Here is a 144,179-nt window from a genome sequence, read left to right as displayed (position 1 = left end):
CGATAGTGTTTATTTTTCACAGGATATATTCGGACATAGAAACTGTAATGAATCGCATGGAGTAATTAATGGTGGTGTGTAACGTGCATGCAGATAAACACATCTCATATCAGGGTGATGTCACTGACAATCTAATTAAAATTAGCTCCACTATTACATGTGGATCTAACAGCAGCCAGTTGGAGCTCATGTCCACCAATCAAACCCTTAGGCTACTTGCAGAATCATGCCAGTGATTTGAAAATAATTTGAAAATATTCTGAATTATTCTGAAGGTATACGATATGTTTCATATGAATTACGAATGCCTTATTTAGACCAGTAGAACTAATTTTAATCAGATTGCTAACAACACTGCGTAGTCTCCAATGTCCAGGTAACATTTCGTCTGTAAAAAATAATTTAAATATTGACCAATCACACTTCGCCTTTTATAACGTTATTTGGGACCATACAAATTCTAAAAATATCGGGCGAGTCTATTTTAGTGGCCGCAGTACAGCGAACCATACCAATACGTACGGGATGGGTTATCAGTCTTCAATTTTACATTAAAAATTATTTATTTATTTATAAAAAAACTAAAAACTAAATCAATCTTCAGTTTTACATTACATATTATTTATTTTATAAAATAAAACATGTTTTAAGGCATTCGTAATTCACACGAAACATGTCAGGATAATTTGGAATGTTTTCAAATTATTTTTAAATCACTGGCAGGATTCTGCAAGTAAGGTTTTGATTGGTGGACATGAGCTCCAACTGGCTGCTGTTAGATCCACATGTAATAGTGGAGCTAATTTTAATTAGATTGATGTCACTGACATCAGCTTGTCTGCAGTGAAAGCTCGACCAGAATTGATCAATCCCACTATTGTTCACCAGTAAATAAACAATAGATAATTATTGGAGGCGATAGATAAACATAGATTTTTATAACGCTGATAATAGTTCGGCCGACAAACATTCCAAAGTTAGATCACCAAGCTCGAAATCACAACAAAACCACTACTAGCACTACATACGATGTAGTTATCTAAACATAAGCACGGTTCTGTGTACCTCATCAGTGTACGAGACAGGTGCGGGGGGGGGGGGGGGGGGGGGGTCAAATACCCCACTAGTGCCGGAGAAAAACCTCAAATCCGGGCAAAAATGATACAGATATTCGAGAAAAATGTGCTAACCATCTATTTTCATCATTCTACCCGCAATATTAGTTGTAATCATTGTAAAAATGCGAAGTGACTCGATTGCAACCCTATATACCAGTAGCTATTTGACAGTGATGCTAATATGAATAAATGTTGTTATACAGATTCGGTCATTTTCGTTTAATTCGGGTAAAAGCCAGCCTATTTGTTTTTCATGTTTTTTTCCTTCCATTTAGCTGCTGTGATGGATTATTTGTAAGTTCGCTGAAGTAGACTTCTGATATACTGAACAAATACATCAGCTGATGTATTCATACGCTGGTAAAATTAAATCATGACGTCGTAAATGTTTATATTTTCACTAGATCCAAGAAATGACACGGTAATTATAGGTTGCTGTTAAATAGAATACTGTTAAATAGAATACTGTATTTATGACTGTTTGATGCCATTTACGTTTTTTAATCAACTCATTGAGATACTAGTCTCAGACTGTCAACTGTCACGACGAAGTTGGCAAACTCGACGTTTGCGTTGTAATTTCCACAACTGCCAACTTACGACGGGTGCGTTCAGATTGACAACTAATCGGTTGTAGAAGTTGTTTACGATGAAAATCGAGTTGTAAGAGCGCTCAGACTACCAACAGGACAGTCGTTGAAGATATGAAAGCAGAAAGATAGCCAATTTCGTCGTGGCAGTTGGTAGTTTAACCCTAGCATTATATAAATGGTATCAAACGTCTTCTCGTTTAGTATCCTCTATATGACGACAATATTAAAAGTCTAAAAACATGAACGAGACAGTCATGTATATTTAAGTTGTTGATTTGGGGGGTGTGTTTTTTTGTTTTTTGTTGGGGTTTTTTGCTGTTGTTTTCTTTCTTTCTTTGTGGTACTATTTTCTAAACCACCAGAAATTAACCAGGGGCTACTGGATGTCATACATGTGACATACATCTGGCGCATAGTCTTTAGTGAAAACACTCTACACGTTGTTTGTTTTCTTTAATAGCAAGGGGTCTTTTGTATTCACTTTCTCACATACAGTACATCACATACCACAGACTTTGGCATAGCTTTCGTAGGACTTGTTGGATATATTTTAGTGCTATATCGGCTAAAACATGTAACCTTGAAGTACATATGTACTGCAAAAACACAAGTTCGTCATTTCTGTTAAAAACAGTTTTCTGTTTTAGTATCCGAGACGGCCTGCACGTTTTCATTCCCACCGATATCTCCCGACAGTAGGCATTAAAGGGGCATTATCATAGCTGCATAACGGCAACTTCCAGTCAAAATCATTTAACATTTTTTGCTTTGAACTCTAACCTTCAATTATATACTCATAAAAAATATAACCAAATAATTTAATTTCATTGTAACGAGGGGGTGGTGGGGTGCGGGTGGGGTGCGGGTGGGGAGTTGTACAAACAAACCTTTTAGATAAATTTGCTAGGTTTTTTTTGTGCCACACATCTGTCTAGCTGTCGACAGTCAACTTGCCAAATTTTATGGATTCGCCGACTTCATAAGATTTGTTAAATGATAAGATTCGCCCGAGGTGCTTGCGTCGCAGGATCGAACCGCCTCGATGGATTCCTTCAACGGATTGGGGTTTTTCTGATTCCAACCAGTGCACCACAACTGGACAAAGGTTGTGGTATGTGCTTTCCTGTCTCTTGGAACGTGCATTATATAAGATCCCTTCCTACATTAGGAAAAATGTAGCGGGTTTCCTCTGCTGACTACGTGTCAGAATTACCAATGTTTGACACCCAATGATTAATTAATCAATGTGCTCCAGTGGTGTCGTTAAACACAACAAACTTTAACATTACAAGACAGGACATCTAGTCGTTGTGAATTCGCGTGCAGCCGCACTGCATTTTCGATATTCAAGAGTAAAGCCCAGTTCTCACTTGAACGATTTTTTGTACAACTGCGGTGCGACAAAAAAATCGTACAGCCGTGCGATTTCCGTATGAATTACCTTTTTCCCAACAGCGCAGTATCACTTGTGCAACTGCATAAGCTCGGACGAGATCATCTTCATAAATCAAGGCTAATATTCGTTCCTTGTATTCAGCCTTGATACATGTCGTCAAGAAATCGTGCCACAAAATGCTTAAATTTCATTGGATGCGATGAGATTTGATTGCAACGAATCGCAACGCTCCTTATAGATTCCCTTTGTCACGGGGATTCTATAATACCCGTAACTGAATGAAACACGGTTATCAAAATATCTCTCCTAACTGTATATCTATTAGATCTCTCTGTATCGAGCAGTATTACCCGCTGTGGCTCGTCTCTAGGTATGATCAGAGATAAGATCATATATAAAGTATATATAATATATAGCACGTTTAGTTCACTAGAAAACACAACAAAAACACAATACTCTTTGGAATCTGTATTAACCTACGCTGACAAATGTACTGCCGCAGTAGTTAATTAATAACAACAATAATAACAACCCAGAACTGATTACTTAATTAGTTAATCTCTAGGTGTCTAGTTTACACAATATGCTAATCACTTCACCGTGACACAACACCCACACGTGTGATAAATTGCGAAACGCTTCCAGGGGAACTTAATTAATAAAGGAATTACAACACTATTCCTAACTGGTTAATTTTTAATTAACCCTAACTACTCATTCAATAACCTTGTAATACAGAATTAATACTGGTACCTATCACAATAAAGACAATAACCTACAGTTTACCTAGGTCTTCTAGGATGACTGGCTAAGCTTTATATTACCAAATACTCGTATAATGTTAGAACAAAAAGTCTACGATTTACTTCGTCAGATGACCGAAGACACTGTCTAAAGAATATTGGTATAATACAGTATTAAAATATTTAAAGTCACATCAATCACATCAAGGTTATGCACAGAGCAGAAAATATATATTTACCAAAGTCCCGTCTGAACTAATATAGATCGTTCAGTGGACGACGACCGTGATCCCCTGGAGCCTTCCTAGTTCTCCTCGATATCTCTAAACCCTAGCTATTTATTCAAAACTCTCAGAGACAGCGAATATCGCCTGGGGGTACAACGCGGTACCTCACCTATCATCTGATATTCCACCTCTCCCAGAGTCGGTATATTTTTCTCTGATCGTCAGACTGGCTATCGCCATACCGCGAGCAATCCCCTGGCCATAAACAGCACTACCGGAGATATTACGTAACTACTAGCCACATGGCCTCCGCACCTGGCTGGATGTTTGTATTAGACGACCGTCGCGCAAAGGTATTACGTAACAAGTTGCCCATCTGGGCTTAAGTGCAATTTGGAACTGCACACGGCCTTCTAAAACAATTAATATCGCCACAGGGGAAAAGAATTAAGAGCATGTACCGTCACACCCTTGTTATGTAAACTCCATGTTGGCGGGCGAACACTGATATTGCTTTCAAGATTGTCATATGTTACCGATGCTGTGATTGGTCAGCGATGTCATCGTGTAAGGGACATAATCGGTGTTACAAATTTTCGTCCAATAGAGGGCGCTAGTAGTGGATATCAGTAATCTTGACTACATGTATCAAGGCTGAATACGAGGAACGAATATTAGCCTTGATTTATGAACATGGGACGAGGTTAGCATAGGTTGCACGGTAGTTGGACGGCAATCTGATGTATGTCGCACGGGGTCCGCTGAGAGTAGCACTAGTAGAGTCAGTATATGGTTTGACCCTCAACAAATTGCTACACAAATTTTTTTGGGTGTTTTTAGGTTTGTTGAGTTGTACATAATAACATACAAAAAATCTATTAAAATCAACCAATCAGAAAGTAGGAAAATTAGGTCAAATCCAATATGGCGGATATATCAACCTTTTGGGTTGTTTTTTTTTTATCTCGGACAGGGTGCACCAAAAGCCCATTACATGTATTATTCCTGACTAGGAAAGTGACTGTGAGGATTCTAAAAAACATGTTTATGATCTTGCAGTGACGTCATATGATATCTTGACATCACGTTCCAATTTGGTTGATAAAACATCCAATATTCAAAAACTATTGTCCTTAAAGCCGCACGCCCTAGTTCCATCCAGCGAAAATAAATTATAATTTGATTAATCTACAAACCTGTAACACACTTAGATCACGTTTTTATCAAATGAAGTGAAAAAGCAGGTTTTACCATGGAATCCCCATGTCCCAATTGCTTGAAATAATTTTGAAAGTTAGTATTCTGATGTCACCGGTAGATGTCGCTCGAAGCACAACAGTGCCTACGTCACGACAAATTTCACAGAGTGCGCACAGACTTGGGGTGCGTTCCTTTCACCTCTCCTGGACATGTTCCAACTGTTCTGTCCTGGTTGTATCCCCTCTCCAGATATCGTAAGACTTAGTACAATTATTGGTTTTAAGGGTTTGTAACGTTTTGTATTGAGATACTTACTTGTCTGAACTTTATTGTTACTGAAAATGTTCACGAACTGTGAAGAAAAATTTCACAAATGAACAACAAGCAAACGACAACAAATCGGATGTTGATTGCGCGAACCGTGCACGAGAAAACAAACCGAACCAAAATGATAACGGTCACGTGGTATACCAACGTCTGTGACATTGAAATGGGAATATCCCCTCTAAAAATAGATTAGACCTTGTCTGCTCAACGGTTTTTTCTCAGAGGCCCGTGGCATTTTATGAAATACGAAAAATGCATTTTGTGGTATTACAAACACCAGGATCACCAGGATTACCAAAAAAAAACTTCAGGTGAATGGAAATGTATATTCTAAATAATAAACGGTAAGTAAAGTGCAATTTTATTTGTGAAAAAAATGGGTTTAATAGCGAAAAACAACGGCGTAATGGTTAACAACTAGGGCGTTTCCCTTTAAAGGTGACTGAATTTTATCTGAAAGATATCATTATTTGCAATGGCAAAATATCAATTTCTAATGCCATTTTGAATAATGCTTCTTTGCAAAAATAATGAACGTGAGGTCATGATAACCTGTGACATGTAATCCACATACTAGCATTCTTGTTCATCCATAAAATGGTTATGCGGGTTGTCACATGACTCAAGTTGGCATGACCCGCAAGCAGCTATGCATGGTAGTCCATAGCCCCTGCAGCTATAACGGGGTGTTCTACAGGCAGTTGAGCAGTTGCATGGACCACCTTCAGTAGATTGTCAGGGGCAGCATTCTGCACTAAATGATTGTCTTCAGCTTTCCATCCCCAGTTTACAGGATTCATGTTACCTTCCTTTCCAATCCATACCATGATCTGGCAGTAAACTGAGGCAGTGGAATTTGGTTGAAGATGTAGTTGGGGGAAGATGTTCAGGTGTAACAAACAATTCTGCTGCATCCACTTTTTATTGAAAATGTTATAGTGCAAGGTGGTAAGGGAATCTGTAGCCCCCCCCCCCCCCCCACCCCCCCCCCCCCCCACCCCCCCCACCCCCCCACCCCCCCCCCCCCCCACCCCCCCCCCCCGCCCCCCCCCCCCCCCCCCCCCCCCCACCCCCCACCCCCCCCCCCCCCCCCCCCCCCCCCCCCCCCCCCCCCCCCCCCCCCCCCCCCCCCCCCCCCCCCCCCCCACCCCCCCCACCCCCCCCCCCCCCCCCCCCCCCCCCCCCCCCCCCCCCCCCCCCCCCCCCCCACCCCCCCCCCCCCCCCCCCCCCCCCCCCCCCCCCCCCCCCCCCCCCCCCCCCCCCCCCCCCCCCCCCCCCAACAGGATATATGTACAGGATTTCAGGACAGAATCACCTTTAACAAGTTTTTGGAAAGCAGACATGAGAGGGTTTTGGCTTTGTCGTCCTTTTGAATGATTATATGTATGCAGGCTTTCCTATCATCGTGGTGTTGATTTTCTTTCCAAGACCTCACTTTTACAAGTATAGCCTATCTTCAGGTAAAGACTCTGTATCCATGTCTCTAGATAAAGTTAGTCATGGCTCTTAAAATTCTTTCAATGAATTGTCAGGAACTTGGTGACCTGGATACACGCAGAGATGTTTTTAATTATCTTAGAAAATTAGACTGTTCCACTTTATGTTTATAAGATACACATTTCGAAAACAGTCAAAAAGCATATATCAGAGCACAATGGGGTTATGAATGCTTTACTAATTCGTTTAATAGCAGCTCTAGGGGAGTAGCAATTCTTTTTAAGCCTAACTTTGAATATAAATTGGGTAGAACAAAATGTGACGATAAGGGCAATTTACTAGTTATTGAAATAGAAACGAGCTTCTACAGAATAACTATTGTAAATATATATGGCCCAAACAAACACTCTCCTGATTTCTATAAAACGGTTTCTGAATCTATTGAAGAATTTGATAATGAATTTAATATTGTCTGTGGGGATTTCAATCTTGTACTTGACCAAGAGTTGGATACTTATAATTATAAACACAGAAATAACCCTCAGGCCCGTAATGAGATACTAAAAATTATGAATAAATTTAATTTATGTGATCCATGGAGAATAAATAACCCAGAAAGTAGACGATATACATGGTCAAGGAAATCACCATTAAAAAAAGCAAGGCTGGATTTTTTCCTGATAACGGAAGAATTATTATCTTGTATCTTAAGTACTAGTATTGTTCCCGGGTATAAAACAGACCATAATGCCATAGAGATCTTTATAAAACTTTTTGAATTTACTAAAGGCAAAGGTTTTTGGAAATTTAACAACTCCCTATTAAATAATACTCAGTATGTCGAACGCGTGAAATCGGTTATTTATAAAGTAATAGAGGAGTATACTTTACTTCCCTATGATAGAAATGACCTGTTGTCTGCAGACCCACATCTTATATCCTTTATGATAAATGACCATCTATTTTTGGAAATCCTTCTTACAAAAATAAGGGGCATGTCAATCAGTTTTAGTGCAGCTCTTAAAAAGGAAAAGGAATTAAAAAGAAAACAACTGGAAAATCGAATTAATTTTTTAACTGAGTTAGTGGATAAAAATCCTGAAACAAAGATATTTGTTGAATGGTTGGAAGAAAAGAAAAAACAGGAGGAATTAGATAGAAAAGAATATATGAAGGGTTTAATTTTGAGAAGCCGAGCTAGGTGGATAGAAGACGGAAAAAAGCCATCGAAATATTTTTTAAATCTAGAAAAAAGAAACTATGTAAATAAAACAATAACCCAACTTGTTTGTGAGGATAGTAACATTATTATTGAACAAAATCAAATATTGGAAGAAGCCGGATCGTACTACTCGAAACTATATATGTCACAGGAAGAATATCTAATAGATATTGATTTAGATGAGGTTTTTAGAAATACAAATATTCCCAAAGTTGAAAATGTTAGCGAATATGTAGGTCAAATAACAGCAAGTGAGGCATTGTATGTATTAAAAAATATGAAAAATAATAAAACGCCGGGGCCAGATGGGTTCACAGTCGAATTTTTTTAATTCTTTTGGCAGGACGTTGGAAAATATTTACTTCGAAGCATTAACTATTCGTTTGAAATTGGCGAGCTGTCAATAACTCAAAAACAAGGCATTATTACTCTGTTGCCAAAAGGAAATAAACCCCGTGATGTTCTAAAAAACTGGAGACCAATATCTTTACTAAATACCACTTATAAAATCATTTCTGGCTGTATCATTTCAAGATTATCTATGACTCCTTGCGATCAGCCTTGACCAACGTTCTAGCAATCTGTATCATTCTTTGGTAACCAAGCCATAACTGACTGGTTGTCGACCAAGCAGAAAGTTCAGTCTTCCTTTTGTCCATTTCTGTTTAGCTTTTGGCTATATATCAGATGTGCTTATGGATTCCAAAGTCAATTACACCCGCCAACGAAGAAGTATACATTTCCGCGGACTGATTTACGAGTGATGCAAACACAGGATCATTATCCATCATGTCTGATATAATTATGTGATTAAAACATTTGTCCACAAAAACAAATTACCACGGAATGATCCTTGGAATGATTTTCCTGTCAGCATTATGCATTTTCACCATAAACAACTTCAAGAATGTTTTTGAGTCCTGTGCCTTCCATCAGTGTACCAATTGCTCCAAATACAGTCATGAATGTGTGAAAACTGCTGAGCATCAAAACAATCGTTTTCAAGTTACTATTCTTTAATGCATTGCTGATAATTTCGGATGCCTTCCAATATGAAGGTTGGTCAAATGCTGTTATTGGGGATACGTGGTGCTTCAAAGAAAGATTAAAAAGGTAATCCACTGTGGATGGAATACACGTCTTGTCTTCAGAGTATATGTCTATCATGGGCAAGAACACAACAGAAGACTGACCAGGATGAACATAACCCTGATGGACAATATGCATCATGCCCTGCCAATTTGGTGTCAACTTGTGGAAATTGAACAACAGTTTTCATAAAATATCTACTCGCCTATCATAATCACTGAGTTTGAGAAGTTCTTGAAATTTGACATTACAGCAGACAGAGTTAGCAAAACGGTAGTCTATTATCTTGATCTTTGTCTTTCCTGTTATGTTTAAATCTGAAAGACATTTTTCTTAGTACAATACGATTTCTTTTCTTTCCTGGTGTTAGTGTGGCAATCATACCCAACCCATGAAATGGCCTCTTTCCATCTATTGTGAGGATGTTGTGGTCAGTCTGGTCTGTAGCGAATAATAATGTTGTGTCTAACAGGTCATTATCCTTGCCTAGAACACCTGAGGCAATAGAATTAGCGGCATTCTTTTCAAACCGTTGCACTTTACTATAGAAGGAGATAACCCCCATTTCAGAAAGATTGTCTATAAGGAATCTAGATCGATATACATGGTGCATATGGGCAGCAAGTCTTATCTGTAATGGCACGACAACAGCACTTGGCCTAACAACTTGAATAATTGACTGACCAATCACTGCTACTTTTCTCCGAGTATCTTTTCCAACAAATAGCAAATCCAGCATCGTATGAAGGGTGTCTAGAATTAATTGCAAAGCAGAATCCAGTTGCAGCATACGACTATCTGGATACTGGTCAGTAACAGAAGCAACATTGGGTTTTATGTCACTTTTGACTGGCAGCAGTTTCAAGTATATTGAGATTCTGCAGGACCTTCCTTAGCACTTTGGAAGTAAGACCGAAGTATCTGTGCAATTTTGTCTGTCATAGTCACTAGGTCATGACGGTCTTCGCCACCTGCTGTGCTTTAGTGTGTCCTTAAGGTAGTAATGTCTATATGGAAGAGAATTTTTAGAGCATAAAAATGGCTTCATTTTACACCTCAGGTCAAATTTTTTTAATTGTTCCTCATCATTACCCTCTAAGTAGGAACATATCTTGAGAAAGGCTTGCATCTGGTCTTGCATTTATGATTAGACACATTTCTTTTTTGTTCAGTATATTCATATTTAAAAAAAGAAGATTAATATATAACAGCAACACATATATAGTAATATTATTGTCTGAAATGTATCACTGGAACTAATATTTTATAGCTTACACTTTTAAATGTGATATAAACAGAATAAGAAATAGTTAATTGGCGGCCATATTGAATTGTGACTTCACCTGGCCAGGTTGGCCCTATATCAAGTTTTACTCCCAACTGCATGCAAAGTGGCATGTTAGTATCACATTTTGCACTTTTATACTATGAATGTTACTTAGCCAATTACTAAGTATATATGCATTTTCCATATACTGTCAATGTTTACATGTAGGTTGGCAGCCATTTTGTTTCTCTATGGCCATTCAAGTGAAATTTAGGAATGTTTTTATTATTATTGGGTCTCCTTAATACCCTAATACATCTTAAATTAGTAGTTTGTTTTTATCACTAAATTCCCATGGGATTACATAAGTAACCAAAGTAAATGGTTCATATCGCATCCATGAACCATAGTAGCCATTTAGAATTTTTGAATGATTAAGTCACTGACATAATAGAAAGATTATGCATTTACGATATAGAATCATTACTTAAAAACTAAATGAGTTTTACTTATTTGTTAAACATTTGGCTGGTCTAAATAGTCATTCAATTAAATTTGATTTAATTTTACTGAGTGCGAAATCAGGAACGGCCATCTTGGATTTGACCCAGTTTTAACAGCTTTTTGGTAGTCAGATTTTGATAGATTTTTTATATGTTATTCCCCATGTCCAAGAGTACCAGAAACAATTAAAAAAAACTTTTGTAGCAATTTTTGGGGGGTTAAGGTATTTTTTCTCACATATTGACTCTACTACACGGCTCGGCTCCCTTCAGACTCCCGTGCGACCTATCATATTGCCATGCGACTGCTGTGCAACCTACATGCGACCAATGCGAACCGTGTGCCAGCCGTATGGAAAATTTTCACATTTGAAGACTCGCACCGGCATGCGACCTATCCGAATTACACACGACACACCTACGACCTGTGCGAATCACCAACATACTGCCGTGCGACTCCAGTACGCCCTGTACGATTTGGTAGTCGCACGGAGTTCGCGTAGAAAATCGTTCAAGTGAGAACGGGGTATTACTGACGCAACCATTTTGTATGAGACCAATTAATATGTAATTATTTATAGTACATTAATATATACTGTGCCAAAAAAGTTTAGCAAGTTTTTGTAAATGACTGTTGCTTCCAAATAAATTAAAATAAAGTGATAAAACTTGGTAATATGTTAGTTGCATATGCCCTGTCTCTTTGGGTAATGAAACGAACACCATTTGTCATATCGCACGCCGCTATGTGTACTGCACGTGCAAACGCGGTGCGCTCGTGCTGTCGAAGAAGCGCGTGCAATACGGATGTATTGAAATCACATTTTGATGCTCTGAACCAACATTATCCAAAAACAAAAGGATGAATTTATCCTGTTATAATGGGTCGCCGTCCAGGCTTAACGGAAAATCAACGTCATGAAGCAATGGGACGACTTAACGCCGGCCAACGCGTACACGACGTCGCTCAGTACTTTCGTGTTCATGACACAATCTAATTAAAATTAGCTCCACTATTACATGTGGATCTAATACCAGCCAGTTGGAGCTCATGTCCACCAATCAAAACCTTACTTGCAGAATCCTGCCAGTGATTTAAAAATAATTTGAAAACATTCCAAATTATCCTGAGGGTATACGACATGTTTCGTGTGAATTACGAATGCCTTAAAACATGTTTTATTTTATAAAATAAATAATTTGTAATGTAAAACTGAAGAATGATTTAGTTGTTTTTTTGTTTTTTTTATAAATAAATAAATAATTTTTAATGTAAAATTGAAGACTGATAACCCACCCCGTACGTATTGGTATGGTTCGCTGTACTGCGGCCACTAAAATAGACTCGCCCGATATTTTTAGAATTTGTATGCTCCCTAATAACGTTATAAAAGGCGTGATTGGTCAATATTTAAATTATTATTTACAGGCGAAATGTTACCTGGACATTGGGGACTACGCAGTGTTGTTAGCAATCCGATTAAAATTAGTTCTACTGGTCTAAATAAGGCATTCGTAATTCACATGAAACATATCGTATACCCTCAGGATAATTCGGAATGTTTTCAAATTATTTTTAAATCACTGGCAGGATTCTGCAAGTAAGGTTTTGATTGGTGGACATGAGCTCCAAATGGCTGGTGTTAGATCCACATGTAATAGTGGAGCTAATTTTAATTAGATTGGTTCATGACAGTACCAGATCACGACTCCGACAACGCGTATACCAAACTAGGCAAGTGCGAGATCGACCACGTTCTGGTAGACCACGATTAACTACTCCAAGGGAAGATAGGTATTTAGTGACGTCATCTCGACGTCACAGGTTCGAAAGTGCTCCTCGTTTAGCCTGTACTTTGCAGCAAACCACAAGCACTAGAATTCATGCTCAGACTGTCCGTAACTGTCTCCATGCTGCTGGATTACAAGCACGTCGCTCTGTTGTTGCTGTTCCCCTGACAGCGGCATGGTCTGGGCCATAATTCATGGTGGAGGTAAAACAGATCTCGTTTTCATTCACGGAAACATGACTGCTCAACGTTACTGCGACGAGATCATTACACCAGTGGTCATTCCATTCCTGCAGCAGCATCCTGGCTTTCTGTTTCAACATGACAACATTAGACTACATACCGCTAGGCTAACCACTAATCTTCTTGAGCGGAACCACATCCAAGTGTTGAACTGGCCACCAAAGTCCCCTGACCTGTCCCCAAATGAGCATGCATGGGACCTACTGGGCCGTAGGGTACGCGAAAACCATCCTCATATCCTTAATGTCCATGACCTACAAATTGCTCTGAACCGGGAATGGAACGCAATTACTGTTCCTGAGATTAATGGTCTCATTAGAAGCATGAGACGACGATGTACTGCTGTCATCAATGCCGCTGGTGCACACACACGTTATTGAGCCTGTCTCAACATTTTGGTAGATGTACCCGTCCGTTTCATCAGTTGACATTAAAGTGACGACGTTGACACCGTGGCAACGTGTTACTGCTGGCTACATTCAGAAATGCTGTATCAATGAAATAATGTGTACAAATAAATTTAACATCCAATCAGGTTGTCTGTATTTCATATCTTGTACGTAATTGCTAAACTTATTTGGCACAGTATATGTTAAAAAAGAGTGAAATATGGCACTTGTGACTACGATAGAGCGTATTTAACCGTTTAGGTCAAAATTAGTGTTTAACTCGGAAATAAATAGTATAGAGATGAATTTTTCAGGATAGTTGCAGAACATCAGCAATAACATATCATAAGTCTCCAAGTTTCTCAGGTGTGCTAACGTCACAACAGACGTAAACATTAAATAACCGTCATGTAATCAGTTTACGCATGTAACACATTTTCGTTGTCTACTATAGCGAGCTCATCCAGGAATCGTGCTGTACACGTTTTCTATCTGCGGTAGGATTTTTAACATATAGAATAAGACAAGCTGCAGACCGAAAAATGCATGATTCGTATAAATTAGAAAAAGAAGATTAAGAATAAAATTTGTATGGATGTCTTTTATTTAGAAACGACAAACAAATGTGTTTTGAGGGCAGTTTTCTTTTGCTAGGTTACATAAACATGAAAATTACTATGATCATTTAACGGGCTAATATATTTAACAAATTTATGTAAATAATTAATTAAGATAAAGTATTTAAAACATGTTTTATTTGATTTAAATTAAAGCAATTAAAGTCACGATGTGGGTTTCTTTTTATTTGCATATCTCACACCTAAGCTTAGTAGGACTACATCTGGATTATCATGATCACATATTATTGAACCTAACACCGACAATAAGTCTTAAAACGAGATAACGCTTGTTGTATCTGCAAAACATTTCATCCTTATTTATGAATTACGCGGACCATCCGTTGTAAACTACTTACACAATTAGTCAAGTATGCAAATCCAAATACATACTTCACAAAATAATAATAATAATCATAATCATAATTTTTAAAAGAACATAAACACCCATGGATACTGTAGCTAAAATAAATTGTATAAATACGTCCTGCAGCTGTGCGTTTGGGGTAATATTTCTAGCACTCACAATGTCCCCGACAGTTCTGTTATTTGGAAGCGTTTTCTAAAAGTGTACACCATTCCACTTAGTTGACATGTGACGTTTTAGCTGGTCAAAAGGTGATTATAAGAGCACAGCAAAATAATTTTGCAAAACCTGGTATACTTAAAACATGTAACTATGATTTGGAGCCCGAAGGTTGATTACAATCCAGGTCCATAGCAAACGAGATGAGGGACCTGTATTCCCCTACTTAAGGTGAAATTATTTGTCTTTTATTTACTACTATATAAATAAAGATACAAGATATTGAGACTGTCCCATTATTAGAGATTGTGCCCCTAACTCCGCATATTGTTCAAACGGGGTCGCACCCCATGTATATTTACTTAGCTTCATATTATAAACTGGATTATATATTAAAAAAGAATCTTATTTATTGCATTGGTTGATAATATATATTGTGTATTATGAGAGCACACAAAACATCGCAGTGTATTGTCATAGTGGAACATTTACAACTATATTAAAATGTACTTTATATATTTTTAGCGTGCATCGATAACATTTACAACCGGCCTCGGTGGCGTCGTGGCAGGCCATCGGTCTACAGGCTGGTAGGTACTGGGTTCGGATCCCAGTCGAGGCATGGAATTTTTAATCCAGATACCGACTCCAAACCCTGAGTGAGTGCTCCGCAAGGCTCAATGGGTAGGTGTAAACCACTTGCACCGACCAGTGATCCATAACTGGTTCAACAAAGGCCATGGTTTGTGCTATCCTGCCTGTGGGAAACGCAAATAAAAGATCCCTTGCTGCCTGTCGTAAAAGAGTAGCCTATGTGGCGACAGCGGGTTTCCTCTAAAAAAAATCTGTGTGGTCCTTGACCATATGTCTGACGCCATATAACCGTAAATAAAATGTGTTGAGTGCGTCGTTAAATAAAACACTTCTTTCTTTCTTTCGATAACATTTACAGGTATATTCAAATGTAGTTTATATATTTTTAGCATGCATATTATGTCTGTCGTTGGTGCAATACCTTAGACTTTAGTTACTTAGGGGCTAGCAATCAGACAGCAATAAAGACACTACGCATTTTTAATTGATGTCCTCAGCTGATACCCGGTCTGCCAACAAACATACCTATTAATTATTATGTCAGCAGTTAGCGATTACCATTTATCATGTGACAATGAGATGAAGTCCCAAGGAACGTTAAGACGTAATCATTTGAGCCGGATCCTATAATAATAGACACAAGAACAGACCGATATAGAGACCCATAGATAAACCGAGAAGGTGAGACACAAGAACAGACCGATATAGAGACCCATAGATAAACCGAGAAGGTGAGACCCAAGGACAGACCGATATAGAGACCCATAGATAAATCGAGAAGGTGAGACCCAAGGACAGACCGATATAAGAGACCCATAGATAAATCGAGAAGGCGAGACCCAAGGACAGACCGATATAGAGACCCATAGATAAATCGAGAAGGCGAGACCCAAGGACAGACCGATATAGAGACCCAGAGGTAGACCTAGAAGGTGAGACCCAAGGACAGACCGATTTAGAGACCCATAGATAAATCGAGAAGGCGAGACCCAAGGACAGACCGATATAGAGACCCAGAGGTAGACCTAGAAGGTGAGACCCAAGGACAGACCGATATAGAGACCCATAGATAAATCGAGAAGGTGAGACCCAAGGACAGACCGATTTAGAGACCCATAGATAAATCGAGAAGGTGAGACCCAAGGACAGACCGATATAGAGACCCAGAGGTAGACCTAGAAGGTGAGACCCAAGGACAGACCGATATAGAGACCCAGAGGTAGACCTAGAAGGTGAGACCCAAGGACAGACCTATATAGAGACCCATAGATAAATCGAGAAGGTGAGACCCAAGGACAGACCGATTTAGAGACCCATAGATAAATCGAGAAGGCGAGACCCAAGGACAGACCGATATAGAGACCCAGAGGTAGACCTAGAAGGTGAGACCCCAAGGACAGACCGATATAGAGACCCATAGATAAATCGAGAAGGCGAGACCCAAGGACAGACCGATATAGAGACCCATAGATAAATCGAGAAGGCGAGACCCAAGGACAGACCGATATAGAGACCCAGAGGTAGACCTAGAAGGTGAGACCCAAGGACAGACCGATTTAGAGACCAATAGATAAATCGAGAAGGTGAGACCCAAGGACAGACCGATATAGAGACCCAGAGGTAGACCTAGAAGGTGAGACCCAAGGACAGACCGATATAGAGACCCATAGATAAATCGAGAAGGTGAGACGGGAAGGTGAGACCCAAGGACAGACCGATATAGAGACCCAGAGGTAGACCGAGAAGTTGAGACCCAAGGACAGACCAATACAGAGACACAGAGATAGACCGAGGGTGAGACCCAAGAACAGACCGATATAGAGACCGAGAGGGTGAGACCCAAGAACAGACCGATATAGAGACCCAGAGGTAGACCGAGAGGGTGCGACCCAAGGACAGACCGATATAGAGACCCAGAGGTAGACCGAGAAGTTGAGACCCAAGGACAGACCAATACAGAGACACAGAGATAGACCGAGGGTGAGACCCAAGAACAGACCGATATAGAGACCGAGAGGGTGAGACCCAAGAACAGACCGATATAGAGACCCAGAGGTAGACCGAGAGGGTGCGACCCAAGGACAGACCGATATAGAGACCCAGAGGTAGACCGAGAAGTTGAGACCCAAGGACAGACCAATACAGAGACACAGAGATAGACCGAGGGTGAGACCCAAGAACAGACCGATATAGAGACCGAGAGGGTGAGACCCAAGAACAGACCGATATAGAGACCCAGAGGTAGACCGAGAGGGTGCGACCCAAGGACAGACCGATATAGAGACCCAGAGGTAGACCGAGAAGTTGAGACCCAAGGACAGACCAATACAGAGACACAGAGATAGACCGAGGGTGAGACCCAAGAACAGACCGATATAGAGACCGAGAGGGTGAGACCCAAGAACAGACCGATATAGAGACCCAGAGATAGACAGAAGGTGAGACCCAAGGGGAGAAACTGGAGGTTCTCAGTCGCAGTGTCCACTGTCTTAGTTTATATATACTCTTCAAAAGAAGAAACGCAAAACCACATTGTCGTAACATTTGGAGAATTGATTTAATTATTGAATGGGGAGTCCGATAATTACCAAATGTTGCAGGATTGTTCACAATTCACTCTAGTCCATTGTGAGTAAGTGATAGGACACACCACCAAGGTCAAGGTCATCTGGAGTCAATACCGGGTGTGGCCTCCGCGTGTGTTGACAACTGCCTGGCACCGCCTGCCCATTGAAGCAACCAGAGTACGGATGACGTCCCGGGGGATGGTGGCCCACTCGGCCTGCAAGGCTGCTGCCAGCTCGGGCAGGGTCTGGGGCTGTGGTTGTCGCTGTCGGAGGCGTCGGTCCAACTCGTCCCATAGATGCTCAATTGGGTTCAAATCCGGTGATATCGATGGCCAAGGAAGGACATTAATGTTGTTGTTCTGTAGGAAAGCCGTTGTGAGACGTGCTGTGTGAGGCCTGGCGTTGTCATGTTGGAACACTGCGTTGGCGTTGGCCATAACTGGAACGATGTGTGGCCGGAGGATCTGGTCAATGTAGCCCTGTGCATTCAGGTTGCCCTGCACGTGGACCAGGTCAGTTCTGCCAGTGTGTGAGATGGCTGCCCACACCATGACACTACCCCCGCCGAATCTGTCCACTTCCTGCACGCAGTTTGCCGCATAACGTTCACCACGACGCCTATACACGCGACATCTTCCATCATGACGTCGGAGCAGAAATCGGGACTCGTCACTGAACCACACCTGTCTCCATCGCAGTTGAGGCCATTGTCGATGAATCTGGCACCACTGCAGTCGGAGTCGACGGTGTTGTGGTGTTCAGATGACACCTCGAACTGGACGTCTGGTACGAATTCCTACCTCACGTAGGCGGTTCCGTACGGTCTGGTCGGATATCCTGCGCAAACCTGGTATTGCTGCGGCTGTGGAGGTGGCAGTAGTCAATCGTTCCCGAAGGTGGCGTACCCGGATGTAGCGGTCCTGCCCGGGGGTAGTGAACCGTGGTCGACCGGATCTAGGGAGGTCACGTGTTGATCCATGTTGCTGGTAACGGTCCCCCAGTCTGGAGATGGTGCTTGGGGACACATGGAATGCCCTGGCAACGGCTGTTCTGGATTCGCCTGCGTCTAGTCGGCCGATGGCATTGTTTCTCTGCGGTTCACTGAGACGTGGCATGTCCTGGATTGTCAACTGTCGGCCAGATACAGAGGCCAGGCAAGCGAACACCCTGCACTTTTATACTGTCGGTGTTCATGTTGCACGTGCAGACAACGCACGTGCAGTGGTGACATGGTTTGCACGTGGCTGCGTTTTTGCGAATATTCACATTTTGGAACTTTATTGTACAGTAGCTGCGTTTTATCGAATGTAACCGTGGGAATGTGTTTGGGACATGCAATGACCTTATATTCACAAAGCATGAACCGGTAGGAAACATAAAATCGGAGTTATAACCCATTTGTACCCTTTTGCGTTTCTTTTTTTGAAGAGTATATATTGTATATGTATCACCATATTGTTAACTTATTAATCATGTTTAATGTTGGAAAGTGAACTACAAGAAACTACATCACCAACTTGTGACTTCTGTTCATTAATTTAAATTCGTCGCAAAATAAAACCAAAATAAAGAGGGAGAAAATACACTTTTTGTTAGAATTTTAATGTTTGGTTACAAGAGGAGCGTTTCCAGATGAAAAATCTACATTTTTGAACATAGTTTTCTTAACAAAATAAAAAGTACGGTTTTTATTAACTAAGACACTTGACATTAGAGTAGATAGTAACCTATATATCTTTTATCTACAAACACTAATGATTTACTTGCATTTTACAATGCTTGAAACGGTTTTTTGTTGAGTTTCGTAGTGCCTTTTAATACCTTTGACCGGAAGTCATTGTAGTCTAGTTTCCAGGTTGTGAAATCATATATAACAATTAACTTCCTCGGCTGTGAGTTTTGCTTCGTTCAGTCTTAAGCACTCCCCCCCCCCCCCCCCCCCCCCCCCCCCCCCCCCCCCTAATTGCTTCCCTAGTCGCTTAGGTTACATTTCAGGATGTATCACGTCAGTGTACCTAGGAGCATCATTAATGTTTTGAAAATTACTTTAGAACCTGTGTTCTAAACTACCTGCCCACCATACAAACTATGTCTGTATCATGTTAAGGCAAGATAGAATGTCATTCTTCAAAATCTCCGATTAATTTTCATCTTAACAACTAAATTGTTAATAAAAAGTACTTCTGTATATGTGCAAAGAATATCGAGTCTACTAAAGTATAGTTTTATTAGTTTGACATGATAGATACCGCTCTGTAAATGTTAATGGCAATATTTTGTGAAAATTCGTGTGTGTGTTTCTGTGTGCTTATATATTACATGTAGTTTTTAACCTCGTGTTAACATTGTTGCCTTTGGGATTTTATTTGGGATAGTATAACCATCATGTGGTTAATGCTTAATATGAGCTCTATTATGATGATAAACTCATTTTTATTCTGCTAAGAAGAGTGGGAGAAAAAGGAACTATTTCCGTATTTTGTGTTCATATTATGAACAATCTAGAGATCAAACTTTTTGTAGCCCAACACCACTGAAATATATGACATCATGTTAATGCAAGTTAGTGATGTGAGGTCATCAGGCAACAGTTTCAGACTGATATTTCGTGATTAAAACCTGCATTATAAAACTCTCTTTGTTAATTTGAAATGATAAATTGTATTTAACACACAAAACAAACATTGTCCAGGTTGTTAATTCCATTACTGAGGGTGTATATTTTCCATCCCACATGGACACATGATGGATTATTAAATAAACCCATCTTCTAGCCAAGTGGACTGGCATCATTTTAATATCTCCACAGACTTCCACCTGCCTCCTGGGGTGAGTGGACTAGCATCATTTTAACTATATCTCCACAGACTTCTACCTACCGAGTGGTCTAGCATCATTTTATCATCTCCAATGACTTTACCTGCCTCCTGGGCCGAGTGGTCTAGCATTTTAACAACATCTCCACTGACTTCTATCTGCATCTTCACTAACTTTTACCTGCCTCCTAGGCCGAGTGGTCTAGCATCATTTTAACATCTCCACTGACTTCTATCTGCCTCCTGAGGCGAGTGGACTAGCATCATTTTAACAACACCTCCACCGACTTCTACCTGCCTCCTGGGATGAGTGGTCTAGCATCATTTTAACTACATCTCCACTGACATCTACCTGCCTCCTGGGGTCAGTGGTCTAGCATCATTTTAACATCTCCACCGACTTCTACCTGCCTCCTGAAGCGAATGGTCTAGCATCATTTTAACATCTCCAGACTTCTACCTGAGGTGAAAGGTCTAGCATCAGTTTAACATCTCCAGACTTCTACCTGCCTCCTGGGGTGAGTGGCCTACCATCATTTTAACAACATCTCAACTGACTTCTACCTGCCTCCTGGAGTGAGTGGTCTAGCATCATTTTAACAACATCTCAACTGACTTCCACCTGCCTCCTGGAGTGAGTGGTCTAGCATCATTTTAACAACATCTCCACTGACTTCTACCTGCCACCTGGGGCAAGTGGTCTAGCATCATTTTAACAACATCTCCACTGACGTCTACCTGCCTCCTGGGGTGAGTAGTCTAGCATCATTTTAACATCTCCACTGACGTCTACCTGCCTCTTGGGGTGAGTAGTCTAGCATCATTTTAACAACATCTCCACTGACGTCTACCTGCCTCCTGGGGTGAGTGGTCTAGCATCATTTTAACAACATCTCAACTGACTTCTACCTGCCTCCTGGGGTGAGTGGTCTACCATCATTTTAACAACATCTCAACTGACTTCTACCTGCCTCCTGGGGTGAGTGGTCTACCATCATTTTAACAACATCTCCACTGACTTCTACCTGCCTCCTGGAGTGAATGGTCTAGCATCATTTTAGTATCTCCACTGATTTCTACCTGCCTCCTGGGGCAAGTGGTCTAGCATCATTTTAACAACATCTCCACTGATGTCTACCTGCCTCCTGGGGTGAGTAGTCTAGCATCATTTTAACAACATCTCCACTGACGTATACCTGCCTCCTGGGGTGAGTGGTCTAGCATCATTTTAACAACACCCCACTAACTTCTAGTTGCCTCCTGAGGCGAGTGGTCTAGCATCATTTTAACAACATCTCCACTGACTTCTACCTGCCTCCTGGAGTGAGTGGTCTAGCATCATTTTTAATATCTCCACTGACTTCTACTTGCCTCCTGGGGCGAGTGGTCTAGCATCATTTTAACAACATCTCAAATGACTTCTACCTGCCCCCTGGAGTGAGTGGTCTAGCATCATTTTAGTATCTCCACTGATTTCTACCTGCCTCCTGGGGCGAGTGGTCTAGCATCATTTTAACAACATCTCAAATGACTTCTACCTGCCTCCTGGAGTGAGTGGTCTAGCATCATTTTAGTATCTCCACTGATTTCTACCTGCCTCCTGGAGTGAGTGGTCTAGCATCATTTTAGTATCTCCACTGATTTCTACCTGCCTCCTGGAGTGAGTGGTCTAGCATCATTTTAGTATCTCCACTGATTTCTACCTGCCTCCTGGGGCAAGTGGTCTAGCATCATTTTAACATCTCCACTGATGTCTACCTGCCTCCTGGGGTGAGTGGTCTAGCATCATTTTAACAACATCTCCACTAACTTCTACTTGCCTCCTGAGGCGAGTGGTCTAGCATCATTTTTAATATCTCCACTGACTTCTACCTGCCTCCTGGGGCGAGTGGCTTAGTTTCTACACCAGCTGCTACTGTGTGCCAAAACCTTTATGATGAAGGCTACTTTGTTTCCTTCTTCAATTCAATATGGTACAACCTTTGTTCAAAAACACAGGTAATCTTCTATCACAACCTTTTTCAACCCAATCTGTTCAGATACAAGCTAAAATTGAAAAATTCATTACATAAATTCAAAAAGAGCATCACCTACATTTAATGTTTTTTATACAAAAATAATGAATATTTACAAATATACCACAACTCGTAATCATAACATCTAAAGCAGTATAAAACATGATGTCCAAAACAAAATCCACATCATTCATGACAGTCAGTGGTTTTTGTTGACAGAACTATCATTTAAATTACTGTTACAATTTGTAAAATACTTTGTCAGATTCTTTAGCACAATGTACGTCAGGTTCTTTGTCATATGGATTCGACAGCACAATGCATGTGAGGTTCACTGTCATATGTATTAGCCAGTACAATGTATGTCAGGTTCATTGTCAGATGGATTTGACAGCACAATGTATGTGAGATTCACTGTCAGATGGATTTGACAGCACAATGTATGTGAGGTTCTTTGTCATATGGATTCGACAGCACAATGTATGTGAGATTGATTGTCAGATGGATTTGCCAGCACAATGCATGTGAGGTTCACTGTCAGATGGATTCGACAGCACAATGCATGTGAGGTTCACTGTCAGATGGATTCGACAGCACAATGTATGTGACGTTCACTATCAGATGGATTTGCCAGCACAATGCATGTGAGGTTTACTGTCAGATGGATTTGACAGCACAATGCATGTGAGGTTCACTATCAGATGGATTCGACAGCACAATGCATGTGAGGTTCACTATCAGATGGATTCGACAGCACAATGCATGTGAGGTTTACTGTCAGATGGATTCGACAGCACAATGCATGTGAGGTTCACTGTCATATGTATTTGCCAGAACAATGTATGTCAGGTTCATTGTCAGATGGATCTGCCAGCACAATGTATGTGCGATTTTTTGTTAGATGGATTGGCCAGCACAATGTGAGGTTTCTGGTTGGATGGATTGGACAGCACAATGCATGTGAGGTTTACTGTCAGATGGATTCGACAGCACAATGCATGTGAGGTTCACTATCAGATGGATTTGACAGCACAATGCACGTGACGTTCACTATCAGATGGATTTGCCAGCACAATGCATGTGAGGTTTACTGTCAGATGGATTTGACAGCACAATGCATGTGAGGTTCACTATCAGATGGATTCGACAGCACAATGCATGTGAGGTTCACTATCAGATGGATTCGACAGCACAATGCATGTGAGGTTTACTGTCAGATGGATTCGACAGCACAATGCATGTGAGGTTCACTGTCAGATGGATTCGCCAGCACAATGTATGTGAGGTTCACTGTCAGATGGATTTGCCAGCACAAGTGTATGTAAAGTTTGTATTTTGTAAGAGTAACAGCTTGAGTGAATGGTGCTAATAAAGTTACTTGGGCACCAAATGAAGCCATTTTCACAACATCTCAACTGACGTCTACCTGCCTCCTGGGCTGAGTGGTCTAGCATCATTTTTAATATCTCCACTGACTTCTACCTGCCTCCTGGGGCGAGTGGTCTAGCATCATTTTAACAACATCTCAACTGATGTCTACCTGCCTCCTGGGCTGAGTGGTCTAGCATCATTTCTAATATCTCCACTGACTTCTACCTGCCTCCTGGGGCGAGTGGTCTAGCATCATTTTAACAACATCTCAACTGATGTCTACCTGCCTCCTGGGCTGAGTGGTCTAGCATCATTTCTAATATCTCCACCGACTTCTACCTGCCTCCTGGGGCGAGTGGCTTAGTTTCTACACCAGCTGCTACTGTGTGCCAAAACCTTTATGATGAAGGCTACTTTGTTTCCTTCTTCAATTCAATATGGTACAACCTTTGTTCAAAAACACAGGTAATCTTCTATCACAACCTTTTTCAACCCAATCTGTTCAGACACAAGCTAAAATTGAAAAATTCATTACATAAATTCAAAAAGAGCATCACCTACATTTAATGTTTTTTATACAAAAATAATGAATATTCACAAATATACCACAACTCGTAATCATAACATCTAAAGCAGTATAAAAGATGATGTCCAAAACAAAATCCACATCACTTATGACAGTCAGTGGTTTTTGTTGACAGAACTATCATTTAAATTACTGTTACAATTTGTAAAATACTTTGTCAGATGGATTCTTTAGCACAATGTACGTCAGGTTCTTTGTCATATGGATTCGACAGCACAATGCATGTGAGGTTCACTGTCATATGTATTAGCCAGTACAATGTATGTCAGGTTCATTGTCAGATGGATTTGACAGCACAATGTATGTGAGATTCACTGTCAGATGGAATTGACAGCACAATGTATGTGAGGTTCTTTGTCATATGGATTCGACAGCACAATGTATGTGAGATTGATTGTCAGATGGATTTGCCAGCACAATGAATGTGAGATTCACTGTCAGATGGATTTGCCAGCACAATGTATGTGAGATTCACTGTCAGATGGATTTGCCAGCACAATGTATGTGAGATTCACTGTCAGATGGATTTGACAGCACAATGTATGTCAGCTTCTTTGTCATATGAATTCGACAGCACAATGCATGTGAGGTTCACTATCAGATGGATTTGCCAGCACAATGTATGTGAGATTCACTGTCAGATGGATTTGCCAGCGCAATGTATGTGAGATTCACTGTCAGATGGATTTGCCAGCACAATGTATGTGAGGTTCACTGTCAGATGGATTTGCCAGCACAAGTGTATGTAAAGTTTGTATTTTGTAAGAGTAACAGCTTGAGTGAATGGTGCTAATAAAGTTACTTGGGCACCAAATGAAGCCATTTTCACAACATCTCAACTGACGTCTACCTGCCTCCTGGGCTGAGTGGTCTAGCATCATTTTTAATATCTCCACTGACTTCTACCTGCCTCCTGGGGCGAGTGGTCTAGCATCATTTTAACAACATCTCAACTGATGTCTACCTGCCTCCTGGGCTGAGTGGTCTAGCATCATTTCTAATATCTCCACTGACTTCTACCTGCCTCCTGGGGCGAGTGGTCTAGCATCATTTTAACAACATCTCAACTGATGTCTACCTGCCTCCTGGGCTGAGTGGTCTAGCATCATTTCTAATATCTCCACCGACTTCTACCTGCCTCCTGGGGCGAGTGGCTTAGTTTCTACACCAGCTGCTACTGTGTGCCAAAACCTTTATGATGAAGGCTACTTTGTTTCCTTCTTCAATTCAATATGGTACAACCTTTGTTCAAAAACACAGGTAATCTTCTATCACAACCTTTTTCAACCCAATCTGTTCAGACACAAGCTAAAATTGAAAAATTCATTACATAAATTCAAAAAGAGCATCACCTACATTTAATGTTTTTTATACAAAAATAATGAATATTCACAAATATACCACAACTCGTAATCATAACATCTAAAGCAGTATAAAAGATGATGTCCAAAACAAAATCCACATCACTTATGACAGTCAGTGGTTTTTGTTGACAGAACTATCATTTAAATTACTGTTACAATTTGTAAAATACTTTGTCAGATGGATTCTTTAGCACAATGTACGTCAGGTTCTTTGTCATATGGATTCGACAGCACAATGCATGTGAGGTTCACTGTCATATGTATTAGCCAGTACAATGTATGTCAGGTTCATTGTCAGATGGATTTGACAGCACAATGTATGTGAGATTCACTGTCAGATGGATTTGACAGCACAATGTATGTGAGGTTCTTTGTCATATGGATTCGACAGCACAATGTATGTGAGATTGATTGTCAGATGGATTTGCCAGCACAATGAATGTGAGATTCACTGTCAGATGGATTTGCCAGCACAATGTATGTGAGATTCACTGTCAGATGGATTTGCCAGCACAATGTATGTGAGATTCACTGTCAGATGGATTTGACAGCACAATGTATGTCAGCTTCTTTGTCATATGAATTCGACAGCACAATGCATGTGAGGTTCACTATCAGATGGATTTGCCAGCACAATGTATGTGAGATTCACTGTCAGATGGATTTGCCAGCGCAATGTATGTGAGATTCACTGTCAGATGGATTTGCCAGCACAATGTATGTGAGGTTCACTGTCAGATGGATTTGCCAGCACAATGTATGTGAGATTCACTGTCAGATGGATTTGACAGCACAATGCATGTGAGGTTCACTGTCAGATGGATTCAACAGCACAATGCATGTGTGGTTCACCGTCAGATGGATTCGACAGAACAAGTGTATGTAAAGTTTGTATTTTGAAAGAGTAACAGCTTGAGTGAATGCTGCTAAGAAAGTTACTTGGGCACCAAATGAAGCCATTTTCACATAACATTGATTTTTCAAAGTCTCTCGGTTCTGATGTGTGATTTCAGTGCATCACTGGTCCACCTCCATGGTAGTTCCCAGACACTTGAGCATCACTAAAATCAAATCCAGGATTCTGAAAGTATGGAAATTGAATAGCACTAGTAACGATTTGTGAAGAATAACATCTTCAATAACGCTTAACACTCATTGTTCACTTAACAATATTTAATTTAAAACTGTAAAATTAACAAAATGGTCACAGGTCTCATACATGTATGTTATAAATATAATACACAGACTTGAAGGTGTCTTGAAACATAAAGTAACAAATCTAACTTCAGAGTAGAATTCTATAGTGCTTCTAAAAAGGCATCAAGAAAAAACTAATTATAAAAGACAAAATAAAAGAAGCTTATACTGAGCTTACAGCAGATTATTTACACTTTTTAGTCCCCTGCCGGTCCAACAATAACGGGACTATAGGTTTCATCTTCATCCTTCTGTCCATCCATCTGTCCCACATACAGTTTTTCAGAAGTGTTTTTTAGAATGCCTTGAGATATTCAGCTGACATTTTGTGTATAGATTTATTATCAACTGTTACAGATTAAGTGCGACTTTCGTGGCGATTTAACCATTTTTGACGGAGTGATGGCCCTTGAACTTAGGAGGTACAAAACTAAAATTTCTTAGGTTCGGTAGGGGACATGTATTGCTTTAGCAGTACTCTCAGAATGTTTGTTTTAATTAGTGGTCCTCAAGCCAAAATTAATGTTACTGTACAATTAAGACAATATTGTGCAAGTAATAGCTTGTGTGTAACTCTAATAATGTTTCTGTGAAGTTTTCGCTAAGAACCCTTTCATTAAATACCTATTAAAGGGATTTTTTATATGCACTTTCCGACAGGATAGCACGTACCAAGGCCTTTGATATATCAGTCATGCACTGGCTGGAAGGATGAAAAATGGAAGTCGCTAGAGAAGAGACACCATATTTTTGTATTTAATGAGTGACCTTGACCTTTAATGCAGAGAGGCAAAACGTGAATTTGTTCAAGATATCATGATCCTATTACTGATACTATTTTATGAAAATCGGATGAGAAATGAAGTTGCAAGAGCGGTGATGTGTCATGTACACGCTAGCTATGTTGTCCATATGAGCATCATTATACAAATGTGATAAGCAACAGGAAAATACTAATAGCTGTAGGCTGGTACCTCAGACTGAAAGCGCTCCAGTGTTAACTTTTTCTCCATTTCATCGTATGTCATTGGATCAGCTTCATATTGATCCACCAACAGTGATTTCCAGCAGTGATTTAGAGACGGCTTGGCTTTAGACAGTGCAATTCGAATAAGTTTCTTGTCCTCTGAAAAATTATAAAAAATTTATATTAAAGTTTGTTGTGTTTAACAACACCACTAGAGCACATTGATTAATTAATCATCGTCTATTGGATGTCAAACATTTGGTAATTCTGACACGTAGACATCAGAGAAAACCTGTTACATTTTTCCTAATGCACAAAGAATCTTTTGTATGCATTTTCCCAGACAGGAAAGCACATACCACAGTCTTTGACCACTTGTGGTGCACTGGTTGGAATGAGAGAAAAAACCAATCAGCTGAACGATTCAACATGAGGTGGTTCGATCCTGCGACACAAGCACCTCAAACGAGCACTCAACCGACTGAGCTAAATCCCACCCAAATTAATATTAAAGTAATACATGTCAAAATGCATCGTACATGCATCATTTCTGCAGTGAGGCAACAATCTGGATCATAGAATGCCTTTTCCCCTAATAAAAACAATGTTGAAAACAAGCTACATCGGGTCCCACCACCCAACCCCAACCAAGCACTTTACCACTGAGCTACATTGGGTGCCACCCCAAAGGAAGGAAGGAAATGTTTTATTTAACAATGCACTCAACACATTTTATTTACAATTATATGGCGTCAGACATATGGTTAAGGACCACACCGATATAGAGAGAGGAAACCTGCTGTCGCCACTTCATGGGCTACTCTTTTCGAGGGATCTTTTATATACACTATCCGACAGACAGGATAGTACATACCACGGCCTTATTACACCAGTCGTGGAGCACTGGCTGGAATGAGAAATAGCCAGTGATCGATCCTAAACTGACCGTGCATCAACTGAGCGCTTTACCACTGGGCTACGTCCCGCCCCTCACCCCGAAGTAAAACAACACATAAAAAACTATGCAGGGCCATAGCTAGGATTTTTTGTTGGGGGGGTAGGGGCAACTGAGTAGTTAAGTCTAAAACTCCTAAAACGGTTAAGAAGAGAATTTTTTTTAAGTTTCTATAATGCTTTCCGGATTTTTGTTTGGGGGGCAACTGCCTCTCTTGCCCCCCACCCCCTGCTAGCTACAGCCCTGCTATGGTGTTAATATATGATCTCATATGCTATAGTCCATTTGCATCAAAATGGAACTGATGAATTGGCATGTACATGTATCTCTATAATTAATAACATTGACACACACATGACAATATATTATTAACCGCTTTAAAAAAGTAACAAACAAATTTAATAAGCAGACTGCAGATTGCATATCGTAACTGACCATAAATTAATGTTTAATGTTCTCAAAATTGTTGTTACACATGTCTCATTTATTACATATACAGAAAAAATCTCCCTTTTTGACCAATTTTTATATTTGTGCCCCAATGTTAAATGCGAGAAACACTAACATCATTGATTGGCCTCCCCCTTCTCCAGTGTTGTAGCTGGGGGGGGGGGGGGGGGGGGGGGCAACATGGGCCATGCTCCCCCAATCAAATGGGTATTTTTTAAATCTATTAAATATTGTAAAATCATTCATACAGTGTGGGTTGCCCCACCTTCATAAATCAAGGCTAATATTCGTTCCTCGTATTCAGCCTTGATATATGTCGTCAAGAAATCGTGCCACAAAATGCTTAAATTTCATTGGATGCGATGAGATCTGATTGCAACGAATCGCAACGCTCCTTATAGATTCCCTTGTTATTGTAAACAAAGATGGCAGCATCAGCATCCGGCAGTTAATTTTTTATATTGCTTTCAAGATTGTCACATGTTACCGATGCTGCGATTGGTCAGCGATGTCATCGTGTAAGGGACATAATCAGTGTTACAAATGTTCTTCCAATAGAGGGCGCTAGTAGTGGATATCAGTAATCTTGACTACATGTATCAAGCTGAATACGAGGAACGAATATTAGCCTTGATTTATGAAGATGGGGTTGCCCCCAACCCCTCCAATATAAAACGTTGGTGCCTTTTTCCAGATCCTGACCCTGACTGAGTCCCGTAAAATGCTCTCATTGTATTATATACAATGTACCTAGTGTCCAAAGCGAATCACCTGCACGAACTTCTTCGAAAAGATCACCCTGAAAACATAAAAACATTTCTTATTAGCCCGAACTACATAACTAACTCAATGGTATCATTTCGGTAAGTGATGTCATCTTCCCAGATCTTAGGTCTGTGCATTAGTATGTCTCATGATGATGGTGATTGTCAGATTTTACATGACTTGATGATTGATAATAAATAAAATACCACATTCGTTTTGGCTAGATATAATTTTTTACTAAACAAGTGAACTTTCCGTGTCAGTATCTGACTGTAAAAAAATGTTTAAAAATGTTTTAAGTTTTTAAAAACAAACATCAAGAACATATATTTTTTACATATATATATTTTTTGTTTTTTTTAATAATGCTAAAATATATATCTCATTGACATATGCCAAAACACACAAAAGAGGAAGAGTGAAAAAACATATAAGGCAATTAAAAAGCATGAAAATGTAAGGCCCACATATTGGAAATGAAAGATTTTAGAGGATTCGGGAGATGTTCGAAACGGAATAAACCGTTACAAATAAATAATGTTGAGCATCTTTGGTTTCACCATACTGACGGCAACTGGGTGTTAGTGGAGCATTTCGTTTGAACTTCCTTGCAGAAAGCCTGAAGGAAACCCCCATCCTATAATCCATTCCATCATTCTATAAAAAAAATTTTTTTAATAATTTCAATTTGGTTTAATGTAAGAAGATTTTTGCAATTTACAAATCAATCAGCTCAGAAATAAATAATTTGTAGTAAATGCCATAGTATGAAAAAGGCATTCCTTGTGGGACGGACTATACCGTAAGTCTGGTGAGAATAGCTTTTTTAAAAACAATTATTTGGACAATAGAGTGTTAACCATGGGTTTAAGCAAGGAAGGAAATGTTTATTTACGGTTATATGGCATCAGACATATGGTTAAGGACCACACAGATATTGAGAGAAGAAACCTGCTGTCGCCACTTCATGGACTACTCAGTACTCTTTTCGATTAGCAGCAAGGGATCTTTTATATGCACCATCCCATAGACAGGATAACACATACTTCGGCCTTTGATATACCAGTCGTGGTGCACTGGCTGGAGCGAGAAATAGCCCAATGGGCCCACCGACGGATATCGATCCTACACCAACCGCACATCAAGCAAATGCTTTACCACTGGGCTACGTCCCGCCCCCCACGAAATATAAAATGGGTTTATGACATGGATATTATGGGTAAGTTATAGGATAAACCACATGTGATCATGCAATCTAATTAAAATTAGCTCCACTATTACATGTGGATCTAACACCAGCCAGTTGGAGCTCATGTCCACCAATCAAAACCCTACTTGCAGAATCCTGCCAGTGATATAAAAATAATTTGAAAACATTCCGAATTATCCCGAGGGTATACGATATGTTTCATGTGAATTACGAATGCCTTATTTAGACCAGTAGAACTAATTTTAATCGGATTGCTAACAACACAGTGTTGTGTAGTCCACAATGTCCAGGTAACATTTCGTCTGTAAATAATAATTTGAATATATTGACCAATCACACTTCGCGTTTTATAACTTTATTTGGGAGCATACAAATTCTAAAAATATCGGGCGAGTCTATTTTAGTGGCCGCAGTACAGCGAACCATACCAATACGTACGGGGTGGGTTATCAGTTTTCAATTTTACATTAAAAATTATTTATTTATTTATAAAAAAAAAAAAACTAAATCAGTCTTCAGTTTTACATTACAAATTATTTATTTTATAAAATAAAACATGTTTTAAGGCATTCGTAATTCACACGAAACATGTCGTATACCCTCAGGTTAATTCGGAATGTTTTCAAATTATTTTTAAATCACTGGCAGGATTCTGCAAGTAAGGTTTTGATTGGTGGACATGAGCTCCAACTAGCTGGTGTTAGATCCATATGTAATAGTGGAGCTAATTTTAATTAGATTGGTCATTGGTGATCATGCCACTTTAATTTAAAATTTAAATTACATTTATCAAGGGGTTCTTTTGTGATAAAGCCTGCGCAGTCGGTATAGGATCAATCCCATTGGGCTATTTCTTGTTCCAGCCAGTGCACCACGACTGGTATATCAAAGGTCTTGGTATGTGCTATCATGTCTGTTCGATGGTGCATATAAAAGATTCCTTGCTACTAATGGAAAAATTTAGCGGGTTTCCTCTCTATGACTGTGTCAAAATGACCATATGTTTGACATCCAATAGCTGATGATTAATAAATCAATGTGCTCTAGTAGTGTCGTTAAACAAAACAAACTTTTATCAAGCTTTTTTCTTTAACAGTTAGGAATAAATGCTTTGTCTTGATGATGCATTTGATTTCCCTTGACGAGCAACGTTCAGGTACATCAATTTCAACATAGACCTCTTCTATAGTCTGCCACCATCGACCCCATTCAGTTATGCAGGGCACAATGCCACTTTTCTCATCAAATGCCATTTGTTTATCATTTGACCAGTGGATAGTCTCGATAACGTCAATCGTAAGAACTGCTTTGACGCAAATAAAACCTCGATTATAATCAGTTTCACTTTTGGCAATTGCGTATTGCGTAACTATTAATTATATAATTGTACTTTTACCTATAATTACCTCTGATAAAATCGATTTCTTGTTTGTAAAGGTTAATGGATTAACTATAGTAGGTGTTTGCACTGACATATAATATTACGACATTGCTTCCCACTTTACGAGCCGGTATGTCGACAGCGTGTCGATTTGTTTCGTGTGTTTGGTGTGGGATTTCTTATCGTTTCATCATATGCGTTAGCCTATCTGCATCATATGGCATATGTGTCAATGTAGTGTAATAGTGTGTATATTGGTATGCTTGGTATATAACTGAAAAAGGTGGTAAATGATTTGTTAGGTGTCATTACAATTTAAAGGTGGCCGGTATTGGCAGGACCACTCCAGCCCTTAATTTGAGGCTCAAACTTGATCGTGCTCAAAAGTCCTAACTGGTAGGTAGGCATCAGTGATTCAATTTTAATCTTGGAACTAATGGGATTTAGTCAGTAGCCTATTGTAAAAATAATTGTAAATAACAAAACTTTAATTTTTTTAATTGTGACTGGGGATCCATATGGGTAGGTTTTCTCACTTAACTTGGCATCAAATTGTTTTGCTCATAATCGTATATACAAGCTGCACTCTCATAATTCAGAATTACAGCCCTCAAAATATCTGTACCAATGATCGATGATATAATCACAAATTTCAGATATCGCTACCCATTTTGAAATCGAAACTAAACAGTAATTGCTAATAAATTTTCAATTGACTAGCAATATCGCTAATAAAAATTTTAAAAACAAAATGTTTCCTATGTTATATATATTAATAAAAATCTGTTTACCATATAGGATTACACATGTATGAAAGGTAACATTTTCTAAATGAAAATTTGCAATCTTTGGAAAAAATATAATTTCATTTTTTTTTTTATTATCATGGTATTTTTGGAATTTAAGTTTGCTGGAATCTTCATCTGTTTTTAAATTAGATATTATAACAATAAAACATTTTATAATTGTTTTTAGAATAACTGGTTGGAAGTTAACATGGAGAGGAAAAGTACAGCTAAATTGTGTGAATTGTTGGAGATTGAGAGACAAGTTCAAGAGAAGTGGTACAAAGAAAGAATATTTGAAGAAGATGCACCTCCTAAAGGGTCCAAGTCAGCAGAGTGAGTGCCTGACAGTGACCGATGCTAATCTGGAATTAAAAAAAGAGATGCTTGAAAACCTTTATTAATAGAAGTGGAACTCATGTTAATATATCATTTGCTTATTAATTAGCTTAGCTTAGTATTAGTAACTGGTTTAACATGTTCACATACCACTAGGGTTTCGAACATGCCTATCCTGAGCCCGGCCTCCGATAGGACAGGAATAACCTAACAGATACGGTCAGTTTTGAATATTAATACCAAAACTATATATAAAAAAAAGAGGAAAATTGGAATTAATAAATTTTGCCTGCGCACTTTAAGAAAAATATTAAAATTCCTAACCTCTATAAATTATTAATATAATATAATTTTGGCACAAATTTAGATGGGCAGGTCTAAAATTAATAATAATTATTAGACAGTATTCATTAAGCCCATGGGAGGTTAAGAGGAAAGATTGTGAAGTTGGCACAAGCATACAGAAAAGTTTAAAATTAATTTTGGGAAAGGGGCTGCCAATAATATTTTAAACATTGGTGTGAACAGGTGAGGGTTGGAAGGGGAGTCTGGCCCTACACCAAATGTAAGGCCAAACCGCATACGCGTATGGTCCCAAAGAATACCCAACTCCCGGCAACTCATCCTCCCCACGCCTCCACCGTGTCCATCCACAGTTCAGTCCAATCCTGTCAGCCTACTAGTTGTATAAGAAGTATCTGTGTTTTGAGGACTTTTTTGGTTTGTTTTTGCAATCCTCTACAGATCGTGTGACTTTCATGATGATTTTTGACAGAGTTATGGCCCTTGAATTTAAGAGATATCTAAAAAATTATTTCTGGATATTTTTTTTTATGGCAGTGCCTCGACATATTGAACTGAAATTTTGTGTGTATCTTTAGCATGTTATGTTTCAGTTCAAGTAGAACTTTCATGGCACTATACCAATTTTTTCACAGAGTTATGGCCCTTGAATTTAGGAGCTACAGAAAATGTTTGTGCCTGTTAGGGGACATGTATTGCTTTAGCAGTACTCCGAATACTTGTGACTTGTTGTTTCACGATTATGAAGTAAAAAGGTGCAATAAAGGCATCTCTTTTCCCCAAGGTGGCGGCGATGGCATCAACGTTTATGTTTAGCTGAACAGTAAAGTTTTGCATTTATCTCCATTTCTCACAAACTAAGTCCTATATAAACTTCCTTCATCAATGAAACTTGGTTTATAGTTACATCCATGACTCGGTGCATGTTTAATTTTTTTTTATTAATCCTATACTGGTCCAACTAAAGGAAAGTTTAAAGTTTGTCTTGTTTAAGAACACCACTAGAGCAATTAATATCATCGGCTGTTGGATGTCAAACATTTGGTAATTCTAACATTGTCTTAGAGAGGAAACTTGCTACATTGTTACATTAGTAGCAAGGGATCTTTTATATGCACCATCCCATATATAGGATTGCACATACCACAGTGGTGCACTGGCTGGAACGAAAAATGGGCCATTGACAGCATCAGGTGAGTCCTTTACCACTGAGCTACGTCCCGTCCTCCCAAGCAACGGTGTCGATAGGTTTTGTGTCAGTCTGTAGTTTTTAGACTTTTTTTTCACAAATACTAATTTTTATGGGCCCTTGAAACTAGGATACAAGTAGGGTCTCCATGAGTACTCGGGCATGAGTCGAGTCTAGCAAGACTTGAGTCTGTTTATATGACTGAGTACCCGTGCAAGGAAGAACATTCTCATTTAATTATATTTTACGTCACTTTGCTATATGCTTGCTGCTGAGCAAATAAAGTTGCATTTGTGGAATGCATACAATGGCATTATGTGGTATCCGTGTTCAGCCCTGGAATTAAAATGCATAATGCTATTTTATTTTATTCCTTAGTCTAATATAAGTGTCTGGTACTTGGGTCCGAGTCGAATTTGGTCCTTGAGTACTCGAGTCCAATATTTTGGACTCGTGAATGTCTTAGATACAAGAAAATTTGTTTGAACCCAACTGGACATATATTGCTTTAGCAGTACTCTTAGAAATTGACAGAATGCTTGTTACATTAAGATCTTAATTGATTTTAAATAAAAATAAGTATACTTTTCTTTCAGGCGGGAAAAGTTCATGGTCACCTTTCCTTATCCATACATGAATGGCCGACTGCATCTAGGTCACACATTTTCTCTTTCGAAGTGCGAGGTGAGTTTTATACATATTGTTATGTAGGACTTATGAAGGGAACATTTTAAATACATAGCATTATGTTGAACTTGTGAATGGAACAGTTTTAAATACATATATCATTACCGTATTTGACCGGAAATAAGCCCATGTCTTTGAATAAGCCCACCTCCGTTTTGATAGCATTTAAGAAATTAGGCCCTCATTCGTAAATAAGCCCACCCCTAAGTTCGTCACCTTATAAATAACATGAAATTTCAAGTTTGCTCAAAGTTCATTTAAAAGGTCATACCTCCTGCTGATAATTAAACACAAATGTAACACAATATTTTACCACCAGTGAGATTTAGCAGTCTAACAATAACAGTGTGTAACATTGTTTTCAGTTTCATGCCTGCAGTATTTCTCTCAAGTATCCAAGCCAAGTATGAACTAAAAACCAGTGTCTATTTTTACCACCACACTGGGTCCGCAGTTAATGCTAATTAAGCAAATACCTTATTCTGATTGGCTAAGAACAATGACCTTAGATTGACAATTCTTTGTAATGAAAGCTAGCTGCCTGTGTCAGAAACGTGTGTATACGCTATTGAGTTTGTTGTTAATTGCTGTTGTTTTAAGTCTTCTCAGCATTAAATTTTGGATGTAAATAAACAGCACTGGTAAGTAATTGTAACATAGAAGGTGTGTTTCTGATAATTAGATACTAATAAAAAAACAAAAACAATTTAATTAATAAACAATTGTTATTTATTAATAACAAATGGAACACTAATTAATAGATGTGCTACTGAACGTTTTTTGTTTTCTTCCTAGTTCATTTAAATATTGTTATTTATTTTAATTATTATTATTAAAAATTTTTTCAACAAAACTGGCCTTGTCTGGGAATAAGCCCACCCCATGCCAAGCTCACAATGAGTTGTCTTGGCCCCCTGGGCTTATTTCCGGTCAAATACGGTATGTAGGACTCGTGAAGGGAATTTTTTTATATACGTATCATTATGTATGACTTATCAAGGGAACATTTTTAATTGTGATATGCATGTATCTGTGACCTATTGTTATACTGTTTATATACTAGTTAACAGTTACTGAATGAAAACTGGATGGCATAAAAACTATATTTAGTACTGTTGCAATTTTCTTTTTCAGTTTGCAGTTGGTTATTGGCGCATGCAGGGGAAGAGATGCTTGTTCCCATTTGGTCTTCACTGCACAGGAATGCCCATCAAGGTTGGTGCAGTAAAACATTCATCAGCATGTCATATTTAACACAAGCAATTATTACTCTTATTCGCTTGTGCTCATTGAAAACTATTTTTGTTCTGTGAAAAACTGCCAGCCTTGTCACACGCATATATCACTAAAATATTTTCACTGAAAATTACCAAATTTATACACTAGGCCAAAATAAAGTTTGTTTTGTTTAATGACACCACTAGAGCACATTGATTAATTAATTATCGGCTATTGGATGTCAAACATTTGGTAATTCTGACACGTAGTCATCAAAGGAAACCGGCTACATTTTTTTAATGCAGTAAGGGATCTTTTATATGCACTTTCCCACAAACAGTTGTGGTGCACTGGTTGGACAAAAAAACAACAACAACCCGATCATCTGAATGAATGCACCGAGGTGGTTCCTTCCTGTGACGCAAGCACCTTAAGCGAGTATTCAACCAACTGAGCTAAATCCTGCCCCTACACTAAACCAAGTGCTCTCCTACATGAGCTGAGGAAAGCAGTTTGGTACTCACCATTGACTTTCAAGTAATACACACTTTTTTTGTAAAATTAAAGCTTCAAAAAAAAAAATGTTATCTTCATATATAGCTCAGGGCTAGAATGTTTGCCATATGCACAATTTATAGTAGGATCAATCTGTTTGGACCTGTCAGGATTTTCCCAATCTAACCAGGTTTTGACAGCTGATACATTAAACAGGGCTAGCTCTGGGTGAACAGAAAAGTTTGCCAAATTATGAAAAAAATGCAAAACCTACAGCTATTTTCCAACAAAATATCAATTATTACACAAATTGTTTTCGTCAAATTAAAATAAAATTTACCAACTGTTCCTAAAATTTACAATTGGCGATTGGCCCTGAGACTGTCCTGTAAAGGTTTCCCCATCACAAGTAGGTTTTAACATCTGCTATACCAAAGGCTGTCCTATTCAGGTTTTCCCATCGCAAACAAGTCTTGACAACTGGTATATCAAAGCCTGTCATATTCAGGTTTTCCCATTCTGAATAGAACTTAACCTTCAGGATACTGCATGTGCGATATCTTGCCCATCGTCGTACAAGTCGGCACATTTCACATGTGGTTAGGGTACTGTAAGTTAAACTTGCATTTTGAGGCCAGATGTAACCCAGTGGTACAGCGCTCACCTGATGCACAATCAAACAAACATCGATTCTTGTAGTTACGCCTATTCAGTTATTTCTCGTTCCAGCCAGTGCTCCACAATTGGTATATCAAAGGCCATGATATGTACTATGCTGTCTGTGGGATGGTGCATATAAAACAGGAATAGCTCTGGGTGAGCAAAATATTTCTCAAAATTGTCTTTAAAAATTGCAAAAATCAACAAATATTTTCTTTAAAATGGCAATTATTACCTGAAATTATTTCGCCAAATAAAAATAAAATTCGCTAACTGCTTTCAAAATTCACAGTTGGTGAATTTGGCGAGTGCCAGAACTAGCCCTGTAAAAGAACCCTTGCTGCTAATCGAAAAGAGTAGCCCATGAAGTGGCGACTGCGGGTTTTCTCTCTCTATATATCTGTGTGGTCCTTAACCGTATGTCCGATGTCATATAACCATAAATAAAATGTTTATTGCATCGTTAAATAAAACACTAATTTTTTTAAACTAAATTAAACTTGCATTTTATCCTGTCTGTAATCACAACTTGTTCTGCAATAGGCGTGTTCCGACAAGCTGCAGAGAGAAATGGAAGACTTTGGATACCCACCACAGTTTCCTCCTGAAGAGGAGGATGTGATTGAGAAAAATGAGGACTTTGAGATGAAGGACAAAACAAAAGGAAAAAAGGTACTTCTGGCCTGATTGTCTTGACAAATTTAACTGTAAGATCATCATTGTCTTGTTAATGACAAATCTAACGGTAAGATCATCATTGTCTTGTTAATGACAAATCTAACGGTAAGATCATCATTGTCTTGTTAATGACTAACGGTAAGATCATCATTGTCTTGTTAATGACAAATCTAACGGTAAGATCATCATTGTCTTGTTAATGACAAATCTAACGGTAAGATCATCACTGTCTTGTTAATGACAAATCTAACGGTAAGATCATCACTGTCTTGTTAATGACAAATCTAACGGTAAGATCATCATTGTCTTGTTAATGACAAATCTAACGGTAAGATCATCATTGTCTTGTTAATGACAAATCTAACGGTAAGATCATCATTGTCTTGTTAATGACAAATCTAACGGTAAGATCATCACTGTCTTGTTAATGACAAATCTAACGGTAAGATCATCACAGTCTTGTTAATGACAAATCTAACGGTAAGATCATCACTGTCTTGTTAATGACAAATCTAACAGTAAGATCATCATTGTCTTGTTAATGACAAATCTAACGGTAAGATCATCATTGTCTTGTTAATGACTAACGGTAAGATCATCATTGTCTTGTTAATGACAAATCTAACAGTAAGATCATCATTGTCTTGTTAATGACAAATCTAACGGTAAGATCATCATTGTCTTGTTAATGACAAATCTAACGGTAAGATCATCATTGTCTTGTTAAAGGCAAATCTAACGGTAAGATCATCATTGTCTTGTTAATGACTAACGGTAAGATCATCATTGTCTTGTTAATGACAAATCTAACGGTAAGATCATCATTGTCTTGTTAATGACAAATCTAACGGTAAGATCATCATTGTCTTGTTAAAGGCATACTGTCACAGATTTAAGGACATTATTTCTCTAAAAATGGATAATAAATAAAAATTACATTAATTATTGGAAACCAAATCTAGCTATCGCACCACCGTAACTGAATCAAGATAGAGTGAAATCCATGTCAGCCCTCTCGGCAGTTTTAGTTTTTGAATTGTGGACCATTGCCATAATTCAATTATATTTACAAAATTTCATTAATAAATGGAGTATGGTGGTTATGAAGATGGTTGAATAAAGTACATTTAGGGACAAATCAAATTATATTTGTTCAGGTAATACTTTGTTAGATCATTAAATAGGTCAGTGGTCTGTGACAATATGCCTTTAATGACAAATCTAACAGTAATATCATCATTGTGTTGTTAATGATAAATCTAACAGTAAGATCATCATATTTTTAGACATTTTATTGCTGCTACATTAACTTTCCGTTTGGGTGCTATATGACAAAATGAACAAAACATCTGACACTTATTGAGGAGGCCTGGCACTTGTGGGCATTTGCAGAGGAAAGCTGCTACATAATTTGTCAATTTTGACTTGCTATTTGTTTTGTTTTTGTGTAGAGTAAAGTTCTGGCAAAGACAGGCGGTCTGAAGTACCAGTGGCAGATCATGTCGTCTCTTGGCCTGGTGGATGAGGACATCAAAGAGTTCGCTGATCCGGCTCACTGGCTCAAGTACTTCCCACCACATGCCATCAGTGACTTGAAGAGCATGGGTTTGAAGGTATTTCATTATAAATCAGTCATAATCTGTAATATTACTTCCCACCACGTGCCATCAGTGACTTGAAGAGCATGAGTTTAAAGGTATTTCATTATAAATCAGTCATAATCTGTAATATTACTACCCACCACACGTCATCGGTGACTTGAAGAGCATGAGTTTGAAGGTATTTCATTATAAATCAGTCATAATCTGTAATATTACTACCCACTACACGTCATCGGTGACTTGAAGAGCATGAGTTTGAAGGTATTTCATTATAAATCAGTCATAATCTGTAATATTACTACCCACCACAGGTCATCGGTGACTTGAAGAGCATTTGTTTGAAGGTATTTCATTATAAATCAGTCATAATCTGTAATATTACTACCCCCCACGCGTCATCGGTGACTTGAAGAGCAAGAGTTTGAAGGTATTTCATTATAAATCAGTCATAATCTGTAATATTACTACCCACCACACATCATCGGTGACTTGAAGAGCAAGAGTTTGAAGGTATTTCATTATAAATCAGTCATAATCTGCAATATTACTACCCACCACACGTCATCGGTGACTTGAAGAGCACGAGTTTGAAGGTATTTCATTATAAATCAGTCATAATCTGTAATATTACTACCTACCACACGTCATCGGTGACTTGAAGAGCATGAGTTTGAAGGTATTTCATTATAAATCGGTCATAATCTATAATATTACTACCCACCACAGGTCATCGGTGACTTGAAGAGCATTTGTTTGAAGGTATTTCATTATAAATCAGTCATAATCTGTAATATTACTACCCACCACACATCATCGGTGACTTGAAGAGCACGAGTTTGAAGGTATTTCATTATAAATCAGTCATAATCTGTAATATTACTTCCCACCACAGGTCATCGGTGACTTGAAGAGCACGAGTTTGAAGGTATTTCATTATAAATCAGTCATAATCTGTAATATTACTACCCACCACACGTCATCGGTGACTTGAAGAGCACGAGTTTGAAGGTATTTCATTATAAATCAGTCATAATCTGTAATATTACTACCCACCACACGTCATCGGTGACTTGAAGAGCACGAGTTTGAAGGTATTTCATTATAAATCAGTCATAATCTGTAATATTACTACCCACCACATGTCATCGGTGACTTGAAGAGCACGAGTTTGAAGGTATTTCATTATAAATCAGTCATAATCTGTAATATTACTTCCCACCACAGGTCATCGGTGACTTGAAGAGCACGAGTTTGAAGGTATTTCATTATAAATCAGTCATAATCTGTAATATTACTTCCCACCACAGGTCATCGGTGACTTGAAGAGCACGAGTTTGAAGGTATTTCATTATAAATCAGTCATAATCTGTAATATTACTACCTACCACACGTCATCGGTGACTTGAAGAGCACGAGTTTGAAGGTATTTCATTATAAATCAGTCATAATCTGTAATATTACTTCCCACCACAGGTCATCAGTGACTTGAAGAGCACGAGTTTGAAGGTATTTCATTATAAATCGGTCATAATCTGTAATATTACTACCTACCACACGTCATCGGTGACTTGAAGAGCATGAGTTTGAAGGTATTTCATTATAAATCGGTCATAATCTATAATATTACTACCCACCACAGGTCATCGGTGACTTGAAGAGCATTTGTTTGAAGGTATTTCATTATAAATCAGTCATAATCTGTAATATTACTACCCACCACACGTCATCGGTGACTTGAAGAGCATGAGTTTGAAGATATTTCATTATAAATCAGTCATAATCTGTAATATTACTTCCCACCACGTGCCATCAGTGACTTGAAGAGCATGAGTTTGAAGGTATTTCATTATAAATCAAAGAATCATATACTCTAATATTACTTTCCACTACATGTCATTAATGAGTGTTTACAGATCTATTTAATTATAAAACAAATAATTATAAGCTGTAGTATTTCTCACTGTATGCCATTATTACCTTAAAAAATTATGGGGTTGAATTTATCAATAATATAATATGCAAGACTGTTTTAACACTTTCCCATCATTCTGATCGTTACTCCTCTTTTCATCTACACTCCAGACTGCCTTCTTTGTACTTGCCCAACGTGAATTTAATTTAGTGATGCTATGTTTTTAAAGAAAGGTTGTACATTTATGTTTTTCTCTGCATCTAGTCAATGTATGTTTTCACTTTTCCTTTCCAGGTCGACTGGCGGCGAAGTTTCATCACCACTGACGTTAACCCATACTATGACTCGTTTGTCCGCTGGTCTTTTGTGCACTTGAAGGAAAGAGATAAAATAAAATTTGGAAAAAGGTACCGTACTCAATTCAGTTGACACATTTGCAATATGAGATGAACTGTAAATGGTTTGTTATATGTTTTACATTAGGGTGATGGAAGATGATCCACCAGCTACCAAGCTGTTAAAGTGACAGACTCTAGGTTTTAAACACTACGACATATATTTTTTACTGTTAAAGCTGTTTTTTGACAATTTAAATTAGAAGTACAGTGAAACCCCTCTAAACCGGACACCCTCAGGACCAAATAAAAAGTCGGGTTTCAAGAGGTGTCCAGTTTAGAGAAGTTCTCTTCTGTACAGATATTTAAAAAGGGACCATGAAACACATCTGGTTTTGAAGGAATTCCGGTTTACAGAGAGTCTGGTTTTGAGAGGTTTCACTGTACTTACATTTTATTATTTAGAATATTCATTTTCATATACCTGAAGTGGTTCCGTTGATCCAGGTTCTTGTAATGCCCCAAAATGCATTCTTTATCATTCTAAAAATGCACGTTTGTCTGAGAAGTAGTGGTTATTGTGACGAGCTCTAGTTATTTTTAGACAATGTTTCCCCATTTAAACATCACAGAGTTTAGCTTCTCTCGCTTATAACTTATCCAAATGTGTTGCACTTATAACTTATCCAAATGTGTTGCACTTATAACTTATTCAAATGTGTTGCACTTATAACTTATCCAAATGTGTTGCACTTATAACTTATTCAAATGTGTTGCAGGTTTATAGATTAACTAAACTTTGTGTCTATTTTCTAGGAATGAAACTAGGGTCTGCGCCTTTAATGGTTGATCTTGAGACAATATTTTGAAACAAAGGTTCATCGTATTCCCAATGCTTCCTTATTTCTTGATTAGTGACTCGCCTAGCCCGAAAGGCCAGGGTAGTTTATGTGGTGGTGCGGTGTCCGTCGTCCATCAACTTTTCACTTTTTCCACCAGGCAGGTTTCAACAAAACTTGATCCAAATGATCCTCTCATGGCCCTGACATTAGCACTTCTATTTGACCTCATTGTTCCTTTAATATTTACTAGAATTAATTGATGTCTGCACTTGAACTGTTATTATCAGACTTAATATTACTGGAATTAATTGATATTTGCTACAGGTACTCTTAAAATACATTTCTAATGTTTTTCAGGTACACCATCTTCAGCCCGAAGGATGGTCAGCCGTGTATGGACCATGACAGAAGCTCGGGAGAGGTTTGTTTAGTACTGGGCCCATGCTTATAAAACTTTTAGAGTCAATCTCTAATGGCATCACACGCATACAAATTGTATGGTGTTGCCATGATGTTACTGTCTTGGACTATTAGGGGCCAGACGTAGCCCAGTGGTAAAGCGCATGTCTAGGATCGATCCACATTGGTGGGCCATTGGATTATTTCTCGTTCCAGCCAGTGCACCATGACTGGTATATCAAAGGCTGTGGTATGTGCTATCCTGTCTGTTGGATGGTGCATATAAAAGATCCCTTGCTACTGTGTCAAAAATGACCATATGTTTGACATCCAATAGCCGATGATTAATAAATCAATATGCTTAAGTGGTGTCGTTGAACAAAACAAACTTTTAACTTTACTATTAGAGTCTCGAGTCTAGACTCTAAAAGTTTTATAAGCACCAGGCCTGGTCTTTAATGGAAAAAAGTAAAGTTTGTTTTATTTAACGACGCCACAAGAGCACCTTGATTTTTCATCTTATCATCGGCTATTGGACGTCAAACATATGGTCATTCTGACACTGTTTTTTAGAGGAAACCCGCTGTCACCACATAGGCTACTCTTTTATGACAGGCAGCAAGGGATCTTTTATTTGCACTTCCCACAGGCAGGATAGCACAAACCATGGCCTTCGTTGAACTAGTTATGGATCACTGGTCGGTGCAAGTGGTTTACACCTACCCATTGGGCCTTGCGGAGTACTCACTCAGGGTTTGGAGTCGGTATTTGGATTAAAAATCCCATGCCTCGACTGGGATCCGAACCCAGTACCTACCAGCCTGTAGACCAATGGCCTAACCACGACGCCACCAAGACCGGTTGGTCTTTAATGTTTACTGATGGAAATAAGGGAACTCATGATATTTGAGAACAAAGTTAATTCACTACTAGTTAATATGTAAAATATTCCCCTGCATTCTTGTTTCATTTGTATTTTATAACATACAGCATATTCCCAATCATACAGTATATACGTAAGATTTTCTTGTTGTATTTTATCACAGATCTGTCATTGTGTTTAATCACAGATTTGTTAAAAGTTTTACATCGTCACTTGTCATTTTTACGTACTTTCAATTCCATAAAAATATGTATGGACACACATTTTCAGTGACATCTTTATAAGAACTCAGTCTTTATGATTCATTTGCCCTGACCTTAAAAGCTAACTAGCACACACTATTAGAAATTATTTTAGATAAGACTTTCTAGAAAAAAAACATAGGGAATAACTGGTTACTGTCTTAAGATATCAGCTTTATCCTGCGAAGGTTAGAATGACGAATGCAGTGAGGCTCTGCCGAGCTGCATTCGCCATTCGACCTGAGCAGGATAAAGCCGATATTTTAAGACAGTAACCAGTTATTTCTTTTATCCTGCAATTCTACAGGAATATTTGGAAAATTATTATTTATTCCAGTTTTGTGTTCGCAAATCGAGTATTGTCAACCTAGTAAGGCTTTTGCCGTATGACGTCATACAAGATGCATGATGTCATTATTGTAAGACGCTCGCTACATTCTGTCACAGTAAAAAACCCATTTCTAAACTCTAATTCATAAATAAATATACAAGTTTAGTAAAGTTCTTTGTATTTACAGCACTTCAACAAATGATTTAAAGAGTATGTTTATTGAAAATCTACTCCGAAATACTCGAGTCGAGTTGGGCTTATGTCACGTGACCTATATTTTTCGTCAGTGACCAAAAATATAGAGATTTATCTAATCATCATATCTTGCCAATGTATACAGTGATTGCGGGATAAATAATTATATTAGTCATTATTTTAGAAAACACTTGAAGAATTTGTTTTACTAGTTATTATTTAAGATCAAAAACATTATTATATGTAGTTATTATAATTTAAGATGAGTCTTTCTGAAAAACATTATATTTAATATAAACTAGTTATGTCTAAGTACCATCAACATTGTTTGGTATGGCTGTGTCTTGCATTAATAATTGTTGTTAATTGTTGATTGTATTTTCAGGGAGTCGGACCTCAAGAATATACCCTAGTCAAACTGAGGCTTCAGCAACCCTACCCAGAAAAACTCAAGTAATACTTTGTGATATAGAGTAAAAAACAGTCAAATACTTTGTGATATACAGAGAAAACTCAAGGAATACTTTGTGATATAGAGAAAAAAACAGTCAAATACTTTGTGATATACAGAGAAAACTCAAGGAATACTTTGTGATATAGAGAAAAACAGTAATACATCATGATATTCAGAAAAACTTGAAGTAATACCTTGTGATACATATAAAACAGTATACTTTGTACTAAAAAACCCACCAAACACACTTACGTAATCATATGAGGTTAGTGTAATATCGTGTGATTATAGACAAAAACAGTAATACTTTGTGCTATACAGAGAAAACTAAGGAATACTTGTGATATACCTTATATCTTCGCCTGTAAGTCGATCTCGGCTATAAGTCTAGTCCCTAATTTCAAGCCCTGAAAACATATTTTTTTTATTGACCCGTTTATAAGTCGACCCATGAAAAACAACTTATAAATATTGAAATATTTATTTTCAGCACATGAGAACAATAATGTACAATATTTGAACAAAAGAAAGTTATTTTACAAACTTTGGTTTTCACGTTTTGAAGGTTTTGTACATCGCAATATAATCAGACTATTCCAATCAGACTACATTATTACATAACATCAAAACGAAATATTCCCTTAGTAGAGAGTGAAAGCTGTTTGACTGTTACTGTATGGCACTGTACAGATGGTTTTGTGCACAGACAACAACTTTTATTTATAAACACTGACAACAGATCACTATGATAAAACTGAAAGTATCACGTTTTGCCGCCATATTAATACATGTAAGGAGGATAACTCTGGAAAGTACACTGGTTTTTGTACCAAATGATGTGTGTCCCTATTGCTCTAGTGTACTGCAGAGATCAGTCTATTTTAAGGGAAAGCTCAGTAATATTCATGAAGTTAATCACCGACAAAACATTGTTTGAACAACCATTAATGCCAGTGACCAGATTTCAAAATAAACTCGGGCAACAGGTAGTTAGTATTGTTTACATTTTTGCTATTAGTGATGACTGTTAATTTAACTAAGTGGACTGTTGTCTTGGCATGTGAGTGAGATCGCATGCCTTTTTGCATAACCAAAACCGTTCTAATGCCCAAAAAAATAGGTTATAAAAAATAAATGTGTCAAATTAACATATTTGAGTATAAATACAGGGAATACTTCAACAATAAAACTTGTAAAATAATCCCCAAAACAGTAATATTTTTTGGTGAACTTTTTTTACCCTCTTATAAGTCGACCCTCCAAGTTATAAAATAATTTTTGGGTGAAGATATATGGTACATAGAAACTAAAATATTATTTTGTGATATACAAACAAATCTAATGTAATACTTTATGATATACTGACAAAACTAAAGCAATACTTTGTTATATATATAAATCTAGCATTAGTTGTGTGTATTACCCAACAACTGCAGGTCTGTTTTCATTCCTACTTGTAATAGATCTTTGACAAGCCGTCCAGTGATCCTAGTTTGTGCAACCCTACGACCTGAAACAATGTACGGGCTGACCAACTGCTGGATTAGACCTGACATGAACCTCGTTGCTATAGAGACGACCACCGATGAGGTGTTTGTGTGCACGAAGCGAGCTGCCCGGAACATGAGCTACCAGGGATTCACACGACACAACGGGGAATATAAAGTCCTCGTCCCTCTTGTGGGCCAGGTATAGTTAATTCAGTTGGTTGGCTCTTTGGAAACCGTTCATTAAAAGGGGAAATATGCATTAGGGTTAGAGGGTTAAGTATTTCTAAAAAGTACAAAATATTGTAACATCCTTTATTCTGTGGTTTTGCTGAGAAACTCATATTATTAGATACTTCAAGTTGTGAACCGAAACAGTAGTTATTATAAATTTGTATCATATGTATACAAATATGTACTATTTTCATTGTGTTCTTGAATTTGAAGACTGTACTAGTCAATGAATTACATGTAAAAGCTTCAAAATGACACCAGAATCACATCTCTATGTTGGCTGGAAGAGAAGAAGTTATAACACCTGAAAGGTCGCAGGGTGTCAATGTCAGGTTACATTTTGATGACCTATATCTCTAGAATGAAAGGTTGGATTGATTTAAGATGTATACACTATTCATAACTAGTGAATGTAAACATACATGTATACACCAACTTTCATCAAACTTGAAGGAGTCGTGAAAATTCTTAAATTGATTGCCCCTGTGATATTTGTTACACGTTTTTTTGGTTCACCAAAAATGCAGACAGACATTAACTTAATATGTCTATTAATATAGTCTGATTCAACTACATCATACCATCCTTTTTTGTACAACATATCCACAGAGTCGGCTAACAGGCCTTGATTTGGGCAAATTGGAGGGCAAGGCGATTTGGTCTAGACCAATGGATGTTTGTTTAGGGCATTACGGCCAGAAAGCAGGACAAAAAGGCAAACTTCAACAAGTGTTTTTATAATAGCACACATTCAAAGTAAAGAAGTGTGAACGGTTTTATGTTTTTATAATAAAACAACTTTCAGGAGTCATGTTTTAGTATGATGATGACCAATTTCTACCATGCAAAATAAGGAGCAGCCAGTTTGGCCGTGAGACTTTAATTTTGAGGGGGTTGAGGCATGTGACTAGGGCATTATGGCAATTTGCTGCATGCCTGTTGTTAAATTTGAGCCCTGAGCTAATACATGGTGGTATAATTCTAAAGGAGAGCTCTAACAATACAGAGCTAGCTCTGGCACTTGCCAGACTCACCAATTGCAAATTTTGAAAGCAGTTGGCGAATTTTATTTTAGTTTGGCAAATTAATTTCATGTAATAATTGACATTTTTTAGAAAATAACTGACAATTATTGCCATTTTTTAAGTTTAACAGACAATTTGGCGAATTGTTTTGCTCACCCTGAGTTAGCCCTGCAATATAAATATGGTTTTAAATTGATTAATAGATTTCAAAAAACAAAACTGCCATCATATCAAAATGGTAAATTATTATGAAAGCATCATTTAAAAATAAGTCTATATATATATATATATATATATATATATATATATACATACATATATATACATACATATATATACATAGAGAGAGAGAGAGATATAGATAGATAGATAGATAGATAGAGAGAGATATAGATAGATAGATAGATAGATATATAGAGATAGAGAGATATATATATATATAGATATATATATAGAGAGATAGAGAGATATATATGTAGATATATAGATAGATAGATAGAGAGAGAGATAGATAGAGAGATATATATATATAGATAGATAGAGAGATAGAGAGAGATAGATAGATATAATATATATTTATTATTATTATTAATTAATTAATTTATTTAAACTCTTATGATATATAGGGGTGGGACATAGCCCACTGGTAAAGCACTCGATGTGCGGTCGGTCTAGGTTCGATCCTTGTTGGTGGGCCCATTGGGCTATTTCTCGTTCCAGCCAGTGCATCACAACTGGTATATTAAAGGCTGTGGTATGTACTACCCTGTCTGTGGGATGGTACATATAAAAGATCCCTTGCACCAAACCAACTGTGCATCAAGCCAGCGCTTTACGAGTGGGCTACATCCCGCCCCGGATCATGATGCTGTTGGTAGCTGACTGCTGTTTGATGTTTTTCAGGATATCCTCGGCTGTCCGGTTCATGGACCTCTGACTCCCTACAGCACGGTCTACACACTCCCCATGCTGACTATCAAAGAGGACAAAGGTAAGCACACTCTTTATCAGGTTGTGCTCATTGTGCATATTATTACTGTTAAAATAGTTGTAAAACACACCGGCCTTGGTGGCGTAGTGGTTAAGCCATCAGACTACATGCTGGTAGGTACAGGGTTCACAGCCCGGTACTGGCTCCAACACAGAGCAACATCTTAAGGGCTCAGTTGGTAGGCGTAAGCCCACTACACTCTCTTCTCTATCTCTAACCACTAATCAACTAACAACTAACCCACTGTCCTGGACAGACAGCCCAGATATTGGATGTTTGTGCTCGGGACAGCGTGCTTGAACCTTAATTGAATATAAGCATGAAAATAAATTTAAATGAATGAATGTAAAAATACAATTCCTTCGTCTGTTTTTGCTAGGCTGAAAACAATTACTGCTCATTTTTATAGCTTAAACAAATTACAGACTTCAACAAACTATGCGGTTAAAAACTAAAATTACAGAAACTTGCATGTTTGTTGCAAAACTTTATATTACAGGAGTTTTACATTTTATATATAACAACAGGATGCTTGACTGCACTCTGCATGTTGTTAATTACAGGTACGGGAGTTGTTGCCAGTTGATTTAACAAAGTATTGTTAATTACAGGTACGGGAGTTGTTGCCAGTTGGTATAACAAAGTATTGTTAATTACAGGTACGGGAGTTGTTGCCAGTTGATATCACAAAGTATTGTTAATTACAGGTACGGGAGTTGTTGCCAGTATTGTATTGTTAATTACAGGTACGGGAGTTGTTGCCAGTTGATATCACAAAGGAGGTACGGGAGTTGTTGCCAGTTGATATCACGGGAAGTTGATATCACAAAGTATTGTTATTACAGGTACGGGAGTTGTTGCCAGTTGTATAACAAAGTATTGTTAATTACAGGCGGGAGTTGTTGCCAGTTGATATAACAAAGTTGTTAATTACAGGTATCACAAAGTATTGTTTATTACAGGTACGGGAGTTGTTGCCAGTTGATATCACAAAGTATTGTTTATTACAGGTACGGGAGTTGTTGCCAGTTGATATCACAAAGTATTGTTTATTACAGGTACGGGAGTTGTTGCCAGTTGATATCACAAAGTATTGTTAATTACAGGTACGGGAGTTGTTGCCAGTTGATATCACAAAGTATTGTTAATTACAGGTACGGGAGTTGTTGCCAGTTGATATCACAAAGTATTGTTAATTACAGGTACGGGAGTTGTTGCCAGTTGATATCACAAAGTATTGTTAATTACAGGTACGGGAGTTGTTGCCAGTTGATATCACAAAGTATTGTTAATTACAGGTACGGGAGTTGTTGCCAGTTGATATCACAAAGTATTGTTAATTACAGGTACGGGAGTTGTTGCCAGTTGATATCACAAAGTATTGTTAATTACAGGTACGGGAGTTGTTGCCAGTTGATATAACACAGTATTGCTTATTGCAGGTACGGGAGTTGTTGCCAGTTGATATCACAAAGTATTGTTAATTACAGGTACGGGAGTTGTTGCCAGTTGATATAACACAGTATTGCTTATTACAGGTACGGGAGTTGTTGCCAGTTGATATAACACAGTATTGCTTATTACAGGTACGGGAGTTGTTGCCAGTTGATATAACACAGTATTGCTTATTACAGGTACGGGAGTTGTTGCCAGTTGATATTACAAAGTATTGTTAATTACAGGTACGGGAGTTGTTGCCAGTTGATATAACACAGTATTGCTTATTACAGGTACGGGAGTTGTTGCCAGTTGATATCACAAAGTATTGTTAATTACAGGTACGGGAGTTGTTGGCAGTTGATATAACATAGTATTGCTTATTACAGGTACGGGAGTTGTTGCCAGTTGATATAACACAGTATTGTTAATTACAGGTACAGGAGTTGTTGCCAGTTGATATAACACAGTATTGTTAATTACAGGTACGGGAGTTGTTGCCAGTTGATATAACACAGTATTGCTTATTACAGGTACGGGAGTTGTTGCCAGTTGATATAACACAGTATTGTTAATTACAGGTACGGGAGTTGTTGCCAGTTGATATAACACAGTATTGTTTATTACAGGTACGGGAGTTGTTGCCAGTGTGCCGTCGGACTCACCTGATGATTTCGCTGCTCTCCGAGATCTCAAGAAAAAGGAGGTTTGCTTTCTTCACCATTAGAGCCATTTTTGATAATTGTAATTCAACATTACTTAGATTTTTGTTGTTTATTGCAACCTGAACTTTGACCATTTACTATTACTATTGCTTTATTCAGTTTCCTTTACCAATCGATTAGGCAAGCTAACATGTAACACATACATGGACTTGGTCTTTACTTTCTGTATTACTGTGGAAACCAGCAATATAGACTGAATATTTCTTAGTAATACTATATTTGATATTTAATTAAGTTTTTGTCTATTTTACATTTATGTCTTATGTTCAATGGCTTTACCCTGTACAATTCTTTGATTTAGAAATGTGATTATATATGTCATATTACAATCAAAACATGATTTCCGAATAAGTGTTGTGAGTCATTGGTGTTTTATTAAATGATTAAATAATGTAAAAACAAATCTTCAAAATTTACACCTGATGCAAATGATATCACATGAAAATAATGGTCATTATAATTAAATCGTGTATGTCAAAAAACCTGAAAGTGACTTCTAAAATAGAGTATAATACACAAATGCAACAGTATTTCATTACTTAAGACTTTTTATAAACAAATGATCAAAACACTTGCTTGCAATATCAAACGTGTTTAACCATATCCCACAAACATGATGTTAGTGTTCACTAAATGTTCAGTAAAGTGTAAAAAAAATAATGTTTATTTAAAAACAAATTATTAATCAAAGTGTGCATCTAAGATGAATATTTTGCTCTAGATTTGTTTTACTTTACTTGCACAGTGCGGCTAGCTCAGAATGTTAATTTCGTGCATTGTATAATAGTACTCAAAATAAGTTCTAGATTTTATTCTAGCATTTCCTGAAATCATTTTGTTATTCATTGTTTTGGTACCTAAATGGTATTTTATCTGAAGTCTTTTTTCTCTCTCTCTCTTTCATTTTAGGCATTGAGACAGAAGTACAGCATCAAGGATGAGATGGTGCTGCCTTTTGAACCTGTGAGTAGCATATTATACTGACTTGAAATGTCACTAAAACATCTGCTTGTACAGTCAACTCTCTCTTTTGTCATTCAAGTAATGGAGGTGCAGGACGTAGCCTAATGTTAAAGCTCTCGCCTGATGCACGGTCACCATGAATGGTATATTAAAGCCTGTGGTATGTGCTATCCTGTGTGGGATGGTGCATATAATCCTTTGCTACTAATAGAAAAACATTTGACATCCAATAGCTGATGATTAATAAATCTGTGCTCTAGTGGTGTTGTTAAACAAAATAAAGTTTAAAGTAATGTGTAGAGATTATTGCACTTGGAGACTTTGATCAGTCTATGTTATCAGTCATTGTAAACTCATAGTGCTTAAAGTAGAATGCTGTATATTCAAAGTAGATGTTAATTACCTTTATCAGTCTGCAGTTACTCTCTAGTATAGTCTCTGTTCCATTCCCAGTGCAGAAGTTAAGTAGTCAGCAAAACTCCTAAAACTCGAGTGGTCAAAGATGTTAAATGACGATCAAATATCAAACATGTTATTATTATTCCTTTCCTTTCTTGTTTCAGATTTCGATAATTAACACGCCTGAGCTTGGCACCCTGTCAGCTGTGACGGCATGCGACCAGTTCAAGATACAGAGTCAGAACGACCGCGACAAGCTGCAGGAGGCCAAGGAGAAGGTTTACAAGCTGGGATTCTACGACGGGGTAAGTCACAAACTGTTTTGTCTGGATTCTATGATGGGGTAAGTCGCAAACTGATTTGTCAGGATTCTACGATGGGGTAAGTCACAAACTGGTTTGTCTGGATTCTACGATGGGGTAAGTCACAAACTGGTTTGTCAGGATTCTATGATGGGGTAAGTCGCAAACTGATTTGTCAGGATTCTACGATGGGGTAAGTCACAAACTGTTTTGTCTGGATTCTATGATGGGGTAAGTCGCAAACTGATTTGTCAGGATTCTACGATGGGGTAAGTCACAAACTGGTTTGTCTGGATTCTACGATGGGGTAAGTCACAAACTGGTTTGTCCGGATTCTATAATGGGGTAAGTCGCAAACTGGTTTGTCTGGATTCTATGATGGGGTAAGTCACAAACTGGTTTGTCAGGATTCTATGATGGGGTAAGTCGCAAACTGGTTTGTCTGGATTCTATTGTGGGGTAAGTCACAAAACAGTGTACTTGGGTTTGTCAGGATTCTATGATGGGGGGAAATCATGAACTGTTTTGTCTGGATTCTAAGATGGGGTAAATCACAAAACAAAATTAACTTGTCAAACTGTCTGGATTCTATGATGGGGTAAATCACAAAACATAATTTACTTGTCAAACTGTCTGGATTCTATGATGGGGTAAATCACAAAACATAATTTACTTGTCAAACTGTCTGGATTCTATGATGGGGTAAATCACAAAACAAAATTCACTTGTCAAATTGTCTGGATTCTATGATGGGGGGGGGGGGGGGGGGAGGGGTAAATCACAAAACATAATTCACTTGTCAAACTGTCTGGATTCTGAGATGGGGTAAATCACAAAACATGGGGTAAATCACAAAACATAATTCACTTGTCAAACTGTCTGGATTCTGTGATGTGGTAAATCACAAAACATAATTAACTTGTCAAACTGTCTGGATTCTGTGATGGGGTAAATCACAAAACATAATTCACTTGTCAAACTGTCTGGATTCTGTGATGGGGTAAATCACAAAACATAATTCACTTGTTTTACGATGAGATTTTGATAACGTCCAGACCTGTTTTGTATTACATCATATGCATAGACCGATCCATTTTTGTTCATTGCATTGGACTAGTACCCAATGTGTACTTTGATTTTACTTCTGTTAAGAAAATTGTTAGTGTGTGCAATGTAGCTACAATATGCAAGCATCTAAATAACTGATTAAAGCAAAATAAATTTGTAGAATTCTTAACGAGAATTCTAGCAATATAAATATGCTTTAAATTGATTAATACATAACAACAAAAAAAACCTACATGTTGACCATTTCCAACTGAATCGAGCGGGACAATTCTTTGAATCATAGAGAAAAAAAGAATTAATTTGGTCATCGTGACCTTTAGGGAAAGGCGTGTCCTATGATCCACGAGTCTGATCGGTGAAGCCAACAATTTATGTAGGTTTAGGCCCCTGGCTCCATATTCATAAACATACTTAAGTGAATGTATGATACTTAACTGTGTACTTTAAGTATGTATTTAGGTATCATACATTGACTTCAGTACGTTTATGAATACGGAGCCTGGGCCTTTGTTAGCTAAAATGTGTTAAGTGTTTCTTTTTCTTCATTCATATGCCTGCCTTTTGTTTTGAATTTCAGGTTATGACAGTTGGCGAGTGGAAGGGACAGAAGGTTCAGGACATCAAGAAAAAGGTTCAGAAGTCTTTAGTGGACAAGGTAACGTCATTCTTATGCTAGTAGTTAGAAGTAATCATTCAGTCTGGCCACCATATGTTTTACATACAGATTACAAACAAACCTGCAGTTTTAATACACTTGTTTGGTAGCACAATCGGTGGCTACCATTCACTGCTTTTATACAACATATATATTTTTTGCCAATTTTTTTTTAACTAAAGGTACAATATCACAGATTTACGATCACATATATGACCTTATTTTCCTAAACATGGATTATAAATGAAAATTACATTCATATGAGATACTAAACCTAAATCATTTTAGTTGGAAAAGTTGTCAAAACTGTGCATTGTATAAAAACATTTCTATCATAAATGAAGTATCAGTTATGGAAATACACTAAGACATAACCAGTACGAGATCTGACCTATCGTTCACATCTTATTATGAGGGCTGTGGAAAGGTTGACTTTATGGTATACTAGTTGGTTAGGTCTGATTGGGCTATTTCTCGTCACAGCCAGTGCACCACGACTGGTATATCAAAAGCCGTGATATGTGCTATCCTGTCTGTGGGATTGTGCATATAAAATATCCCTTGTTACTAATGGAAAAATGTAACGGGTTTCCTCTCTATGACTGTCAAAATGACCATATGTTTGACATCCAGTAGCCAATGATTAATAAATTAATGTGCTCTAGTGGTGTCGTTAAACAAAGCAAACCTTTTTGGTTTGGACTGAGAAGAATTCGACTTTATGGTTTTCCCGCTTGTGTAGTATTGGTTAGGACTAGGCACAAAGGTGATTCAACCTATCAGAGGCTAAGAAAATTAACTTGCATTAGTTCTATAATGTTGAGAGTATGTCCGGGTCGTAACTGAAGTTTAATTTTTCAGAATGAAGCTGTCGTGTACATGGAACCTGAGAAAAAGGTTGTATCTCGCTCTGCTGACGAGTGTGTGGTGGCACTCTGTGACCAGTGGTGGGTATTACATTTTACACAGTGTGTGGTGGTGCGCTGTGACCAGTGGTGGGTAGTGACAGTTTATACAGTGCATGGTGGTGCTCTGTGACCAGTGGTGGGTAGTAACAGTTTACACAGTGTGTGGTGGCGCTCTGTGACCAGTGGTGGGTAGTAACAGTTTACACAATGCGTGGTGGTGGTGCTCTGTGACCAGTGGTGGGTAGTAACATTTTACACAGTGCGTGGTGGTGCTCTGTGACCAGTGGTGGGTATAACAGTTTACACAATGCGTGGTGGTGGTGCTCTGTGACCAGTGGTGTGTAGTAACATTTTACACAGTGCGTGGTGGTGCTCTGTGACCAGTGGTGGGTATAACAGTTTACACAATGTGTGGTGGTGGTGCTCTGTGACCAGTGGTGGGTAGTAACATTTTACACAGTGCGTGGTGGTGCTCTGTGACCAGTGGTGGGTATAACAGTTTACACAATGCGTGGTGGTGGTGCTCTGTGACCAGTGGTGGGTAGTAACATTTTACACAGTGTGTGGTGGTGCTCTGTGACCAGTGGTGGGTATAACAGTTTACACAATGCGTGGTGGTGGTGCTCTGTGACCAGTGGTGGGTAGTAACATTTTACACAGTGTGTGGTGGCGCTCTGTGACCAGTGGTGGGTATAACAGTTTACACAATGCGTGGTGGTGGTGCTCTGTGACCAGTGGTGGGTAGTAACATTTTACACAGTGTGTGGTGGTGCGCTGTGACCAGTGGTGGGTAGTAACATTTTACACAGTGCGTGGTGGCGCTCTGTGACCAGTGGTGGGTATAACAGTTTACACAATGCGTGGTGGTGGTGCTCTGTGACCAGCGGTGGGTAGTAACATTTTACACAGTGTGTGGTGGCGCTCTGTGACCAGTGGTGGGTATAACAGTTTACACAATGCGTGGTGGTGGTGCTCTGTGACCAGTGGTGGGTAGTAACATTTTATACAGTGTGTGGTGGTGCGCTGTGACCAGTGATGGGTATAACAGTTTACACAGTGTGTGGTGGTGCTCTGTGACCAGTGGTGTGTAGTAACATTTTACACAGTGTGTGGTGGCGCTCTGTGACCAGTGGTGGGTAGTGACATTTTACACAATGCGTGGTGGTGCGCTGTGACCAGTGGTGGGTAGTAACATTTTACACAGTGCGTGGTGGTGCTCTGTGACCAGTGGTGGGTATAACAGTTTACACAATGCGTGGTGGTGGTGCTCTGTGACCAGTGGTGGGTAGTAACATTTTACACAGTGTGTGGTGGCGCTCTGTGACCAGTGGTGGGTATAACAGTTTACACAATGCGTGGTGGTGGTGCTCTGTGACCAGTGGTGGGTAGTAACATTTTACACAGTGCGTGGTGGTGCTCTGTGACCAGTGGTGGGTATAACAGTTTACACAATGCGTGGTGGTGGTGCTCTGTGACCAGTGGTGTGTAGTAACATTTTACACAGTGCGTGGTGGTGCTCTGTGACCAGTGGTGGGTATAACAGTTTACACAATGCGTGGTGGTGGTGCTCTGTGACCAGTGGTGGGTAGTAACATTTTACACAGTGCGTGGTGGTGCTCTGTGACCAGTGGTGGGTATAACAGTTTACACAATGCGTGGTGGTGGTGCTCTGTGACCAGTGGTGGGTAGTAACATTTTACACAGTGCGTGGTGGTGCTCTGTGACCAGTGGTGGGTATAACAGTTTACACAATGCGTGGTGGTGGTGCTCTGTGACCAGTGGTGGGTAGTAACATTTTACACAGTGTGTGGTGGCGCTCTGTGACCAGTGGTGGGTATAACAGTTTACACAATGCGTGGTGGTGGTGCTCTGTGACCAGTGGTGGGTAGTAACATTTTACACAGTGTGTGGTGGTGCGCTGTGACCAGTGGTGGGTAGTAACATTTTACACAGTGCGTGGTGGCGCTCTGTGACCAGTGGTGGGTATAACAGTTTACACAATGCATGGTGGTGGTGCTCTGTGACCAGTGGTGGGTAGTAACATTTTACACAGTGTGTGGTGGCGCTCTGTGACCAGTGGTGGGTATAACAGTTTACACAATGCGTGGTGGTGGTGCTCTGTGACCAGTGGTGGGTAGTAACATTTTACACAGTGCGTGGTGGTGCTCTGTGACCAGTGGTGGGTATAACAGTTTACACAATGCGTGGTGGTGGTGCTCTGTGACCAGTGGTGGGTAGTAACATTTTACACAGTGCGTGGTGGTGCTCTGTGACCAGTGGTGGGTATAACAGTTTACACAATGCGTGGTGGTGGTGCTCTGTGACCAGTGGTGGATAGTAACATTTTACACAGTGTGTGGTGGCGCTCTGTGACCAGTGGTGGGTAGTAACATTTTACACAGTGCGTGGTGGTGGTGGTGGTGCTCTGTGACCAGTGGTGGGTAGTACCATTTTACACAGTGCGTGGTGGTGCTCTGTGACCAGTGGTGGGTATAACAGTTTACACAATGCGTGGTGGTGGTGCTCTGTGACCAGTGGTGGGTAGTAACATTTTACACAGTGTGTGGTGGTGTGCTGTGACCAGTGGTGGGTATAACAGTTTACACAGTATGTGGTGGTGCTCTGTGACCAGTGGTGTGTAGTAACATTTTACACAGTGTGTGGTGGTGCTCTGTGACCAGTGGTGTGTAGTAACATTTTACACAATGCGTGGTGGTGCGCTGTGACCAGTGGTGTGTAGTAACAGTTTACACAGTGTGTGGTGGTGCTCTGTGACCAGTGGTGGGTAGTAACAGTTTACACAGTGTGTGGTGGTGCGCTGTGACCAGTGGTGGGTAGTAACAGTTTACACAGTGTGTGGTGGCGCTCTGTGACCAGTGGTGGGTAGTAACAGTTTACACAGTGTGTGGTGGTGTGCTGTGACCAGTGGTGGATATAACAGTTTACACAGTGTGTGGTGGCGCTCTGTGACCAGTGGTGGGTAGTAACAGTTTATACAGTGTGTGGTGGCGCTCTGTGACCAGTGGTGGGTAGTAACAGTTTACACAGTGTGTGGTGGTGTGCTGTGACCAATGGTGGATATAACAGTTTACACAGTGTGTGGTGGCGCTCTGTGACCAGTGGTGGGTAGTAACAGTTTACACAGTGTGTGGTGGTGCTCTCTGACCAGTGGTGGGTAGTAACAGTTTACACAGTGTGTGGTGATGCTCTGTGACCAGTGGTGGGTAGTAACAGTTTACACAGTGTGTGGTGGTGCTCTCTGACCAGTGGTGGGTAGTAACAGTTTACACAGTGTGTGGTGGCGCTCTGTGACCAGTGGTGGGTAGTAACATTTTACACAGTGTGTGGTGGTGCGCTGTGACCAGTGGTGTGTAGTAACAGTTTACACAGTGTGTGGTGGTGCTCTGTGACCAGTGGTGGGTATAACATTTTACACAGTGTGTGGTGGCGCTCTGTGACCAGTGGTGGGTATAACAGTTTACACAGTGTGTGGTGGTGCTCTGTGACCAGTGGTGGGTATAACAGTTTACACAGTGTGTGGTGGTGCTCTGTGACCAGTGGTGGGTATAACAGTTTACACAGTGTGTGGTGGTGCGCTGTGACCAGTGGTGGGTAGTGACAGTTTATACAGTGTGTGGTGGCGCTCTGTGACCAGTGGTGGGTAGTGACATTTTACACAATGCGTGGTGGTGCGCTGTGACCAGTGGTGGGTAGTAACAGTTTATACAGTGTGTGGTGGTGCTCTGTGACCAGTGGTGGGTAGTAACATTTTGCACAGTGTGTGGTGGTGTGCTGTGACCAGTGGTGGGTATAACAGTTTACACAGTGTGTGGTGGTGTGCTGTGACCAGTGGTGGGTAGTAACTGTTTACACAGTGTGTGGTTGTGTGCTGTGACCAGTGGTGGGTAGTAACATTTTATACAGTGTGTGGTGGTGCGCTGTGACCAGTGATGGGTATAACAGTTTACACAGTGTGTGGTGGTGCTCTGTGACCAGTGGTGTGTAGTAACATTTTACACAGTGTGTGGTGGTGAGCTGTGACCAGTGGTGGGTATAACAGTTTACACAGTGTGTGGTGGTGCGCTGTGACCAGTGGTGGGTAGTAACAGTTTACACAGTGTGTGGTGGTGTGCTGTGACCAGTGGTGGGTATAACAGTTTACACAGTGTGTGGTGGTGCGCTGTGACCAGTGGTGGGTAGTAACTGTTTACACAGTGTGTGGTTGTGTGCTGTGACCAGTGGTGGGTAGTAACATTTTATACAGTGTGTGGTGGTGTGCTGTGACCAGTGGTGGGTATAACATTTTACACAGTGTGTGGTGGTGCGCTGTGACCAGTGGTGGGTAGTAACAGTTTACACAGTGTGTGGTGGTGTGCTGTGACCAGTGGTGGGTATAACAGTTTACACAGTGTGTGGTTGTGCGCTGTGACCAGTGGTGGATAGTAACATTTTACACAGTGCGTAGTGGTGCGCTGTGACCAGTGGTGGGTAGTAACTGTTTACACAGTGTGTGGTGGTGCTCTGTGACCAGTGGTGGGTAGTAACATTTTACACAATGCGTGGTGGTGCACTGTGACCAGTGGTGTGTAGTAACAGTTTACACAGTGTGTGGTGGTGCTCTGTGACCAGTGGTGTGTAGTAACATTTTACACAGTGTGTGGTGGTGCGCTGTGACCAGTGGTGTGTAGTAACAGTTTACACAGTGTGTGGTGGCGCTCTGTGACCAGTGGTGGGTAGTGACATTTTACACAATGCGTGGTGGTGGGTAGTAACATTTTACACAGTGCGTGGTGGTGCTCTGTGACCAGTGGTGGGTATAACAGTTTACACAATGCGTGGTGGTGGTGCTCTGTGACCAGTGGTGGGTAGTAACATTTTACACAGTGTGTGGTGGCGCTCTGTGACCAGTGGTGGGTATAACAGTTTACACAATGCGTGGTGGTGGTGCTCTGTGACCAGTGGTGGGTAGTAACATTTTACACAGTGCGTGGTGGTGCTCTGTGACCAGTGGTGGGTATAACAGTTTACACAATGCGTGGTGGTGGTGCTCTGTGACCAGTGGTGTGTAGTAACATTTTACACAGTGCGTGGTGGTGCTCTGTGACCAGTGGTGGGTATAACAGTTTACACAATGCGTGGTGGTGGTGCTCTGTGACCAGTGGTGGGTAGTAACATTTTACACAGTGCGTGGTGGTGCTCTGTGACCAGTGGTGGGTATAACAGTTTACACAATGCGTGGTGGTGGTGCTCTGTGACCAGTGGTGGGTAGTAACATTTTACACAGTGCGTGGTGGTGCTCTGTGACCAGTGGTGGGTATAACAGTTTACACAATGCGTGGTGGTGGTGCTCTGTGACCAGTGGTGGGTAGTAACATTTTACACAGTGTGTGGTGGCGCTCTGTGACCAGTGGTGGGTATAACAGTTTACACAATGCGTGGTGGTGGTGCTCTGTGACCAGTGGTGGGTAGTAACATTTTACACAGTGTGTGGTGGTGCGCTGTGACCAGTGGTGGGTAGTAACATTTTACACAGTGCGTGGTGGCGCTCTGTGACCAGTGGTGGGTATAACAGTTTACACAATGCGTGGTGGTGGTGCTCTGTGACCAGTGGTGGGTAGTAACATTTTACACAGTGTGTGGTGGCGCTCTGTGACCAGTGGTGGGTATAACAGTTTACACAATGCGTGGTGGTGGTGCTCTGTGACCAGTGGTGGGTAGTAACATTTTACACAGTGCGTGGTGGTGCTCTGTGACCAGTGGTGGGTATAACAGTTTACACAATGCGTGGTGGTGGTGCTCTGTGACCAGTGGTGGGTAGTAACATTTTACACAGTGCGTGGTGGTGCTCTGTGACCAGTGGTGGGTATAACAGTTTACACAATGCGTGGTGGTGGTGCTCTGTGACCAGTGGTGGATAGTAACATTTTACACAGTGTGTGGTGGCGCTCTGTGACCAGTGGTGGGTAGTAACATTTTACACAGTGCGTGGTGGTGGTGGTGGTGCTCTGTGACCAGTGGTGGGTAGTACCATTTTACACAGTGCGTGGTGGTGCTCTGTGACCAGTGGTGGGTATATAACAGTTTACACAATGCGTGGTGGTGGTGCTCTGTGACCAGTGGTGGGTAGTAACATTTTACACAGTGTGTGGTGGTGTGCTGTGACCAGTGGTGGGTATAACAGTTTACACAGTATGTGGTGGTGCTCTGTGACCAGTGGTGTGTAGTAACATTTTACACAGTGTGTGGTGGTGCTCTGTGACCAGTGGTGTGTAGTAACATTTTACACAATGCGTGGTGGTGCGCTGTGACCAGTGGTGTGTAGTAACAGTTTACACAGTGTGTGGTGGTGCTCTGTGACCAGTGGTGGGTAGTAACAGTTTACACAGTGTGTGGTGGTGCGCTGTGACCAGTGGTGGGTAGTAACAGTTTATACAGTGTGTGGTGGCGCTCTGTGACCAGTGGTGGGTAGTAACAGTTTACACAGTGTGTGGTGGTGTGCTGTGACCAGTGGTGGATATAACAGTTTACACAGTGTGTGGTGGCGCTCTGTGACCAGTGGTGGGTAGTAACAGTTTATACAGTGTGTGGTGGCGCTCTGTGACCAGTGGTGGGTAGTAACAGTTTACACAGTGTGTGGTGGTGTGCTGTGACCAGTGGTGGATATAACAGTTTACACAGTGTGTGGTGGCGCTCTGTGACCAGTGGTGTGTAGTAACATAACAGTTTACACAGTGTGTGGTGGCGCTCTGTGACCAGTGGTGTGTAGTAACATAACAGTTTACACAGTGTGTGGAAGGCGCTCTGTGACCAGTGGTGGGTAGTATCATTTTACACAGTGTGTGGTGGTGCTCTGTGACCAGTGGTGGGTATAACAGTTTACACAGTGTGTGGTGGTGCTCTGTGACCAGTGGTGGGTATAACAGTTTACACAGTGTGTGGTGGTGCTCTGTGACCAGTGGTGGGTATAACAGTTTACACAGTGTGTGGTGGTGCGCTGTGACCAGTGGTGGGTAGTGACAGTTTATACAGTGTGTGGTGGCGCTCTGTGACCAGTGGTGGGTAGTGACATTTTACACAATGCGTGGTGGTGCGCTGTGACCAGTGGTGGGTAGTAACAGTTTATACAGTGCGTGGTGGTGCTCTGTGACCAGTGGTGGGTAGTAACATTTTACACAGTGTGTGGTGGCGCTCTGTGACCAGTGGTGGGTATAACAGTTTACACAATGCGTGGTGGTGGTGCTCTGTGACCAGTGGTGGGTAGTAACATTTTACACAGTGTGTGGTGGTGCGCTGTGACCAGTGGTGGGTAGTAACATTTTACACAGTGCGTGGTGGCGCTCTGTGACCAGTGGTGGGTATAACAGTTTACACAATGCGTGGTGGTGGTGCTCTGTGACCAGTGGTGGGTAGTAACATTTTACACAGTGCGTGGTGGTGCTCTGTGACCAGTGGTGGGTATAACAGTTTACACAATGCGTGGTGGTGGTGCTCTGTGACCAGTGGTGGGTAGTAACATTTTACACAGTGCGTGGTGGTGCTCTGTGACCAGTGGTGGGTATAACAGTTTACACAATGCGTGGTGGTGGTGCTCTGTGACCAGTGGTGGATAGTAACATTTTACACAGTGTGTGGTGGCGCTCTGTGACCAGTGGTGGGTAGTAACATTTTACACAGTGCGTGGTGGTGGTGGTGGTGCTCTGTGACCAGTGGTGGGTAGTACCATTTTACACAGTGCGTGGTGGTGCTCTGTGACCAGTGGTGGGTATAACAGTTTACACAATGCGTGGTGGTGGTGCTCTGTGACCAGTGGTGGGTAGTAACATTTTACACAGTGTGTGGTGGTGTGCTGTGACCAGTGGTGGGTATAACAGTTTACACAGTATGTGGTGGTGCTCTGTGACCAGTGGTGTGTAGTAACATTTTACACAGTGTGTGGTGGTGCTCTGTGACCAGTGGTGTGTAGTAACATTTTACACAATGCGTGGTGGTGCGCTGTGACCAGTGGTGTGTAGTAACAGTTTACACAGTGTGTGGTGGTGCTCTGTGACCAGTGGTGGGTAGTAACAGTTTACACAGTGTGTGGTGGTGCGCTGTGACCAGTGGTGGGTAGTAACAGTTTATACAGTGTGTGGTGGCGCTCTGTGACCAGTGGTGGGTAGTAACAGTTTACACAGTGTGTGGTGGTGTGCTGTGACCAGTGGTGGATATAACAGTTTACACAGTGTGTGGTGGCGCTCTGTGACCAGTGGTGGGTAGTAACAGTTTATACAGTGTGTGGTGGCGCTCTGTGACCAGTGGTGGGTAGTAACAGTTTACACAGTGTGTGGTGGTGTGCTGTGACCAGTGGTGGATATAACAGTTTACACAGTGTGTGGTGGCGCTCTGTGACCAGTGGTGTGTAGTAACATAACAGTTTACACAGTGTGTGGTGGCGCTCTGTGACCAGTGGTGTGTAGTAACATAACAGTTTACACAGTGTGTGGAAGGCGCTCTGTGACCAGTGGTGGGTAGTATCATTTTACACAGTGTGTGGTGGTGCTCTGTGACCAGTGGTGGGTATAACAGTTTACACAGTGTGTGGTGGTGCTCTGTGACCAGTGGTGGGTATAACAGTTTACACAGTGTGTGGTGGTGCTCTGTGACCAGTGGTGGGTATAACAGTTTACACAGTGTGTGGTGGTGCGCTGTGACCAGTGGTGGGTAGTGACAGTTTATACAGTGTGTGGTGGCGCTCTGTGACCAGTGGTGGGTAGTGACATTTTACACAATGCGTGGTGGTGCGCTGTGACCAGTGGTGGGTAGTAACAGTTTATACAGTGCGTGGTGGTGCTCTGTGACCAGTGGTGGGTAGTAACATTTTGCACAGTGTGTGGTGGTGTGCTGTGACCAGTGGTGGGTATAACAGTTTACACAGTGTGTGGTGGTGTGCTGTGACCAGTGGTGGGTAGTAACTGTTTACACAGTGTGTGGTTGTGTGCTGTGACCAGTGGTGGGTAGTAACATTTTATACAGTGTGTGGTGGTGCGCTGTGACCAGTGATGGGTATAACAGTTTACACAGTGTGTGGTGGTGCTCTGTGACCAGTGGTGTGTAGTAACATTTTACACAGTGTGTGGTGGTGAGCTGTGACCAGTGGTGGGTATAACAGTTTACACAGTGTGTGGTGGTGCGCTGTGACCAGTGGTGGGTAGTAACAGTTTACACAGTGTGTGGTGGTGTGCTGTGACCAGTGGTGGGTATAACAGTTTACACAGTGTGTGGTGGTGCGCTGTGACCAGTGGTGGGTAGTAACTGTTTACACAGTGTGTGGTTGTGTGCTGTGACCAGTGGTGGGTAGTAACATTTTATACAGTGTGTGGTGGTGTGCTGTGACCAGTGGTGGGTATAACATTTTACACAGTGTGTGGTGGTGCGCTGTGACCAGTGGTGGGTAGTAACAGTTTACACAGTGTGTGGTGGTGTGCTGTGACCAGTGGTGGGTATAACAGTTTACACAGTGTGTGGTTGTGCGCTGTGACCAGTGGTGGATAGTAACATTTTACACAGTGCGTAGTGGTGCGCTGTGACCAGTGGTGGGTAGTAACTGTTTACACAGTGTGTGGTGGTGCTCTGTGACCAGTGGTGGGTAGTAACATTTTACACAATGCGTGGTGGTGCACTGTGACCAGTGGTGTGTAGTAACAGTTTACACAGTGTGTGGTGGTGCTCTGTGACCAGTGGTGTGTAGTAACATTTTACACAGTGTGTGGTGGTGCGCTGTGACCAGTGGTGTGTAGTAACAGTTTACACAGTGTGTGGTGGCGCTCTGTGACCAGTGGTGGGTAGTGACATTTTACACAATGCGTGGTGGTGCGCTGTGACCAGTGGTGGGTAGTAACATTTTACACAGTGCGTGGTGGTGCTCTGTGACCAGTGGTGGGTATAACAGTTTACACAATGCGTGGTGGTGGTGCTCTGTGACCAGTGGTGGGTAGTAACATTTTACACAGTGTGTGGTGGCGCTCTGTGACCAGTGGTGGGTATAACAGTTTACACAATGCGTGGTGGTGGTGCTCTGTGACCAGTGGTGGGTAGTAACATTTTACACAGTGCGTGGTGGTGCTCTGTGACCAGTGGTGGGTATAACAGTTTACACAATGCGTGGTGGTGGTGCTCTGTGACCAGTGGTGTGTAGTAACATTTTACACAGTGCGTGGTGGTGCTCTGTGACCAGTGGTGGGTATAACAGTTTACACAATGCGTGGTGGTGGTGCTCTGTGACCAGTGGTGGGTAGTAACATTTTACACAGTGCGTGGTGGTGCTCTGTGACCAGTGGTGGGTATAACAGTTTACACAATGCGTGGTGGTGGTGCTCTGTGACCAGTGGTGGGTAGTAACATTTTACACAGTGCGTGGTGGTGCTCTGTGACCAGTGGTGGGTATAACAGTTTACACAATGCGTGGTGGTGGTGCTCTGTGACCAGTGGTGGGTAGTAACATTTTACACAGTGTGTGGTGGCGCTCTGTGACCAGTGGTGGGTATAACAGTTTACACAATGCGTGGTGGTGGTGCTCTGTGACCAGTGGTGGGTAGTATTTTACACAGTGTGTGGTGGTGCGCTGTGACCAGTGGTGGGTAGTAACATTTTACACAGTGCGTGGTGGCGCTCTGTGACCAGTGGTGGGTATAACAGTTTACACAATGCGTGGTGGTGGTGCTCTGTGACCAGTGGTGGGTAGTACACAGTGTGTGGTTTTACACAGTGCGTGTGGTGGTGCTCTGTGACCAGTGGTGGGTATAACAGTTTACACAATGCGTGGTGGTGGTGCTCTGTGACCAGTGGTGGGTAGTAACATTTTACACAGTGTGTGGTGGTGTGCTGTGACCAGTGGTGGGTATAACAGTTTACACAGTATGTGGTGGTGCTCTGTGACCAGTGGTGTGTAGTAACATTTTACACAGTGTGTGGTGGTGCTCTGTGACCAGTGGTGTGTAGTAACATTTTACACAATGCGTGGTGGTGCGCTGTGACCAGTGGTGTGTAGTAACAGTTTACACAGTGTGTGGTGGTGCTCTGTGACCAGTGGTGGGTAGTAACAGTTTACACAGTGTGTGGTGGTGCGCTGTGACCAGTGGTGGGTAGTAACAGTTTATACAGTGTGTGGTGGCGCTCTGTGACCAGTGGTGGGTAGTAACAGTTTACACAGTGTGTGGTGGTGTGCTGTGACCAGTGGTGGATATAACAGTTTACACAGTGTGTGGTGGCGCTCTGTGACCAGTGGTGGGTAGTAACAGTTTACACAGTGTGTGGTGGCGCTCTGTGACCAGTGGTGGGTAGTAACAGTTTACACAGTGTGTGGTGGTGTGCTGTGACCAGTGGTGGGTATAACAGTTTACACAGTGTGTGGTGGCGCTCTGTGACCAGTGGTGTGTAGTAACATAACAGTTTACACAGTGTGTGGTGGCGCTCTGTGACCAGTGGTGTGTAGTAACATAACAGTTTACACAGTGTGTGGAAGGCGCTCTGTGACCAGTGGTGGGTAGTATCATTTTACACAGTGTGTGGTGGTGCTCTGTGACCAGTGGTGGGTATAACAGTTTACACAGTGTGTGGTGGTGCTCTGTGACCAGTGGTGGGTATAACAGTTTACACAGTGTGTGGTGGTGCTCTGTGACCAGTGGTGGGTAGTAACAGTTTACACAGTGTGTGGTGGTGCGCTGTGACCAGTGGTGGGTAGTGACAGTTTACACAGTGTGTGGTGGTGCTCTGTGACCAGTGGTGGGTAGTAACAGTTTACACAATGCGTGGTGGTGCGCTGTGACCAGTGGTGGGTAGTAACAGTTTATACAGTGCGTGGTGGTGCTCTGTGACCAGTGGTGTGACACAGTGGTGGGTAGCTGTGACCAGTGGTTTATAACAGTGTGTGTGTGGTGGTGTGCTGTGACCAGTGGTGGGTAGTAACAGTTTACACAGTGTGTGGTGGTGCTGTGACCAGTGGTGGGTAGTAACATTTTACACAGTGTGTGGTGGTGCGCTGTGACCAGTGGTGGGTATAACAGTTTACACACAGTGGTGGTGCTCTGTGACCAGTGGTGTGTAGTAACATTTTACACAGTGTGTGGTGGTGAGCTGTGACCAGTGGTGGGTATAACAGTTTACACAGTGTGTGGTGGTGCGCTGTGACCAGTGGTGGGTAGTAACAGTTTACACAGTGTGTGGTGGTGTGTGTGACCAGTGGTGGGTATAACAGTTTACACAGTGTGTGGTGGTGCGCTGTGACCAGTGGTGGGTAGTAACAGTTTACACAGTGTGTGGTGGTGTGCTGTGACCAGTGGTGGGTAGTAACATTTTACACAGTGTGTGGTGGTGTGCTGTGACCAGTGGTGGGTATAACATTTTACACAGTGTGTGGTGGTGCGCTGTGACCAGTGGTGGGTAGTAACAGTTTACACAGTGTGTGGTGGTGTGCTGTGACCAGTGGTGGGTAGTAACAGTTTACACAGTGTGTGGTGGTGCGCTGTGACCAGTGGTGGGTAGTAACATTTTACACAGTGCGTGGTGGTGCGCTGTGACCAGTGGTGGGTAGTAACAGTTTACACAGTGTGTGGTGGTGCTCTGTGACCAGTGGTGGGTAGTAACATTTTACACAATGCGTGGTGGTGCACTGTGACCAGTGGTGTGTAGTAACAGTTTACACAGTGTGTGGTGGTGCTCTGTGACCAGTGGTGTGTAGTAACATTTTACACAGTGTGTGGTGGTGCGCTGTGACCAGTGGTGTGTAGTAACAGTTTACACAGTGTGTGGTGGCGCTCTGTGACCAGTGGTGGGTAGTAACATTTTACACAGTGCGTGGTGGTGCGCTGTGACCAGTGGTGGGTAGTAACATTTTACACAGTGCGTGGTGGTGCTCTGTGACCAGTGGTGGGTATAACAGTTTACACATGCGTGGTGGTGGTGCTCTGTGACCAGTGGTGGGTAGTAACATTTTACACAGTGTGTGGTGGCGCTCTGTGACCAGTGGTGGGTATAACAGTTTACACAATGCGTGGTGGTGGTGCTCTGTGACCAGTGGTGGGTAGTAACATTTTACACAGTGCGTGGTGGTGCTCTGTGACCAGTGGTGGGTATAACAGTTTACACAGTGCGTGGTGGTGGTGCTCTGTGACCAGTGGTGGTGTAGTAACATTTTACACAGTGCGTGGTGGTGCTCTGTGACCAGTGGTGGGTAGTAACAGTTTACACAATGCGTGGTGGTGGTGCTCTGTGACCAGTGGTGGGTAGTAACATTTTACACAGTGCGTGGTGGTGCTCTGTGACCAGTGGTGGGTATAACAGTTTACACAATGCGTGGTGGTGGTGCTCTGTGACCAGTGGTGGGTAGTAACATTTTACACAGTGCGTGGTGGTGCTCTGTGACCAGTGGTGGGTATAACAGTTTACACAATGCGTGGTGGTGGTGCTCTGTGACCAGTGGTGGGTAGTAACATTTTACACAGTGTGTGGTGGCGCTCTGTGACCAGTGGTGGGTATAACAGTTTACACAATGCGTGGTGGTGGTGCTCTGTGACCAGTGGTGGGTAGTAACATTTTACACAGTGTGTGGTGGTGCGCTGTGACCAGTGGTGGGTAGTAACATTTTACACAGTGCGTGGTGGTGCTCTGTGACCAGTGGTGGGTATAACAGTTTACACAATGCGTGGTGGTGGTGCTCTGTGACCAGTGGTGGGTAGTAACATTTTACACAGTGTGTGGTGGTGCTCTGTGACCAGTGGTGGGTATAACAGTTTACACAATGCGTGGTGGTGGTGCTCTGTGACCAGTGGTGGGTAGTAACTTTTATACAGTGTGTGGTGGTGCGCTGTGACCAGTGGTGGGTATAACAGTTTACACAGTGTGTGGTGGTGCTCTGTGACCAGTGGTGTGTAGTAACATTTTACACAGTGTGTGGTGGTGCTCTGTGACCAGTGGTGGGTAGTGACATTTTACACAATGCGTGGTGGTGCTCTGTGACCAGTGGTGGGTAGTAACATTTTACACAGTGCGTGGTGGTGCTCTGTGACCAGTGGTGGGTATAACAGTTTACACAATGCGTGGTGGTGGTGCTCTGTGACCAGTGGTGGGTAGTAACATTTTACACAGTGTGTGGTGGCGCTCTGTGACCAGTGGTGGGTATAACAGTTTACACAATGCGTGGTGGTGGTGCTCTGTGACCAGTGGTGGGTAGTAACATTTTACACAGTGCGTGGTGGTGCTCTGTGACCAGTGGTGGGTATAACAGTTTACACAATGCGTGGTGGTGGTGCTCTGTGACCAGTGGTGTGTAGTAACATTTTACACAGTGCGTGGTGGTGCTCTGTGACCAGTGGTGGGTATAACAGTTTACACAATGCGTGGTGGTGGTGCTCTGTGACCAGTGGTGGGTAGTAACATTTTACACAGTGTGTGGTGGTGCTCTGTGACCAGTGGTGGGTATAACAGTTTACACAATGCGTGGTGGTGGTGCTCTGTGACCAGTGGTGGGTAGTAACATTTTACACAGTGCGTGGTGGTGCTCTGTGACCAGTGGTGGGTATAACAGTTTACACAATGCGTGGTGGTGGTGCTCTGTGACCAGTGGTGGGTAGTAACATTTTACACAGTGTGTGGTGGCGCTCTGTGACCAGTGGTGGGTATAACAGTTTACACAATGCGTGGTGGTGGTGCTCTGTGACCAGTGGTGGGTAGTAACATTTTACACAGTGTGTGGTGGTGCGCTGTGACCAGTGGTGGGTAGTAACATTTTACACAGTGCGTGGTGGCGCTCTGTGACCAGTGGTGGGTATAACAGTTTACACAATGTGGTGGTGGTGCTCTGTGACCAGTGGTGGGTAGTAACATTTTACACAGTGTGTGGTGGCGCTCTGTGACCAGTGGTGGGTATAACAGTTTACACAATGCGTGGTGGTGGTGCTCTGTGACCAGTGGTGGGTAGTAACATTTTACACAGTGCGTGGTGGTGCTCTGTGACCAGTGGTGGGTATAACAGTTTACACAATGCGTGGTGGTGGTGCTCTGTGACCAGTGGTGGGTAGTAACATTTTACACAGTGCGTGGTGGTGCTCTGTGACCAGTGGTGGGTATAACAGTTTACACAATGTGTGGTGGTGGTGCTCTGTGACCAGTGGTGGATAGTAACATTTTACACAGTGTGTGGTGGCGCTCTGTGACCAGTGGTGGGTAGTAACATTTTACACAGTGCGTGGTGGTGGTGGGTGCTCTGTGACCAGTGGTGGGTAGTACCATTTTACACAGTGCGTGGTGGTGCTCTGTGACCAGTGGTGGGTATAACAGTTTACACAATGCGTGGTGGTGGTGCTCTGTGACCAGTGGTGGGTAGTAACATTTTACACAGTGTGTGGTGGTGTGCTGTGACCAGTGGTGGGTATAACAGTTTACACAGTATGTGGTGGTGCTCTGTGACCAGTGGTGTGTAGTAACATTTTACACAGTGTGTGGTGGTGCTCTGTGACCAGTGGTGTGTAGTAACATTTTACACAATGCGTCGTGGTGCGCTGTGACCAGTGGTGTGTAGTAACAGTTTACACAGTGTGTGGTGGTGCTCTGTGACCAGTGGTGGGTAGTAACAGTTTACACAGTGTGTGGTGGTGCGCTGTGACCAGTGGTGGGTAGTAACAGTTTATACAGTGTGTGGTGGCGCTCTGTGACCAGTGGTGGGTAGTAACAGTTTACACAGTGTGTGGTGGTGTGCTGTGACCAGTGGTGGATATAACAGTTTACACAGTGTGTGGTGGCGCTCTGTGACCAGTGGTGGGTAGTAACAGTTTATACAGTGTGTGGTGGCGCTCTGTGACCAGTGGTGGGTAGTAACAGTTTACACAGTGTGTGGTGGTGTGCTGTGACCAGTGGTGGATATAACAGTTTACACAGTGTGTGGTGGCGCTCTGTGACCAGTGGTGTGTAGTAACATAACAGTTTACACAGTGTGTGGTGGCGCTCTGTGACCAGTGGTGTGTAGTAACATAACAGTTTACACAGTGTGTGGAAGGCGCTCTGTGACCAGTGGTGGGTAGTATCATTTTACACAGTGTGTGGTGGTGCTCTGTGACCAGTGGTGGGTATAACATTTTACACAGTGTGTGGTAGCGCTCTGTGACCAGTGGTGGGTAGTAACATTTTACACAATGCGTGGTGGTGCGCTGTGACCAGTGGTGGGTAGTAACAGTTTACACAGTGCGTGGTGGTGCTCTGTGACCAGTGGTGGGTAGTGACAGTTTACACAGTGTGTGGTGGTGCTCTGTGACCAGTGGTGGGTAGTAACAGTTTACACAATGCGTGGTGGTGCGCTGTGACCAGTGGTGGGTAGTAACAGTTTACACAGTGCGTGGTGGTGCTCTGTGACCAGTGGTGGGTAGTGACATTTTATACAGTGTGTGGTGGTGCTCTGTGACCAGTGGTGGGTAGTAACAGTTTACACAGTGCGTGGTGGTGCGCTGTGACCAGTGGTGGGTAGTAACAGTTTACACAGTGCGTGGTGGTGCGCTGTGACCAGTGGTGGGTAGTAACAGTTTACACAGTGTGTGGTGGTGCGCTGTGACCAGTGGTGGGTAGTAACAGTTTACACAGTGTGTGGTGGTGCGCTGTGACCAGTGGTGGGTAGTAACAGTTTACACAATGCGTGGTGGTGCGCTGTGACCAGTGGTGGATATAACAGTTTACACAATGTGTGGTGGTGCTCTGTGACCAGTGGTGGGTAGTGACAGTTTATACAGTGCGTGGTGGTGCTCTGTGACCAGTGGTGGGTAGTGACAGTTTATACAGTGTGTGGTGGTGCTCTGTGACCAGTGGTGGGTAGTGACAGTTTATACAGTGCGTGGTGGTGCTCTGTGACCAGTGGTGGGTAGTGACAGTTTATACAGTGAGTGGTGGTGCTCTGTGACCAGTGGTGGGTAGTGACAGTTTATACAGTGCCTGGTGGTGCTCTGTGACCAGTGGTGGGTAGTAACATTTTACACAGTGCGTGGTGGTGCTCTGTGACCAGTGGTGGGTAGTAACATTTTACACAGTGCGTGGTGGTGCTCTGTGACCAGTGGTGTGTAGTAACATTTTACACAGTGCGTGGTGGTGCTCTGTGACCAGTGGTGGGTAGTAACATTTTACACAGTGCGTGGTGGTGCTCTGTGACCAGTGGTGTGTAGTAACATTTTACACAGTGAGTGGTGGTGCTCTGTGACCAGTGGTGGGTAGTAACATTTTACACAGTGCGTGGTGGTGCTCTGTGACCAGTGGTGGGTAGTAACATTTTACACAGTGCGTGGTGGTGCTCTGTGACCAGTGGTGTGTAGTAACATTTTACACAGTGCGTGGTGGTGCTCTGTGACCAGTGGTGGGTAGTAACATTTTACACAGTGCGTGGTGGTGCTCTGTGACCAGTGGTGTGTAGTAACATTTTACACAGTGCGTGGTGGTGCTCTGTGACCAGTGGTGGGTAGTAACATTTTACACAGTGCGTGGTGGTGCTCTGTGACCAGTGGTGGGTAGTAACATTTTACACAGTGTGTGGTGGTGCTCTGTGACCAGTGGTGTGTAGTAACATTTTACACAGTGTGTGGTGGTGGTCTGTGACCAGTGGTGTGTAGTAACATTTTACACAATGCGTGGTGGTGCGCTGTGACCAGTGGTGTGTAGTAACAGTTTACACAGTGTGTGGTGGTGCGCTGTGACCAGTGGTGGATATAACAGTTTACACAGTGTGTGGTGGTGCTCTGTGACCAGTGGTGGGTAGTAACAGTTTACACAGTGTGTGGTGGTGCGCTGTGACCAGTGGTGGGTAGTACAGTTTACACAGTGTGTGGTGGTGCGCTGTGACCAGTGGTGGGTAGTAACAGTTTACACCGTGTGTGGTGGTGCGCTGTGACCAGTGGTGGGTAGTAACAGTTTACACAGTGTGTGGTGGTGCTCTGTGACCAGTGGTGGGTAGTAACAGTTTACACAGTGTGTGGTGGTGCGCTGTGACCAGTGGTGGGTAGTAACAGTTTACACAGTGTGTGGTGGTGCTCTGTGACCAGTGGTGGGTAGTAACAGTTTACACAGTGTGTGGTGGTGTGCTGTGACCAGTGGTGGATATAACAGTTTACACAGTGTGTGGTGGCGCTCTGTGACCAGTGGTGGGTAGTAACATAACAGTTTACACAGTGTGTGGTGGCGCGCTGTGACCAGTGGTGGATATAACAGTTTACACAGTGTGTGGTGGCGCTCTGTGACCAGTGGTGTGTAGTAACATAACAGTTTACACAGTGTGTGGTGGCGCTCTGTGACCAGTGGTGGGTAGTAACAGTTTACACAGTGTGTGGAAGGCGCTCTGTGACCAGTGGTGGGTAGTATCATTTTACACAGTGTGTGGTGGCGCTCTGTGACCAGTGGTGGGTAGTACAGTTTACACAGTGTGTGGTGGTGCGCTGTGACCAGTGGTGGGTATAACAGTTTACACAGTGTGTGGTGGTGCTCTGTGACCAGTGGTGGGTAGTAACAGTTTACACAGTGTGTGGAAGGCGCTCTGTGACCAGTGGTGGGTAGTATCATTTTACACAGTGTGTGGTGGCGCTCTGTGACCAGTGGTGGGTAGTAACAGTTTACACAGTGTGTGGAAGGCGCTCTGTGACCAGTGGTGGGTAGTAACAGTTTACACAGTGTGTGGAAGGCGCTATGTGACCAGTGGTGGGTAGTACAGTAACATTGTACACAGTCTTCACAAGATAACGGCAGCTAGTGAGATCTAGACCCATGGAAGGGGAGGGAATATTTATAATTTTGAGAGTTGAGTGGGGGTAGTGCCCCCAATCTGATTAACAAGTGGATAATATCAGATATTCCTAGTTTTTTATTTATTTTCTAAATATATTAATAGTTACAAATAATAAAATAAAAAATAAAAATTCATACATCAACCTGATCATTGACATAAGTGCATTTTAACGTGGGGTTTTTTATAAAATGAGAAATTGTATTTACTTTAGTTCTTGGGATGTTCGGATGAGTTCATGGAAAAGGGGGAAAACAATTCCAAGAGAAAGTGATCAGAGTGTACATCCAATAGCTGATAATTAATTAATCAATCTGCTGTTGTGGTGTCATTAAACAAAACACTTCTTTGTTTGATTAGAGTGGGTGGGACGTAGCCCTGTGGTACAACACTCGCTCAATGTGTGGTCGGTGTGAGATCGATCCCCGTTGGTGGGCCCATTGGGCTATTTCTCATTCCAGCCATTGCACCATGACTGGTATATCAAAGTCTGTGGTATGTACTACCTTGTCTTTGGGACGGTGCATATAAAAGATCCCTTGCTGCTAATAGAAAAGAGTAGCCCATGAAGTGACGGCAGTGGGTTTCCTCTCTCAATATCTTTGTGGTCCTTATATATCTGATGTCATATAACTGTAAATAAAATGTGTTTAGTGCATTGTTAAATAAAACATTTCTTTCTTTCTTTCTTTGATCAGAATATCAACAATGCTTGTATTAATTAATGTTTGTTATCAGGTTTCTCGATTATGGAGAACCAAAGTGGAAGGGCCAGGCCTTGGAATGTCTGGGGAACCTCAACACATTTTCCGACCATGTGCGAGAGAACTTCATAGCAACTTTGGACTGGCTACATGAACACGCCTGCTCAAGATCTTACGGCTTAGGTGATTCTTTCTCTTCTAATAGCTTGAATGTTTCCAAGACGTAGCTTGTTATAAAACAGTTGTTAATGACTTGTAATAGCTCGAATGTTTCCAAAACATAGCTTGTCGTAAAATAGATGTTAATGTCTTTTAACTCTTATCCACCCAGCTTTACCTCGTGAAATATGTAGTTGTGAACCTACATTATTCAACCTCAAATTCTAAAAAAACAACCAAATTTAACATGTGTGTCATAGTTTAGAGGACATGTTAGTGAGTCTAATTACCAAAATAAAATTTACAGAAGAATTTATTAATATTTAAAAAAAAATTAAAAAATTAAAAACCTTACGATCATGATCCATGATCACTTTCAATCGACCATGAGTAATCCATTTATCATCTACTTCAAAGTCTGTATTATCAGTTATTTTTGGCAAATATATCCTTTACAAATCTTCAGTTTTCATTAAATAATAATGTCCAACATGTTTTAAAAGAAATAATTATACAAATAGCAAGAAATCGAACCCATGTGCGCATTGCATCATCAATAACATTTGCACAAATTTAGACCTTTTTTTTTTCTTTTTCTTTTTCTTTTTGATATTGCGATAACAACTTAAATACGAATACCAGTCAACAAAATACACCCAACATGTTCGATTGTCATTCTGCTATGTTCTAGCATTCACAGAATTAAGATAGATAACTCCTGTGAATGTTGACAGCTGTGTTTACCAAGACCAGTTTTTACGTTAGTTTTATGCATCTCAACTGCAGTTGAGAATGGGAGGGAAAGAGTTAAAGCATGAATGTTTCCAAGACATAGCTTGTCACAAAACAGGTGTCTTCTAATAAGCAAAAAAATATTGATTCTTTCATCTTTACATCAATAGCCATCAGACAATTTTGTTTTCTACTTCAGAGTCTTATTTACTTATGAAATAGTACTATGCTATGGAGTGTGTCACTTTACAGACAACTAGCAACATTATTTTTAGTCCCGTACCGTTCAAAGGAGAGAGGACTATAGGTTTTTATCTCTGTTCATCTATCTGTCTATCTACATGTCTGTTCCACTTGTAGTCTTCTGTACTTTTTTTCACTATGCCTCAAGATACTGAGCTGAAATTTTGTGTATAGCTAATCGAAAAAAGTAGCCCATGAAGTGGCGACAGTGGGTTTCCTCTCTCAATATTTGTGTGGTCCTTAACCATATGTGTGATGCCATATAACCGAAAATAAAATGTGTTGAGTGTGTCGTTAAATGAAACATTTCCTTCCTTCCATCGTAATTTACCCATTTTTGGTTGTTGTTGTATTCAGGTTCCCGGATGCCGTGGGACGAGCAGTATCTGATTGAATCTTTGTCCGACTCAACGATATACAACGCATATTACACTGTGGCTCACCTGCTCCAAGGTGGACTTGTTGACGGGAGCAAGACGGGTCCTGCCAGTATAAGGTTACTCAGTGTTCCAAGTGTAGATCAGCTTTATGGTACAGTGTAGTGCCAATACAAGGTTACTTTGTGTTCAAGTGTAGATCAGCTTAGTAGTGTCAATATACAGTTACTCGGTGTTCAAGTGTAGATCAGCTTAGTAGTGTCAATATACAGTTACTCAGTGTTCAAGTGTAGATCAGCTTAGTAGTGTCAATATACAGTTACTCAGTGTTCAAGTGTAGATCAGCTTAGTAGTGCCAATATAAGGTTACTCAGTGTTGAAGTGTAGATCAGCTTAGTGTCAATATAAGGTTACTCAGTGTTGAAGTGTAGATCAGCTTAGTAGTGTCAATATACAGTTACTCAGTGTTCAAGTGTAGATCAGCTTAGTAGTGTCAATATACAGTTACTCAGTGTTCAAGTGTAGATCAGCTTAGTAGTGTCAATATACAGTTACTCAGTGTTCAAGTGTTGATCAGCTTGGTAGTGTCAATATAAGGTTACTCAGTGTCCAAGTGTAGATCAGCTTTGTAGTGTCAATATAAGGTTACTCAGTGTCCAAGTGTAGATCAGCTTAGTAGTGTCAATATAAGGTTACTCAGTGTCCAAGTGTAGATCAGCTTAGTAGTGTCAATATAAGGTTACTCAGTGTCCAAGTGTAGATCAGCTTAGTAGTGTCAATATAAGGTTACTCAGTGTTCAAGTGTAGATCAGATTAGTAGTGCCAATATACAGTTACTCAGTGTTCAGTGTAGATCAGCTTAGTAGTGTCAATATACAGTTACTCGGTGTTCAAGTGTAGATCAGCTTAGTAGTGTCAATATACAGTTACTCGGTGTTCAAGTGTAGATCAGCTTTATGGTACAGAGTAGTGTAGAATGTATGCTAGTTAATACAAGTCATCTCATGTTTTACATATCTTTAAGTATGCAGTGATCTACTTTGTCAGTATCTGTATACTGCTGTTCCTGTACCAGCCTTGTAATGTGGTTTGCAAAGATTATCATTGTTCCTTAGACTTAGTTAAAGCAGCACTGATTTCTAAAAAAAAAAAAAATTAAATACCTTCTATATATATATGTCGCTTCTACAATTTCAGACCTGAGCAGCTGACTTTGGAAGTGTGGGACTACATATTCTTCAAGAACGCTCCATTTCCCAAGAATTGTGGCATCTCGAAGGAAATTCTTGACAAACTGAAGAATGAGTTTGAATACTGGTACCCAGTGGACATCAGGATGTCAGGGAAAGACCTCGTCCCCAACCACCTCACCTACTACATCTACTGCCACTGCGCTATCTGGCCAGATGACAAGTAAGTCAGGAGCTGATTTGGTGTGAGGTTGATGACAATTTGCACTGTGTCCCCAACTTCAGAATGCGAGAAAATCCAGTATTTAACAGATGAATTTTAATTAGTTTTTTAGAGGGGTGATATAATATTGGCTGGGGTTTAGGGGATTCAAAATACACGCATGCACACACACGTCAAATAAAATTGAGTACTATCCTGTTTTCTCAGCATTTGTGGATTCATATCTCAAGTAACATGTTGTCAGTGATTGGCAGGTCAAATCTTTTCATTCCTCTCTCATTTATAGTGATGCACTAATGGATAAAAAGGGTGGGATTTAGCTCAGTCAGTTGAGCACTTGCCTGAGGTGCTTTTGTCACAGGATCAAAACACCTCAGTGGATCCAGTTTTTTCTCATTCCAACCAGTACACCATGACTGGTCAAAGGCTGTGGTATGTGCCCTCCTGTCTGTGGGAAAGTGCATATAAAAGAACCTTCGTTGCATTAGAAACAATGTAGCAGGTTTCCTCTGATGACTATGTGTCAGAATTGCATCCAGTAGCCGATGATTAATTGATCAATGTGCTCTAGTGGTGTTGTTACACAAACAAACTTTAAACTCTTTAATGGGTGAAATTTGATTCCAATTCACAGATGGCCACCAGGAAGATTCTGCATTTAGTTGAACGAGCCTCTTATGAACACAACAATATTACAAAGCATTTTTTGTTTTGTTTTTGTGTGTGTTTTTTTCAGTGAGGTGGGGGGGGGTGAATTATTAAAAGTACCCAGTCTTGTTGTTATTTGTTATTTTTATTTAATTTGTGACAAATTAAATGCACCATTCATACATAGGAAAATAATTGTATTAAATTATTATTATAAGGAAACAGACAACATACGTGAATGACATCATAAAACACCTAAGTTGGGAGACCTCACTTTGATGTGGGGCAACTCACTTTGATACAAAGCAGCGGTCAGTTTGGGATCGATCCCCGTCGGTGGGCCCATTGAGCTATTTCTCGTCCCAGCTAGTGCACCACGACTGGTATATCAAAGGCTTATAAAAGATCCCTTGCTACTAAAGGAAAACTGTAGCAGGTTTCCTATCTAAGACTATATGTCCAAGTTACCCAATGTTTGACCTCCAACAGCCAATGATTAATAAATCAATGTGTTCTAGTGGTGTTGTTAAACAAAACAAACTTTTTCTTGCTACAAAGCAAGACGTTGAATGCTATAAGAACAATAGCTTGTCTTATCTCACTGCATGCAGGTAATATTAATATGCAGTTACTGGGGTCATCGGTTATGCTATAAGAACAATAGCTTGTCTTATTTCACTGCGTGCAGGTAATATCAATATGCAGTTACTGGGGTCAGCGGTTATGGTGGGGATTCCTTATAAAAAGTTAAATTTAGCCACATTTGACAAATAACCATGACTAATTATAATATTAATTCTTAAATTATAAATATTTTGTTTGAAATCTACTTGAAATAAGAACTTATAGAAATACGATCTCAGGTACATTTGTATATTATGAAATATGTCTTTAAAATTAGTTTAAACATCAAAATAATATAAACATTCTTTTGTACTTGACATTGATATTTTATTATTCAGATCAAAATGGCCCAAGGGAATTAGAGCAAATGGTCACATTTTATTGAATTCTGAAAAGGTACGTGAAGGCTTGACCGTATGTTATATCTTATCAATAGCTAGGAATCTGACGTAGGCAGGTTATTAGATAGTTTGTATATGCACACAGTTCAGGTCACAAACCTGGTCAGTGGGTTGCGACTTGGTAGTCTGTGCCAAATTAACTCATCACAAGTCTTATTGCTTGTCCATGGTGGATAATGCAGGGGACGAGATGTACACACGGTCTTAGACAGGTTATGGATGAATGTTTTAAATATGTTTTCATGTTTTTTAACCCTTAACGTTTAATCAAGGATTGTCTGTTACTTTGTTTAGTTTCTTCAGGGTGTGAACAGAAGAAAAGCATGTGTGAACTGTGTGAATTGTTTGTTTGTTACCTTAAATAGATCTTAAAATAATTTGAAAGGAATGGGATAGTTTGATTGTATATTAATTTTCCACCATTATATATAATTTGCCTTATTTTGTTCACAATTATATTTTTTCTTTTACATTCAAAGTACAAATTAAGGAAGTTAGTGAGACAGAGACAGACAGACAGACAGACAGAGAGAGAGAGAGAGAGAGAGACAGAGAGACTGACTCACTCACTCACTCACTCACTCACTCACTCACTCACTCACTCACTCACTCACTGACCTCACTTCACTCACTTCACTCACTTCACTCACTTCACTTCACTCACTCACTCACTCTATAAAACCACAGTATTTTGCCAGTTGTTGAGAAAGACAATTTTTAGGAATTTTTCAAAATCTTTTGTGCAAACAATTGTTACAGTGAAGAAAATACTTCTTTAAAAAAACATGCAAAAACAAAAAACCCAATAGGAATCTGACGTAGGCAGGTTATTAGATAGTTTGTATATGCACACAGTTCAGGTCACAAACCTGGTCAGTGGGTTGCGACTTGGTAGTCTGTGCCAAATTAACTCATCACAAGTCTTATTGCTTGTCCATGGTGGATAATGCAGGGGACAAGATGTACACAAGGTCTTAGATAATAATAATAATAATAATAAATTCTATATTTAGTGAGGGTGACACAGTTAGCAAAAACTAATCTTCCTTGAGGCCCTCAAGTACAAACAATACAGAATTACAATACATACAGGTTATGGATGAATGTTTTAAATATGTTTTAGACAGGTTATGGATGAATACTTAAATATGTTTTAGACAGGTTATGGATGAATATTTTAAATGTGTTTTAAATATGTTTTAGACAGGTTATGGATGAATGTTTTAAATATGTTTTAGACTGGTGATGGATGAATGTTTTAAATATGTTTTTGTGTTTTTTAATCCTTAATGTTTAATCAAGGATTGTCTGTTACTTTGTTTAGTTTCTTCAGGGTGTGAACAGAAGAAAGCATGTGTGAACTGTGTGAATTGTTTTTTTGTTTCCTTAAATAGATCTTAAAATAATTTGTAAGGAATGGGATAGTTTGATTGTATATTAATTGTCCACTATTATATATAATAAGACAATTTGTCTTATTTTGTTCGTAATTATATATTTTTTCTTTTACATTCATAGTACAAATTAAGGAATTTAGAGCGAGAGAGAGAGAGATAGATTGAGATTGTGAGCGAGTGAGACAGAAAGAGATTGATTGATTGATTGATTGATTGATTGATTAAATCAGAATATAATTCTATATAACAAATATCTGTTGCTAATTGTTGAGAAAGACTTGAAATTTGTTTTCTAGCTTACGGTCACTTGAGCCATTTTTGTTTTTACAAAATATTTTGTGCAATCAGTTGTTACAATGAAAGAAATGCTTCTTTAAAAAAAAAAAATTACATTGTTTCCATTCTTATTGAGTTACTGTAGACTTTTGAAATGAAATAAATGTTCCAAACTTAAATACTCTGTAACAAAATTTGACTTCTATTTTTATTTGTCAAATATGGTTATTCTTTGATGTGTGAGTTACATATTCCAGTCACAAGTCATTTATATTACAGTTTGAATAACTGTAGTTAGTATGTGGTGATTTGAATAACTGTAGTTAGTATGTGGTGATTTGAATAACTGTAGTTAGTATGTGGTGATTTGAATAACTGTAGTTAGTATGTGGTGATTTGGTGAAGCAAAGCTTATGTCCCTCACGTGTGATATGAAAATATGTATGCACATAGTTCAGGTTAACATTCTGGTCAGTGGATGATACACTTGGTAGCATGTGCCACAAGAACCATGTTCTTTATCATTCTTCCAGACCACCATGTCTTGGCGGAGATATTTGTGGACATTACACATCCATTAAATAGTTATATACTAACTTATTTATTCCAGTATTTGTCACAGGCATTTGATTTTCAAACCTGAATTAACAGGTTTTGTCAACAGACAAATGTCACTGATATGATTCCTCAAACGTTCAGTGATCAAAGTCACAGAAATTCTTGTTACAGTATCTCTTTTATTCTACAATAAAGTTGAAATATTTTCATTTTATGTTAGTCATATTATATACTTTTTTTAAATCTTTTTTTTATATATATATTTTTAACCTCTAAATTTATTGCATTATGACTAACTGTAACCTGTAACCACAACTTTGCCTTCTATTTTGCAGATGTCAAAATCAACTGGCAATTTCCTGACTTTGTCGGAAGCAATCTCCAAGTACTCTGCGGATGGTAATACATTTTTTGGTTTTTACTTAGTTTTTATTTTGTAGTCTATTAAGTTGCAGTTGGTGATTTTATATGTAATATCTAATACAACCTTTCAGAATTTGGCCAATTTTTATAATTAGTATATTTCTGTCAGTAAAATTGATAATATTGGACAATGGAGTGAAACGTGCTGTAAAGTTACAGACAACAGCACACTTTTAATTTTAACTGGTTGTTTGGTGTACCATAAGTTGTTTTAGTGTGGATAATGAGAGGAGAAATCTGTGTCTGGCTGTATGGTGTAACATAAGTTATTTTGGTCTGGAGAACGAGAGGTAGCCTGTGTCTGCCACATAGATATGCTGCTAGATGTCTTGTACATGCAATTCCCTTAACTTTCTGACTTTTGCAGGCGAGATATCTCACCTGACGTCACGCAAGCCGACACTGTATAATGCATGCAGTACATTCACTCATTCATATTCCTCATCAATTTGCATGTGTCTGACTGGAAATAATAAAACAATACAGACAGTTTTAAAACTGTAAAATATCTCACATCACCAGACATCATTTTACAGACAGTTTTAAAACTGTAAAATATCTCCTATCATCTGACATTATAAATTGATTTAATGATCTAAAATTGAATTCTTCCCCCTTTCACCCGAAATTCTTGATTTTAGTTCTTTCTGAAAAGTGTTTCACCTGCTCATCACATGTTTCCATGTTAAAGTTTTTGCCAGTGTCTTGTCCAGTTTGATAGCGACATGATAGATTATGTTTTCACTGTTTAAATGTTATGGAAGATGAGTTTCATTTTATTTTAAAATGTCCCTTATATACTGATTTGAGAAAAAAATACATTAAACCTTATTACTGGAAAAAGCCATAATTTTTTAAGCTACTGCAATTATATAATGTACAAAATTCTAAAACTTTATGTAATTTTGGAAAATATTTATATAAAGCAGTTAAATTAAGAAAAGAAGTTTTTTAAGGCATTTTCCGTATGTGTGTAGTTTATTTGTTTCATGTGACATGTATGTTTTCTTGTTTATTGAAGTTTGTTCTCCTGTGGTTACGTATTTTAGTTTATATATGAACAGATGAGCTGTAAAGCTTAATATGAATAAAGAACTTGAGATTGTGATATTGATTGGTGTTTGTACAGGTATGAGGATGTGTCCGGTTTGATATTGATTGGTGTTTGTACAGGTATGAGGATGTCCAGTTTGATATTGATTGGTGTTTGTACAGGAATGAGGGTGTCCAGTTTGATATTGATTGGTGTTTGTACAGGAATGAGGGTGTCCAGTTTGATATTGATTGGTGTTTGTACAGGTATGAGGATGTCCAGTTTGATATTGATTGGTGTTTGTACAGGAATGAGGGTGTCCAGTTTGATATTGATTGGTGTTTGTACAGGAATGAGGGTGTCCAGTTTGATATTGATTGGTGTTTGTGCAGGTATGAGGATGTGTCCAGTTTGATATTGATTGGTGTTTGTACAGGTATAAGGATGTGTCCAGTTTGATATTGATTGGTGTTTGTACAGGAATGAGGGTGTCCAGTTTGATATTGATTGGTGTTTGTGCAGGTATGAGGATGTGTCCAGTTTGATATTGATTGGTGTTTGTGCAGGTATGAGGATGTGTCCAGTTTGATATTGATTGGTGTTTGTACAGGAATGAGGGTGTCCAGTTTGATATTGATTGGTGTTTGTGCAGGTATGAGGATGTGTCCAGTTTGATATTGATTGGTGTTTGTACAGGTATAAGGATGTGTCCAGTTTGATATTGATTGGTATTTGTGCAGGTATGAGGATGTGTCCAGTTTGATATTGATTGGTGTTTGTACAGGTATGAGGATGTGTCCAGTTTGATATTGATTGGTGTTTGTACAGGTATGAGGATGTGTCCAGTTTGATATTGATTGGTGTTTGTGCAGGTATGAGGATGTGTCCAGTTTGATATTGATTGGTGTTTGTGCAGGTATGAGGATGTGTCCAGTTCGATATTGATTGGTGTTTGTACGGGTATGAGGATGTGTCCAGTTTGATATTGATTGGTGTTTGTACGGGTATGAGGATGTGTCCAGTTCGATTTGTCGCCTGTCCTGTTTTCCCTGTATTTAAATGATCTAGATAATTACTTAAAAAGCCAAAATTGTACTGGGGTATCCCTGGATAGAGATGAAACGTTCGATAAAACAGCTCTTTACTTTTTATGTTTATTATATGCTGACGATACTGCGCTTCTCGCATCAAACGCCTCTGACTTACAACAATCCCTAAATGTCTTTTTACAATATTGCAATAAATGGAAACTCAAAGTAAATGCAAGTAAAACTAAAATAATCATTTTCAATGGCACCAGTAATGATTACAAGAAAGTTTTTATACTTGGACATGATGTGCTTGAAAACGTAAAAGAATATAAATACTTAGGTCTTACTTTTACCAAACTAAATAAATTTAATACAAGCAAAAAACTACTAACTCAAAAGGCAACAAAAGCAATGTACTTTGTTCTGTCTAAATCCAAAGACAATAACTTTTCAATAGAATGCAAATTAAAACTATTTGATTCCATTGTACTCCCGATTCTCTTATACGGGTGCGAAATATGGGGTTATGAAAACATCGATATCATTGAAACTATTCATATAAAATTCCTAAGACACATCTTACCAGTTAAAAAAGGCACCCCGCTATTCATGTTATATGGAGAACTAGGAAGAAGACCCCTTAAACTAATTATTCAACAAAGAATTATAAGCTTTTGGGCCCGTATCGTATCTGGTAAACAAACAAAATCATCGTTTTTACTGCATGAATTAATGTTACACGACTCTTCTGTTAATGGATATAGTTATAAATGGATAAAAATGGTCGAAGATATATTTAACCAGCTAGGCATGACAAATGTTTGTATGTCACGGAACTTTTCATCCGTAAAAATACTTCTTAATCAAGTAAAATTAAGACAAAACGACCAGTATTTACAACAATGGAATACAAACATAACTTTATCATCAAAAGGTAAAACGTACACTATATTTAAGGAAAACCTTAGATTAGAAAAATATCTTATTATATTACCACAAACATGTTGGACTATATTACTCAAATTTAGAACATCTAATCACTACTTACCAATCGAAACAGGACGCTGGAACAACACCCCAGTGGAAGATCGAACGTGCACATTATGTAACAATAATGATATTGGAGACGAATTTCACTATTTATTCACATGTACTTATTTCACTAACTACCGTAAAAATTTGCTTAAGCCATATTATTATAATAAACCAAGTACGCTGAAATTTAAACAACTAATGACGAATAGCAAAATAAGTGTTCTCAAGAAATTATGTAAATTAATAAAAGAAATTATTAATAAATGCAGTAAACCCTAAAATATATGTATATGAATTATGTACAATGTCTTATTACTACCCAAGTATACATGTATATATGTGTGCGCATGTCTGATTAGCACATTTGGTAGGAATTACAATAATGTGACATTACATTACTTTATTCTAATTGTATTATATTATTCCTTATTATTCTATTGCATTTGTATTATACTATTGTCTCTATTACTTTATTGCATTTGTATTAATACTATTGTACTATTGTCTCCTGTAAACCCTATCTTGTCACTACAGTTTATATATCATGTTCCTCATATGCCGTTGTGTAACGGCCTGAGTGTAATAAAGTTCTGTTCTGTTCTGTTATTGATTGGTGTTTGTACGGGTATGAGGATGTGTCCAGTTTGATATTGATTGGTGTTTGTACAGGTATAAGGATGTGTCCAGTTTGATATTGATTGGTGTTTGTACAGGTATAAGGATGTGTCCACTTTGATATTGATTGATGTTTGTACAGGTATAAGGATGTGTCCAGTTTGATATTGATTGGTGTTTGTACAGGTATAAGGATGTGTCCACTTTGATATTGATTGATGTTTGTACAGGTATGAGGATGTCCAGTTTGATATTGATTGGTGTTTGTGCAGGTATAAGGATGTGTCCAGTTTGATATTGATTGGTGTTTGTACAGGTATGAGGATGTCCAGTTTGATATTGATTGGTGTTTGTGCAGGTATAAGGATGTGTCCAGTTTGATATTGATTGGTGTTTGTACAGGTATAAGGATGTGTCCAGTTTGATATTGATTGATGTTTGTACAGGTATAAGGATGTGTCCAGTTTGATATTGATTGGTGTTTGTACAGGTATAAGGATGTGTCCATTTTGATATTGATTGGTGTTTGTGCAGGTATGAGGATGTGTCCAGTTTGATATTGATTGGTGTTTGTACAGGTATAAGGATGTGTCCAGTTTGATTTGTATTGGTGTTTGTACGGGTATGAGGATGTCCAGTTTGATATTGATTGGTGTTTGTACATGTATAAGGATGTGTCCAGTTTGATATTGATTGGTGTTTGTACATGTATAAGGATATGTCCAGTTTGATATTGATTGGTGTTTGTACAGGTATAAGGATGTGTCCATTTTGATATTGATTGGTGTTTGTACAGGTATAAGGATGTGTCCAGTTTGATATTGATTGGTGTTTGTACAGGTATAAGGATGTGTCCAGTTTGATATTGATTGATGTTTGTACAGGTATAAGGATGTGTCCAGTTTGATATTGATTGGTGTTTGTACAGGTATGAGGATGTCCAGTTTGATATTGATTGGTGTTTGTGCAGGTATAAGGATGTGTCCAGTTTGATATTGATTGGTGTTTGTACAGGTATGAGGATGTGTCCAGTTTGATATTGATTGATGTTTGTACAGGTATGAGGTTGTCCAGTTTGATATTGATTGGTGTTTGTACAGATATAAGGATGTGTCCAGTTTGATATTGATTGGTGTTTGTACAGGTATAAGGATGTGTCCAGTTTGATATTGATTGGTGTTTGTACAGGTATAAGGATGTGTCCAGTTTGATATTGATTGATGTTTGTACAGGTATAAGGATGTGTCCAGTTTGATATTGATTGGTGTTTGTACAGGTATGAGGATGTCCAGTTTGATATTGATTGGTGTTTGTGCAGGTATAAGGATGTGTCCAGTTTGATATTGATTGGTGTTTGTACAGGTATGAGGATGTGTCCAGTTTGATATTGATTGATGTTTGTACAGGTATGAGGTTGTCCAGTTTGATATTGATTGGTGTTTGTACAGGTATAAGGATGTGTCCAGTTTGATTTGTATTGGTGTTTGTACAGGTATGAGGATGTGTCCAGTTTGATTTGTATTGGTGTTTGTACAGGTATGAGGATGTCACTGGCCGATGCGGGCGACACTGTGGAGGATGCCAACTTCGTGGAGAAGATGGCAGACGCGGGGCTGCTGCGTTTGTATACGTTCCTCGAGTGGGTGCGCGACACCCTGGCCACGATGGACACGCTGCGGTCCGGACCTGTCCAACAGTACACATTCAGCGATAACGTCTTTCTCAGGCAGGTTTCTTCTCATGGCCTCATTACGTGTGGCATTTAGTTTGTGTAGTTGGTGGGTGGGAGGTCTAGTTGGTGGTTGGGAGGTCTAGTTGGTAGGTGGGAGGTGTAGTTGGTGGGTGGGAGGTCTAGTTGGTAGGTGGGAGGTGTTAATGATGGGTCGGAGGTGTAGTTGGTGGGTGGAAGGTAGTTGGTGGGTGGGAGGTATAATTGGTGGCTGAGAGGTGTAGTTGGTGGGTGAGTGATCTAGTTGGCGGGTGGGTGGGTGATGTAGTTGTTGGTGGGTGGGAGGTGTAGTTGGTGGGTGATCTAGTTGGTGGGTAGTCTGTGTAGTTGGTGTGTAGTCTGGGTAGTTGGTGTGTAGTCTGTGTAGTTAGGGTGTAGTTGGTGGGTAGTCGGTGTAGTTAGGGTGTAGTTGGTGTGTAGTCTGGGTAGTTGGTGTGTAGTCTGTGTAGTTAGGGTGTAGTTGGTGTGTAGTCTGGGTAGTTGGTGTGTAGTCTGTGTAGTTAGGGTGTAGTTGGTGTGTAGTTAGGGTGTAGTTGGTGTGTAGTCTGTGTATTTGATGGATAATCTGTGTAGTTGGTGGTTGGGTGGGTAGGTGGTCTAGTTGGTGGGTAGTCTGTGTAGTTGGTGTGTAGTATGGGTAGTTGGTGTGTAGTCTGTGTAGTTAGGGTGTAGTTGGTGGGTAGTCGGTGTAGTTGGTGTGTAGTATGGGTAGTTGGTGTGTAGTCTGTGTAGTTAGGGTGTAGGTGGTGGGTAGTCGGTGTAGTTGGTGTGTAGTATGGGTAGTTGGTGTGTAGTCTGTGTAGTTAGGGTGTAGTTGGTGGGTAGTCTGTGTAGTTGGTGTGTAGTATGGGTAGTTGGTGTGTAGTCTGTGTAGTTAGGGTGTAGTTGGTGGGTAGTCGGTGTAGTTGGTGAGTGGGAGGGAGGTCTAGTTGGTGGGTGGGAGGGAGGTCTAGTTGGTGAGTGGGAGGTCTAGTTGGTGGGTGGGTGGGATGTCTAGTTGGAGGGTGAGATGTCTAGTTGGTGGGTGGGAGGTCTAGTTTGAGGGTGAGGTGTCTAATTGGTGGGTGGGAGGTCTAGTTGGTGGGTGGGACGGTGAGAGGGGTAGTTTGTGGGTACTCTGTGTAGTTGGTGTATAGTTTGTGTAGTTGGTGGGTGGGAGGTGTAGTTGATGGGTGGGAGGTGTAATGGTCTCTCCTCTATTGTCCGTTAATTATGTAATGTTACACAGATATCTTACTATATTATGAGTACTGTAAAGTCGTGTACACATTCCTTTCGTAAATCAGATAGGTGAAATCGGCTTTCACAGCAAATCATCAATTTCAAAATCTTACACTCCACTTTAACAGGAAAAATTGTCATTAGTTGTTTTCAATATTATGCTATTGGTTATTTCAATACTTTTTTGAGTGGTAGTATTAAACATATTTATTATTATGTTTGCAAAGCTCTAATTTATGCACCCAATTCAGATGTAATTAATTATGGCAATTTTTAGCTGTTATTATGTTTACTAGTGACGTTTCGGGATACAGTCATTAAGCGAAATGAAAATTTGTGCTCTACAGATATTGCCCAATGGATGTATATGAGATATCAGTTTTAATGTTTCTTTAACTGGAAATGTGATTTTTATTTTACAGTGAAATAAATAAGGCTATTTGTGAGACCAAAGCAAGTTATGAAAACATGATGTTCAAAGATGCACTGAGAACAGGTTTCTTTGAATTTCAGGTGCGTTTTGTCTCTTTTGAAAATGTTAATGTGTTTATTGAGCAATAACAAAATTTCTGCTGTATCAATTACATTGGTTCGGCTTGGCAATGCAAGTTTATTTCTTTCTTGATGAATATAAAAATAATGTCGTCAGGGAATGTCAAATACTTTACATTGGTACTTTCTCTAAAGCCGCTGTTACCTGAGCATAGTTTGCAAAAAGCAGAATGTAGTATTTATAGTTGATAAAAAAAACTTTTCTACAAAGAGAAAACCATAGCAGTGCGAGAGACATGGAGTCAGTTATGTCTGTTTCTGGGGCCTAATTCACAAAGTGTTCTTAGGCTCTGCTTGACAACAAAACACCCTCTTTGCAAGTCTTTTAGCATTGCACTGCGAGATCGCAAAGTTGCAAGGTTTAGTGAATTAGGCCCCTGATCGATGTAACTGAATTGAGCTGATTTCATTATTGCTATGCCATCCTATCACCTCTATGATTTTCATCACTGGCATCATAAATATAAAACCTGTTTCCTGATAATTACTACTAATTTTGCTATCAGTTCCTCACACTATTATTTTTCCACATGGCATATAAGAGCATGGCTATATGGACATCATATTGAGCTCTGGACACTTGGCAGTGGTTTTACATTATACAGGCTCCATACCTCAGCGGTATTTATTATGTCTGGTATGCATCGCTAGCTGAAGTGATAACCTATTCCACATACTGCATACCATGTGCATATAAGCAGATACATTAAAAGAGCCTAGAGTGATCAAACATCTATTCTGCATTTCACGTTCCGTGTTTTGGAAGTATTGTGTTGTAAAAGAACATTGTGTATAGACATCCAAGTGGTTTATGTATTTTACTTCATGACACATGTATTCCACTTGAAACTGCATTCGTTGCTATTCTGCTATTAAAAAATGGGATAATGTGTATAACTTAATTTTCATGGCTCTTTTTTCTTCTTCTTTTGTGCCACAAAAATAGCAAAATAACACTGATGTTGTAACTTGTTAATTGAACTTGTTTAGCAACTCATCAGCACATTTCTGTCCATGGCTATTTGATTAGTGGGTCACTTTAAGTGCAAAAACTACTCATGTACAAGATTGTTTAGTCACGTGATCAGTTTTTGTGTTGTTGTTTAGTGAGGTACATTCTTAGATCATGGTGTCTCAAACCATACAAGTACATCAGAGATAAACATAGGTCAAGTGACAGTGAATGTCACATGGTTGTGAAAACAAACGTCAGTATTGAAAAGTAATAAAATAAAACAAGTACCATCAAACGACCAATATCTTTTTTGTATTGGGTTAGTTACCAGACACCTGTAGTATGTCCCATCCTGCTACAAACATGTTTTTGTCAATAATTTCAGCTTGGTTTGACGTACATGTAACAAGAAAAGTAAAAGCATTTTGAAAATAACAAAATCCAAATATTTGTGTGTGCAATTTAAACAGCAATCAGCTGTGAAATAAATAACTTGTAAATTCCATTTTATGAAGAAGAAAAAAAGGCGTACCTAGTGGGCTGCACTGTAGCTGGTAATAGTAAGTGTTTAACTAGTCATTGATTGCTGCACTCTACGTGATGTTGTATTAAATATTTATCTCGTTTGTGTGACAGGCGGTTCGAGACAAGTACCGGGAGGTGGAGGTGGAGGGAATGCACCGGGACTTGGTGTCGCGCTTCATCGAAACTCAGATCCTCATGCTGGCCCCCATCTGTCCACACATCACTGAACACATCTGGAAACTCTTGGGAAAGGTACGTAGGCTTCGTCTGGCTTTCTGCCAGAAAATAATAAAAACAAAACAGACCATAAGTGTCCCTGCTAGGTGGATGTAGGTTTGAAATCTTGTGAAATTTAACACTACATTTCATGTACTTTGACAAATTTTTAAACGACAGTTCTCTAACTATAATCTTTAACAAAAACAAAAAATGTATTCATTAATTTCCAAGATTTTAGGATACATAATTTTACACTTCGTTCTCAAATGGCAGAAACTATGTTTGTTGGTATAACATGAGAAAGGTACACAGGCTTTATTGATATAACACGGCGAAGGTTCATAACCTTTATTGGTGTAACATGGAAAAAGTACATAGGCTTTATTGGTGTAACACAGGATAGGTGCATAGGCTTTATTGGTGTAACACGGGTAAGGCGCATAGGCTTTATTGGTGTAACATGGGATAGGTGCATATGCTTTATTGGTGTAACACAGGAAAGGTACATAGGCTTTAATGATGTAACAAGGGAAAGGTACATAGGCTTTATTGGTGTAACACAGGAAAGGTACATATGCTTTATTGGTGTAACACAGGAAAGGTACATAGGCTTTATTGGTGTAACAAGGGAAAGGTACATAGGCTTTAATGATGTAACAAGGGAAAGGTACATAGGCTTTAATGGTGTAACACAGGAAAGGTACATAGGCTTTATTGGTATAACATGGAGAAATGCTGATAGTTACTGTGTATAGTTGCTGGTAATTTGTTTTAGTGTATAGTTGGTAATCTATTTTAGTGTATATTTACTGATAATCTGTTTTAGTGTATCATTGCTGTTAGTCTGTTTTAGTGTATTGGCTGGTAAATGTTTAATTATAGTGAATGTTGGTGATGTATTGACTGTTGTTTCAGACTGGCAGTATCATGCATGCCGCGTGGCCGAATGCCGGTCCGATTGACCGTGTGTTGGTCCGGTCGTCCGAGTATTTGATGGACGCCGCTCACGAATTCCGTCTCCGCCTCAAGGCAGCCCTTGCTCCCAGCAAGACAAAGGTAAAGTCTTACGAGTGTCGGCTTAATTATTATCTATATGGTTAAAAGTATGTTGGTACATATCAAAGTGATACGTCCCACTAGAATGCCAAGTGGGACGTAATACTTCGACGTCACTAGATGATGTCATCGATTGCTGCACTACAACCTCACAGGAATGTCAACCAAATGAGTTAAGTAATATAAATTAAGATCAATTATTAGTAATAAATAGGATATTAAACTTGCTACTATTTCGTATATGTTTATGTCCCTCGTCAAATAATTTTCATTGTCACTCACTAAAGCTTGTGACAACTGAAAATTATTTTACTCGGGACATAAACATGATAAGAAATGGAAGCTTGTTTAATATCCTATAAATATTAGTCCAGTTTCACTACCTAGCTTAAATAGATTTGTTCATCCTCTAATAAAGATTTCATTGCACTTAATAATGTTTTTAAAATTGTAAATGCTATTTATAGTGTCTAGACAAAGTTAATAAAACGTATTAGTATTGTGTTGTGATGTTTGTTTGTTTTTAAACAGTACTTTTAGAGAAAGATGCCAGATGTTTTGTTCACCAACTAAGCCTTGATTTGTGTGTGTTGTTTCAGAAAGTGGTTCAGATGCCAACACATGCAACAATCTGGGTGGCCAAGAGATACCCGCCATGGCAGAACACAATCTTAGTAACACTGAAAGAATTGTTTGAGGTAGAGTACTTTGATTGCAAGCTCACCATGTGTTTGTTTTTATGTATTGCTCACTGTATGTTCCGTTTATTTGATTGCTCAGTGTATGTTTGGTTTAATTGAGATATATTACTCAGGATGTGTTATATTCTGTGCTGATTGTAGGACAAAGGGGCAGGATGTAGGTCGGTTGTATTTTTGTATTTGTTTATTGACCTTAAGCAGTTCAGCTCATAAGTACATAATTATAACAATATAACATTACAGTACACAGGTGAACTGTGATAGTATACATGCAGTATACGTTGTAGAATCACATAGAAATAAGTATATACATAAATAGATATACAGTCAAACCCGCTTATTTGCATACCCTCGGTGCTGCTCGATTTTATGCAATTAACCAGGTTAGTCGATTAACCGATAGAGTACCGACTTTCACTTTGTAACAGTCATCCAACTACAAAGTGGCATGGGAGACAGTCTAGCACAATGCGGTACTTCATACCGGAACTATTATAGTTAACACGTCACATGCAGTTGGATATATATAAATGTAAAAAAATATATATCTATCAATATATATAATTAGTATGACATTTTTGTTTTAATCTGCCAGACCAGAAATCATTTTAAAAAAACAAAAAAACAACGTCTGTCACTGGGCGTCGTTTTCTTAAAACACAAACTTTGTGCATTAAAAAAAAATACTGACCATCCACTAGTGTAAACAAAGTGTATTAGCCATGTAGTTAATGAGATAAACTTGAAACAACAGAACCATCAAACGGTTCACGTTTCATCGGTACACGTGTTTACAAAATGACGTCAGTTTCCGGAATTACCGAGCTGTTGATTGACCGAATGCGCCATACCATAGAATTACGTGAACTTGTATGAATTTGCTGGTATGGTGTTCTTTCCATCCCAAAAGATATGGCAAGCTTTGGTATTATTTGTGATCCCCTTTGCTATTGTTAAGCAATTAAAGTTAAGCTCGGCTACTGAGTCGTTATCAGTTCCAGCAGTCTGCATTGCATGCATGACCGTTCTAACACAATTGACTGACCTTCATGGTGCGGTCCGACTGATTGGTGTCTAACAATATAGCAGAAACTTAGGGACGATCTATAAATAACAGTCTTTGTTATGTTTGTTTTTTGACGACCTCCCCCACCAGTCATTTTTTTTTCCGCTACATTTTCCGGGAAGCATGTTTCGCCCCCCACCCACCCCTTTGCTCGCCCTAGTAAAATTCCAACCCGTCATATTACATATGTACAATTAATACTAAGTAAAACAAATAATAAATAAAATCAGTATAGACATTTATTCTGTTAAAAACTTAATACATAGCATTTTTTATCTAAAAGTTTAACAGCTTCATATTTATCAGCAAGTGATAAATCGTTTCTTTTGTGTTTAACAGACATAGCGTACACTGCATCTAATGAATAAGTGAACAACAACCCTTTCTCGGTCACATTTATTAAAAACATCACCGCCTAGGACGATTGATCTGTAATCTTTTAATTATTAACAAGGCTTCTCAACATAACGTAATAATTGATACAGAACAATGATTGCCCTGAACACGTCAATCGAATGGGGCCTCAATAGTTGAGTGCGTATGCGTACAAGCGCACAGGCGGTACTTCTAAAAATAATAATCGGAGAGTTACCTGTTATTGAGATGGCCTCTGATTAACAGCAATATATTGCAAACAAAACATTAGGTGTTAGGTTTATTCAACTTAATTATGTCATTCTTAAATCTTGTAGTCGGGTATTGTGATTCACCAGTAGTAACGTGCACACCATCTCATTTGCATGCCACACGTCAACTCTGTAACCAGCAATTACAGTTGGCTTACCACACGGTGAGCTCAAACAAAACAGATTAATCAGTGATTTATTTGAGTTTTTTTGCCAAAGTTTGATAGACTTTCTCAGTAATTTGTGACATCAATTTAGCACAAAAAAATTAAAAAATCGTTATTTTTATGTGCTAATAACCGATATATAGCCTGTAGTCTGTGCAATTAACCGGATGTTTTGTAGTGTTATAAGGGCAAATGGTTCCGTGTTGGGTGAAAATAGTCGATTAACTGAATTATGCTATAAACCAATGTGCAAATAAGTGGAGATGACTGTATCACTAAGAATTCTAACATGAGAATGCATAGAATTGATATTAAATAAAATTATTTCTCAGTTTTGTTGCATGGAATAAATATTTGCCTAGGTTGCAAAGCTGCTTAATATTATGGGAGTTAAATAGTTGAATGTATTTAAATACAGATGGATTTTTCCAAAAATATTTTTTTATATACAATGTTCTTAACCGATTATATAGTGGACAAATTAGTACAAAATGATATTCATCTTCAGTATCGTCGGTACAAATGAAACACACTCTTTTTGAATTATCTACATTTTGATATCTGCCAGTTTCGATGGCGAGATTGTGAGCTGATAGGCGGAATTTACTAATACATTTTCTAAAATGGGTAGGTATATATTTACATAAGTAATCCTGTAAACAGAACATTTCAATAAAATATTTATAATAGATACCTTTTGGAGACGCACATATCTGGCCTCTAATAACTTGCTTCGCTTGATCTAACAATCTTTGCTTAATAACTGGCAAGAAAGTGGTTTCTAGTTGTTGTTTAATCCATATGTCTCCAAATACAAGCGTGTTAAGCACACTTTTAACCTGATAAGCCCAGTTATGTTCGATTATGAAGTTCGACACAGTCGTATAAGTGACGATAGCAGTTCTTCAGAATGCAGTTGTCTGTGTTCAGGATTTTACACCAATATTTTATCATATTAAATAATCTAATATTTCGTAGTGGGACTCGACCGAGTTCTGCATAAATCATAGAATTATTGGTTAACCGTTTGACTCCAAGTAGTCTTTTGCAGAAATCGAGGTGGACTCTTTCGACAAAGTTTCCTTTGTGAAAGCCCCACACCTCTGACGCATAACTAATAATACTGGTAATATAACTGTCAAACAATAATAAAAGTGTTGCATTATTCAGATATAAAGGTTTCAGCAGTTGTGAATTTGTTGTTATAGTAAAAAATAAATCCTAGATAACAAAATTTACAAACAATTTCTATAATTTTACCCTCGTAAAACCACTTCTCTGTTATTCTGAGTTTTCCCCCGTTTCTAAAAACCATTATTTTAGTTTTTTCAATATTAACTTCCATTTTCCATTGTTTTGAATAATTTAGTAAAGAATCTAACATGTCCTGAGGCACGATGAGATCCCTTGCTGCTTTGTTTCCTTTAACAAATTAAGATTCCTATTATTGTTAAATTTGTATTTTATATGTATTAACACCACAATATGTGGTACAACTCATGGCAACAACAATAACACCATAATAATGATTTTCAAACACATTTCAATGGCTACACCATTCGAGGAGTATGTACATGTGGGGGTAGCACCAGTCAACAGATGGCAGCTTTGTACCATATTACTTCCATATTCTTAGGGGTGTGGTGGATATTTGATTTAAAAAGTAACATTTGCAAAATAACACCACCCCCTCTTAATGGTTATCCACATGTTGTCATAACTACTTGTTTTATAATCTGCTTTTTTATTTTTCACTTCTTTTTTTACAGGCTAACAAAGGTTTTCCTGAAAATAAGGTGATTGCTGCCAAACTGAATTCCAACCCAGATCTGAAAAAGTATGCAAAGAAACTCATGCCCTTCGTACAAGTGGCAAAGGTTTGAATTTGTTAATTGTTATGATTAAATATTGCATTGCATGCTGTAAAAATACAGATTCATACTTTTTAAAACCATCCTGGTCACATTGTCTTGAACTTTTTAACATGACTATGTAGAAACTTTGATAATTTTACTTACACCAATTCATTAAATTAGAAATTCTGTGAGTTGTGGAAAGTCTAACCCTGACTGAAACTCACACTGTGGTAGTATCTGTCTCTCTCTGTCTGTCTCTCTCTTTCTCACTCTCTCGCTCTCTGTTTCTCTCTCTCTCTCTCTCTCTCTCTCTCTCTCTCTCTCTCTCTCTCTCTCTCTCTCTCTCTCTCTCTCTCTCTCTCTCTCTCTCTCTCTCTCTCTCTCTCTCTCTCTCTCTCTCTCTCTCTCTCTCTCTCTCTCTCTCTCTCTCTCTCTCTCTCTCTCTCTCTCTCTCTCTCTCTCTTTTTTCTTTTTTTTTTAATAAAAAGGATTAACCCTTACAGTTGCAAATGTTTGTTATGTTTGTGTAGACCGGCCTCGGTGGCGTACTGGTTAGGCCATGGGTCTACAGGCTGGTAGGTACTGGGTTCGGATCCCAGTCGAGGCATGTGATTTTTAATCCAGATACCGACTCCAAACCCTGAGTGAGTGCTCCACAAGGCTCATTGGGTAGGTGTAAACCACTTGCACCGACCAGTGATCCATAACTGGTTCAACAAAGGCCATGGTTTGTGCTATCCTGCCTGTGGGAAGCGCAAATAAAAGATCCCTTGCTGCCTGTCGTAAAAGAGTAGCCTATGTGGCGACAGCGGGTTTCCTCTAAAAACATCTGTGTGGTCCTTAACCATATGTCTGACGCCATATAACCGTAAATAAAATGTGTTGAGTGTGTCGTTAAATAAAACACTTCTTTCTTTTTTATGTTTGTGTAGTGTCTACTGTTGAGCGATTTATAAAATCAGTTACAGTATTTGTGTACTATAAGCACGTATGATTGTGAATTGTGTACTCTTTGCAGGAAAACTTTCAGAAGCATGGTGTCAAAGCCCTGGAGTTGACAATGGAGTTTGTTTATGTAGTGTCTACTGTTGAGTGATTTATATAATCAGTTACAGTATTTGTGTACTTAAGCATGTATGATTGTGAATTGTGTACTCTTTGCAGGAAAACTTTCAGAAGCATGGTGTCAAAGCGCTGGATTTGACAATGGAGTTTGACGAGTGTAAAGTGCTTGAAGGAAATCTCAAATACTTGACCAACACACTAGAGGTTTGTACCACGGATTACAATGAAATATTGAGCTGAAATTTTGTGTATAGCTTTATCGTGTACTGTTGCAAGTCAAGTTGGACTTTCATGGCGATTTACTCATTTTTCAGAGAGTTGTGGCTCACGAACTTTGGACATATGAAAATGTGTTTTCCGGATTGTTTTTTTTTGCAATGTCTGAAGATAGTGAGCTTAGATTTTGTATATAGTTTCATAATGTACTTTAAAGATCAAGTTTCACTTCCATGGTGATTCACTCAGTGTTCACAGTTATCGCTCTTCAATTTAGGAGATTCAAAAGTTGTTTGAATGCTTGTTAAAACTGTATTCAGGCCTGGCTTAAAATGATGTTTTTGGATTGTTGTTTTTATTTGTCATCTGATAAAAATATTCAATTTGTTGTTAAATCTAGTTGAAGGTAATTTTTTCATATGATTAATTTCAGATGGAAGGAATTGATGTGAAGTTTTCAGATAATGCAGATGAGAAAGTTCAACAAGACTGCTGTCCAGGAAAACCATTCATCACGTTTAGAACAGAGGTTAGTTGAGTTCAAACTATTTGTCACATTTAGAACAGAGGTTAGTTGAATTCAACCTATGTGTCATGTTTAGAACAGAGGTTAGTGGAGTTCAAACCATTTGTCACTTGTAGAACAGAGGTTAATTCAGTTCAAACTATTTGTCACTTGTAGAACAGAGGTTAATTCAGTTCAAACCATTTGTCACATGTAGAACAGAGGTTAATTCAGTTCAAACCATTTGTTGCATTTAGAACAGGTTTAGTCCAAACTTCATCACTTTTAAAACAGGTTAGTTGAGTTAAAATCTTTCAACACTTAGAACAGAGGTTAACTGAGTTCAAATCATTCATAATTTTTAGAACAGAGGTTAGTCGAGTTGAAATAATTCATGTCTCACATATACTTTTTTTGGTCATTTTTTTCACAGTACCTCATGATGTTGAGCTGAAATTTATTTATTTAGCTTTATCATGTAGTTACAGATCAGCTTTGACATTCACTGTTTGATTTACCCATTTTCATCACAGTTATGGCTCTTGAACTTAGCAGATAAAGAAAATACATTTTGCTGACTTTTTTTCACAACGTCTTAAGATATTAAGCAGAAATTTTGTGTTTAGCTTTATCATGTACTGTTACAGATAAAGTTTAACTTTTCATGGCCATTTACCCAGTTATGTCCTTTGAACTTAAGAGAGATGAAAATTTGTTGGGCCCGGTAGGGACATTCATTGTTTTAGCAGTACTCTCATAATGCTTGTTTTAATTTTAGCCTTGTTCTTGTACACCGGCCTCGGTGGCGTCGTGGCAGGCCATCGGTCTACAGGCTGGTAGGTACTGGGTTCGGATCCCAGTCGAGGCATGGGATTTTTAATCCAGATACCGACTCCAAACCCTGAGTGAGTGCTCCGCAAGGCTCAATGGGTAGGTGTAAACCACTTGCACCGACCAGTGATCCATAACTGGTTCAACAAAGGCCATGGTTTGTGCTATCCTGCCTGTGGGAAGCGCAAATAAAAGATTCCTTGCTGCCTGTCGTTTTCTGGATGGTTTTTTCACAATACCTTGAGATACTGAGCTGAAATTTTGTGTATAACTTTATCATGTACTGTTACAGATCAAATTTAACTTTCATGGCAATTTACCCATTTGACATAGAGTTATGGCCCTTGAATTTAGGAGATGAGAACATTTGTTGGGCCTGGTAGGAGACATATGTATTACTTTAGCAGTACTGTTGTAATGTTTGTTTCGATAGTATTGTTTTAATTTGTAGCCTTGTTCCTGCGATCCCGATCAGTGGGCCCATTGGGTTATTTCTCACTCCAGCCAGTGCATACCACTGGTACATCAATGGTCGTGGTATGTGCTATCCTGTCTATATAACCATAAATACAATGTGTTGAGTGCGTTGTTAAATGAACCATTTTCTTCCTTCCTTCCTTGTTCCTGTACAGCTGTTAAAGACATGTATTTGTTTAGATAGTATTGTTTTAATTTGTAGCCTTCGGTTGCCGTGAGCTTCATGAACCCCCAACCCTACAGTGGGCTGTTTGAAGTCAGCCTGGCCGTGTTTGAAAATGATACGAGGCAGAAGATCGTCACTCGTCTTATGAAGACAGAGAGGTCGAAAATAAAAGGTGCGTCCATTTATGTGCAGCTATATATAAAGATATTTATTTGCCTGTGTTGGATTTTACAACTTTCTAATGAACATTCTTTGATGTATAGGGTCAAAGTGCATTTACTTTATATCTGACAGTGACTGGACGAGTTACAAAACACCAATTTGTGATTTGTCACCTTTGTATAGTTCATATTCCCTGTAACATACAAATTTAAGGCACTACACAATCATGTGCCGTGTGGTAGCAGCTTTAACCAGTTTAGGAAATAGCTTCACATAAAAAAAACCAATCTAAATTTAATCTTTGATTGACAGTTGCATAATTTATCCGACACCTGAAATATAATAATAATACCAAATATTCAATTAGCGTAATTAATAGGGATCTCGTGACTGGTAATAAGAAGCGGTGTCATCCAGAATACAGCATAATAATGTTTGCTTATTTTAATAATCACGGTTATTAATTTTAACGGCAACATGTATGAAAGCAAAGTCTGAAAGATCTGTAGTTTGTTATTGTAACTTTGTAAAGTCTTTGAACCAAAGTCATAAAAACGGACCGACGATGCGTGTCACTTTCAATACACATGCGAGTTTAGGGCCGAAGACAAGTAGGCTAGGGCTGAGTTCAGCCAGACCGAGCAAAAGAAAAATTTCTGCTAGACTGGTTTATGCGCTTAACGTTAAACTCAATGTCCACGTCGGGAACCAAACACATAGTTCGCGAACATTAGGAAAATGTTCGTTGGCTGCTTTCAGTGTGCATATAGGTCACGCTTGACAGTCAGCCAAGACAGTCAGTCAAGAGACATCGTTGCAGACATTAAACAGTACGATTACACACAAGTAAATCTTGATGGAAATTTGTAAAAAAAAAAAAAAAAAAAAAAATAGTTTGCATAATTGCTGTTTCGTTTGTTTATTTCCATTGTCTTTGTTAATTTTGCACTTATGCATATCGCGATTGCGGGAAATGAACATGCAGTATTTCTGCTATTAAACGTACACTGAATACAATTAGTTTACAATAATCATGACATTAAAATGACTGTGAGGTGACATTTCAGAAGTTAGCTAGATTTTAAAAAGACTGTAAATTCCAAAAAGACTGTAAATTCCAATTCATTATCTTTTTAATCAAAAACATTTTGATGTAAATGGAATAGTTGCAGTAGCATGAAGTCGTCATTCTTAGGCTATGTATTTTACCAGCTGAATTTGACAACAAGCATTTAACACCACGCGGGAGTGTACAACGTGTCGCAAATTACGAAATTGTTGGGGTGGGGAATTAATGGGTGACTTAAAAAAAATTTTTTTAAAAGCAGTTCAAACCAACAAAGATTGCTATTTTAAAGAAATAATGAGCTCTATTTAAAAAAAGAGAAAAAGAATATTAGCTCTCAAATTTGTATTAATGTCATAGGCCTTAGAGGTTGGGATGGGTGTTTGCAGGGGGCACTGGCTTCCATCTCTGCATGTCTCTCCCCCCCCCCCCCACCCTAAACTAAAAAGTCAAAGTAATATATTAACTGCCCCTACCCCCATTGCAGTAAGAGATTGCTGTCTTTGATTTTGATCAGGGAATAGTGTTATTCAGATTTATTCCAGTTTGTACACAATTAGATACAAAAGGTGCATTTTCATATTCATATGTAAATACTCTATACAGTATTGCATAAAACAATTTTGGCTAAAACATTTTCATTATGGCTAATAAAAATCCCATTTGTCCAATTTTTTGGCTACAGCAGGGCTCGCGCTGTCGGTAGCCAAATTAGCCATTGGCTAATTTTTACAAAAAAATGGCTAATAAAATTTGCAAGTGGCTAAAATTTTGGCTAAGCCATTTTCTGTCTTCTGATGTGAACAAACGGATACATAATCTATCCGACACCTCAAACATAATAATACTACCAAATATTCAATTAGCGTAATAGCGATCTCGCAACCGGTAACGAGAAACGGTGTCATGCAGAATAGGCCTACAGCGTAGGCCTTATGTTTGCTTATTTTAATAATCACGGTTATTAATTTTAACGGCATGCATTCAACATTTTTATGACAGCAATGTCTGGAAGATATGTAACTTGTTATTTTTAATTTGTAAAATCTTTGAACCAAAGTAATAAAAACAGACCGACAATGCGTGTCAATTTGAATACACCTGCCAGTTCAGGGCCAAAAGACATGCAAGCCATCTCAAGGTCTGAGTTCAGCCAGACCGAGCGAAAACAAAACGTTCGTTAGACTGGTTTGTGCGCTTCACGTTAAACCAAATGGACACGACGAACACCAATCAAATAGTTCGCGAACATTAGGAAGAACGTTCGTTGGCTGAACTAAGGACAGCTCTCGGTGCGAATAAACTTCACACTTCAGAGTCAGCTGACACCCGCTGACACCTAACTGCAGTTTTTGTTTATTCCTTTGTCTTTGTTAGTTTCGTACCCATGGTCGAGAGCACGCATGCAGATCGCGATCGCCGGACATTATACAAATTGCAGTTAAATGTACACTGAATAAAATTAGTTTACAATAGGCCCTAATCATATTTGTTAGATCATTTTAGATATAAATTTGTAAGACTGTGAGGTGACATTTAATAAGTTAGCTGGATTTTAAAAAGACCGTAAATTTTAATTTTATTAAAGGATTTGTTGTTGGGTTTTTGGGTGGGTTTTTTTTAATAAATGGAGTATACTGTGGTGAAGTCGGCATTTTCAGCTGAGATATTTTGTAAGCAGAAATCACAACAAGCATTTAACACGACGCTGAAATCAACAGCAACAACATGGCACAAATTATGAAATCGTTTGGGGTGGGGAATTGATGGGTCACTTAAAAAAAAAAAAAAAGTTATTCAAACTAACATAAAGATTGCTATTTAAAGAAATAACGAGTTCTATATATAAAAAAAAAAAAGCTCTCAAATTTCTATTTGGGAAAAAAGGAAGAAAGAAAAAACACCATCCATAAACATCCACCCACCCCCATATTTCTGTATGTTTGTAAAAACTCGAAGTAATATATTAACTGCCCCTACCCCCATTAAGGTTTTGTTATTCCTATTTATTCCAGTTTGTACACAATTAGCTGAAAAAGATACATTTTCATATTCATATATAAATACTCTATACAGTACTGCGTAAAACAAATTTGGCTAAATCATTTTCAATATGGCGAATAAAAATTCCATTTGGCTAATATTTTGGCTACAGGTATTTTTGATCCAGGGTGAGCCCTGCTACAGGTATTTTTGATCAGGGCAAGCCAGGGGCCATTAGTATTAACACAACACACACACCTAGCCTCGTTGACAGAAGATGATTATAGCTATTTGATTGACTTAGTATTAACACAAACACACACACACACACACACACACACACACACAGCCAGCCTCCTTGACAGAGGACAATTTTAGCCATTTGATTGACTTCAGAGGGGTGGCAGGTTAAGTATTCATATGACAAACAATCAAGTTTTTCTTCCTTTTTCAGATTCCACATCAGTGTCCATCCTGAGGTATGAGGACAGTGAAGCCGGTTCTAGGAAAATTCCAAACATTAATGATCTTAAACAGGGCAAAGTGCAAGTTTCCGATGGAGCTGTGTTTCATATAAACTCTGACAAAAACATCGTTACAGTCCAGGAGAATGGGAAAACCTGCACCATAGGACAACAGATGGTGTATATTGTGGAATAGTTTCTTCTGAATTACACTGAATTCCATGCACACTGATATTTATTTTTGTATAACCAAATTTGAATCTGTAAACTCAATGACTGGGGTGTATGTAAACTCAATGACTGGGATGTATGTAAACTCAATGACTGGGGTGTATGTAAAATGATATATAAAGTAGATACACATACTGGTATTCCATACGGTTTGGTTTTTCTTATAAGTATCTGGACGGACGGACGAACTTCCAAATCCTACCTGAAAAGTTATTTCCCTTCAATGACAAAACTAGCCACAAACCTAGCATTTATGTATTTCCTCAAAGTATTAGCAAATGAAAGTTTGATAGAGCAGATCAACAAAATAATCCAACTTGTATAAAGTTTAAAATTAAAAACGTACTTGCCTAGGACTTCATTGTCTCTATATTCAGGGTTTCTGGTCACCCTAATGTTTGCAGTACTTCGTTAAAAGTTTATTTTACTGCCTAATATGTATTTTGTTGTTACATGAAATTATTGAGATGTAAAATCTGGATTCGACTTCTAGAAACATTCAGAAAGAACTTGTATATGAAAAGGAATGTAAATGATCACTAATACCTCATTTGACATATACTTGGTAATTGTGGGTGGTTGTTTTTCCTCAAATGTACTAGTATGCGGGGGGTTTTCTTTAAATTTTTACAGAGTGAAAAATATTAAAACCTCATTTCGTTCTGTTAATCCGAATTGAATTATGTTTGGTTAAATTTTTACAACTCACGTTCCTTGAAATGAAATGCCTTGCCTTAAATTACTATGGCTGTCCAATTAGCTGGAAAATTATGGGGTTTTTTCATTTAATCTAAAATTGTGTGTTTTTAATTTGTTAAACTGCCATTATATGTTGGTGGTCTGGGTATGCATCATTCCAACACATGAGACTCATATATGATCTGATTATCCCATTTTATCTAATTAGCTATCTTGTTACAAGAAATTACCTCCACTCAAATAGCAAAGTCACTTTATTTATTTTTATTTTTTTTCTCGGAGATTCTGGATGATAAATATCATGATTAGAGAAAACACTTAAACAATAAAATGTTTGTTTGGTGTCTGTGTTTGCCTTAAGGCAGGCTTTCACGATTAGTGAAGTCCAGATTATCGAGGTTCCACTGTATTTGAAATTCCATCATTGTACATCACAATACAATCTACAGGTGTTGTTGCACTATAAACAAAATGGAATAAAAGCATATTTAGAAAACTCTAGACATTAAGGTTGTCATAGTAACGAACATGTTCTCTCTGTGCTCGTTTACCCCAGCCAAAAGTGAGAGTTAAAACAAGCACGTTGAAGATACAGGGGACGAGACGTAGTCCAATGGTAAAGCACTTGCTTGATGCACGGTCGGTCTAGGATCAATACCTGTCAGTGGGCCCATTGGGCTATTTCTCATTCCACCCAGTGCACTATGACTGGTGTATCAAAGGCTGTGGTATGTGTTATCCTGTCTGTGGGAATGGTAAAGCACTTGCTTGATGCACGGTCGGCCTAGGATCAATACCTGTTAGTGGGCCCATTGGGCTATTTCTCATTCCAGCCAGTACACTGACTGGTGTATCAAAGGCTGTGGTATGTGTTATCCTGTCTGTGGGAATGGTGGATATAAAAGATCCCTTGCTTCTAATGGAAAAAATGTAGCAGGTTTCCTTTCTAAGACTATATGTCAAAATTACCATATGTTTGACATCCAGTAGCCGATGATTAATATGTTAATGTGCTCTAGTGGTGTCGTCAAACAAAATAAACTTTTGGAGTATACTTAAAAACCTATTTACTCCCGAGTGGTGCTTCTATAACATTTATATTGCCGACATGTTAACTATATAACCAATTCACTATAATTAAAATACATCTATGACATCACGGTATTGTCTCAATGCTCCCATTATTTTTCAGTAATGGAGAGATGAAACCCTACTTAATTAACCCACCAATTCTCTAGGGTTAAACTCCATACTAACATATATTGGCATAAAGTTATTATTTAGAAGTGTGTTTTAAGTAGGGGAATATCCTCGTAACTCTCAAGCGGGCCTCGTCTTCATTATATTTCAGGAATGGAGAGTTATTCGGACATTCCCCTATAATTAATTTTCCAGCCATAGTAAAGCAAGTTTGTTTGTAAATTAAGTAAAATTGATGTCAGGGAACATCGAGTGTGTTTTTAATTTAATTTTAAGGATTGTCTGTTATTTCTTTTAGATTTTATGAGGTCTGAACAAAACAAAAAAAAAAGCATGGCAAACATTTCTGTAAACTTTAAAATTACAGGCAGGGTATGGGAGACTCCATTTACGCAGGGTTTAAACACTAAGGCATATTTTTTACTATTAGAGCCATTTATGATCACTGAAATCAGACATTATATAGATTTTATTGTTTAGATTATCCTTTTCTGTACATTTGATGTGGTCATCATGGTGTTTTTAATATCACAAAATACATTTCTCATATTTTTAAAAATGCACGTGCATCTGAGAAGTAACAGTTATGGAGTCAAGTTTTTGTCTATTTTTAGAGGATATTTCACAATTTCAAAGTTACAGATTCATTTTTCAATTTATCCAAATGTATTACACATTTGTAGATTAACTAAACTTAGTGTTAATTTTCAGGGTTGAAACCTAGGGTCTGTCCCTTCAAGAGTTTTATTTCAGTGTAAATAACTAATGGGTTTAAAGTATGAAGGTGAGGTAATAAATGTTTTTCCAATCCATTCAGTAAATGACATACCGGACGGTGAAACTAAAATAGTGGTGAAAATCACTCCAGAAGCAACATGGGTTGTATAAATAAAATGTGTTGAGTGTGTCGTTAAATAAAACATTTCTTTCTTTGACTATAGTCCAATTATAGTGAAATTATAGTGAAAGACCCATCACAAATTGCAAAAGTTTTGATTTCAATTATTCAACTCTGTATGTAATGCAAAATAACAAAATAAGTTAGTTAGGGAATATTAACATTTTAATTTTATGTTTCTGTATTCAACTGGTAACTCAATTAAACATTATCAGAATAACTTTAATAACTATTTAAAGGAAACATGTCACGTAAACCATATTTGGCACCAACCATGTACAATTAATTATAAATTGAATCACCTAAAAAATTTTTTTTATAACAAATTAATTACTTAAAATATCTCCATAAAAGAACCCCAGATACGAGCTCTTAGCGGAAATTGCCGATCTTTAATGAGCAGGGCAATCACGAGGTCCCTGACATCAGAGACGCGTCGCTTGATCTGAAGCCTTACACTTAAAAGCATTAGTCCGTACCACTCATAAAGAATCTAAGACTTGCACAGCTTACCAAAACAATGAGTGTTCGTTCGCAAAACGTTTTGCCGTATCAATATGAGCTGTTAGTAAATGAAGAAAGACACACATTTACTTACAACAGTGATACTGAAGAAAAAACGGATAGCGAGTCGGAGGGTGGAGAAACTGATGGTGCCAGACCAGACCGGTCGACCAATTTACAGCCCGGAGCCCGAAAGTAACCCGGAGACAAAACCAAAACTCGGATGCTAATGCCGAGGTGTATACTGTTCATATTTAGCATAAAGATACACCTCGATATGATGTATTTAAATATGTAAAAAATATAAATGTAGGACAAACATTTTTGGGTTGGGTTTTTTAGAAAATATCGCATTTTTTATGTTCGGGCTGTACATAATGAAATCTGTATGCACAGTGTAAACAAACGCTCTAATTTATGACAAGGCGCTTCACTTTCATTAACCTGGCTTGTAAAACAACATAAATGACTTGAGAGTATAATCAACTTTTAAACTAAATATATTTCTATTTGCATCAATAGAACGAAATGGGGTTTTAGTATTTTTCTCTCATAAAAAAAAGTAGCATATTATTAGGCCTATTGGTAGGGTGCGTTAGAGTAAAAACGACCACTCACGATACCCAAGTGATAATTTTCTTTTCTTTGGTACTACGTAATTGGTCAGTTTTGTAATTTTAGATGGGAAAGTCTACTTAATCGAGGGTTTTACAGCATTATTTACAGTAATGAAGCAGGGCGGCTGATAATGTCCATTAACATTGTACTATAGTCGCGACAGGTTACGCCACAATACCCTGTAATCTTAAAAAACCAGGCACGTATTTTGTACGCATGTCTAGACCGTGGTAATCACTTACCTGGTCGATACCCTGCAATATACACCTGCCAATCAGGAATCACATGTGCAGGCCACGGAAAGAAAGGACCAATTAACTAAAACAACACTCCGATTCTCAAGTCAGCCCGTGGATGAAACAATAGTTATTTCGACACCGACAGTATTGGGTTTTTTTGTATTGAACTTCGTGTTGCTTTGGGGCTTCGGGCGATGAGGAACATTTTTGTAACGTATTCCGCCCGAAGATTAAAAACATTATTTAAAATTATTATTGTTTTCTACACGTTTTTTAAAAACATATTTAAATACATCGTACTGAGATGTATCCTCATGCCAAATCCCATGTTTGTATATGCCATATTTAATTACTTATTGACGTTTCCTTCTTCGGACGGTGAATACAGATTTTGTTATGTAGGCCTACAGCCCTAACATGAAAAATCTTCTTTTTTTCAAAAAAATTAATAAATAAAAAATTCTACATTTTTGTTTTAACATATATAAATACATCATGCTGAGGTGTATCTTTGTGCCAAATATGTACAATGTACACCTCGGCATTCGCAACCGAGTACTGTTTTTGTCTCCGGGTAACGTTCGGGCTCTGGGCTGTAATTAGGCGGACACCAAAGTACTATGCGGTGTTGGTGTCCAATCTTTTCTTTTGCGATAAAATACACGCGTCTTTCTTCGGATACAATCCTTTGGAAAACCATAAAAAGACAATCCCGATCGTTTAAACTGTTTATTTTTACACCCGAAGGCCGCGCAGTACGGCACTGTTGGACTGAAAAGATCGTAAGCCCCTTACTCCATATATAAACAGTTAACAACAATGGAAGAGTACAGCGGCTCTGACGTCACTTCCCTTTTTTTCCGAACGCTCACGAAGAAATATGCATAAATCGTACTTTGATACTGGTTAGCGTAATTTCTTCATTTTAAGTTAACTACACGTATTTTATTGTTATAAAGTTATTTGTATATTATTTTTATATCATTTTTCTTTTAAAATGAGCTATAATATGGTCTCGTGTCATGTTTCCTTTAACACTTCAAAAGTGTTCTAAAATTAATGTGAATTACAAGTCAAAGAAACCAACCTATGTGTTCCTGTAAACAGAATTGCGACTTTAGAAAAAAATATGTTGTATACTCTACCTGCTACCTTCTGTGGTTGCCATTTCATTCTCAGTATGGGTTAGGGTTGACCGACCTCTCATTGGCTACGGACCTGTCATCTGTCTAAAGGCTGGTCAGTGCAGAGTTTGCACCCCAATAACGGCTCTCGTACAGGGTTTTAACAGCCCAATAGGGAGTGTAAGGCCCACTACACCGATTTTTCCCTAACAACTAATGATTAACTTGCTGTCCTTTAGAGGCAGCCCAGATAAACGAGTCATGTGTACAGGGCAGCGTGCTTGGACCATAATTGGATAATGCATGAAATCAAGTTAAAATGAATGAAACTAATAAATATGCCTTTAGTATAATACAAATGTAAACTATTAAGGCCTGTGAAAAAAATCCTCAGCATATTTTCAAAACACCCCTAGCACTCGCCTGATGCATGATCGAACTAGGATCGATTCCCATCAGTGGGCCCATTGGGCTATTTCTCGTTGCAGCCAGTGCTCCATAACAAAGGCCATGATATGTACTATCATGTCTGTGGGATGGTGCACATACAAGATCCCTTGCTGCTAATCGAAAAGAGTAGCTCATAAAGTAGCGACAGCGTGTTTGATCTTTCAATATCTGTGTGGTCCTTAACCCATATGTCTGATGCCATATAACCATAAAATAAAATGTGTTGAGTGTGTTGTTAAATAAAGCATTTCCTTCCTTCCTTGTGTAGTTTTATGCTAACTAGCATCTCATCCGATCAAAGTTCAAGTGTGACCAACTTTAAAGAGCGTATTAAATATGGTGAGATATGTGACAGAATATGTTTTCATAAAGTGCTGTTTCATGTGGCCAGAAAATGTGTTATATTAATTTGAACTGGTATCAGTTTACGTACTGTATTATTGCATTTGGAACATGTGCAGAGTGTCGCTGTGTCTGTTTGAACAGGATAGTCAAGAGTGCTTTCAAGTATATCTGAAACTGGCTTCATAACCTCGTTTGTTTTCTGATATAAAGATTGATTGAAACATTGCATATAGCAGCTTTAACCACATTTGCTATTGTTGTCTATGAGATTTGATGATGCTATACACTTTAAAATAAGATGATCAGTACCTGCTTTTGCATGGTGTTTTGCACCTGTATCTTTCAATCTGTCACTTAATTAGCATATTCATGAGGCATTTTCTGTTTCCCCAGCACACCGAACCCTTTGTTATCAGTCCATTACAGATGGACTAGATTGGTATTCATTATAAGAACTAAAGAAAGCATCTCCATATTTGTAAGACATATACTGTGTATATTGTGTTCAATTTTTTTTTCATATATAACCCCGATGCAATGATATCATGGAAAAGTCGGCTACTACCAATGACACACTGGATGCCATCTGGTAATCCTGGTGATGTGGTATAAGTTTTATGTGACATGGGACAAATAAACAATCAGTTGCTATTAATCGAATAGAGCAGTTCATGGAGTGGTGGCAGCTGGTTTCCTTTCTATTATCTGTGTGGTCCTTAACATTAAGTTGGGCGCCATATAACTGTGGAAGTTAAAATGTGTTGAGTGTGCTGTTACATAAAACATAAACACAAACAACAACAAAATTGAGACCCACATTGTATCAATTAGTATTGTCTGGTCCATGTACATTTCAGAAGAAATTGTCAAAATAGATGGACATGTTTTATACTACCCACAGCACATATAACCTTGAAAAAAATCCAACCTAGATATATTTTAATACTAATCAGGTTTAAATGTTATGTTTTTAAATGTGGCGCTTGCTTTGGCTGACAGTGATAACAAAAATGCTTCATCTCATTTGTTATTAATTACATATGTAGTGAAATGACCTTTTCCATTAACATATGGACGTATAATGAATGAAAATGCCTATATGTTCATAAACACTGACATCTAGAAAACAAAAACATTCAGTACTTTTAATTGTTGTAATAGATGTATAAACTGGTTATGAAATCTGTGAATACACCTATTGTTTCAGGTTTGGGATAACAAGCTGACTCACAAATAACAATGTGGACCAGGTATTACAAGGAAACAAATATATAAACTAGTTCTGTTACGTTTCAATTTGGGTCAGTATACAAATAAACCATAATGCTGAATTGTCAACGAATACTCAGTATATCAAATATGAACAATAGTAAAATATGTAACGTTTCTTCTGGTAATGCAACAAATTAATACATACACAGTTCTTTAAAGAAATCTAAAAATTTCTCATGTTTGTTGCATTGGAATGTTATTCTGCATCTTATACTTTAAGTCCAGCCAGTGCACCATGACTTGAAAAACACCCCTAGCACTCGCCTGATGCATGATCGAACTAGGATCAGTTCCCATCGGTGGGCCCATTGGGCTATTTCTCGTTCCAGCCAGTGCTCCATAACAAAGGCCATGATATGTACTATCATGTCTGTGGGGTGGTGCATATAAAAGATCCCTTGCTGCTGATCGAAAAGAGTAGCAACAGTGGGTTTCCTCTCTCAATATCTGTGTGGTCCTTAACCATATGTCTGACGCCATATAACATTGAATAAAATGTGTTGAGTGCGTCATTAAATAAAACATTTCTTCCTTATACTTTATTTAGTAAACCTTAATATGCCTCGCAACAAACATTTGTTATTGCCAAAAATTCTCTAAAATATTTATTATAACTTATAACTTCAAACAAATTTCAAATTATTAACTTTACTATTATATTTTTTAATGTATTGTTACCAAATTATAATTTAAAAAGACTAATGCATCTGATAATCCTGTGTTTTAAATGTATTAATCATTTCTGCATTTATTCTAATTTTATGAAAATGTGACTGCTTATAACATTGCAGACCCATCATATATCAACCTCATAAAATAGATAACATATCAATTCGTAGACATATAAAACATAGGAATAACTATTAATATTATGAATGCACCTCGGTTACATTTCAGTTTTTAGTATATAATTTGGTGGCCATCTTGAATAAATAATGAACATATTAATTGGTAAAAAAATATTTTAAAATCAGCATCCTTAAATTATGTAAGATCAATTGAATTGCCACTGTAGGCACAAAATGCCCTGGGAAGTACGTTTTTCAAATATATGGACTAATCTAATATTGATGACATTAGTGCTCCGACTACACTAACTTTTAAAACCAAATTAATGTCTGTTCCACTAATTATATTTTTTTACATTTTTAATATATTATTTCTTACCATATTCTGAGCAAACACTGTTAATATTATTACTTTTGAAATTTTTGATGGGTATACCATATACAGAGCCGGTTTAAGGATCTGCTGGGCCTGTAGCACAAATAACAGTGGTACCTCCTTCCCAGGATATATATTTTGCAACCCCCTCGGGGAGAGTGGGAAATTACCTTGGGTAAATATATATACACATCACCGCGGGGCCTCCTGAAGCGCGGGGAACGTAGCATGTGCTGCATGGATAAACCGACTTTGACCATGTATTTGGGCATAGATTGCCTGGATTACTAACTCCGATAAAATCTAAAATAGTATAAAACAAGTAATACAATGATTGTATTTCAGTTTACTTTGTACAAATTAGTGAGTAATCAGTTTGAACTGGTGATAACCCCAAAAAATAGAATCAATACAGAGTCATCGTTAGCGACTAGCTACACCTGTACCTAATTAGCTTATGGTCATTTGCAACAGGTGAAAATCAATGTGCACTCGTTATTAGCAAACAGCGCAAACAAGAAACTAACCTCGCTGTTCTCATATATCAGAATGTATCAAATCGTTGGCATGGTAACTATCTAAACGTAGGCACTACTACCTTTTGTCTTTTGACTAAATCGTGTGGATTTATTAGTGGGTGTGAGAACTAGCTGACGTGTATAATATAATATGTGAACACGAAGCATTCGCCTGGTTCATGTGTTGATATTTCAATACTGATGAACAAAAAAAACACCCAGCAGTATGTCGCATTGTAATTAAAAAGCCATCATTATCGCGTCTTAATATCCACGTCCAGTGTGATTACCAAGTCTCATCGTGATTACTAAGTCTTGTCATCGCAAACCAAGGTGCCAATTCCGTATTCCCATTGCGAAATACAGAAATACGGAATGGCACCTTAGCTTAGGAAGATGATCACATCCATGATTATTCTCGAAAGGTGAAGAGTTTAATTCGTCGTAGGGGCCCCTGCGCGTCCTGTAACCTCACCGTGGTGCAGGGGTGTAACATTTTCTTTGAGAATGGCCAATACAGCACAAAATTGAAGTTTTGAGTAAAATTCAGTATCCGTAAAATTCTGTGATATTTGTGTTTTTGCACAGTTCTTTACACTGTTCTTTACACTGTTTTTATTTAAACCTTGAATTTTTATATTGATGTTGATCATCACTTTATTTATTTGCATTACCATAGTTTGACACCCAATAGCCGATGTATTTTTCGTGCCGGGGTGTCGTTAAACATTCATTCATACATTCATTCATTCATTCATTCATTTGTCGTGGGGGTGGGGGGATTTAGCTCAGTCGGTTGAGTGCTCGCTTGATGTGCTGCTGTCGAAGGATCGAACAACCAATGCAGCACAACTGGACAAAGGTCGTGGTATGTGGGGAAAGTACATATAAAAGATCCCTTGTTGTATTAATAAAAAAAATTTAGCGGGTTTCGTCTGATGACTACAAGTCATAATTACAAGTCATAATTACTAAATGTTCGACATCCAATTGCCAATGATTTATTAATCAACGTGTGGTGTCGTTAAACAAAACAAACTTTTAACTTTATTCTGACTGCAACGCCTTGTTGGTGTTTCGATTGTAGAAAATCTATCGAACAAATAGATAACTTTTATTGCTTTTCTTTCTTTCTTTCCTTCCTTCTTTCTTTCTTTTTCGCTTTCAGTAATATCCATTTCTGTTCATATTTAAATTGTATGAATGTATTACTGTCGTGATATGTATACATGCATTATGCCTACTCCTTTTGTTAATCAATAGCAATAAATAGTGGTGTAACTATCGATATGTTGCGATAGTCAGTACCTCGATAGTAATGCATCGATAGTTAATTCAACTATCGATAACTATCGAAATTGTTTACTCCACTGTTAAGTTTCGATAGTATGCACAATGAAAGCATAAAAACAACAATGTGTGGTCTTTATATTATAAATTTATTAAATATGATTTCACTACCTAGTGACATTATTACAAATAAACACAGGCATACATACAAACATAAACATACGTACACACACACACACACACACACACACACACACACACACGCATACGTATGTACGTACGTACGTACGTACATACGTACATAATAGTTTTGCAAAATAGTTGTTCATATTACTGTTATCAAGAGATTTAAGAATCCACAATAGTATTGCAATACTATCACAATAGTATTTTAACTATCGCAATACTATTGCAATAGTAAAACTGACCGCAATAGTCACCCCTAGCAATAAAGTACGTTTTAAGCAATCGACGGGTATTTCTAAAACGAAACTACTATAGGATGCTATTTTTGTCAACTTCCGGCGTGCGGTTTGACGTGCGGAAAGGATTTCAGTCGGTATATGGAGCTATAAAAAATATCGTATCCGTGTCCGGACATAAGAGAAAACCTCAACTGAAAACAACTGTTAACGATGTTTGCCATATCCGTATCCGTATAGCCTGTGTGTGAAAACTGTGTAAAAGTCTAGGTAGTATATTGTTCGCGTCCTGTAATCGGAGCTGGGGGAGTGGGGGTACTAGTGATTACTTTGTCTATCTTTTGTGTTCACCACTAGGATCTTTAGCTATAAGTTTTGATGAATTGATATACGCTATAATTTAATCAATAACGCAATTTCAATTAAATCCCTGTGTGCTGTGCGTGAAGAAAGGAAATGTTTTATTTTACGACGCACTCAACACTTTTTATTTACGGTTATATGGCGTCAGACATATGGTTACGGACCACACAGATATAGAGAGAGGAAGCCCGCTGTCGCCACTTCATGGGCTACTCTTTTCGATTAGCAGCAAGGGATCTTTTATATGCACCATCTTACAGACAGAGTAGTACATACCACGGCCTTTGATATACCAGTCGTGGTGCACTGGCTGGAACGATAAATATCCCAATGGGCCCACCGACCGGGATCGATCCCACATCGACCGCACATTCAGCGAGCGCTGTATCACTGGGCTACGTCCCGCCCCGATGTGCGTGAGTGCGTGCGTATGTTGTGGGAGGTATACCGAACTGCCGCGTACATTTAGCATTCACTGATAGATTGATTGATTAGATTACATATGCCTCGCATCTCCACACTGACGTCAACATCGGTGACTTTTGGTGTAAATAAAATATAAATGCTTTGGGCGGCAACGCTTTTATGTGTTCTCTCTTCTTCTTTTTTTTTTTTTTTTTTTTCTTTCTTTCTTTTCTTTTTTTTTTTTTTTTTTTTTCTTTTTCTTTTTCCTATTCTCACAACATCTATCTCGACGACATTTTACCTTCATCACAACCACATTGTTACCATCAGAAAAAGAAAGAAATGTTTTATTTAACGACGCACTCAACACATTTGATTTACGGTTATATGGCGTCAGACATATTGTTAAGGACCACACAGATTTTGAGAGGAAACCCGCTGTCGCCACTACATGGGCTACTCTTTCCGATTAGCAGCAAGGGATCTTTTATTTGCGCTTCCCACAGGCAGGATAGCACAAACCATGGCCTTTGTTGAACCAGTTATGGATCACTGGTCGGTGTAAGTGGATTACACCTACCCATTGGACCGGCCTCGGTGGTGTGGCAGGCCATCGCTCTACAGGCTGGTAGGTACTGGGTTCGGATCCCAGTCGAGGCATGGGATTTTTAATCCAGATACCGACTCCAAACCCTGAGTGAGTGCTCCGCAAGGCTCAATGGGTAGGTGTAAACCACTTGCACCGACTAGTGATCCATAACTGGTTCAACAAAGGCCATGGTTTGTGCTATCCTGCCTGTGGGAAGCGCAAATAAAAGATCCCTTGCTGCCAATCGGAAGAGTAGCCCATGTAGTGGCGACAGCGGGTTTCCTCTCAAAATCTGTGTGGTCCTTAACCATATGTCTGACGCCATATAACCGTAAATAAAATGTGTTGAGTGCGTCGTTAAATAAAACACTTCTTTCTTCTTTCTTGCCTACCCATTGAGCCTTGCGGAGCACTCACTCGGGGTTTGGAGTCGGTATCTGGATTAAAAATCCTATGCCTCGACTGGGATCCGAACCCAGTACCTACCAGCTTGTAGACCGATGGCCTAACCACGACACCACCGAGGCCGGTTTGTTACCATCATACCATTATAATCATATCGTATCACGTTTTGGCATCACCACCATCTCGACGTCGTTTTACTTTATCACAACCACATTGTTACCATTATAATCTTATCACCACTATTTCTCGTTCCAGCCTGTGTACCATGACTGGTATATCAAAGGCCGTGGTATGTGCTATCCTGTCTATGGGATGGTGCATATAAAAGTCCTTGCTACGAATGAAAACAAAATGTAGCAGATTTCATCTTTGTGACTACATGTCAAAATTACCAAATGTTTGACATCAATAGCCGACGTAGCCCAAATCCAGATCCTCAGTGGGCCCATTGCGCTATTTCTCGCTCCAGCCAGTACATCACGACTGGTACACCAAATGCCGTGGTATGTGCTATCCTGTCTATGGGAAGGTGCATATAAAAGATCCCTTTCTGCTAAGCGAAAAGAGTAGACCATGAAGTGGCGACAGCGGGTTTCTTCCCTCAATATCTGTGTGGTCCTTAACCATATATCCGACGCCATATAACCATAAATAAAATGTGTGGAGTGTGTCGTTAAATAAACCATTTCCTTCCTTCCAATAGCCGATGATTAATAAATCAGTGTGCTCTAGTGGTGTCGTTAAATAAAACAAAACCCATCTAGACGTGTTACCTGCATCATACCATTGTAATCATATCATCACAACCACATTGTTATCATACCGTTATAATCGTATCATTGCACATCTTATTATCGTCACCACCATCTTTGACGATCTTTTACCATGATCACAACCAAATTGTTGTCATACCGTTATAATCATATCATCGCACAACTTATCATCATCATCACCATTTTGATGACGTTTTACCTTCATCACAACCACATTGTTATCATCATACCATTATAATCGTATCATCGCACAACTTATCATCATCATCACCATTTTTATGACATTTTACCTTCATCACAACCACATTGTTATCATCATACCATTATAATCGTATCATCGCACATCTTATCATCATCATCACCATTTTGATGACGTTTTACCTTCATCACAACCACATTGTTATCATCATACCATTATAATCGTATCATCGCACATCTTATCATCATCACTACTATCTTCAACGATGTTTCATCTTTATCACAACCAGATTGTTGTCATCATACTGCTATAATCATATCATCGCACAACTTATCACCATCATCCACCATCTCGTCGTCGTTTTATCTTTATCACATTGTCGTTATTATTCCGTTATCATATCATCATCATCATCATCATCGCCATCGTCATCATCACACTATCCTCAATAGCAGTGCTGACGGGAACTACCTGGAAGGCTCGTTGACGTCACACTAGCGATGACTCAGGTGCACGAGATGACGCCAGTACACAGGTTTACGTTGACGGGCCGATCTGTCAAACACTGAAGGTATGTTAGTAATGTTAGGGGATAAACTGTCGCAAGTTTTACACCACAGATGTTTGTCTGACGGCGAAAAACCACGCATGCTTCGTTGCACATTACTCCCAAGTGTTTTAATTGACCAGGAGACGAGCTGTTAGTGGCGGATCCAGCGTGAAATAGAACAGCCACAGTGAGGCGGTGAAGCTGACGGATGGTATGGGGGTAAGGGTGGGTTTGGTCATTGCTAGTAATTTTGCATAGGATTAGTATTATTGTAACAGTAAATAAAGGTAGCATAGAACAACATTAGTAAGCCATACCGGACTCTGTGGTCCACAGGTTAAGTCGTCGGACATTTAAGGCTGGTAGGCTACTGGGTTCGCAGCCCGGTACCGATCATTCACAACTTATTATTAGGGCTGGGGAAAGTTTGACTTTATGGGATACTAGTTGTGGGGAATTGGTTAGGACTGATTGGGCTATTTCTCATTCAAGCCAGTGCACCACGACTGGTATATCAAAGGCCGTGGTATGTGCAATCCTGTCTGTGGGATTTTGCATATAAAAGATCTCTTACTACTAATGGAAAAATGTAGCGGGTTTCATTTCTGAGACTATATGACATCAAATAGCTGATGATTAATAATCAATGTGCTCTAGTGGTGTTGTTCAACAAAACAAACTTCTTCGATGGCATTTGGCTATACTCGCATACCTCTCCCCCAAAATACAGGATTCTCCATTTTAAAACCGATAAGCGGCCTGCTATTTGAGTTGCTTGTTTTACAAAGTAAGATAAACATGTTGGCAGACGTCTCACCCATTCTTACTAATGAGAGACCATTTGGTATCAGAAGGTGACACAAATTAAACATCATAGTTGGTTGATTTTTTATTGACCCAAATATTATCCGAGATGTAACTAGTAAATTGAAAACATTTCAACTGGAACAGGAAAGAAGGAAGGTTATGTTTTATTTAACGACGTACTCAACACATTTTATTTACGGTTATATGGCGTCGGACATATGGTCAAGGATCATACAGACATTAGGGGAGGAAACCCGCTGTCGCCACTCCATGGGTACTCTTTTTCGATTAGCAGCAAGGGATCTTTTATATGCCAACTGGAACAGTTCTAGAGATACTCGAACAAAGGCATAAATTTTTCTCTCATTTATACAGCATAATACGTACGTGTCTGTATGTACTTTTAATACTAATATTTTGCTGAAAATAAAACAACTAATTATGTTAGATGATCAAACGTCAGAAGGCTTTCAGTCAAGAGCATACTGAATAATGTTACAAGTTGACTGTTGTCTATATTCTTATAGCTATGTAGTAACGAAACGTTTTAAAATGTGTGATTCTGTCTGATGACAAACTTAAACTTAGACGTAGCCCAGTGGTAAAGCGCTCGCGTGATGCGCGTTCGGTCTGGGATCGATCCCCGTCGGTGGGCCCATTAAGCAATTTCCCGTTCCAGCCAGTGCACCGCGACTGATATATCAAAGGCCATGGTATGTGCTATACTGTCTGTGGGGTAGTGCATACAAAAGATCCCTTGCTGCTAATCCAAAAAGTTAGAGGGTTTCCTCTAAGTCTGTAAAAATTACCAAATGTTTGACATCCAATAGCCGGTGATTAATAAGTCAATGTGCTCTAGTGGTGTCGTTTAATATATATATATATATATATATATATTATATATATATATATATATATATATATATATATATATATATATATATATATATATATATATATATATATATATTAAAAAACCTAAACAAAGATTTGGAGAAAAACGCTAACTGCTGTGAAGTCACAGACCTGCTATTATTATGTTAAGATATACGTCTGGTTTCTGTCAGTTTTAGTTTTATCGGGTATTCCTTTGACATATAACATGTGTTAGGGTTGATATAGGAGTCTACCACTAGTAACGTTTGTATCGCTACTAACGTAAGTATACAAACACGTATTTTAAGAAATTAACTGACAAGAACCAGTATGTCATAAGTGATAACACCCGGAGCTCATTGCCATTCTACTTGTTGACAAATACCCGGCACGGCTGACCACCATCTGGAATGGGTTTTAGAGTACATTCACAATGACATGTTTTTAACTGCTGCAACATATTGTCTTCAATAAACAAACAAAATTATGCTATAAATACTATTCTAGATGTGAAAACAAAATGTGTGTAAGCGTTTTCAGGAGGAACACCGTATATTGCACCGGCTTACTGAATTCAAAGTGACATTATGTGATGTGGGTACCATAACGTATGTATAGAGAGGATACTCCCCGAGTATCTTTATGATATCATAATTTATCAGCACGAGTTAATAAAAGTATGAAATCCGAGGCTTGCCGAGGACTTTTATACTTTTATCAACGAGTGCTGATAAATTATGATATCACAAGACACGAGGGGGGTATTCTTTTTTATCTTCCATTATCATTCTTTTCATTTGCGACAGTTGTAAACAATGTCAGTAATGTGGGTTGAATGTCACTATATTTGGCAGCGGTAGACTCGTTAACTAGCAGAACGGCAGTGGCGTGACGTCACTAATGATAGGTTTAGCACTAAAACAAACACAGTGACGTAACAAATTATTGTCTTGAGATTAAAATTTGACCAATCAAGATTATAAGAAGCGATATCTCCTGCGGAGAATATCGCAGGAGATATCACAAATTATAGTGTCAGCGATATCTCCTACAAAATGTAACTAATATTCAACACTTGTATGTAGTGTAATGTAACCAATATTCAACACTTGTATGTAGTTTAATGTACTAAATATTCAACACTTGTATGTAATGTAACCAATATTCAACACTTGTATGTAGTGTAATGTAACCAATATTCAATACTTGTATGTAGTGTAATGTAACCAATATTCAACACCCTTTATTGTGCACAGTAATGTAACGTACACAGTGTATTAATGATAGAGGTTTAGGGGTCAAGGAATGTATTAGTAATCACCTTCTGCTGAGATATTGCTTAATCATTTAAATCCAAGATTGCCACAATAATGGTAAGAAGTGGCCATATCCTAAATTTTCTTTTACCTTAAGCAATAAATTTCCTTAAAATACAGGATTTTAGTGTGCAAGAAATTCAGTTATTGCATTCACTTTGTAATAGTATTGCTTGAATCCAGGATGACTACCAACAATGGCTGCACAAAGAAAGAACGACTATGTTATATATTTTGCATTAACTAAGTTTTAATCCATCAAGTGAGCTCCGTGGTCTAATGGATAAGCTGCTGGACAATCAAGCTGACGACAGTGGTTCAAACGCCGTCAAAGCTGGCTCACACATTCATTTATCTTTCTCATCTATCACCCTCTGCCAATCATTCTCATTATTTTGATATAAAAACTTTCCAATTTCTCCCACGATTTCAATCTGTTTCAACCCTTTCTGTCAGTTTCCTCCGACCCCACGACACTAACTAACGACCGCCGGTAGAAGGGGTGCGTAGTAGGTGGTTACAAGTGCCTCTTAACATTGCTAGAAGTAACTACTGAACACTCCCCGAAGTGGTCAGACTAAGAGCACAGCTAAAAGCTGATGTGTAATGGCAGGTGTGTGGCACAGATAGCCACAAGAGACAAGCACATGTCGCGGTTGGAGAGACAAGGACTGGGATGTGGAGGTGGACAGCGAAAGAAGTTGAAAGATAGGAGGAGTTGCCAGATCGGGAAGAAATGAGATGGAATTCAAAGGAGAGAAAGGAAAGAGGGCACTGGGGTAAAAATAAATTTTTTTCAGAAAAATTAAAAAATTAATCCATCTTTAGTAAAATTATCTAAATTTTCATGTATAATAATAATAATTAAACCGACCGTTACATCTTATGGGATGCACCAATGTAGAAGTAATATGGCATTATTGATTATATAATGCCAACCTTACTCTGATACATAAACAATGATTGATGTTTTGTTTGTATTATTCACATTTTCTGTCTCTTGATAATGAAGGAAATGTTTTATTTAATGACGCACTCAACACATTTTATTTACGGTTATATGGCGTCAAACTTATGGTTAAGGACCACAGATATTGAGAGAGGAATCCCGCTGTCGCCACTTCATGGGCTACTCTTTTCGATTAGCAGCAAGGGATCTTTTATATGCACTATCCCAAAGACAGGATAGTATATACCACGGCCTTTGTTACACCAGTTGTGGAGCACTAGCTGGAACGAGAAATAGCCCAATGGGTCCACCGACGGGTATCGATCCATGACCGACCGCGCATCAAGCGAACGCTTTACCACTGAGCTACGTCTCGTCCCCTTGATAATGAGTATTCATTTCGCTGACAATGACAAATTGTCTCACAAACAAATGCAATTCATCCATCATCAACTTTGTTGACCGTAACATGGCATTACTACTACATTTGTATATGTATCCGGTTAATAATAAATAAATCAATAAATCAATCAATAATATTAATAATGATAATAATACGCCTAACATTTGGATTTTGAAAAGTGGTACGGTTGTGCCACACGCCTTTAAAAGGTGATTCGACCATGGACGTAACGGACGTATGTTCCGCATTTGTATATCCGTATCGGGGCAACCAACCACAAAACTGTTTTCCGGAATTTTCAATTATTCCCAAAACACAAAGAGTGCAAAACCACCATTTTTCTAGTTTAAGCATGCATGTTTGACATATTCGTACCAGCCAGTGCACTATGACCGGTATATCAAAGGCCGTGGTATGTGTTATCCTGTCCATGGGATAGTGTATATAAAAGATCCCTTGCTGGTAATCTGAAAGAGTAGCCCATGAAGTGGCGACAGCGGGTTTCCTCTCTCAATATCTGTGTGGTCCTTAACCATATGTCTGACGCCATATAACCGTAAATACAAAGAGCGGGACGTAGCCCAGTGGTAAAGCGTCCGTTTGATGCGCTGTCTGTCTAGGATCGATTCCCGTCGGTGGACCCATTGGGCTATTTCTCGCCAGTGGTCCACAACTGGTGTAACAAAGGCCGTGGTATGTACTATCCTGTCTGTGAGGTGGTGCATATAAAAGATCCCTTGCTGCTATTCGAAAGAGTAGCCCGTGAAGTGACAACAGCGGGTTTCCTCTCTCAATATCTGTATGGTCCTTAACCATATGTCTGACGCCATATATCCGTAAATAAAATGTGTTGAGTGCGTTGTTAAATAAAAAACATTTCCTTTCTTCTGTAAATACAATGTGTTAAGTGCGTCGTTAAATAAAACATTTCCTTCATTTCTTTGTTTGACCTATATTTACAAAATAACACCAACCAGAGATAGACATAACACTAAATCTATATTATTATATATATGTTACAGGGAATACGTTTTGTGAACGCTCAAAGGCCAATAGGTCAACTGCAATAAATTATATAGTAGTATTGTCATAATGTTCAACAACAGTTCTTGTTTTGGCATGCGTGTTATTGGCTGACAGTGTCATATGCATATCAGTTGTCCTTTAAACATTTATAGTGACACTGCTTTGAACCAGGAAGGTTGAAACGTACTGGTGAGTGTGTGAGAGATAATGCCAGCTAATTTTATTCAAATTCAGATCACACATGTATTACCTTTGTTGAGTATTCAGTAGCAGATAGAAAAAAAGCAAGCCTAAATAGACTTGCCTAACCACCTTTACTTAAAAAGATTCTAATAACCCTAATAACGTCATTAGTAGCAGAAAAAAATAATTATACTACATTCTAGTTTTTGTTACTTCGACTGACAAAACACTTGCCTACTCCTTCATTTTAAAAACACTACCACTTCAAAGAAGAACTTGTATTCGTTATATGTTATCAAGAAGATGGGAAAATTTGATTACAATGATACAATAACAGGTGGAACAATTTGAGAGAATATGTATAAAATAACTGATTAAATTTCAGGTATTATGTATAATACGTGAAATGTTTAGGGTTTATACACAATTCATTACATATATACTATTGCCTGAAATGTTCATGTATCAGAGATAATCTCTTATTATATGTGTTCCCCGCATGGGCGTCGATCGGTGGAGGACAGGGGGGACGCATTCCCCTCACTTTTCAACGCCGGGGGACAATATAAGTGCCCCCCCCCACTTTGTCGTTTAGTAAAAGCAACAACAACACCACCAACAAAAACAACAACAGCAAGAACAAAAAACAAACAAAAATTAAAAGTTTAAACACTAAAGTGTAGCTTTATGATTTTCATTGACATTCCTCTCTCTCTCTCTCTCTCTCTCTCTCTCTCTCTCTCTCTCTCTCTCTCTCTCTCTCTCTCTCTCTCTCTCACACACACACACACACACACACTAACACGTCCCACTTTTAAAGCCGGATTGACGCCCATGGTTCCCCATGCGTATATATATATATATATATATATATATATATATATATATATATATATATATATAGACACACACGCACGCACGAATGCACCCAAATACCTATACATACATATATACATACACATACACACACACAAAATACAGGTGTGTGTGTGTGTGTGTGTGTGTGTGTGTGTGTGTGTGTGTGTGTGTGTGTGTGTGTGTGAGAGAGAGAGAGAGAGAGAGAGAGAGAGAGAGAGAGAGACCTTCAATTGCTATAAAACAATTTATAATATTTATCATCAACTCTCTTTGTATCAAAACAATTACTACAAACATGGTGTTTTATGAACTGCAGTCTTGTGAATTGTCGGAATAAAAAAAGCCCATAATATTCAAATCCATATTTAGTTCGCCTTACAGTTGGGCATATCCTGGCCCCTCCAGTTTGAAAGTTTGATGGACCAACCCCACCCCACCCGGCTTCCGACGCCTATGTTCATTAAACAAATAAATGACTTGAATTTTAAAAATTAGTTTGGAATAAGGTTTATTTGTTCTCTCAACACTGTGTTTATTATGTGAAAGAAATCCACAACTTTTTTTTTTTTTTTTTTGCATATTAATTACAATATTCTGATAACTGACTTCATATGAATTTCCTTTTGTAGCAGAGAGTCAGAATTCAAAATTAAAATGAAAGAAAAAGAAAAGAAGAAAAAAAGCTGACAGCATGTTGTTGAACCGGTCTTAAAAACACGACCGCATAAATATCGAAGATGAATCAGTGCTGACGGTGATTCATCTAGACAGACGAAATAGTGCGTTAAAAAAAAAAATCGAATTACGTATTTAGAACTGTTCATTTTGCATTGATTATCGTACAATATGTAACCGTCATGCATCACTAGCGTGATGTATCACCTTTTCGAGCAGCTACGTCAGTGTAAGGCGGGTATTCGTTGTGTTGCTCAGTAGAGGAAGTCGCGGACGGACACACGTGAGTAGGTTTGTGATTAGGCTGTTTGTTGGCTGAGTCGGTCGTTACTCAGTTTATCATTACTCGGCAGAGAGCAGCAGACAGTAGATCGTCGTCTGGGAACAACTCTTGGGTAAGCTTCTACAAATTCTCATGTCAATTATTAATTGTTTACTAGGAAAGAACAAATATATAATTGAATACAGTGAGAAAAACGCGTGCAATATTCTGTAATTCGTATTGTCATAACCATTATTTTCAGATTGTTAAGAAAAAACTAAATAACAAAAAGCCACACAAAAAAAAAAGAGAAAAAAGAAGAAGCTAACTCTAAATTCTAATGATGTTTGCTCTTAAGTATATTTTTATTTCCACTTTTATTGACTAACCTTTTTTTTCATAAAAATTTAGCTTGAATCCTTCAGTCATTAACCGGATCAATAACTGTCTGTTGCCTTGTAACATTTGCATTAAGCTGTGCTGTTCGCTTTCTCGTTCAATGTATGATACACACAATGGCTTTTGTGTTAGTGTTCTACCTCTTTATTCGTAGGAAAAAAACTCAAAATGAGTGACAAACCAGATATAAGCGAAGTCTCGAAGTTCGACAAGTCAAAGCTGAAGAAAACTGAAACACAAGAAAAGAATCCTTTACCAACGAAAGAGAGTAAGTAAAAATATTGGTATGATCTTCATAATTTAAAGTTACGCATTGCAGTTCTTGGACAGTTAAATATTTGGATGAATTTTGGTTTACAGTAGAGCAGACACTTGTGCAGGAATTGTAGCGAGATGGGTCTAGACTGTGGTGAGCGAAGTGTATCTGGGAAGGGGTGGGGAGGGCTGTCGAGTCATGCAAATTTACTGAAAAAGAAAGAAGAAAATATCCTTGAGCAGGGGAAGGTTTCGACCTCCGAAACCCATCCTCTGCACACGCGCCTGTTACCTCTTCCGGGAACGAGTTTATATTCAGATTTTTGTTGCATATGATTAGTTTATAAATGCTATTGCATTTAACATATGTAGAAGGGATGGAGAGCGCTATGTAATGAAATATTTGTGTCATTAATTTTTTTTTAGATAATTTTGTTGAACGGTAACGCAGTAATGTTTTCTTAGTCTTTATTTGTTTACATGTATGTCATTTTATATACTAGTACACGGCTGCTTTAGAACGCCGCAAATGCGCTTATTATATTAGTGGAACGTGAAACGTTATATACTGCTGTGGAGAGAGAGAGAGAGAGAGAGAGAGAGAGAGAGAGAGAGAGAGAGAGAGAGAGAGAGAGAGAGAGAGAGAGCAGAGCATACTACGACCTTGCCTTGTTTGTACGCCGATTCTACAGCAATCGATATTCCTTTATACCCCTGTCTGGCATAAACTGGCTTTATAATTCTACCGCCTTGTGTTGCAAGAGAAAGGAAGGGGAAAATTATATTCAACAAAAACGTCGTCTGCTTACTGGGTGCGGCCTTTCCCTAGCTACCAGCATTTGCAGATGGCATATTAGGACAAAGGGAAGTCTTAATTTCCCCGTGTGTCGCTCCACCAGTAACCATGGTGAAATCCGATCCACTGCTCGGATTTCGGTTTCGCATTCTCCCAGCTTCTCGCAGCAGGTTTTACTGCCAGTCTCAACAGCATGGAAATTCCAGTCATTTTGTCTTGGTGATAAGGAAATCTGTTTGTCGACAGATATCTCCTTGGCTTCCTCAGTCGTTTCCTTGACACATCCCACATGCAGTCGACGGCTATCCACACATAGTAGGCTATTACTCATCATGTCAGGCATCATTCACAAAAACTGAATTATTGTGCAAATCACACCAAGCGATATTCCAGCAACACACCAAGGAAAACTATTATTAAACAAACACTACAGTTCAAGGTTTACGTGTTGGAAAGATGCGCGCAAAGAGAGAGAGAGAGAGAGAGAGAGAGAGAGAGAGAGAGAGAGAGAGAGAGAGAGAGAGAGAGAGAGAGAGAGAGAGAGAGACAGACAGACAGACAGACAGACAGACGATACATGCGGTATTTTATGTTAAACGGTTCGTATGAAAGAAAGAAATGTTCTATTTAACGACGGACTCAACACATTTTATTTACGGTTATATGGCGTCAGACATATGGTTAAGGACCACACAGATTTTGAGAGGAAACCCGCTGTCGCCATTACATGGGCTACTCTTCCGATTGGCAGCAAGGGATCTTTTATTTGCGCTTCCCACAGGCAGGATAGCACAAACCATGGCCTTTGTTGAACTAGTTATGGATCACTGGTCGATGCAAGTGGTTTACACCTACCCATTGCGCCTTGCGGACCACTCACTCAGGGTTTGGAGTCGGTATCTGGATTAAAAAACCCATGCCTCGACTGGGATCCGAACCCAGTACCTACCAGCCTGTAGACCGATGGGCCTGCCACGACGCCACCGAGGCCGGTCGGTTCGTATGATAACGACGGTTTAACATTTAAAATACATGTAGTTTTGGAAGTAATTAAAAACCGTGGTACTTCCTGTTGTGTAAATGGAGACAGCGATATCATGCCGGTCATGCCGGTTTTGTCGACTCCGCTCAGAGAAGCCGACCCGGAAGTAACATTGTAAATTTTACCGATTATTCAATTTAGTCTATGGTATACTAGTAAATTAATACTGGTAAATGAATACAATATATACTAGTAAATAAATAAAATGTATATTAGCAAATGGTGTTCTCATGGTGACATACTAAGAAACCACGCTGGTGTTCTCATGGTGACATACTAAGAAACCACGCTGGTGTTCTCATGATGACAAACCAAAAAACCATTCTGGTATTCTGGAGGTAACATACTAAGAAACGTTTTCTCATGTTTTCCATCGACATTTAACTCGTCTCAGCAACATATTATTTTTGAAAGATTTATTTTCTGAGTGAAATATTATGTCCTCTAAGTGTCACTAAAGTTAAACTCTTGGTCATTTGAAGCACAGTATAAACTAATCAACATAGCGAGCACACATACTTGTGATCCGTTATGTATCGACTAGAGTTGCACTTAAAATGTGTTCCTGTTTAAACCCTCGTCATGCAAGTGGGAATAATGTTTCCTGGTTTTGACTTAGCATCACGTGACATAATGGTTTGTTAACTATGAGGGCCGCGGAACGGGGGGAGGCGATGTCATACCCCCCCCCCCCCCCCACACACACACACAAACATTTTCCTGTTACTGTACTCAAAAGGCTAGAAATGTCATATTTTAACAATTGAAATAGCACAATGTTTGTCACACACACACACACACACACGCACGCACGCACGCGCGTGCGCACAACCTTTAAAATATAATAGTGTAGTTGAATCTGTGCTTTATTTTTATAATAATAATAAATAAATAAAAGTATTTAGTAGTATTTATGTGACCGTAGGAACGGATATAGGTGTGGGGTGGGGGTGGGGGGAGGGAGGCGGACGGACGTGACATGTGCCCAAAATATTTACTGCATTTACTTTGTTTTCCCCATGTCTCATATCGTTTCTATAGGTCTGATATATTAAATATTACACACGTTAATAATATTTACGCAGTCGTCCGCTGTCCAATATCAACAGAAGTCTCCATTCTTCCGTAACCCTTACGGGATATCCGGGGCGGGATATAACCCATTGGTAAAGTGCTCGCTTGATGCGTGGTTGGTTTGGGATCGATCCCCGTCGATGGGTCCATTGGGCTGTTTCTCGCTCTAGTCAGTACAACACGACTGGTATATCAAAGGCCGTGGTATATGCTGTCCTACCCGTGGGATGGTGCATATAAAAGATCCCTTGCTACTAATAGAAAAATGAAGCGGGTTTCCTCTCTAAGACTATATGTCAAAATGACCAGATGTTTGACATCCAATAACCGATGATTAGTAAATCAATGTGCTCTAGTGGTGTCGTTAAACAAAACAAACTTACGGCATATCCGTTCACATGAAGGGTTGTTCACGTGACTTCTGTTGTTTGAGCTGATATTAATATTGGGTGACGTCACGTAAACGGAAAAATAACGCAAGAAATGCTTTTTATATTTCATAAAAACAAGAAAACCTGCTGTCATAATGAAATTATACTATCATTTTCGGTTTATACTTTTAGTATAAACCATTTTTGGGTACGATCTGTTCAATGGTTATGATTAAGATAAAAAATATTTTAAAAAAGTAGGTTTTTCACGTTTTTCCAAAATGCTTGTTTTTCATCTACTGGATAGGAGAAAAATAATCCTCCATTGTGTCAAATTACGTACCCTCGGGTGGAATAGCCCTGTCCCAAATGAGCACATATGAAGGATTCTTTAATCCATTGAAGTTCTGTTCCTTTTGAATATACTGCCATGTACTGTTATGCGATATAAGTATACATGTGCTTATTTTGGATTCTTTCACGTACATACACTTTGCAACATGTCTGTAGTGACCCCTCCACCCCTCCCCTTCCACCCATCCCCCAATCCCACCTACTAACATTTATATTTGTTCCTTTTTTCTTTTTCTTTTTACAGCAATAGAACAAGAGAAGAAAGAAGCCAAATAGTGCCTGCTTTTACTGTATCATCCATCAATTTCATCCACGCCTAGCTTCAGTGACAAAATGTCTGTTTTGGGAACGAAAGTCGTAACACGACGACACGAACAGCTAGGGCATGTCAGCCCATAATGTGCTTGAATGCGAAATATCGGTCACGTTGAGAATATGCTATTAATAGTAATTCCATTATTAATCTTGCTCATTTTATGAACTTTTTATTCGATATAATAAAAATGAAATTCATGCTCGAGCCGATTATTCGCTCGAATATGTAACTATGTGTTTTTATTTTTTGTTTATTAATTACTTTGGAGGTGTTGTACCGTACAATTTACGTTAGACCAACATCAGTGAAATGGCTTACCGCTTGGTTACGCTTCACATTTCATGAGTTTTGTGATGCCGAAATTGTCAATTTATTGTCAATTGTCGCTTTAATTGCTATCAGGGGCTAATTAAGATTTGTTCAGGAGGGGGTGGGAGTGGGAGCTACGAAGTGAAAAGGATATATAGAAATTATTTTTCCGACTGATGGCGTCAACTTTTGCGTTTAGCTCAACGTTCAGTGTTCGCCTTAAACTTCGTTTATCTTAATGCTAGGGTCACACTACCAACTGCCAGCAGAAAGTTGGCCAACTTTCTACTGTCACGACTTCTACGACTGTCCAGTTGCTAGTTTAAGCTGTTTTACAACTCGATTCTCGTCGTATAACCTATTAGTTGTTGATATGAATTCACCCCGTCGTAAGTCGGGCGTTGTGGTTATTACAACGCAACCGTTGAGTTGGCCAGCTTTCTGCTGGCAGTTGACAGTCTGACCCTAGTTTAAGTCCTAGATCAGTGAACTTTGAGTTGTAGTTTTATCTATGAATGTTAAACTTTTTTTTAAAAATGTTGTTTTGTTTTTTAATTCAGTTATTAAAATGTAAATTAAAGCAACAACTTAGATTAATCCTTAATGTTACATCACCAAAAGGTTTGTAAGTCACCGAATCAGTTTCTGGAAGGCGAGCCATTTCGCTGAGTTGTCTTTCCCTGACAGTCATGCTATTAAAATTCATCAAGGGAGAGGTTGGCAACACCGTTGGAATTTATTATAATAGATGTAAAGAAATATCCTATTCGTATTACAATATTTTAACAGATAGACCTCTTTTTCTTTTTCTTTTCTTTTTTTTAAAGACAACGATACTTCTGATGTCTAAGAAGGCCAATTTAATTAGAAATGTATCTAAAAATAGACGATCGTCGACCCGCCATGCAGTAAATATGGGTTTTTTTTCTTTGAGAAGTTCTAGCAGTATTTACCCTTGGTTCATCTAGACATTGACAGTGTCACTGTGACCTAGGTCAGGGTGTTCTCGTTAGCATGTGGATGTGTGTAGCGAGATTTACGCTGTTTGGAGTGTATACTTTAACAATGACGTCCCAACTCTGTGAGTGTTACAGGGAACTAAACTATGTAAACATTTTAATAAATATAGATGAATAAACACGTGCGCAATTTAAGCACATTTTAATACTTGGGAGTAAATATGTTGAAAGACAAGGAAAGAATTAATGATATTTAATAAATGGATTTTGAAGTTCACTTAAATAGTAGGTACTCGACTAAATCAGAAATAGTAAATAATAACTATTTAAAGACGCAGACTCTAGTTTCAAACCGTAAAAATGGACACTAAGTTTAATTAATCTACAGCACAAACCTGTAACTCGTTTGGATAAAGTTACAACAGAGTGAAACAAGAGTCTATAACGTTTAAACGGTGAAATACTCTTAAAAATAGACTAAAACTATACTCCAGGGGCTTAATTCACTAAACTCTCGCAACTTTGCGATCTCTGTCACGGGGATCCTATAATACCCGTAACTGAATGAAACACGATTATCAAAATATCTCTCCTAACTGTATATCTATTAGATCTCTCTGTAACGGGCGGTTATACCCTAGTGGCTCGTCTAGGTATGATCAGAGATAAGATCTTATATAAAGTATATATTATTATAGCACGTTTAGTTCACTAGAAAACACAACAAAAACACAATACACTTTGGAATCTGTATTAACCTACGCTGACAAATGTACTGCCGCAGTAGTTAATTAATAACAACAATAATAACAACCCAGAACTGATCACTTAATTAGTTAATCTCTAGGTGTCTAGTTTACACAATATTGTAATCACTTCACCGTGACACAACACCCACACGTGTGATAATTGAGAAACGCTTCCAGGAGAACTTAATTAATAAAGGAATTACAACTCTATTCCTAACTGGTTAATTTTTAATTAACCCTTACTACTCATTCAATAATGTGTGATAATTGAGAAACGCTTCCAGGAGAACTTAATTAATAAAGGAATTACAATTCTATTCCTAACTGGTTGATTTTTAATTAACCCTTAACTACTCATTCAGTAACCTTGTAACACAGAATTAATACTGGTACCTATCACAATAAAGACAATAACCTACAGTTTACCTAGGTCCTCTAGGATTACTGGTTAAGCTTTTTATAATTATTTAGGACAGTGAGCCTACAGATTATTGCGTCAGATGACCGGCAGCACCGTCTAAATAATATTGGTATAATACAGTATTAAAATATTTAAAGTCACATCATCACAACAAGGTTATACACAGAGCAGAAAATATATAATTACCAGTCCGGACGGACAGCGATCCCCTGGAGCCTTCCTTATGTTTCTCCCCGATATCTCTAAAACCATAGCTATTTATTTTAAAAATCCGAATATCGCCTGTGGGTACAAGGCGGTACCTCACGTATCAATGAATTTCCACAGCGACCAAGACGGCGTATCTTTCTCTGATCGTCAGACTGGCTGTCGCCATTCCGCGAGCAATCCCCTGGTCATAAATAGCACTAGCGGAGTTATTACGTAACTACTGGCCACATGGCCTCCACCCCTGCGCTAGGTGTGTATTAGAAAAGCTCGACGACCGTCGCGCAAAGGTATCACGTAACAAGTTGCCCACCTGGGCTAAGTGCATTTGGAACTGCACACGGACCTCTAACACAATTAATATCGCCGCAGGCGAAAACAAAATTAAGAGCATGTTCCGTCACAATCTCGCAGTGCAGTACTAAAAGACTTGTAAAGAGGATTCTTTGTTGTCTAGCAGAGCCTAAGAGACCTTTGTGAATTAGACCCCACAACTGTTACTTTCTCAGACACACATGCGTTTTTAAAAATATGATGAATGCATTTTGTGATATTAAAAATATCAGGATGAACAGAAACACTTCGGATGTACGGAATAATCTAAACCATAAATCTAAGTAAAGTTTATTTCAGTTATCAAAAACGGCTTTAATAGTAAAAAAAAAAATGCCTTTGGGTTAAAAACTAAGGTCTGTATCAAAAAGGTCTTTAAAATGTATTACTATCTAATAGCATATTGTTGTGTGAGCCCTTGATGGCCTTGAGTTTTCCCAACCCCCTAACCAGGACATGAGTGGCTGTTGTATTGTAAAAACTATTATTGTGTATCTGTGGGGAGTATACATGTACAAAAGACCCTTTTTGCTGAAGTCGGTCGATCGGTCTCACACTCGTCGGGCTCAGGTCACAAACACACTGAGATCTTCCCTTTTAGCATGTTCAGTTTACTAGGCTCAGTGGTTGGGGTTGTTTGATCAGCGAACTGAAGCGCACTGTTAAAACGTAAAAAAAAAAAAAAAAACCTACCGTGTAACCAGAACGGCCATTTTGGTTTTACATACACGTTCTAAAGACTGAATTTTACATTTGAAGATTTTCAGATTTCTTAGAACCAGTGGCGTAGAGAGTGGTGCACGGGGTCATCCCCCCCCCCCCCCCCCCCATCAAACACCTTTTAATTTTTTTATTAAATTGTATAAAATCATACATACATGCACAGTGTGGGTTCCGTCCCCCAATATGTGTCCTTCCTCTCCCCAATATAAAATCGTTCTTAGGACCCCCGGTAAAGTGTCGAATGCCTTTTAAATAGTGACAAAATCAAAATTACAAGGTTAAAAAAATAGTAATGCCAGAAAACCGACTGAAGTTTGATTTACATTACTTCTTTTGACATGCAGTTTTAATTTTATAACTAGGCCTATTTATAAGGCATAGGTAAACTGTTTTTACCACAAAGGGGTAACATCCATATTATTATATATTATTATTAGTTTTTTGGGTTTTTTTGCGGGGGTTGGGCATAAACCACGTAATTACAGACATTTTAATCGACCCTCGCATTTGTTATTTGTTGTTGTTTGTACCTTATAAGGTAATGTCGAGGCTGAATTTACGAAGCGTTAAGCAGTGTAAATATTACAGTTATAAGATCGGGCAAACTGTGAACCGCGTATCGTCAGTAGTAGTATAAAGGTTAAAGGTTGTTTTTGTTTAACGACACCACTAGAGCACATTAATTAATTAATCATCGGCTATTGGATGTCAAACATTTGGTAATTCTGACACATAGTCATCAGAGGAAACCCTCTACATTGTTCCTAATGCAGCAAGGGATCTTTTATATGCACTTTCCCACAAAAAGGAAAGCACATACCACGGCCTTTGACCAGTTGTGGTGTACTGGTTGGAACGAGAAAAATGGAAAAACGAGGTGTAGTATTGAATGGATCTACCGAGGTGTAGTATTGAATGGATCCACTGAGGTGTAGTATTGAATGGATCCACCGAGATGTAATATTCAATGGATCTACCGAGGTGTAATATTCAATGGATCCACCGAGGTGTAATATTCAATGGATCCAATGAGGTGTACTATTGAATGGATCCACCGAGATGTAGTATAAAGGAGTACAATTCAATGATGCTTTTAGCCATTTCATGTTACAATTCATACTGCTATGTGTGTGTGTTCGCCCGTCGACATTCACTGTAAGTAGAACGGAACACTGCCGCTTAGCACCACTTACATGGTGGCGGAAACATATGGACTATCAAGCTAAACTGTACACTTTCCAGGGATGTGCCTAGTGGATGCGGGGGGAGGGGAGGGACCCGCTGCCGAAACTCTTTCCGATTAGCAACAAGGGATATTTTATAAGCAGCGTTTCGCAGACAGGATAGTACATACCACCGTCTTTGTTCACCAGTTGTGAAATACTGGCTGGAACGAACTATATAATACACAATGGCAATCAAACTTGAGGGCAGTCGATAGAGTGCCTACCTAATGTCCTGATGACGTAGGATTGAATGTCCTCGATGGAGCCATTGAATACTTTCACGTCCCAACCAGTACCCAAACGCCGTGGAATGTGCTGTTCTGTCATGTTGGAGTCGTATTATCGATTTTTCAGGAGCACTTATTAAAAACGATTAAAAATCAGTTAACTGCTTAAATCTTTCTCCTTTTTTTTTCTCTCTCTCTTTTTTAATAAAGAACATTCACATCATTTACATTTCATGACGTTTTTCATTAGCTGTCTGAAACTGATCTTTGTAGACACATAGATACAGTGTTTATTGTGTGTATTTATTGTGTTTATTGTGTGTATTACTTTATAAATCGCCATAACCCCCATACACACACTCACGCACGCACACATACGCACACACGCACACACACACACCTCAACACAAAAACAAACGTGGAAGAAATAGAAGTGAACATTTTAGAAAACAAGCACACCCTATAGTGGAGGAAACTGTGTAGTGAGACCTTGGCTTTATTCTTAAACGGAATCAACGTGTGCATATTTGAAGAAATTATCCACAGGAAATATCCCATTCTACTACGGGACGCATTCACCAACACGGGCGTTCGAGTCCTGGTTGGAGTTTGTAGGTGGGTATAAATAAACTGAACATTAGATAATTTGATTTTCTTTTTACAACAAACACTCACATTTATCACCAATGGCAGGACGTGTGGTATTAACTGCTCTATCAAAAGTTGGGCGCACCTCGAACTTTGGCTCAGTCGGATGTTATTTGCTTTAGTACTGCCTATAGCGTAGCGCGCACGAGTGTTCCATCGACTGGTATTAATAAAACACCTAGAAACTCCAACCAGGACCCTAACCTCGTGGTCTCCAGTTTGGCATCGTCTTAAAACTAATTTGTTGACACAGATTCTATTTATTCCATTGAAACCTGCGTTCGATTAGCAGACTTCAAATGCAGATTGCTAATAGAACGGGTTCAGGCAACCTTTTAGAGTGTGTTTTATATATATATATATATATATATATATATATATATATATATATATATATATATATATATATATATATATATCTTTATTTATTTTTGCTCCAAAATTTAAAAAATGTATATCTCAGTGTTTTTCTAAAACTCCCATTGTGTCATTATGGGTGGCGGAGGATCCGATTAACACCAGACACCTGTTCATACTCATATGTCCAAAAGTGAATGCATGCCAAAATGAGATGATAAAATCTCATGAGCAAAATACAGCATTTAACATAACCGATCACTTTAACCTTTCTATTCTCCAGTTAGTTGAAGTGAATATGTGCACCACAACATGTGTTACAATTAGGAATGTTCATCCGGATGTGAACCGTGTAGTGAGACCGTATAAACAGGAAATTATCAAAGTCTGTTTATTTGCTGATATTGTCCTCATGAAATATGCAATTCTACTACGCGTTACAAAGGACTAAATAAATTCCTATTTCCGATAATGTTAACGTTTACTAATAAAACTGCAGCGTATCAACACACCGTTAAAACGTGTGGCACCTCATATTTAATCTGCCCGCAAGAAAATGGAAGTTCACATAACATTTAAGAGATTTCATTTTCATTTTATTTTATTGCCAACCGTCATTTTTGCTGAAAATCACAGTTCCATTTTTGGGGCTACCCTGCACTAGTTTTAACCTCTGCATAAACACTATATACAAAAAGTGTATTTATTTATTGCCAATGGATTGGCACAAACAATTAATGTCACATATTACTACCAATCACAGACGCAGCTGTTTTTACTCCGTAACTATTTGAGGTGCACCTCGAACTCTGAAACGGAACTTTCTTCTTTGGTACCATACCACCTACGGGACGCAATATCCCACTTTGGGATAGTGGGATAAAACATCGTTCGTGACAGGACGACGTCACCCCTTTAGATAGTGACTTCATTTCTCATCCGATTTTTGTGAAATTTCATATATATAGGAATCACCCTTTAAAACGCTGTCCTGTAGAAATAGATATTTCCCTTTGGCATTGCACTGTACCGAGATTTACCGGAACATACAGTTTTAGGTGCTAAAAATCATCTCTGAATGAAATTGATGTAAACAATTACAGTACATGTTAGTCTATGTTATGTCAGAGCTATGTGAGAAACGATCGATTAATTTTGTATGATAAAATAAATAAATTTATAAAATGCAGGTGTGCAGTCTAATTATGAAATTAGAATAGTCATTCCTGTACCATTGGTATGAATTTGGTAACGATCCAATATTTATATTCGTTTCTATGCACTTTCTTTTAATACCAAACTAATGAATGAATGAATGTTTAACGACACCCCAGCACGAAAAATACATCGGCTATTGGGTGTCACACTATGGTAAACGCAAATCTAAAGTGAGGAGCAACATCAAGATAAAAATTCAACAGTTAGATAAAAACACCACCACAGCATCATAGAGGTCTAATTAACGAGCTACTCTCGATTCACTAATGTCAAAACTTATATTAGCTCTGCCATTTTCCTTTTGACCGACCGTTCAAAATTGCGCCCAAATTCCTCAATCAAAATTGCGCACCTTTTCGCTTTGGCATATTACCTGCTCCATTCAAAATTCCACAGCACCACCACCACCCTCCCCCGCCTGCTACCGACCTTGGTCGGGCTGCTGGTGCTCTCTTGCACCTGTCAGTGCAGGCGGTCCCTCCCCCGGCCTTTCCTGTCATGGATGTGAATGTGCACGTAAAACCCTATGACCTGACCTGACCTGATAAAAACACAGTGTAAAGAACTGTGCAAAAATACAAATATCACAGATAGATACTGACTCGAAGAAAACAAGGGCATTTGTGCTGTATTAGCCATTCTCAAAGAGAATGTTACACCCCTGCACCACGGCGAGGTTACAGCACGCGCAGGAGTTCTTTTAACACCAATGCAAAATTTTAATGTACTGAGAAAATACTGTCATGTACATCGATTTCCTGTAGAGCTGTACTACGATTTCCTGTAGAGCTGTACTACGATTTCCTGTAGACCTGTACTACGATTTTTTGTAGACCTTTTCTACGATTTCTTGTAGAGCTATACTATGATTTCCTGCAGACCTGTACTACGATTTTCTATAGACCTGTACTACGATTTCCTGTAGAGCTGTACTACGATTTCCTATAGAACTGTACTAGGATTTTCTGTAGACCTGTACTACGATTTCCTGTAGAGCTGTACTACGATTTCCTGTAGAGCTGTACTACGATTTCCTATAGACCTGTACTACGATTTCCTGTAGAGCTGTACATCGATTTCCTGTAGAACTGTACTACGATTTCCTATAGAGCTGTACTACGATTTCCTATAGACCTGTACTACGATTTCCTGTAGACCTGTACTACGATTTCCTGTAGACCTGTACTACGATTTCCTATAGAGCTGTACTACGATTTTCTATAGAGCTGTACTACGATTTCCTGTAGAGCTGTACATCGATTTCCTATAGAGCTGTACATTACATTTCATGTAGAGCTGTACTACGATTTCCTGCAGAATTGTACTACGATTTCCTATAGAGCTGTACATCGATTCCTTATAGAGTTGTACTACGATTTCCTATGGAGCTGTACATCGATTCTCAATAGAGCTGTACTACGATTTCTTGTAGAGCTGTACTACGATTTCCTATAGAGCTGTACTACGATTTCCTATAGAACTGTATTACGATTTCCTGGGCCGAATACATATTTTGGTGCTTTTTCAGCGGATAAAACAAAGCAGGGCCGGGGAGTTACGCACCCCCAGAACATTGTCAAATAAAGATGCTTAGAGACGCGTTTTCAGGGCAATTTAGTGTTGTATATTGTGGATGATAAATTTAAAAAAAAAAGAACTTGAACTTCAAACGAACGAGATTGGAGGGAGGAGGGGGCGTCATGGTACGCATGTGACCTCCACAGGATCCACCACTGGTATGAAACGAGGTAAGTTGTTGGGTTTACATACCTAATGATCGTAATCCTAACCAGTAGCCTATTGCACTAATCACAGTTTTGTGAGGCTTTTCTTCTTCTTCTTCTTCGTTTTTTTCTTCTTCTTGCGTAGCCCAGTGGTGAAGCGTTCGCTTGATGCGCAGTCGGTTTGGGATCGATCCCCCTCGGTAGGCCCATTAGGGCTATTTCTCGTTCCAACCAGTGAACCACCACTGATATACCAACAGCTGTGGTATATGCTATTCTGTCTGTGGGATGGTGCATATAAAAGATCTCTTACTACTAATGGAAACATGTAGCGGATTTCCTCTCTAAGACTATAATTATGTCAAAATTACCAAATGTTTGACACCCAATAGCCGCTGATTAATAAATCAATGTGCTCTAGTGGTGTCGTTAAACAAACCAAACTTTTCTTCTTCTTCGTCTTCTTCTTCTTTCTTTCTTATTTTTCTTTCTTGTTCTTCTTCTTCTTCTTCTAGCAGTGCTAATACTTGTCGGTAATATCACGTTTTATGTATCAGGCTAATTGATTCATTCCGTAAAGTTTCGACTTATTATTTAACCCGTTTTGTTATGATCAGGGCCGTAGCTAGCATGGGGGCATTATAGAAACTTAAAGAAAAGGAGTTTTAGACTATTAACTACTCAGTTGCCCCCCCCCCCCCCCCCCCCCCCCCCCTCCAAAAAAAAAAAATCTTAGCTACGGCCCTGATGATATTACCGAAATTGCATTCCTTTTACACCGGCACAACAAGATCGTTTCAAAAATTAATTTTTAAAGTGACAGGACCCTAGTTTTTAAACACTACGAGGATTGTTCACTATTAGAGATCTGGGTTTTTAATAACTGAAATCAAACATTACTTATATTTTATTGTTTAAATTATCCATTTCCGTACATCCGAATTGTTTCTGGTCACCCTGGTGTCTCTAATATCACCGAATACATTTTGTGATATTTCTCTGAGAAGTAACGGTTATGAAGCCGAGCTCTAGTCTACGTTTTAAGAGTATTTCCCCACGTCAACGTCACAGACTCTTGTTTCACCATATCTTATTAACGAGCAGAGTGAATTCAGATCCAGACGTAGCATAGTTGACCATCTTGTTAGATTTGAAACGTTTTGCAGGGAACCTTTCATTCATAATCAACACTTAACGTCAGTTGTTTTTGATTTGGAGAAAGCTTACGATACCACGTGGTAGTATGGGATTTTCAAAGACGTCCATGGCATGGGCCTAAGATGAAAATAAGAACAACACTACTAGAGCACATTGATTTATTAATCATCGGCTATTGATAATTTTGACATATTTCCTTAGAGAGGAAACCCGCTACATTTTTCCATTAGTAGCAAGGGATCTTTTATATGCACCATCCCATAGACAGAACAGCACATACCACGGCCTTTGATAAACCAGTCGTGGTGCACTGAATGGAACGAGAAACAGCCTAATGGGCCCACCGACGGGGATCGATCGAAAACCGACCGCACATCAAGCGAGCGTTTTACCTCTGGGCGACGTCCCGCCCCTTGGGCCTAAGAGGTCCAATGCCTGCTTTTATTTCAAATTTCTTAAGAGATAGGTCTTTCAAGGTACGAGTGGGACTCACTTACTCAGATACCCACTCGCAAGAGATAGGTCTTTCAAGGTACGAGTGGGATTCACTTACTCAGATACCCACCCACAAGAGATAGGTCTTTCAAGGTACGAGTGGCATTCACTTACTCAGATACCCACCCGCAAGAGATAGGTCTTTCAAGGTACGAGTGGGACTCACTTACTCAGATACCCACCCGCAAGAGATAGGTCTTTCAAGGTACGAGTGGCATTCACTTACTCAGATACCCACCCACAAGAGATAGGTCTTTCAAGGTACGAGTGGGATTCACTTACTCAGATACCCACCCGCAAGAGATAGGTCTTTCAAGGTACGAGTGGCATTCACTTACTCAGATACCCACCCACAAGAGATAGGTCTTTCAAGGTACGAGTGGGACTCACTTACTCAGATACCCACCCACAAGAGATAGGTCTTTCAAGGTACGAGTGGCATTCACTTACTCAGATACCCACCCGCAAGAGATAGGTCTTTCAAGGTACGAGTGGCATTCACTTACTCAGATACCCACCCGCAAGAGATAGGTCTTTCAAGGTACGAGTGGGATTCACTTACTCAGATACCCACCCACAAGAGATAGGTCTTTCAACGTACGAGTGGCATTCACTTACTCAGATACCCACCCGCAAGAGATAGGTCTTTCAAGGTACGAGTGGGATTCACTTACTCAGATACCCACCCGCAAGAGATAGGTCTTTCAAGGTACGAGTGGGATTCACTTACTCAGATACCCACCCACAAGAGATAGGTGTACCTCAAGGTAGCATGCTGTCAGGTACCCTGTTTTTTGTGAAGATAAACAGCATCAGCCAGTGTTTAAAACCAGTTGCTGGTTGTTCAAACGTTAGTTAGCTTAGCCAGTGGTTAATAGAAAATTTCGAAACCAAGCACTGAACAGTACAAATAATGACTGAAAACATAGTGTTGACACTTGATTTAGAACAACAAAAGGTATCCATACAAAATCAAATGTAAAGTTTCTTTCGTATTTGTGCAAATGTAATTAAAAGAAAAATATTAGACTAACCCAGCGTTAATTTAGTCATGTTTTGAACAACCGGACACTGGTGTTGATTGCTCGTTATATGTCGATGTTTCTTTAGATTTCCTACAGATCATCCAATTTGAGTATCATTGAACGTCAGTTGCAGCTTAGTTTGAATAAACTTCAACAATGGGCAACTGACAATGGATTTCGATTCTCAAAATCAAAGACAGTCTGTATACATATCTGCCAAAAAAAGAGGTCACCATTTAGATCCACAGCTATTTCTAAACAAAAATTCGATTCCAGTTGTGGAGGAGACCAAATTTCTGGGGGTTATATTTGACAGAATGCTATCTTTTATGCCCCGTTTAAAATATGTTAAAAAGAAGGGCTTAAAGGCCCTCAATATTGTTTAAGTTATTGGCAAGACTGGATGGGTAGCAGACCGAAAGGTTATGCTCCGACTCTATCGATCTTTAGTTAGGTCTAAACTTGATTATGGGTGATGGGGCGGGATTTAGCGCAGTCGGTTGAGTACTCGCCTGAGGTGCTTGCGTCGCAGGATCGAACCACCTCAGTGAATCCATTCAACTGATTGGGGTTTTTTCCTCATTCTATCCAGTGCACCACAACTGGTCAAAGGCAGTCCTGTGTGTGCTTTTCTGTCTGTCAGAAAATGCATAAAAAAAATTCCTTGCTGCATTAGGAAAAAATGTAGCGGGTTTCCTTGTATGACTTCGAGTCAGAATTACCAAATGTTTGACATTCAATAGCCGATGATTAATTATTCAATGTGCTTCAGTGGTGTCGTTAAACAAAACAAACTTTAACTTTAACTTTTGATTATGGGTGCATTGTGTATGGGTTAGCACGTCAGTCTTTCCTGTTGATGCTAGATCCTATACACAACCAGGGACTTAGGCTTTGTCTTGGTCCTTTCAGAACATCTCTTGTGGAGAGCTTGTGCGTTGATGCACATGAATCTAGTTTGGGTGCTAGACGTGTAAAGCCTTCTCTGCAGTATTCTGTCAATATTAAATCATTGCCAAAACATACTGTGCATAATGCGGTGCTTGATAACAAATATATGAAGTTATTTAATGCGAGGCACAATGCCATCCGGATATTTGGTCTTTGCATTAAAGGGATAGACCCTAGTTTCAGCCCATAAAAATGCTCACTAAGTTTAGTTAATCTACAAACCTGTAACACATTCGGATAGTCACAATTGAGTAAAACATGAGTCTGTGACTTTGAAATGGTGAAATACCATCTAAAAATAGACATAAACTTGACTCTATAACTGTTACTTCTTAGACGCACGTGCGTTTTTAAAAATGTGAGAAAAGCATTTTGTGATATTAAAAACACCAGGATGACCACAAACACTTCGAATGTACGGAAATGGATAATCTAAACAATAAAATCTGAGTAAAATATGATTTCAGTTGTCAAATACGGCTCTAATAGTAAAAAAAAACACG

General features: G+C 39.3%; 2 protein-coding genes across 3 annotated transcripts; one reads left to right on the top strand and one right to left on the bottom strand.

Moving 5' to 3' along the window:
- Window positions 1-25,993: 25,993 nt before the first annotated feature.
- On the bottom strand, window positions 25,994-32,839 carry LOC121375471 (nudC domain-containing protein 2-like). The gene is made up of 4 exons (XM_041502942.1): window positions 32,616-32,839; window positions 30,321-30,369; window positions 28,173-28,324; window positions 25,994-27,082 (listed from the first exon to the last, which is right to left on the bottom strand). The coding sequence occupies exons 1-4, from the start codon at window positions 32,796-32,798 to the stop codon at window positions 27,011-27,013; spliced, it is 456 nt and encodes a 151-aa protein (XP_041358876.1). The 5' UTR covers window positions 32,799-32,839; the 3' UTR covers window positions 25,994-27,010.
- Window positions 32,840-33,040: 201 nt separating this feature from the next.
- LOC121375132 (leucine--tRNA ligase, cytoplasmic-like) lies at window positions 33,041-106,152 on the top strand. Of its 2 annotated transcripts, none has more exons than XM_041502387.1 (31): window positions 33,041-33,322; window positions 33,902-34,047; window positions 36,139-36,226; window positions 37,364-37,444; window positions 39,146-39,274; window positions 40,732-40,893; window positions 43,088-43,200; window positions 44,328-44,391; window positions 46,406-46,473; window positions 47,938-48,163; window positions 50,124-50,211; window positions 52,278-52,354; window positions 53,283-53,336; window positions 53,900-54,040; window positions 55,683-55,760; window positions 56,622-56,707; window positions 76,188-76,336; window positions 77,645-77,783; window positions 78,862-79,077; window positions 80,688-80,745; window positions 83,317-83,380; window positions 88,655-88,844; window positions 90,491-90,581; window positions 92,212-92,352; window positions 93,235-93,375; window positions 93,975-94,073; window positions 97,705-97,812; window positions 98,956-99,060; window positions 99,506-99,601; window positions 101,088-101,223; window positions 104,717-106,152. In XM_041502387.1, the coding sequence occupies exons 2-31, from the start codon at window positions 33,923-33,925 to the stop codon at window positions 104,920-104,922; spliced, it is 3,519 nt and encodes a 1,172-aa protein (XP_041358321.1). In that variant the 5' UTR covers window positions 33,041-33,322; window positions 33,902-33,922; the 3' UTR covers window positions 104,923-106,152. The 2 variants fall into 2 exon arrangements, with proteins under 2 accessions (XP_041358321.1, XP_041358320.1); XM_041502386.1 differs by having other exon boundaries at window positions 33,041-33,326.
- The last annotated feature ends 38,027 nt before the right edge of the window (window positions 106,153-144,179 follow it).

Source organism: Gigantopelta aegis, chromosome 6 (assembly GCF_016097555.1).
Source record: "Gigantopelta aegis isolate Gae_Host chromosome 6, Gae_host_genome, whole genome shotgun sequence".
Taxonomy (NCBI): Eukaryota; Metazoa; Mollusca; class Gastropoda; order Neomphalida; family Peltospiridae; genus Gigantopelta; species Gigantopelta aegis.
Note: the sequence above shows the minus strand (reverse complement) of the source record. Positions and strands in the feature narration are given on the sequence as shown.

What these genes read in the sequence shown, in the direction of transcription:
- LOC121375132 (XM_041502387.1), top strand. Translation starts at nt 33,923, where the DNA reads ATGGAGAGGAAAAGTACAGCTAAATTGTGTGAATTGTTGGAGATTGAG. An exon ending in GTGGCACTCTGTGACCAGTG is followed by an intron (nt 56,708 to 76,187) that starts GTGGGTATTACA and finishes GTTTGTTATCAG; the next exon opens with GTTTCTCGATTATGGAGAAC. An exon ending in ACTTGACCAACACACTAGAG is followed by an intron (nt 99,061 to 99,505) that starts GTTTGTACCACG and finishes GATTAATTTCAG; the next exon opens with ATGGAAGGAATTGATGTGAA.
- LOC121375471 (XM_041502942.1), bottom strand. Translation starts at nt 32,798, where the DNA reads ATGGCATTTGATGAGAAAAGTGGCATTGTGCCCTGCATAACTGAATGG. An exon ending in AAGAAAAAAGCTTGATAAAA is followed by an intron (nt 30,370 to 32,615) that starts GTTTGTTTTGTT and finishes TTATGTTTTCAG; the next exon opens with GGTGATCTTTTCGAAGAAGT. An exon ending in TGATTCGCTTTGGACACTAG is followed by an intron (nt 28,325 to 30,320) that starts GTACATTGTATA and finishes ATAATTTTTCAG; the next exon opens with AGGACAAGAAACTTATTCGA.